The sequence below is a fragment of the Stigmatopora argus genome, chromosome 5, assembly GCF_051989625.1.
Source record: "Stigmatopora argus isolate UIUO_Sarg chromosome 5, RoL_Sarg_1.0, whole genome shotgun sequence".
Taxonomy (NCBI): domain Eukaryota; kingdom Metazoa; phylum Chordata; class Actinopteri; order Syngnathiformes; family Syngnathidae; genus Stigmatopora; species Stigmatopora argus.
Window position 1 is genome coordinate 18,702,995 of NC_135391.1, and position 121,896 is coordinate 18,824,890.

At 41.9% G+C, this 121,896-nt stretch overlaps 3 protein-coding genes and 1 long non-coding RNA gene across 7 annotated transcripts; 3 read left to right on the forward strand and 1 right to left on the reverse strand.

Moving 5' to 3' along the window:
• Window positions 1-5,145: 5,145 nt before the first annotated feature.
• LOC144074602 (uncharacterized) lies at window positions 5,146-8,507 on the forward strand. Its single transcript, XM_077601111.1, has 2 exons — window positions 5,146-5,247; window positions 5,567-8,507. Exon 2 carries the CDS (start codon window positions 6,467-6,469, stop codon window positions 7,700-7,702), a length of 1,236 nt encoding a protein of 411 aa, XP_077457237.1. The 5' UTR covers window positions 5,146-5,247; window positions 5,567-6,466; the 3' UTR covers window positions 7,703-8,507.
• A 51,573-nt stretch (window positions 8,508-60,080) lies between these two features.
• On the reverse strand, window positions 60,081-120,715 carry stpg2 (sperm-tail PG-rich repeat containing 2). Of its 4 annotated transcripts, none has more exons than XM_077600468.1 (14): window positions 119,229-120,715; window positions 119,064-119,167; window positions 118,837-118,974; window positions 115,177-115,350; window positions 108,378-108,487; window positions 106,274-106,382; window positions 97,011-97,109; window positions 92,315-92,474; window positions 89,495-89,658; window positions 86,020-86,112; window positions 72,912-73,074; window positions 70,055-70,170; window positions 64,435-64,594; window positions 60,081-60,179 (listed from the first exon to the last, which is right to left on the reverse strand). In XM_077600468.1, the coding sequence occupies exons 1-13, from the start codon at window positions 119,332-119,334 to the stop codon at window positions 64,484-64,486; spliced, it is 1,647 nt and encodes a 548-aa protein (XP_077456594.1). In that variant the 5' UTR covers window positions 119,335-120,715; the 3' UTR covers window positions 60,081-60,179; window positions 64,435-64,483. The 4 variants fall into 4 exon arrangements, with proteins under 4 accessions (XP_077456594.1, XP_077456596.1, XP_077456593.1 ...); XM_077600470.1 differs by lacking the exon at window positions 60,081-60,179 and adding an exon at window positions 62,931-63,941 and having other exon boundaries at window positions 119,064-119,133; XM_077600467.1 differs by lacking the exon at window positions 60,081-60,179 and adding an exon at window positions 62,931-63,941.
• On the forward strand, window positions 101,978-103,668 carry LOC144074206 (general transcription factor II-I repeat domain-containing protein 2). Its single transcript, XM_077600471.1, has 2 exons — window positions 101,978-103,243; window positions 103,424-103,668. Exon 1 carries the CDS (start codon window positions 102,115-102,117, stop codon window positions 103,228-103,230), a length of 1,116 nt encoding a protein of 371 aa, XP_077456597.1. The 5' UTR covers window positions 101,978-102,114; the 3' UTR covers window positions 103,231-103,243; window positions 103,424-103,668.
• On the forward strand, window positions 113,734-117,041 carry LOC144074209 (uncharacterized). The gene is made up of 3 exons (XR_013300258.1): window positions 113,734-113,839; window positions 116,472-116,606; window positions 116,713-117,041. It is a non-coding gene; the product is annotated as an uncharacterized LOC144074209 (long non-coding RNA).
• Window positions 120,716-121,896: the final 1,181 nt, after the last annotated feature.

Consider the following 121,896-nt stretch of genomic DNA (forward strand, 5'->3'; position numbering starts at 1 on the left):
TCCATGAATACTTATTAAATAATTCCAAATTGGCTGTCAGCTTCCTTTCATTGCTTTTCCCCTGGTTGCGCTGCTTCCAGATGTGTAATTTCATATTTAAGCATCTAACCAATCACATTTCAGCTATTATTTGTTGCCAGGGTCAGAAATCTGCCTTGGGGCCTTCACAATCAGTTCTGCAGGCTCTGCTGCATAAAACCACCGTCGATAAAACTGTTGCTTTAACCAACCAGATTTTGAGTTGGCGACACCAATGCCTTCTCATAGGCGTAGGGATACATCATCGCTTTCACCAACTATGATTGACTAGTGATAGAGTGGACTAGCCAGAGCTACCACACTGTATCTGGAGCGAGCTGCACAAGCAAATATATTGTTGTGTTGATTTAATAGCGGTTTTGTCAACCCGCAATGGCTGAAGGAGGAGAAGAAATTGATTTGTTTGCAGATTTACTGTCAAAGCCATTTTCAAGACGGACTTTTCTTGAAAAAGGTTGGACATCATTAAGAAAGGTCGGACATCTCCGAAGCAAGCAAGCCTGTCACAACCGGGAACAAACATTTTCAGCACTAAATCAAATAAAAACGTATGCCAGAAATACGACGGGACAGGCTCGACTTTCAGCATTAGCCTCGTTGGCGATAGAAAAGAAGGAGGAAAGAAAGGAGGATGGATATTCTTCCTGATGGTATTCACCCGAGGGTCCTCCAGGCACTCGCTCCGACCATAGCACTTCCCCTCGCTTATCTCTTTACACTGTCCTTGCAATCAGGTGACATCCCCGAAGACTGGAGACGGGCCGTCATCTGCCCTATCTACAAGAAAGGAGACCGGGAAGACCCGTTGAATTACCGACCGGTCTCCCTCACTTCAGTGATCTGCAAGATGTTCGAATCTATCATCAAAACGTCCATGATGGCCCATCTCCAGAACACAGCGGTGATAGTCAACATGGCTTCGTGTCCAAGAGATCCTGCTTCACCAACTTGCTGATGATGGAGGAATGGGTCACTCAATCAATGGACGATCGACAAATTACCGACCTGGTCTTCCTGGACTTCGCCAAGGCGTTTGATTCGGTCAACCATCGCTTGCTACTCCGCAAGTTGGAAGCATATGCGATTCACCCAGCGGTCGTGAGGTGGATTGATGCGTTTTTGGCTGGCCGCACCTTTCAAGTTCAAGTCAACGGCATACTCTCGGAGACTCACAACGCCCCCAGCGGTGTTCCCCAAGGCTCCGTTCTTGGACCACTGTTGTTTGTGGTGTTTGTCAACGACCTGCCAGAGCACATCTCCCAGCGGGTTCTCCTCTTTGCTGATGGTGTGAAGCTCGTTGCTCCCCGGAGTGACTTCGAGGACCTGCGTAGGTGCCTTCATCACGTGTGGAGATGGTCGAACCTGTGGGACTTGCAGCTCAACAGCACTAAATGCAGTCATTTGGCTATTGGGGTTCCTCCTGATGCACCTCTCGATTTTGAACCAGGACGCCTGGAACTGGAACGATCTCAACGGTGCAAAGATCTGGGCATCATTGTCGATGCCACTTTCAAACCAACGGCCCAATGCATCCAATCAGCCAACAAAGCTTGCGGAGTGCTGTTCCTGATGTTCCGGTCCTTTGCCATCATCACCACAGACATCTTCCTTCCGCTGTATGTTTCCCTGGTGAGGCCCATTCTCGAGTATGGGGTCCAAGCTGCATCACCGTACCTCGCCAGGGACATCCAGCATCTGGAGCGGGTCCAGAGGCTTGCAACGAGGATGGTTCGCGGCCTCAGCTCAATGTCCTACGAGGAAAGATGCCAGCGACTCAATCTTCCGACCCTTGAGGCTAGGCGTCTGCGAGGGGACCTGATACTGGCCTACAACATCCTCCACGGTATCTACAACATGGCCCGCGATCTCTTCTTCACGCCCGCACCTGATCGTGGTCTGAGGGGTCATCCGTGGAAGGTGTATCCTCGCAGGTTCCGGTTAAATCGGTGGAAGGCTGCTTTTTCGGTGCGCATCGCCGGTCCTTGGAACCGGCTTCCGCAGAGTGTGGTCGAGAAGCCGACGGTTGCTCAGTTCAAGAGGGCTCTGGATGACGTGTTGGCCGTGAACCAGTGACAACACCGCGTTTTTGTTTACACACTTCTTGTATCTTCGTTACATGGCCCTTAGCCTTGTGCTTTTCTTTCGCCAATAAAATTGAATTGAATTGAATTGAATTGATATTGTGTACAGTTAAAAAGGATTTTTGGTGAGTAAAATATGGCTATATTCCTAAATAATTGTTGGATTTATTATGGAATGTTTCTATATGTGTTGTAAGCATTTTTAATAAGTAATAAGGCTATAAATTAATTCATGGGACCACAGACACTTTTCCTCCCCATTGTCTCCTCAGGGCCCACAGCTCGAGGACACATTTTTTCCAGGGACGCTTTTCAGCAACAAACCCCGTGTTTCTGCTGATCGGCAAGAAACTCTTACCGTGTTTTGACGGGAATCCGGCAGGCAGATGGCGATAATCGCATTATTGTTTGAAAATACGGCTGCTTTGTTTACATAATAATACTGCTTTGTTTACCTTATAATGAAAATATTATGCCTTGTTCAACTTTTATGCTTACTTCTGCAATTCTTACACAGTTGTTTTTCTAACCATCTAGGGTGTTATTGTACTGTCTAAAGACAATTGTTGTGATTACATAACATGTTTTCGAATGTCGCGATTAAATACAATGATTCAGTTGCTGCAAGGCAGAATCCTCTTGCGAACGAAGAGGCGTTGGGAGTGATTTCCCTTGCAAGTGTAACCAGTTATGTTGAAAGATGTTTACCAATTTTTAATTAAATATTACTAATAATGATTTAAAAGGTTTTAATCATTATTCGAACAATAATATTTCAATTGTGGGCCAAGTTCTGGTATCTGAAAAGCTCCAGTGTTTGTATTTAAGCTCTAGTGTTTGTATTTAATCACTAAATGCTGCTAGGAAGTGGATTTTACCCCATTTTAGTGCAATTATTGCCATTTCGCCATTAACATCCATCGCTGTCTTTTCCCGCGGAAATCACCCCCCTGACCCGGTTGTAATGTCTGAAAAGCTCCAGTATTTGTATTTAATCAATAAATGCTGCTAGAAAGAAAGGAGGATGTATTTTGTGTACAGATAAAAAGGATTTTTGGTGAGTAAAATATGGCCATATTCCTAAATAATATTTCAATTGTATCAGGTTATTATTTATGTTTTTTATGTGTCGCAGGTGTAGCTGCAGTAAAGGTTTTATAGCCATAAAATAGTTTTTGAGGGTTGGATTGATTCAGACATAGCTGAAGGCGCTGGTATGAAATTCACAGCCCGCCACTGATATCACCTAGCTGGAAAATTTAAGTTAGACAAATTCATTATCAACCTGTCGCAAAATTCCATTTTTGACCTCTGACCTCATGAGTAGAACATTTAATGACTTCTTCCTTTTTTTAATAACAAAAGATCGAAGTGAACAAACAAACTGAATCATAACCTCCACCCTCACTTAACAGACATTCAACTTAATGACTGCCATTGAATGTCAATGGCGCTGAATCACTAGCAGCCCTCCCAAGTCAAACGTATAAAACGTTTCTAATCCAAGTGGCTCCATTGAGGACATGCTTGAGGGACTTTTTGATTGGATTTGTCTATCTTTAATCTTGAAATTGTCTTTCACTCTTTGCAAATTGCACAGACCAAGAACCAAAAAAGCAGAGCAATCCAAATGATTTTGACCTTTTAATGTCTAAGTTGGTGACGTTATCAAGAAAACGGCTCAATTTTACAGCTGAGAGATTTAATAACATAATCTCAAAAGGGGCTGGCAGTTTTTTCTTACTAATTGTTCTTCACAGGGCGATAATTCAGAGTTTTACTTCTTACTTTCATTTAATTTACCATTTCTTAACAAGTCAGATACTATGCACACATCTTCGATCATAAATAATGTAAAAAAAATTTGAAAAGGTCAGGCTCTGGGCCAGACAGGTGTGTGGTTGCTCCTGTCCCCCAATCACAGATCCAGCAGCTAATGGGTTAAGCAATGGCAGGTGCGGCTCATCAAACATCAAGGACTATTTAAGACAACCAGAGCTTGATCACGTCACTGTATCATCTTAATCAGTTCACTGTTAAGTACCTTCTCGTATTACCTCCTTGCTTCATCTTGCCAGATCTTTAACCTCTTGTTTTTGCCCTAGAACCAGGACCAGGACCAGGACCAGGACCAGGACCAGGACCAGAACCAGGACCAGAACCAGGACTAGAACCAGAACCAGAACCAGGACCAGGACCAGGACCACCACCACCACCACCACAACCACAGCCTCAGCCTCCAACATGCACTTTGTACCTTCGCTTTGGATCTCTCTACAGACCTCTCAGCTATCAACCTCCACGCTACGCAAGACAACTCCTCCAACTTCTCCTCTTGTACCTTCGCCTGGCCCTACACAATGGACACTCATAATAAATCGAAAGCTCCACGTCTGGATTGTGTGTGTTTTCTTTCTTCAGGGCACTCCGCCCACAGCCTTAAGAGAAAAAACCTCCTCAATCTATAGTAATATGGTATGAGAATGGATGGATTGAAAGTTTATCCCAGTCAATTCGATTAAGATTTCTATTAAGACATTCATTCATTTTCTAAACCACTTATCGTCACAAAGAGCGTGGGGTGTGCTGGAGATTATCGCAGTTTACTATGTGCACCAGGTGGGGGACACCCTGAATTGGTGGCCAGACAATCGCAGGGCACAAGGGTCTGGACAACCATTCACACTCATACATAGGGGCAACTTAGAGTTTTCAACCAGCCCACTCTGCATGTTTTTTGGGATGAGGGAGGAAACCGGAGTACCCGGAGAAAACCCATGCTGGCCCTGGGAGAACATGCAAACTCCACACAGTAAGGACCCACCTGGGGTTGAACACTCAAACCCAGAACTGTGAGGGCAATGTGCTAACCACTCGCCACGAGGCCGCATTTATTAGAATAATATTTTAAAAATACTGTCAAGTCAACTTTGGAGAAGATATGTCTGCCCCTCCTCCATGCCAACAGGGGGCAGAAAAGAAAACCCAAATCAAAGTCACCTCACCTCATTTCCTGCCTGAGATCATAAGGCATGAGCCAGGATATAAAAATTCAGAGTCCAGCCTTGAAACTAGACAGGCAAAAAAGGAGCAAGGAATAGCCTTCAGACCCGATCACACGCAACTGGTAGGATAAAATAAGTACCACCTAGATGCCAGCTGATTGATGCTTAATTTGCTCCTCACAACCTTAAGTTGCATTCTTTGTATTTTCCCTTAACTTGGATTACTCTTACGACCAATCTCTGTAAAGTGAATATTCGGGTTTGATCTACTCAATCAGTTAATGTACCCATTCACTTCCACTCTATAGTTTGAACACTCTCCTGCTTTTCTGTAGTAAATTCAAGATGTTATTAGTAAACTCAAGAGCAACACTTTGATCACCATAGTAACGTGAAACTTGAATGATGTCACATGCTTCCTTCTTTCCCCCTTTCTTTAAGGTTTTCAACCTAACCACTTCCTATCGCCATAAAATTCAATAAAATTGTAAACTGGAAGGATTTGAGTTGTTCTTGCGTTGATAAGATCGGGGCCCCTTTTCAAGTTTGGGGCAAAATTTGAAGAAAGAAGAGATCACTTGACAGTTGAAAACCAGCGTGGCATTAAAGACATAGGATTAAAGGCCTTGAGGCAAAGCCAACGCAGTCGTCGGAAAAGCCTCAAGCCATGGCGGAAGAAGCCACTGGGAAAACAATTGAGCTGCTGAGGTCCGAAAGGATCAGAGCAAAAATAGCCTTCATCAATCAATCCACTTACTTAGGAGAAGAGGCAAAACAGCTGGAAAAATCTGAGTTGCTGAAGGAATACAATATGCTCTGTGCACATGCACGAGAGGTGAATTGCACCAATAGCAATTACAAACTCGGCCTCCTAGCTGAACTGGGAGGTGATGAGGAAGATAGAGAAGAGGGATTGGAGGATATAAAGAAGACCAAAGAAGACTGTGAAACCAAGCTGAAAGAAGTAAGGAAAACAGTACAATCAAATCTCTGGGATAGATATGGTAGATTCGAGCTCTCGATCGGATTCGAGGAAGCAAAATTATCTAGTGAAAAGGCCCTTGAAACCCCAGTGTCTGGGGGATATAAGGGGGCCTATGAACACCTTGTAGGCTGTGCAAGAAAACGAATAAGTGACTTCATGGTAGCAGCCAGGGAATGGGGAAAATGGATCCCTGACGGAGGAGGCGCCACACAGAACAGGAGAATGGAAGACCTAAGGAAACAAAAGGCCCTCTTCGATGAAAGTCAGGCAGAATTCATAGTGGTACAAGAAGCTGAGGAGGAGGTGACAAGAGAAACCCTCCAAACAAAGCGGGCGGCAAAGCACCTGTTCTCAAAATGAAGGCCACCAGCCTACCCAAATTCTATGGCTCCAGAAGAGACTTCCACCCGTGGAAAAAGACCTGGGAAAGTCTTCAGAAACAAGGTGAGCCAACTGGCTCGACGGAAGCCAGAAGATTCCAGCTCCTTGAAAGTGTGGACGGGAGAATCTGCAGAGACCTAGGCCTGTCCACCTGTCAGACCGCAGAAGACATATTCAGGATGCTGGAAAACCGTTTTGGAAATAAAGCAACAATAGCCTTGGAGATCGTTGGAGACCTGGATAAAATCCCCGTCCTGACATCCGACCAACCCCGGAAAGTGATTGACATGATCCAAGCAATCGAAAAAGCCCTCAACGATCTCATAGAACTTGACTACACCGAAGCCATCAAAAATATGCTTGTAATCAGATCAATAGAGAGCAAGTTACCAGGGGCAATAATGAGAGACTGGTTAGTCTTCATGACCAACCCAGCTAATGGAGTCACCCCAGGCAACCACTTCGACAACCTCCTACGGTACCTGAAGGACCAGGAGGGGGTCTTGGAGAGGACTGAGCAGCTTACATGTCGGAAGCCCCCAAGATCAGTCGAACCCAGGCCATATGAATCCAGGAAGTACGCCTCAACCAAGTCCACGAGCAAAGGGGGATGTGTCGTCTGCAGGGAAGAGGGGCACGGAGAGAAGCTTTTCTTCTGCAAGGCGTTCAAAAACCTGAAACCAAAAGACAAGTTGAGTGCAGTTGAAAGGTTGGGAGCCTGCAAAAATTGCCTAGGGTGTCACAAGGATGAAAGCGAATGCAGGGACACTTACTTGTGCAGGAAACAGAGCTGCAAGAAAGACCATCACTTTTTCTTGTGTCAAAAAGGAGACGCGACACCAAGACCAAACGCGGGGAGGCACGAATTGACAGAACGACAACAGCGATTCATGTCTGGACTGTCCCCCGAAGCAGCAGAAGAATTCAAGAGAGCCTTCACCAATGTTTCGGCAAGGTCGCTCTGCACCGACAAGTCTGCAGCAATGGGGCATAGTGCAGGGGAGGAACTCCCAGTGATGCTCATGCTCCTCGAAGTAACAGCCAATGCAGGTCAGAAGATCGGAACACTGATTGACTTGGCGTCTGATACTAACTACATTACCCACAGTGCAGCCAAGAGACTCAACCTCAGAAGTGAGAAGGTCACTCTATTGGTCCACGGTGTTGGGAGGATGGTTCTGAAAGAAAGAACAAAAAAATATCTGCTCTGAGTGAGAATCAAGACACCCACGGGGACGCTAAGAGACCATGAACTCACCTGTTATGGTTTGAAAGAAATAGCAAAGATAGGTAGGACTATCAAACCCGAAGAACTGAAAGGGTTCTTCCCAGATGTCAGCTTAGAGGACCTAAACAGACCAGAGCAAGTCGAGCTGCTCATCGGTCACCGGGAAGGACGCCTCGCACCACAGAGGGTGAAAGTGATCGGCGACCTCGTCTTATGGGACGGACCATTGGGAAAGACCGTTGGCGGAACGCACCCAGGCCTCTTTGAGGAAGATAGTGTGGCTGCTCGCACATCCAGAACACACTTTGCACGGTCCATGAGGGCCACAGCTGTGAAATACCAAGAACTCAGAGCATCAGAGGAATTCAAAGCTGAAACTAGAAGCACTGTCACAGACAAAGAATTCCTCAACTGGTGGAAATGGGACAGTATTGGGGCAGCCTGCGAACCAAAGTGCGGAGGATGCAGATGTGGCAACTGCCAGCCAGGAGGCAAGGAGATGACACTGAGCGAGGAAAGAGAGCTGGAAATCATCAGAAAAGGCCTCACCTATGTCACCACCGATGATCACGTCAACCAACCTCACTGGGATACGAAATACCCCGAGAGGAAGGACGAGCAATGCACCATTTGCCGGGACAAGTAATCCGACCCATGCCACGAACGGGGGAGATTTAAGTATTTAAGATCAATGTTTTAGTTCATTCAGATCAGATGTGTGCTGCTGTGCACCTATTTAAGCTTTTACCCCACCTTGTGAGTAAGATTGTGTGTTTCACTAACTTGTGGTGTACCTTTGTATTTTTGGATCCCCTGCATTACTTTGTGCCATGCCTTTTTTTTTTGTGATTTTGATTAAATATTTGAAGTTACTACCACCTGTCTTGGAATCCTCTTTTTCTATGCATGAAAAAAAACATGAGAAGAAATGGTTGACTGTAGTAAGTATACAATAAGCTTAGACAAACAGTTGTTTCTAATGAAAGCCGTTGGCTTCAGCGCAGTCTAATGGAATTTGCTCTTCAAGACAGCCTCCTGTGCAACCATTGGCAAACTGCTTCTTTAATTGCCCATCTTCCCTCTAAATGTGTAAATGTGGGGCTTCTAACAATCCTTAACGACTGTCACTGCAGCACTGCAGCATTATAACTGCGGTTTCAATAGTGTACATTCACTCCCTACTACATAAGTTACCTGTAGTTCAAGTCACTATTGACACATATATATATATATATATATATATATATATATATATATATATATATATATATATATATATATATATATATATATATATATATATATATATATATATCAGTGGCAGGCCATCAGGGCCTTCAAGGCCTTCTCTTCTGGCCTAAGAAATATCTGAATCATATTATATTTTGTCCATCAATACTTATTATTCCAAAGGGTCTGTTAGCTTCCTTTCATTGCTTTTCCCCTGGTTGCACTGCTTCCAGATGTGTGTTTTCATATTGAAGCATTTAACCAATCACATTTCAGCCATTATTTGTTGCCAGATCAGATCTGCCTCAAAGCCTTCACAATCAGTTCTTGCGGGCTCTGCTGCATTAAACTAGACTGTTGCTTTTAACCAATCAGATTTCGAGTTGGCAACCCCACAATGATTTTTCATAGGCGTTAGCATTTTGCTGGCTGGGACATGTCATTGCTTTCACAAACTATGATTGGCTAGTAGGCGGGCCGAAGCAGCCAGAGATCGCAAACTCCACCTACATGGCTGACAGTGGCAAAAACAAATGAATTCTGTTGCAGATTTCTCTCACAAAGCTATTTTCCAAACGGACTTTTCCAGAAAAAAAATGGACATCATTAAGAAAGGGCGGTCAACTCCGAAGCTAGCAAGCCTGTTACAGCCGGGAAAATGGTGTGTGGGGCAATTTCAGCGCGCTAACTTAGCTCCACAAGCAAATAGTATATTGTTGTTTTGATTTAAAGCCATTTTCAAAACGGACTATGCCAGAAATATGACAGGACAGGCTCGACTTTCATCATTGGCTTCGATGGCGATAGGAAAGAAGGAAGAAAGAAAGGAGGATGGATATTGTGTAAAAAGGATTTTTGGTGAGTAAAATATGGCCATATTCCTAAATAATATTTCAATTGTGGGCCAAGTTGTGATATCTGAAAAACTCCAGTGTTTGTATTCAAGCTCCAGTGTTTGTATTTAATCACAAAATGCTGCTAGGAAGTGGATTTTACCCCAGTTTAATTTTTGGCGTTTCACCATTGACGTCCATCGCTGTCTTTTCCTGGGAAAAATCACACCCCTGGCCTGGTTGTAATGTCTCAAAAGCTCCAGTATTTGTATTCAATCAATAAATGATGCTAGGAAGTGGATTTTACCAAATTTTAGTATTTTAGTGCATTTTTTGTCATTTCACGTCTGGACGTGTCGACGTTCATCGCTGTCTTTTTACCGGGAAAATGATACTCCGGGCCCGGTTCTGATGTCTAAAAAGCTCCAGTATTTGTATTTAATCAATAAATGCTGTTTTCGGCTGGATTTTACCCCATTTTCGGGCAATGTTTGCCCGTACGCCATTGACGTTCATCGCTGTCTTTTCCCGGGAAAATCACACCCTGGCCTGGTTTTAATGTCTGAAAAGCTCCAGTATTTGTATTTAATCATGAAATGCTGCTAGGAAGTGGATTTTACCCCATTTTTGTGCAATAATTTATTGATTATTTTTTATGTGTTTCAGCTGTAGCTGCAGTAGAGGTTTTATAGCCATAAAATAGTTTTTGAGGGTTGGATTGATACGTTGAAGGCGCTACCAGAAAATGCACCACCCGCCACTGATATATATATATATATATATATATATATATATATATATATATATATATATATATATATATATATATATATATATATACATATTGTTAGGGTTATTAGTCTTACATTATTATATATTTGCTCGCAATGAAGAACGCTTTGCTTTACTTAGCTTATTTACATTAGAAAAGTCATTTTAGAACATCTGCTTGCAACCATGTAAATGCTGCTCCTTTGTTAGACCAAACAACAGGAAGGTCGAATCATTCATCTTAGACTGCTGGAATGCAGAGAAGAACCTTCGGCTCAACATGACCTTCATTTGTTTTGAGAGCTAAAACTTCTATTGACTTCTCACTCCAATTTTCTCACCCCTCCCTTGAGAGCTGAGATGTCCATTGTAACTAGGGTCCTTGAAGCTAATAAACAGGAAAAAGATGCGTGTAACGCCAGAATGAACCTGGAAAAAGATGGGTCGGTTCGATTCTCTCTTGCAAAAAAAACACAGATGAGTCTCCTGTCTCTTTTATTTGTGCGTGCATTTGGGAATGCCTATTGGTGAACCTAACATATATTTATACACACACACGAGAAATTTGAGATATGAGGAAAGCCAAATATTTGCCCTGAAATACAAGACAAATTTTACATACGAGCATACGATGCGGCCTCTAGGTAGTCCTTTTCAAGCTGCACAGGGATATTCATGATGAGAAGGAGGGGCTTTTTTTAATATGGATAAAGGAGAAACAGTTAGCGGTATCTGCGAGGATTTGAAAGTAAACCAAGCAGCTGAGAAAGGGGATACTTCGACACCAGCCGAAACCTTCAACACTAGTCGTGGCTGTTTCGATAAGTTAATTAAACAACCTGGGGATACACTCGTTTGTGAGGCACGGGGAAGCAGCTAGTTCCAACTCGAAAGGCACGGCGGAATACATTATAACACTCGGTTATAGCACATTAAGGTTACATTTTTAAGTGTGTATAGTAAGCAAAGTTCATTTATTTTGACATTTTTAAAGACTATGTTATGTTACATAGTCTCACAAAAGTCTAGCAAACCAAATGTGTCAGGTATCCTCCGCCACTAGCCACAACCATCTGTCTCAAAAGTAAGAACTCCGTACAATACTGTACACAATAATCTCACATTTTATTGCAGATAATAACCACTAGATAGTTTTTTGTTACTTTGTGAGCGTAGGTGGTAAATTAGGACAATTAAGTCCAAGGGTTGCGTACAAAACTTATCGCCAGAACCAGCAACAACCATTTTGAATCGAGCAAAGTAATTGACATCTTGGAAATATTTATTAATTCATCTTCCATACCGCGCATGCTGGAAAGGGTTATGGGAGTTGCTGAATCCTAACCCAGCAGACTTCACTCGAAAGGCAGACTACACCCTAGACTAGTCGACAGTCGGGGCGTTGGTCACACAGAGAGACAAACGACCCTCAGCACTCACAATCATGCCACCACCAGTGGGAATCGAGCCCGGACCTGTCCGCACTGAAGTCAAGCGAGTGAACCTCCACACAACGAGGCGGCTAGCCTGAAAATATTGCAGCTATAAATCATTTGTCAGCCTTTTGGAATTCACATAAAGTATGCACACTCACAGAGGCCGTCATATTGCAAGATGGACCAGTAATACAGAACCTACCATACTGACATTTTGTTTTCCATAAACAAAATGCATCCTTCTGACTTTTTTTTACCAGCTTTCCTGTCACACCTCAATGTCATGCCAAATCTGTCTTTTGGATTTTGCTTTACGCAAAACACTCTTGTCTATTTTGCAATATATCACAAACACATTTTGAGTTAAATCGGGAGGGAAAATGGATGGTGGACCTCCCGGATTCTTTCTTGTCCGGAGGGCACCGCCATCCATCACCCGGACCCACTGGTAAATGGCTTAGGTAATTCAGTTTCAGATGAATGCTGGCAGAAGGGAGTGTCAGCGCTAACATTATTGTGATGTATACAGTGGTAGCGGCAGATGCTGGCAGATGCCATGAAATTTGAATTCAAGGAGGTAACTTTTCTACAATCTCATGAATAGACAAGTCGGTCATAAATCAGTGGAAACTGTCAAAACATGAAAACAATGGAGATGCCATTGATGCAACAGGTGCTTAAGGAAAGAAATGAGAACTTCAAGGCTAGATATATGTTAAAATCCAGGGAATACATGGTGAAATGCATTGTATTGTGTAAAATAAATTCTTTATTTTGAAAGGCTTTTTACACAATAAATTTGAATCAGGCCTTTGTTTGAAAAAGGCTATTATGAATGCTTTTCTCAAATTTATTGCACTCATGAAGAAGTAAAAGCTTGTTAACCCTTTTTAAGACAAGTGACTAGGGGGCATCCCCTTTTGGGTCACTTAGGCAACCATCGAAACATGTTTGGTATACAACTGTGGCCTGCATGAACGGAAATGTCCTGTCCACATCACGTTTTTACACCTGTCAACCTCTGCCGATAACTGCCCTTATAAATGATTATGATTCCCCTTACAAACCCCCAAAAAACCTTACAAACACCGTACGACTCGTACGGTGTTTGTAAGGATTTTTGGGGGTTTGTAAGGGGAATCATAATCATTTATAAGGGCAGTTATCGGCAGAGGTTGACAGGTATGCTATTATTAGAAATGAAGTTTATCTCATCTCATCTCATTTTCTGAACCGCTTTATCCTCATTTGGGTCGCGGGGGGTTCTGGAGCCTATCCCAGCTGACTCCAGGCCATAGGCGGGGGGCACCCTGTATCGGTGGCCAGACGATTGCAGGGCACAAGGAGCCGAACAACCATGCACACTCACACCCATACCTAGGGGAATTTAGAGTGTCCAATCAGCCTACCATGCATGTTTTTGGAATGTGGGAGGAAACCGGAGTACCCGGAGGAAACCAACGCAGGCCCGGGGAGAACATGCAAACTCCACACAGGTGAACCGACCCGACGCGCTAACCACTCGTGCCACCGGGCCGCCATGAACTTTATTATAAATGAAATTTTACATTGCATATAATTAAATAATCCTCTAAATTACTAAAATGAAAGTGAAAACGGGAATAGACTGATTGTGCCAATAATTAAAGGTACTGTAAACTCAAAGTAAAACTGTTGGATTGGACAACAGTAAATACCACTGTTACCAACCCTAACAAATTTGAATGAGTAAAATAAATATATGAAATAATATTTGGCTTGTCAGGCATAGCCATGGAGAATGACCTCCGGAGAGATTCAAAGAAATTTTGTTCCATCTGTTATATCACAAGGGGAAAGTGATCCACCATCAACACCAGTGTATGGGGTATGGGGTGCCTCAACATGACAAACACACTGAAGCAAAGCTGCCAAATGCCAAAAATCATATTTCATGGTAGGTAAAGAGAATTATTTTGTGACTCTTCCTCGTGGAATTTACCAGGGCGCACAAAATTAAAGCTCAATACATACTATGATCTAATTTTCTAATGCTTTTCAAATAGTTTCATTTTTTTTCAATAGTTAATTTTTGCAAAGAAATAAAAAACACAAAAAATAAATCATCTATTACTCACATTTTTTGTTGATATAGCTAAGACATGTCTACACTGCTTTAAATAACTGATCAGAATGCACAGGTGTTGTTGAAAAGGAAGTGCCCGCGCTACTTAACAAAATAATTGAACACCCTGACAACGTGCAGAATACAAAGCTTATTTTGAACATGATGTTGGGTTTTGAAATTATATTTTTGGTAGCTTTGTTACGGGTGGCCCGGTGTCGCGAGTGGTTAGAGCGTCGGCCTCACAGCTCCTGGGTTCAAATCCAGGTTACGTCCACCTGTGTGGAGTTTGCATGTTCTCCCCGGGCCTGCGTGGGTTTCCTCCGGGTACTCCGGTTTCCTCCCACATTCCAAAAAACATGCATGGTTGGCTGATTGGACACTCTAAATTGCCCCTAGGTATAGGTGTGAGTATCCATGGTTGTCCGTCTCCTTGTGCCCTGCGATCGGCTGGCCACCAATTCAGGGTATCCCCCGCCTCTGGCCCGGAGACAGCTGGGATTGGCTCCAGGACCCCTGCAACCCTAATGAGGCTAAAGCAGTTCAGAAAATGAGATGAGATGAGTTTTGATACAAAATGTGTATTTAGTAGTTTGGTAAACATCTGGTGTAGTAAACTATGAAGGATTCACAGTATTTGGCAGATCAAATGGATGGATGGAGTTTCAAAATTTTATAAATAAATTTTGAGAAAATGTAAAGTTTGTTTTAAAAGTGGTGAGCATGTGAGCCTCAAAGTTCTGGGTTAGACGGTTCAATCCCCGGTGGGTTCTGTCCTTACTGTGTGGAGTTTGCATGCTTTCTTCTGACAGCATTTCGGAGGCTACATTTGAGATAAGGCGAGGCATTTACTGTATAGAACATGCTAACTTTTAAAGGCCAAAGGTTTGTTTGTGCCATAGGCTTGATCCCAGCTCCAATAGCCCGGTATCCAAGTGTCCTTGAGGAAGATGTGAACCTAAAATTTCTCTCAGTAAAGCGCTTTGGGCATTATAATAGTTGAGATCACAGGTGTCAAGCAGCCTGGGTAAGGATTACATTTTTTATGTTGCCTGTGAATTTAATCATGTGCATCAACTTTATGTGTCTTGCTAAAATCAAATAGGTCATAGAGAGCTGAAAAGGAATTTTGCAATGACTTGATAACAGATTAGCCTATTTAAAGGGGCAATATGTAAATTGGTGGCAAAGAATGGGATTGCAACCAAGATCAATTGAAGAGCACAACAATCCCTTTGCGGCCACCCGATTGTACAATGGTTCTTTTGCCTGACTTGGGTGCGGGATATGAGTTTGATTCCCAATTGGTGGCGGTGTCATTGTGAGCGGGAGTGGTTGTACATATCATTGTGCCCTGCGATTGACTGGCAACCAATTTGGGGTGCCCCCACCCCCACCTGGAGTACCATAGGTATGTGAACTAGTACTACAAGTTCACATGCTATTACTACAAGCAATTTTGCCCTACCATACCCCCACATGATATTAAAGGTGCTTTGAACAGGCAGGATGGTGGCCGTGGTGAGCACGTCCGCCTCAACCTTCTGAGATTCCCTGGTTGGTTCCGACCTTCTTGGGTGAACTTTGCATGTTCTCTCCTTGCCTGCGTGGGTTTTTTCTGGGATCTCCTGTTTCCTAGCAGTGGCAGGTGCACGAGCCCCAAAGAATGTGATCATACACCTCTATCTCACTGGGTCCTAGATAACTGGGGTTTGGGATTGGAAATTTGTTGAAAATCAAAGCGCTTCTAGGGTTAAACACCTAAATTTATGGTAGACAGCGGACTTCCCCCAAGTGTACAGTATTTGTCATAAATAAAAAATGATTATGGGATTGCGTACAAATATATAATAACAGGGGGGAATGTTAGGGTTATCGCTATTATAAATTTGCTTGCAATGAAGAACGAACGCTTTGCTTTATGTTAGAAATATAATCATTATATATGTGCTTACAAGTAAGCTTATTAACATTAAAAAGTCATTTTTAGTATATCTGCTTGCAACCGTGATAAACAATGGGAAGGTCACTCCCCTTGCACATGGACTTCTCAAAACTATTGTTCACCGAAACATCGAGTTCCCTTGGGATCCGTAGGACATTCAACAATTGTTTTGAGAAACATCAACCTCTCACACGGTCGCTCACACCAAAAGATCCGGAGGACTCTCAATTGTTTTGACTTCGACTTTGCACCAGGTGGTGATACCGCTTACTTAGATCCGACAGACCTACAATTGTTTTGAGAACTGAGATGCATGTTGTGAATATTATGAAATAAATTAGCAAACGAGACATCGATTTGACAGAATTGATTTGACCCATGGACGCGTGTGGATCCATTCTCTCTTGCAAGAACCCAGTTATGAGTCAGTTGTCTGTTTCTTTGGGGTGTGTATTTGGAAATACACATTGGTGAATCTATCAAAAACAAAGAGGATCATCTTGACAATGGCGCACAATGTGCTGACCAGTCATATTTTTTCAAAAATGTATGCTTAATGCTTAATAATGAAAGTAAATTCTAATTTGTCTTTGTTTCTCATCTACATTGGCCCTGCCCAATTAAAAAATTCCAAACAGAAAATGTGAGAACCCGAATGAAGTGCAATTTTTGAAGGTTTCAAGCATGAAATCCATAGGCTTTCAACTCTGTTGTTGCCATGTGACATTTCTGTCAGCTAGGCTTAATCATCGATTTTTGTTGTGATGTCACAACCAGATTTTTTGGCCATCCCACGCTGCATTCTTTTAGACGGAATAACTAGGAAATTGTATAAGAAATTAATATTTGAGTGCTAAATTCTCTTTCTACAGGTAAAATTACATTAGTGCAGTCAGTTAAATTTTTTGACATGATCACCATTTCATAGCCCCTTTAACACGGGTCTAGTGTGTTCTTCAGACCACCACGATAGATAACATACTGAACTGGCATATAAACAACAGGCAAGTGAAACAAACATGAAAGTGCATTTGTGTGCATGGATTAAAACTGACGGCTATTGAAGGACTGACGGACCTACTCCATCATAAATCTCATAAAGGATTAAAGGAAACAATGTTATATTTTCTTAGAAAGTAGATACAATTTTTTATTTTTGTTCTTTTCAGATCTTTTCATGAATTAAATGCAATAAAAGCACTGTAGAAAATTTAAATATTTTTGGCAGACATGGCTGACGATGACAATACAATTATGATGTCTGTCTCTCTGTGGACCCTGCGGCTGGCTGGCGACCAGTCTAAATTGTAATCTGCCTTTTGCCTGAACTCCAGCAACTCCCACAACGCCCTGCGAGGATATGCAGTGGAGAAAATGAATGAATGACTGAATGGCTGTCGATGACGATATAATTAATTCAATTTTTAAGATTAAATTAAAAATTTGGTTCTTGGGACTTTTTGATTTAAAAAAAATCAATTTTTGAGAATGATGACTCCACGAACTTTTGTCCACCAAAATCCCTCCTTTAAATTTTTTTTTTAAATGTTCAGTATGATCATTACTAAATATGGATCTTTACTGAAAATTGAGAGCGAGAGAGAGAGCGTGAGAAAGAGAAAGACAGAGAGAAAGACAAAGTGAGAGAGAGTGAAAGAGAGAGAGAGAGAGAGAGAGAGAGAGAGAGAGAGAGAGAGAGAGAGAGAGAGAGAGAGAGAGAGAGAGAGAGAGAGAGAGAAGGGGAGAGAGAGAGAGTTTGCAATTTGTATTAGGTTTAACCTTTGCAGTTTCACTAGCTGTTTTTAGAGAAAACTGTGTATGTACGCAACATTCCACATCATTTGTGACACTGCATCTGACCTCCCGCCTTTACCCGCACCGCACCAAGTGGCCGGTGTCCAAAATGATGAATTGAAAGTTGCCAAAACTATCTGGCGAATTCAGAATCCACGGAAGGGGAAAATTGGCAAAGATGTCCGAGGCCGCACATGTCACCGCCATTCATCATGTGGAGTTTGAGTTGACATTTGTCTTCTTGTTTTTGAAGCAAAGGTCCCAGTGGGAATCAGAAATAACATTTATGCTTTTTAATTAATAATGGTTTCAGTACATTTTAAGCTAATTTATGATATTGTGAAGTGAGATCAGGCACAAAGAAGAGGGAAGAGCACATAGTGAACCATAGCATATCATAATTGGAATGAGCCCATATTGTGTGAATCGCGTTCTATTTTATCTTCGTTTAGTGAAAGTGATCATTTTGAGCAATGTTCCTTCTAAGCTGCGCAACTGCGCAATTGCACACTAGTCCCACGCTCTCAGGGCACAAGAAAACCTATCCAGCTCAGTGAACCCACAAATTTTATATATATATATATATATATATATATATATATATATATATATATATATATATATATATATATATATATATATATATATATATATATATATAACTTATTGATTTTTTTATTTGTGCACTTCATTGTGAAGCTTTATATCTCATTGTACTTGTATAATGACAATTAAAAACATTCATTTCAATTCAATTCAATAATGGATGGAAGGATTGGACCTCATTTTTATTGTTAAGATTCATTAATTTAAAAAAAAATATTATTCTAATATACGCTGCTTGGTTGGGAGTGGTTAGTCCGTCGCTAGGGGTCCTGGGTTCAAATCAAGGACGGTCCACCTGTGTGCAGTTTGCCTGCGTGGGTTTTCTCCGGGTACTCCGTTTGTTCCCACATTCCAAAATCATATATGGTAGGCAGATTGGACACCCTAAAGTGCCCCTTGGTATGGGTGTGAGTGTGCATGGTTGCCCTCCACAACAGACTGAAGGAGAGGCACATGTCTGTTTTAAGATGGCCATTGATGAAGCACACCAGGAGAACTTGGACTATAAAAAGAGGTTCTACAGAATGAAAAAAGGAGGCTGAAATGACTTCCCTCCAGTTGCGAGATGTGGTGATGAAATGTACTTTCAATATAAAGTTAGCACCTTATTTTTGTAGTTTTAAGAAATGAATGCTTTAAAATGATAATCGTCAAATTCTTATTGCAACTTTTACAAAAAAAAGTCGTTCAGTTAAATTACATATAATACACGCCGTGGCACTACCTCTGCCGCAGGTTGAGCCAGGATTTGCCCAGTTTTCTAACAACCAAAAGTATGATGGTGCTTAAATGATGTGAATACTAGATTAGATCTGATCTTCTGACCAAACCAGATACTCCAGTGAGCCAGATGAGTGATGATCCTCTCGTACTTGTTGATAATTAGAGACTCTTGTATCGTATAATAATTGAATTCAATTCTTCAATACAGTTGATCATATTGAATTGTACTTAAGGTGAATTTTGACAGTTTTTGTCAGGCCCCAGACCAGATTGGTGGCTGGTTGTGCCAAGAAGACCATGACCACGCTGCTTGATCGTCTTAATCAGTTCACTGTTGAGTACCCTCTTGTATTGTTTCCTTGCCTGCCTCTTCTAATCTACGACCTCTTGTGTTTGCTCCCAGGATCCCGACCACACTTAGCCCCACGTCCACGGACCACGGACCACGTTTCAAAAGTTGGGGGAATTTTTAGTACTATTTTTAAGTCAAAGTTATATTTCTGTATTCGGTGTCATTTCTTATTCCTTCAAAACATAGTGACATTTACATTTCAACTAATGTAATTCAATTAATCACCTGATTTTTTCGAGGATCTAATTATCCCAACAAGTCATTTTCAATCAAATCCCTTGATGCCGCGCCCTTGACACGACATGGCACACACTTCCTTTCTGGTTATTCATTAGACTCTGAGAAGTAATTACGCCACGCTAACACTAACAGCCTTTTTATGTATAAACACGATGTGCGGCATAGCATTTTCACTTGTTTACAAGCACTGCTAATGATAATTAGCACCGCTGAAAGGGTCAAGCATGCAAGGATTGCAAGGGCACCAAACTGGTGACATTGAAGTAACACAGCAAAGACTCTTTAAATCATTTCTTTCCACTGACGGAACTGTATGTCCATATCATTTTGACCGAGAGGACCGCCCCTCCCAATAAAAAGTGATGGGATGTCAAATGCTATCATTGGCACTGTAAGATAAACATCCACAGCCAGTCCTCCCAGTTTTAACTAATTGGAGGGCTATCCTCATCAATGTAAGGTAATGAGAAAAATAATCTGATCTCATCTCATCTTATTTTATGAACGGCTTTATCCTCACTAGGGTGGCGGGGAGATAAATAATGTAAACCAGAAAAAGCAGGAAAAATCAATAGAAAGTATTACAGAGGCCCACAACCGGAGTGCACTTCGGTTTTTAATTCAGACGAAGAACCATTCATGCACTATACCTAAAGACAATTATAGCTATGTCCAATGAGCCTACGATGTACATTTTAGGGATATGTGAGAACAGGGTGAAAAAACAAATTCAATATTTCAATATTATATTATATATATATATATATATATATATATATATATATATATATATATATATATATATATATATATATATATATATCAGTGGTTCTTAACCTGGGTTCAATCGAACCCTAGGGGTTTGGTGAGTCGGTCTCAGGGATTCGGTGGAGCCTCAGCCGTGGAGGTCCAAACACATCGGGGAAAATGTGCAGGTCATTCTATCCATTCCTTCTTGACCCTCTTGACCATCACTGGCTGCAGATGATCACGTGACATTGCTTGGCCAATGAGTGCTGCGAGGAATTTATATACATTTAGAATTTCAAAAAAATCACATTTTATTTTACACTAAATCGACATACGAGCACTCCAGCGTTCCTGGACTGAGCTCGTATGTCCATTTGGTGTAAAATAAAGTGTGATTTTTTTGAAATTCTAAATGTATATAAATATATATATATATATATATATATATATATATATATATATATATATATATATATATATATATATATATATATATATATATATATATATATATATATATATATATATATATATATATATATATATATATATATATATATATATATATATATATATATATATAGTCATCTTTGGCAGTGACATACAAAGCTGCCCAAGGGTCGAGGCCTATCCCAGTTGATTTCGGGGACCAGGCGGGGGCACCCTTAATTGGTGGCCTGCCAATCGCAGGGATCAAAGAGATGGACAACCATTTAGGCTCAAATTCATATCTTGGGGCAATTTATAGTGTCCAACCAGCCTACCCAAGTTTTTGGGACGTGGGAGGAAACCGGAGCACCCAGAGAAAAGCTACACAATCTCTGGGAGAATATGCAAAGTCTACAAAGTGTGGACCAACCATTCAATTCAATCCAATTCAACCACTCGTCCTCGCGGGCTCCCATCTAAAATCAATGCCAGTGAACTATCATGTTGTTGAATCCATTTGAAGTAGGAATGATAAGTATTAATCAAGCAACTTTGGCCGATTGGACGTCCATCCTTTAAGTAATGTGTGAGTCCATATATTCAAATATTTCACTGTCAAAATAGGCTTGCACTTGGTTTCAGATGTATACAAAACAATATAAACCTGAGATAATACACACAATATCATGCTTTGCGTCTTTAGGGTGGCTTCTTATTTAGGAGTTTTAATTGGCATGTCCTCACCTTCAGAAAATGGTTGGGGATTTCCTGAGGGGTTTCTGTTTTTAAGTGTACTCAGCAAGTGATGAACCAGGCAGATGATAGAGGACAATGTGTTCATTTATTGGCCTATTTATTGGCACACATGCTGCATAGCCTCAGAAAATACTATGCCCAAATCCAGTGGCGGTCCATGCATTTCCTAGTGACGCCTTCAGCAAAAACTATTTTATGGCTATAAAACCTCTACTGCAGCTACAGCTGCGACGCATTAAAAATAATCAATAAATCAATGCACATAAATGGGGTAAAATCCACTTCCTAGCAGCATTTAATGATTAAATACAAATACAGTGGTACCTCGACATACGATCGTAATCCGTTCCGAGACTGAGATCGTATGTCGAGCTTTTCGTAACTCGAGCGAACATTTCCCATTGAAATGAACTGAAAACAAATTAATTCGTTCTAACCCTATGAAAAAACACCAAAAACAGGATATTGGACTGGAAAAAATGTTTTATTTCTTCTAATTCGCCATATATTGACAAAGTAATAAATAACGAGTTGTTTAATAGTAATAAAATGTGTTTAATAGAAGTAAAATTAGACGCATTTCGAGGGGGGAAGAGAGAGAGACGGACAGAGAGAGGGGGGCGTAATTTGTTCCAGCCCTCTGAAAAAACACCAAAAACAGGATATTGGATTGGAAAAAATGTTTTATTTCTTCTAATTCGCCATATATTGACAAAGTAATAAACGAATTAACGAATGCATCAAGAGTTGTTTGGAACTTGCCGCTTGCCCGTGTCTGATTACCGAGTGTATTCCAGATCTTTTTTTAAATTTTTCGAACCAGCCATGACTCGCTTTAAAGCAGGGGTCTCAAACTCAATTTACCTGGGGGCCGCAAGAGGCAGAGTCTGGGTGAGACTGGGCCGCATCAGGATTTCCACAAGAAATATCTTTATTTTTTAACAAAAAATAATGAAATAAACCTCAGTGAAGTAGAGCACATCCCCATATTCTGACTCCAATTCCTCTAAAAAAGCACGGAACCTTCTGTGCTTTAAGCCCTGGATCTGATTTGGTTGATGCATTTCACAACGACAGACATCACATTGTCAAACTTCAGGCATCTGCTGCAAAGGGCCTGCTGATGGATAATGTAGTGCAGACCTATGGCCTCCTCCACAACCTCCTCTTCCAGTTTTTTTTGAACAAGTTCTACCAGTCCATTCTTCCTCCCTGTCATTGATGGGGCTCCATCGGTTGTTATTTCAACATAGCTCTTCCATGGCAAACCGGCATTCTCAATGGCATCACACAGCTGGTGAAATATTTCCTTAGCGGTGGTCTGGCCATGCATTGGAATTACTGTGAGCAACTCCTCCATCACTTCAAAATTGCCATCAACACCACGGACATATATTGCGAGCTGGGCAGTGTCTGTGATGTCTGTGGTCTCATCAAGAGCCACTGAATATACACTGAAACATTGTGCTTTCTCACACAGTTGATCATAAATGTCACTTGACAGGTCAGAAATGCGCTCTGCCACGGTGTTGGCAGAAAGGCTGATGTGGTTGAATTGACTATTCTTTTCTGGACAGACAAAATGTGCAGCCTGTAATATGCACTTTTTGATAAATTCACCTTCTGTGAATGGCTTTCCTGCTTTAGCAATCAACTCACAAACGGCGTAGCTAGCTTCAACTGCTGCATTACTGTCTTTGGTAGCCTTCTTGAAGAAATCCTGTTGCCTCAGAAGACGTGTTTTAAGACTGGCAACCTGGTTGGCTCTCTCATCTCCCTGGTATTTTTCGTACTCCTCAGCATGTCTCGTAGCATAATGACGTTTCAAGTTGTATTCCTTGTGCACCGCAACTTTTTCAGTGCAAATGAGACACGTCGGGGTGCCCCTGTGCTCAACAAAGAAATATTGCACTCCCAACTTTTCTTGAAACTGTCTGTGCTCATCACCGACCTTTCTCTTCACGGCAGGCTTTGAAAGAGACATCTCTGGGGCTCTGTAATATGTGTTTCCACTTGGAATGAGTCTCGGGTTGACTTTCAGTCGCGCGGGTCTGTGGCGCATGTGCACTTTTGCTCTCCGATCGTATTGGATTACGACAGTTCTCTGAATTTCTCAAGTATCATGTTAACGCACTTACTGTTAAGTTTCAGTTTCACTCGCGGAAATGGCTACAGACACAGACACAGGCTGGATCACGGATCATAGCGCCTCATTCAGTTCTATGCTGAGAGCAGCGGAGGACTGTGCGCGCCGAGCGGAGTGATCGCCTTCACGGCTTCTCCTCCGCCCAGCTGAATGGAGGAATGAATGAGTGAGTGAGCGAGGCACTGGACAGCCCGGCCGATGTCCCGCCCTCCAGAGCCGTATACCTCACCGTGATTGGTTCATTCAGCTCCGAACACAACAAGTATCATTCATATCAATCTTGCGGGCCGCACGAACATTAATCTTTCATATTAAGACGGGGGCCGCAAATTATTGTCCCGGGGGCCGCAGTTGGCCCGCGGGCCGTGACTTTGAGACCCCTGCTTTAAAGGGTTCTGAAGGTGTTTAAGACTCTCCTTTCGTAGTTATCAAATCCATGTAAATTCCGCTGGCTTTTTCACATATGGTTCACTCGGTCACGCTATCTCCTGCTAACTGTTTTTCTTTTATCCACAATAAAAGAAGGCTCTCCATCTCGTCGTGAATGTCACTGCGCCGGTGGGAAATTATAGTTAGTCCTTTAGAAGGCCTCTTCTCCTTAATTGCGTCCTTCTGCTTAAGGATGGTGGATATGGTTGACATATTCCTCTCGTATTGCCGAGCAAGCTCGGTAACACGTACCCCACTCTCATATTTTTCAATTATTTGGCGCTTCATGTCGATTGTCAACAGTCGCCTTTTCTTTGCAAAACTCTGCCGATCCATTGTTGTTTACCTAGTATGTAAATGTAGACCAACATGGGGGAAAATTCGGGTGGGAGAAATGCAAAGTCTGCCCAGTGCTCGTAGATATATTTTTTACACAAAAGAGATGCAAAAAAGACAGTGCCATGGCCACCTGGCTTGGTCGCATCTCAAAATTTTGATCGTATCTTGGGCGAATTATTTGATCGAAATTTTCGTCGTACCACGGGCATGTCGTACCACGAGCATGTCGTACCACGAGCTGATCGTAGGTCGAGGTACCACTGTACTGGAGCTTTTCAGACATTACAACCGGGCCAGGGGGTTGATTTTCCCGGGAAAAGACAGCGATGAACGTCAATGGAGTACCGGCAAACATTGCCCGAAAGTGGGGTAAAATCCAGCCGAAAACAGCATTTATTGATTAAATACAAATACTGGAGCTTTTTAGACATCAGAACCGGGCCCGGAGTATCATTTTCTCGGGAAAAAGACAGCGATGAATGTTGAAACGTCCATACGAGAAACGGCAAAAATTGCACTAAAATGGGGTAAAATCCACTTCCTAGCAGCATTTATTGATTAAATACAAATACTGGAGCTTTTCAGACATTACAACCGGGCCAGGGGGTGATTTCCCCGGGAAAAGACAGCGATGGACGTCAATGGCGAAACGGCAAAAATTGCACTAAAATGGGGTAAAATCCACTTCCTGGCAGCATTTATTGATTAAATACAAACACAGGAGCTTTTCAGATATCAGAACTGGGCGCTGAGGACGACTTTTCCCGGGAATTTCATACAATTGAAATATTATTTAGGAATATAGCCATATTTTACTCACCAAAAATATTTTTTAACTGTACACAATATCCATCCTCCTTTCTTTCTTCCTTCCTTCTTTCTATCGCCATCGAAGCTAATGCTGAAAGTCGAGCCTGTCTTGTCGTATTTCTGGCTTGCTTTGTGTGTGTGTATATATATATATATACAGACGCTCCCCTACTTACGAACGAGTTAGGTTCTGAGCGATTGTTCATAAGTTGAATTTGTTTGTAAGTTGATTCAGTGCTATATTTTGTATTATAATTTATGTTTAAGGCCTATATAAGTATATTGAAGGTTGATATAAGTGCATGTGTATGTTTAAGGCTTGTATAAGTAACACGCATTGGTTTGTACTGAAAAAAACATTTAATAAAATGGAGAGAATATGTACAGTACTGTATAGAGAGATTTATGCATTAGAAACTGGCCGAAAGAAGCGATCTAACGACGATTGCACAGTTTTCTTCTTTTTTTCATCATAAATGATGCGGTAGCACTGTATGGCATCATTCAATTGATTTGCAAACTTTGTACAACGTTCAATATTTGGGTCCTGCTGCTCGATCTTTCTGTTTATAAATGGTACTGACCGTCGAACGATTCAAGTTGTACATATATGTGCAACGCTCACCACTCTCACGCGCATCAAGCTTCGTTATTATTGCCACTCGTTTCAAATGAAATGGCTTGCCTCTTCCTTGCAAATCCCTCAATAGAAGCCTTTAGCTTTTTACCAACCATATTCAATAATGGATGCATGAAATATTTAATGATACAAATGAAAAAGGTCCTTTGCACACTGGACATACATTCACGCACTTCCGCATTGCAACGAAGAAGAAGGTAGATGCTGGGTGAGCTGAGCTCTCACAGCGCCAGGCGTCGGTATTAGCGGCGGAAAGAAGTACTACTCTGAAAAAGGCGCGAAATACAAAATTGGACTTACAAACATTTTTCGACTTAAACGCAATTTGCAGACATGTTCGTATGTACCATTGTTCGTAAGTTGAATGTTCGTAAGTAGGGGAGCGTCTATATATATATATATATATATATATATATATATATATATATATATATATATATATATATATATATATACATATATATACATATATACATATATTTTTTTCTCCAAGATGGCGCCGTCACGCGGAAGCCAGTGGCAGTAGCTCTGTCCACTCTTATGTTTTTCGTGTTTTACAGCCCTTCTATCTTTTTTTAAATTACATTTTAATATTTGTTAATACATTCCTTTTTACTTTACTTTGTACTTTATACTCTTTACTTTAATGTTTTTACAACTTTCTTTGTTCTGTTAGCCTGGCTTCTTTCTGCTACTTCTTTTTTGGAACCATTCAGCCATGCCTACGCTGTCATACACATGGGACTAGCTGTTACAATACGCAGCAGAAGGAGCAACACCTCAATTACCGCTGGAAATTCGGAGCTGGACAAAAGTGCCGGGAGAAGAAGCAAAGCTTCTGACCAACCATTTCATCATGGGATAAGATGGAAGAGCTAACGGCGCTTACCAGGCCGGAAGCGGAGTTGAAGAGTTCTGCCCTGCTGCTGTTTTCTTCAGCTCCAGACTACTGAGGAACTGTGCGGATAAGCTTGGAAGAGTGACTCTGCATATTCTCTACCTCGGTCCCAGTCTGCAGAAGTTCCCCATCTTGTGGAAGAATTCCTGTGTGTGGTTCCAGTTTTTGTCCAACTTTACAACGTCTTTTTGAGTCTGTATCCGTTTTAGCTACCGCAACCAAGATGGCGCCGTTCAAGTGGCAGCCGGCGGCGGTAGCTCCATCCACTCTTGCTCGTTTTGTGTTTTTGCTGCTTTTCTGTCTTAATGATTTGATTTGGTGATTCTCAATGATCCCATTTACTTTGATTTGCTTTGTACTTTGTGCTTTTGCTTTGTTGTTCTGTCTAATCACCCTCTTGCTACTGCCACAATGAAATTTCCCGAATACGGGATGAATAAAGTTATCCAATCTAATCCAATATTTGCTTGTGCAGCTTGCTCCAGATACAGTTTGGTAGCTCTGGCTAGTCCACTCTATCACTAGCCAATCATAGTTGGTGAAAGCGATGACGTATCCCTATGCCTGCGAGAAGGCAATGACGTATCCCTACGCCTGCGAGAAGGCATTGTGGTGTTGCCAGCTCAAAATCTGATTGGTTAAAGCAACAGTCCTATTGACGCTTGTTTAATGCAGCAGAGCCTGCAGAACTGATTGTGAAGGCCTTGAGGCAGATTTCTGACCCTGGCAACAAATTTTGGCTCAAATGTGATTGGTTAAATGCTTTAATATGAAAACACACATCTGGGAGCAGTGCAACCAGGGGGAAAAGCAATGAAAGGAAGCTAACAGACAATTTGGATTTTTTTAATAAGTATTCATGGACAAAATATAATTCACATCAGTCTGTGATTCAGATATTTCTTAGGCCAGCAGAGAAGGCCTTGAAGGCCCTGACGGCACACCACTGCCCAAAACAATAATTAGGCTTCTACCTAAATGAGTGAAGTAAAACTTAAATATTTTGAATACATAAGCAGTTTTGCTAAACTTGCGCAGCAAGACAGAACTGCCTGATTCATCATCCAGTACCGTTCCAACCACCTATTGGCCTATCAGGTAAAGAGGTGAAAGCTGCAGACTTGACATCACCAGGAAGCAACTATGGCAGGAGTTGGGAACCTTTTTGATGGAGAGAGCCATAAACAATTCATATTATCAAATGTTATTCCTTGAGAGCGTTAATCGAAATTTGAAAGGAAAAACACACTGAACTGCTATTTGTAGTAATGTCACCACTTTTAAAGTACAAACGTTCTCTGAGATCTTTTGACAACATTGTTGCGCTGTTGCTAATCAATGATAATCAATGGGAGTATGCATGCAGAAGAATCTAATGGGGAAAAAATGTTTAAAGCCACATTAGAGGTGGTGTGATCACGTAGCGCTCCGATTGGTGCATTCAGGACTGAGCTCTCTCACCAGCGGTTCCCTTATTTTATCTCACAGATTAGCGAAGAGCCGTATGGACCTATCAAAAGAGCCACATATGGCTCCTGAGCCATTGGTCCCCTACCTCTGAACTATAGGCTTAGATAGATGCCACAATTGCATAAGAATAATGTTAATTTAAAAAATAACTTTAAAAAACAAGTCAGCACCACTAAAAATCTAATAAACAATAAAAAATAAAAAATCAACCAAATTGTAAAGTTTAAAAATGATTAACTACATACAAAAAAGTAGTTCTGAGAATTCAGTTCTATTTTGGTTGGCTCAAGCTTTGTGTCCTTTTGATTGCCTTTTAACCATCATGTTAGCCAAAGTTAATTCCCAACTTCTGCCCCTTTTTGGTGCCAAATATGCCTAACTGAACGGGAAGTGAACTAAAGAGTTAAAAATGTCATCTATCCTGCATCCCCCAATGTGGAGACTGCATTTAAATAGAGCAACTGCCCCTGCTGTTAGGAGAAAGGAAAGGTCAACGCTGATATTGGGGGGCTGTTAAACACAAGCCCTTCTATCATTGGATGACCTCCTTTCTCTGTGTTTTATGTTCTTGCCTTCAGCTTTTCTTTGTGTCCCGCCTGCTTCTCTTACTTTGTTGTATCGCCTTTTAGTTTGGCCTTTGAAAAAGTGCAGTGTGATAATAGGCTGGCTGTCTGGGCATGCAGCACTTTGCGCGAGACACACACATGCCATTTCCATCTTTCACTCTGACTGTGAAGGCGACCCACAGAGCAGGAAGTGAGGATAAGGCGCCACACCCCCCGCTGGCCAAAGAGAGAATGAGCAGGACAGATAATGCCTTCTTATCTGCCTGCCCTCAAAGGCCCCCCCTTTAGCACACTCTGCCCGTTTCTCTCCCCTCAAACTCTCTCCTTATACTGTTTGCACGTAAGATGCCAACACTGCAAATTTACACAAAGAGCCCATCTAGCTGACTGTGTACAGAAAATATTAAATGTTGCAGGAAAACTGACCCAAAAAACAGAGCAATTGACAATGATAGACGCCAGATCAAATGGCTAATAAAAGGACTCATTAAATGTGTTTATCACTAGTAGACGTGCACTTCATTTTACCTGGGAGGGATGGCAACGAATGAACGGATCCGAAACTTAATCCTTTGGGTATTGTGACCTAAAACACGCAATTGATTAATCCAAATCTCTGAAGTTATCATGCAACGCCATCTTGACAAGACTAATCATCCCAAATATTACACAACACCAATAATCTCTTCAAGACATCTCTACGAGGCGCCGGTGGGAATCTGTCTGTTCCTATCAGAGTCGATGTTATTGCTGTTAACGTTATTGTTTGGTAGCGAGCTTTAGAAAGTGATTTTTTTGTAGATCCCATTATCTCTGTCATTAAAGAAAAAATGACACTTACGCCGGCACTTTGGGCTACTGACAACTATCGTTTTATATGCGCACATCCCCCCGGCATGCCTAATTGGGGAGGGAGTAATTGTGATGTGGGTGATGGCACCAAAGTCCCTCAGCTATTGACACAATGTTAAAGGACCATTAACTCCACCAGTAGAAATTAGGGAGAGACTGAAAGAAACACCCACTACAGCAGACTACTGAACTATTTTGGTAATGTAATATATTGATACTAGAAATGTTAATTGCCTCAGGTTATACAAGTGTGTTTAACCACGCCACCTAGTGACCATTGTGTAATACAGCGTGACCCGGATGGAGTGGTGTTGTGTGTCCGTTCTGAGTGTTGCAATAAATAGCTACACATATGTGAACCCTGGCTCCGCCGTCTATTGCTGTTATGGTTATATTAACAGTTATATAAAGTGCAAAGTTATCACAGTGGCGACGAGGATGGGATCCCTTTCAAGACGGTAGGGATTAAAAGTTTCAGAACGAAGAAATTAAGGCATTACAAGGAGGTAATGTGACTTTGCAAACTAGCATTAGCAAGAGTTGCTAAACTAACGGCGGCACTGCATCATGGCCAGATTAATTGGAAATCTCGGCGAATACAAGGAAGTTCAAGAAGATTTTGAGTCTTACTTGGAAAGGTTTGAGCAATGGATGATCATAAACGAAGTGGAGGAAGGTAAAAAAAGCCAACGTGTTCCTGTCTATAATCGGTGCAGAACCTTACGGACTGTTAAAAAACCTCTGCTTACCAGATAAGCCAAGTAGCCTCTCGTATGATGTGCTAAGCGGAAGATTATCATCGCATTACAAACCGAAACCGCTGGTGATCGCGGAGCGATTCAAATTTCAAAAAAGGAATCAGAAAGAAAACGAGTCTGTGTCAGATTATATTGTGGGGTTAAAGCAGCTATCCAGCCACTGCGAATTTGGTCTCCATTTAGACGAAGCAATGAGAGACAGATTTGTTTGTGGATTGAGAGTGGAAGCTATTCAGAGAAGATTACTCACGGAGCAAGATCTAACATTTATAAAAACATGCGAACTGTCGTTATCCATGGAAATGGCATCAAAGAATACGTTGGAGTTCGCCAGCAAAATGAAAGAACCTGCCACAGTAAATAAGATTGACCAGAAGAAGACAAGCAAAAGTGCGTGGAAATACCAACCAGCCACCAGCGATTGGAAAAGTAAAACCACAAGTGGAAATTTCAGACCACAGAGAAGAGAAAATCATCAATCCTGTTACAGATGTGGACTTAGCAACCACGCCGCTCATGAATGCAGGTATAAAGTAGAGACATGTCACAAGTGTTCAAAAGTAGGACACATAGCAAGGATGTGTAAAACTAAAAATTGGCAAGGACACACAGTATGTAAAGGAAAATAAAAATGAGACAACAGGAAATGTTGATGATGAACTGTGTGAGTCATATCACTTGAATGCTGTGTATCCCACAAATGCTGTCCGAAATTGGAAGAAGGAAATGACAGTACAGGTCATATTAGAAGGAACTCCTCTAGAGATGCAACTCCACACAGGAGCTGCTGTAACACTTGTTTCTTAAATAGTGTATAAGAAGTATCTCTCTCAGCTGCCATTGAAAGTAAGTAAAGTGCAGCTGTCAACTTTTTCCGGAGAGAACATTCCTTTGATGGGGCAAGTGACGGCCAAGGTAAAATATGGAAACCAGAGTGGTGATCTACCACTAGTGATCGTAAAAGGTGACAGACCAGCCCTACTTGGCCGTAACTGGCTCAAAAACTTCAAACTGGACTGGGCAAGCATCTTCTCAGTTATACCAGCAAGGGTCTGTAACAACGCAGATGTGGATACAGTGTTGCAGAGACACAAAGCAGTGTTTGCTGAGGAGTTAGGCACTTCGGGATTTTAAGGCCAACATTACAGTAAAGCCAAATACCAAACCGATCTTCAGGAAGGCCAGACCAGTGCCGTGTGCATTAAAGAATGCAGTTGAGACTGAGTTAAATTGCCTAGAAAAAGCTGGCATTATCTCAAAGAAAGAACATAGTCAGTGGGCCGCACCCATAGTAGTGGTACCCAAAGCAGACAAGTCAATTCGTATCTGCGGAGACTATAAGGTCACAGTAAATCAAAGTGTGGAAGAGGAGACCTATCCACTACCAAACGTTGAAAACCTTTTTTCCACCCTAGCTGGAGGTACTCTTTTCAGCAAGTTAGACTTGTCACATGCTTACCAACAGCTGGAGTTGGAAAAAGACTCAGAAAAGTATTTGACAATAAATACTCACAAAGGACTATGTGTATCATAGACTTTCATACGGAGTGTCCAGTGCTCCTTCTATGTTTCAGAATGTGATGGACCAGATCCTCCAAGGCTTAGAGCACGTGACCTGTTTTTTAGACGACATTTTGGTCACAGGAAAAAAAGAGCTGAACACCTGAGGAATCTGGAGGAGATACTGAGCCGCCTGGAGAGCTACGGGGTAAGAGTGAAAAGAGCAAAATGTGACTTCATGCAGGAGAAAGTAGAATACCTGGGGCATCTGATAGATAAGGAGGGACTGCACCCCACTGAGACAAAAGTTGCAGCCATCGTTAATGCACCCCAGCCTACAAACGTCACAGAGCTACGGTCTTTTCTAGGACTATTAAACTATTATGGTCGGTTCATGAAAGACCTGTCGACGGTGCTGCAGCCGCTACATCAACTACTGAAGAAGGAAGTTGATTGGAAATGGACTACTAAATGTGCAGCAGCATTCAAAGATGCAAAAGAACAGTTAGTAAAAAACTCAGTAGTAGTGCACTATGACACCAAGAAACCCCTGAGATTAGCTTCAGATGCATCCCCTTAAAAATGGAGATGAGAAACTGATCGCATTTGCATCGTGTACATTGACAGAGGCAGAAAGCAAATACAGTCAGATAGATAAAGAGGCTTTGGCCATAATTTTTGGCGTGACCAAATTTCATAAATATTTATATGGCCGCAAGTTCAGTTTAATAACTGACCACAAGCCCCTTCTTGCTATTTTGGGACCCAAGTCTGAAATTCTCACTCTAGCTGCTCTGCGAATGCGCTGAGACTGATGGCTTATGACTACAGTATAGAGTACAGAACGTCAGCAGAAAATGCCAACGCAGATGCGTCATCTAGACTGCCGGGGAAGGAAAAGGATAACACAGCGGAGGAAAACAGCATCTTCTCTTTCTCAGTAGTGGATGAGTTTCCCGTGCAAGCTACAGAGATCGCACAGAGCACTCTCAAGGACCCAGTCCTATGCAATGTACTGGAGCTGACTCGGTCTGGATGGCCAAGTCAAAACAAGGACGAGAGACTGAAACCATACTTTTTCAGGAAAAATGAACTGTCTGTGGAACAAGGTTGCATATTGTGGGGAATTCGAGTTATCATTCCACCAGCACACAGAGCGACTACTATGATCTTCACCAAGGACACCCTGGAGGATGCAGGATGAAGGCCTTGGCCAGGAGCTACTTGTGGTGGCCGCAGTTGGACAGTGAAATAGAACATGAAGCCTGTCAGAGTGTGAGGAAACTACCTGCAGCCGCACCTCTACACTTCTGGAAATGGCCGACTAGAGTTTGGCAGCGAATACATATTGACTTTGCAGAGAAAGACCAACACCACTTTTTAGTACTAGTGGACAGTCATTCAAAATGGCTTGAGGTCATCGCCATGGCAACAACCACAGCAGCCAAAATGATTGAGGTGTTGCGGAACATTTTTTCTTCCTACGGGCTTCCTGAGGAGATTGTTTCTGACAACGGACCTCAATTCACTTCGCAGGAGTACAAGACATTCCTGCTGAGCAACGGAATAAAACAAACTTTGGTACCAGCTTACCATCCCGCTTCCAATGGAGCTGCAGAGCGAGCAGTTCAGACAGTGAAAGCATCACTGCTGAAACAAGTACTCGAGGAGAAGAAACAAAAGGTCACAATAACTATGCAGCACAGGCTAGCTAACTTCCTGATGGCATACAGGAGTACACAGCACACTGTTACGGGATGTACACCAGCTGAACTGTTTCTAAAACGTCAAATCAGGACCAGGTTCAGCTTACTGAAACCAGATCTCGCTCGAGTGGTGGAAGCAAAACAATGGAAGCAGAAACACTATCATGATAAAACCTCCTCCAAGCTGAGACATCTGTCTGAGGGTGACTCAGTCCTGATCCGGAATTTCCGTGGAGGAAAGGAGAGGTGGACAAAAGGAACAGTGGAAAAGAGACTTGGACCAGTCACCTACCTAGTGTGGAATGGTGTGAGCCGACGCTCAATCCACATTGATCATCTGCTGTACAACCAACCGTCCAGACCAGAAACATTGGAGTTCCCGGATGAGCAGCTGGACATCACAAACAACTACCCTGTGGTGGTTCACGCAGATGTGGGGCGAAAGGCACACCTGGAGCAGTAGGTGGTAGCCCGTACTCACCTGAAGAGACACATGTAACATCTTCACCAGGCTCAGTGGCCTGTGACAAGGCAGTTACACCTTAACCAAGCAGTCAGTTCCCCAGAGGTGTTTGGGCGCAGGTACCCAGTGAGAGATAGAGCACCTCCGAAGCGACTGAATTTGTGATCGGTCAGTTGTGAGGAACGCCGTTCCTGAAATAAAATAGTTCCTGTTCATACAAAAATGTGAAAAAGAGTTCCTGAGATTGGAATGTCAAAGACTGAAATATTGAGTCTAATGGTTGTGTTAGCAGTAATAATTTAGTTACAAATTGAGAAGTAAAGTTATAAAAAGTTAATGAGGCAAAGATAAATTTTGAAGTTGAGTGTTAAGTCTTAATAGGAACTTCATAGTTAAAGGGGGAGGAGTGTAATATATTGATACTAGAAATGTTAATTGCCTCAGGTTATACAAGTGTGTTTAACCACGCCACCTAGTGACCATTGTGTAATACAGCGTGACCCGGATGGAGTGGTGTTGTGTGTCCGTTCTGAGTGTTGCAATAAAGAGCTACACATGTGTGAACCCTGGCTCCGCCGTCTATTGCTGTTATGGTTATATTAACAGTTATATAAAGTGCAAAGTTATCACAGGTAACAAGCTAAAGACCAATTAATCCATTGGAACTGGGAAGGTTAGTGGTGAATTAAGTCAAAATAAAAATAAATCAATAAAATACTTGGTGGCCTGGTGCTGACTGGTTAGCGCGCCGGCCTCACAGTGGGAGACCTGTATTCAAATCCAGGTCGGTCCACCTGTGTGGAGTTTGCATCTTCTCCCCGGGCCTGCGTGGGTTTTCTCCGGGTACTCCGGTTTCCGCCCACATTCCAAAGACATGCATGGTAAGCTGATTGGACAGTCTAAATTGCCCCTAGGTATGACTGTGAGCGTGAATGGTTGTTTGTCTCCTTGTGCCCTGCGATTGGCTGGCCACCAATTCAGAGTGTCCCCCGCCTCTGGGCTGAAATCAGCTGGGATAGGCTCCAGCACCCCCCACGACCCTAGTGAGGATAAAGCAGTTCAGAAAATGAGACGAGAAGAGATAGAATACTTTTTTACAAAAATAAATAAAATTGATTTCATTTTTAAAGGTATCTTAAAGGTTGTTCAGCTACCACATGTCGCATTTGGAATGGATTGGACGTCTAGTGATAAACTGGAATATCAAGTGAAAGTTTCTAGCGTAAGAGTTTATTTATGCAGTTTGACTTACGCCGCCACTGACAGATCAAAAGAGACACATCTATCACTGTCATCATGGATTTTACTCTATGTATTTTTTGGTCACGTAGCTAAAATATGGTGATGGTTTGTATATGGCTGATTGCTCTTCTAGTGTTTCTGTTAAAAGAACACTGTTAGGTTGAGCACATACACTTGAACAGAATTGGAAAAGAATAGCAAAGATTCAGACCATCTTTAAAGATTTATTGAAAGACTAGCAATATGGAAATGACAAGTGGTGACTGATTCAAATTGGACAATTGACAAACCTTCAGCTACTTGTGTGTTGTTAACTTTCCAACTTAATGAAAGGGGGAAACTATATTTTCATAGCAGCAATTAACATCAATTCTCTCTTACAGCAGGATCCACAAACTGAAGCATTAGCTACTGAGTGGTGGTATGCAGCTTTGATGGCCGCTCAGACATTCCCGACAAACGGATAGATGTTAATGAAAGGAGACATCCTCCCCGAGGATGCCAATGGCTAATGTGTCCTCACGCTTTAAGACAGCATTTGTGTCGCTGGATGTGTCACGACAAAAGCCACACACGTTGGCAGCAGTTGTACTGTATAAGCAAGCCCCTCGAGATGTGGTCTGTCGCAAAATAAAAAATAAAAAATAAAATAGACTAGTAGTTGCCTTTGTCACAGTCTTCAACCTTCAAACTCTCTTCCATACACATGTCAAAAGTGTGTCAACATCTCCACAGTCACAGCTTGGGATAATTCCTGTATTTTCCCCCGAGCACTAAGATAAAACTGCATTTAACGCAGTATAGTTGTGGTAGTTGGTAAAAGACTAAGAATAATCCATTTTGACTGGGAAGTGCAAAATTAACGCTCAAACGTTCCTCCCAGTCCAAAGAGAGTCGACTTTTAATCCTGTCAGTGGTAGTCAATTAGTGGAAACACTTTGCTTCCAGGTCTTTTAATTGAAGTAATTAAGTGCTTTAAGTTATAATGTTTGGGGGAAAATAAAAACCCTTTTTTTTAAATACTGATATTTTATATGACTGGCAGAGAGTGACTTCGGACAGCTGTGATCAGTAAAACAAAATCATGAAGCAGTGCTGGGAGAGTGACTTTATGCAGAATTGCCCCCCCCCCCAAAAGAAAATTACGCTCTCATGTTAACGATATAATCATGCACTGTTTTCCTCCTGGACATCGAATGTTTACATTCAGATTCCTCCAAAATGATATTGTTGTATATGCTGATGTGTATATTCCCCAAAATCCCAAAACTTAACCCAAATACAACCTCAAGTATATTGAGACAAGATGTTCTTTTACTTTTTGCAGCTTCGCTAATGGTGCGGCCCGGCGGATGAGTGGTTAGCACGTCAGGCTCACAGTTCTGGGGACCTGGGTTCCAATCCCTGTCGGTCCTCTTTGCATGATCTCCCCAAGCCTGCGTAGGCTCTCCAGTTACTCCTGTTTCCTCCCACATTCCAAATACATGTACGGTTGCCCCTAGGTACGAGTGTGAGTGTGAATGGTTGTCTGTCTATTTGTTCTTGGGTGTCCCCTGCCTGGTACCCAAAGTCAGCTGGGATAGGCTCCATTTGTCCACAAATTCAGGGGCTGTCATTGAAGATGCAAGACATCCAAACCATTTGGAATAGAAAAGGCTGAAATTGCCGGCAATGGCACTCATTCAGTTAAGTCACCACTGAAGTCCTAAGTACCAAAGTAATGTCTCTCGACTGGTAAATGGCTTCAAGGAAGTGTTGTGTTGCTTTAAATGAACACTGTTAAATGGAGCCACTTGGACAGGCGATAGTGTGCTGGGCGAGAGGAAAGAGGTGAAAGAGCCTGCGGGCTGTCTGATTCCATTCTGTCACAGATGATTCTTTCTATGCGTCCTTTTGATATGCCGTCCTCTATTCCTACAACACCCCCCTCTTCACCCTCCGGGGACCAGTTGGCACATTTGCGTCCATCATGGTGCCGCGTTTCCAGATTCCATCACTTCGAAACGCCACGCGTTAGCCTGTGACAGCTCAGGGCAAGGACACTGTGTAAAGGTTAAATAAGTGTCACTATGGAACGCACGCGTGGTAGGCAGATGGTTTTGGCCATCTGAACAGTCTTTTACGAGGAGTTGCCTGGAATCCACGAACTCGTAAAAGATTATTGGGCCCTTTAAACGCTTCATAACGCCGACAACATGTTTGTCCTCCATGCTGCAAAGTGAAGCGAGGGCAAGCTATTGGCACACTTCATTGAGCAAACATGGCTTCCTTCTTTTTTTTAAGGTGGCCAAATTCCCTATTTGGTTACTGTTGGAGTAATCATTATTATAAATGTGTTTGCAATGAATATAAAGCCTTATAATATACATGCTTACTATATTAATCAATATATTTGCTTATTAGGAATAGTAATGCTCATCCTAAATGTGTAACTATATTAAACAATATATATATATGTGTTGATCGCTTTCAACGAAGACAAACGCTTACGCCAAGGTCGCTCTCCAGGACAGCTGGGTCCAGCGAGAGATACGAGTTCGCAAAGACATAAAACAATACACTGAGTCCTTGCTCCGAGGACTGATTACTGGAAGATACGCCTCAACCCTTTCCCCAGATGCAAGTTCGCAATGAAGATCTGTGAAGGACGCTTAAATTGTTGTTGGGTCAGCGGATGGCTATCAAGCATATTGTTTTAATTTGTGACGCTAGTTTGACGCTAGGTTTGCTTGATTATAGAATTGTTTTGTTTCTTGCTTACGCAATTGGATCGAGTCGATAACCTTGTAATTGTTTTGATTTGAGGCCTTAAATGGGCAGGACATAATGCCACTCGTTAGAATAATCTTGGTCGGCCGAGCGGTCCGGATGTATTCTCTTCTTGCAAGAATTATCTGGTAATTGTGACTACAGATGCCTTTTTTATTGAAAGCTCAATTGGAAAAACCTAAGGATAAACGTACAATTGGATGAACCTAACAGTTACATTAACATGGTGACGAGTCTGCAAAAAAATTAAAAAGATATGATAGGGAATTAAAAGAAAAGAAAACCTTGGCCCAAAAAAATGGTGTTACGTATGGGGATGGAGGACCCCAAAGCAGGCGAGGGTGCGAGTCTGATTCTTTCAAATCTTTATTTCGATCGTCCGCGAGGCGGGCGAGCACAAGAGGGGACGGCGGAGGCGGGTCGTTAGCCGTAGCGGGAAGGTCGGTTGCCCTGGAGTCCGTGTGGAGGGTACAGGGTCGAAGGCGAAGTCCTTGTCCGTGGTCCGTGATCCTTGGCCGTTGTCCGTGGTCCCTGATCCGTGGGTCGTGGGGGCAGAGCGTGGTCGGAGTCCTGGGAGCAAACAAGAGGTCGAATATCAATAAGGCAGGCAAGGAAAAATGCAAGAGGGTACCTAACAGTAAACTGTTTAGACGATCCAGCAGCATGGTCATGTTCCTAGTGGCTTTAAATACTCCTTGTAGGCTAATGACTCACACCAGGCAGCACTCGAGTCATTAGGGGCTGGACCTGTGATAGGGTGACAGGCGCAACCAGCCACCAGTCTAGTCTGGGGCCTGACAAATGGTTATGTTGTAAGGTTTGTATATATGCTTTGATTTGATATATGAACGCGATATAGGGAAATCATTTAGGTTATTTATTGCCTAACCGACGGCACTTAGATGTCCAATCCATCCATCTCTGCATCAATGGCTGTGTTCACACCCTTTGAATTGGACATTTGTTGTTAATAAAGACAAAATGTGTGATAGGGGCGTAACCAGGCTGTATTTTTGGTTTTATTCATTTTAGAGTTAGCAGTTTATTAATTTTGTTTTCATTAATATTTTATTATATGATTCATTCATGAAAATATAAACTTTTATGCCTCATTTTCTATTAATCTTGAGGATTTTTTGGGTCAGTTGGGTCACAATTCTGGGTCACTACTTTATGAGGGCCACATCCTGTACATTTTGGCTCATCTCATCTTACCTCATTTTCTGAACCGCTTTATCTCATTAGGGTCGCGGAGGGTGCTGGAGCCAATCCCAGCTGTCTCCAGGCCAGAGGTGAATTGTGGCCAGCCGATCGCAGGGCACAAGCAGATGGACAAGCATGCACACTCACACCTATACCTTGGGGCAATAGAGTGTCCAATCAGCCTACCATACACGATTTTAGAATGTGGGAGGAAACCCACGCAGGCCTACACAGGTGGACCAACCTGGACTTGAACCCAGGACCCCAGAGCTGTGAGACAGACACGGTAACCACTCGCACAACTGTACATTTTGGGACATTTCATAAATATTTTGAGACGATCCCGAGTCAACTCATCTCAATTCTGGGCACTTTATGTGGAATATGGGTCACATCTATGTTCATTTCGCTTTATTTTCATGTCCCTTTCTGTTGATATTGGATCATTTACTCCACATTTTGGGTCAGATCCTGTATAGTTAGAGTAACTTCCTGTTTATTCTGGACATTTTCTGAAGATATGGTTGCAGATATGGTTTACTTCATCAACATCTTGGCTAACACTGTTAATTTTGAGGTTATTGATTTTTTTTGTAATTTATTTATGTATTTATTTTTTGTCAAAGCATTAGATTAAGGGACTTGACGGAAATAGCCGTCAATTCCATTTGCGGTGGGAGATGTGCAGCTTATTTGATCATTTGTTGCCACCCTTACATTTTGAATACAGCAAACATCTACTACTGATGAAGTCATTGAAATTCAAAAAATCAAAACAGCCACTAAGTAAATGTTATGAGTGTCACATCAAAGAATTGTTTGCTTTGCATTGTGCCTTTTTCTGAGATCACTCGCAGACAATCCTAATGTTGGTGTTTCCTCTCATCTACTTAAAAATACAATAGGGATGAAGGCGTCACCTATGATTGTGTTTTTGCAGTAATTCGGTGGAGAAGGGGAGTTTCTCCCAAGATTTGATCAAAGAAAATAACTTTTTCAGCAGGCTAATGGTGTTCTCCCGCAGGCTGGACACACACAAACGACAGACTTGTGGCCACTGAAACTTTAATGCACGCGAGCACACCCACATTCTGACCAGAACAGCTTGTCTTCAGCACCAAGACAGCAGTATTCACGGAACATTAGCTGGCTCTAATTAAAACATGAAGCAATATGTTGTTTTGCAGGCGTTATTGTTTTTTTTTTCCTTTCCATCCTCCTTGGCGGAGCCATGGGGAGCACGCCTTGAGTCGATTTCCCTGCCTCATCCCTGTAGACATTGTGGGGATATGATACACCGATAAAATAAGTTATTTTCCCTGCCCTGATTTTCAACAACTCACACGTTTAGACTGATTCACAGCTTTGAAATGTTCTACAAGTCGACATAGCACAGACTCTATTTCGACTTCACTCCTAATGTTCATGGTTGCACCAAAAATACAAAGTCCCATTCATTTTCAATAAACAAAACAGTTTTCAAAATGGCACCTCTCTTAACTATTTTTTTTCTGATTCACATAATTCACACATCACAAAATCAAGACACACAAAAATTATCAAGCAGATTTTGACAAAAACGTAATGATTTATAAAAGCTTGATAATACAATGCAGCACAAAACACGGCCCATTTTTATACCAAAAAAACACATGAAATTCAAAATTTCAAGAGGAAGTGACCCAAAATCAACAAAGGGTGACCTGGGTATGCCCCAAAATGAATAGAAAATCAGTGGAAAATATACAGGAAATGACCCCAAAATGAACAATAAGTCATTCCAAAGGAAATGAGACCAAAATCAACAGAAAGTGACAATAAAATCAATAGTAAGTCATTAGGAAGTCATCCATAAATGCCCCAAAAATAAACAAAAATTGCCCCAAAATCAATAGAAAGTGTCCTGGAAAGGCCTCAAAATTCACAAGAAGTGACCCAAAAACAAATCACGCAACAGAAAGTACCTGTAAATGACTCAGACTCAACATAAATTGACCCATAAAAGCTTAGGGACCACAAAAAAATTCATTTTTTTTAGTTCTCATAGGCTTGTGTTGTGTTGTAGTGGTCCCCTTCTCCTCTTATGTGACTTAACATAGTAATAGAATTGGAGCAAACACTGCACTACTTTCATAAGAAAGTAGTTTATTTAGGTATTTCCAAGTTATATTCAAACCCAATGGAAATCTTGAATTTCTTGTTTATATTATGGCTTCACATATGGGCGCATTGAATTAGGCAAATCACTTCTATAAATGGATGCCGTAATGACGTTCATGTGGCAAAACAATCTCCTTACATTTCAATATGTTCAAAAGTGTCAACTGATTCCCTTCCATTGGCCACAACACACAGCCCCAATTAATTACACTGGTTTCCACTGGCTGTGGATGGCCAATTTTCATTTGTTTTTAAAAATATGCATTTCATAAGGAGGCCCAGAAGCTGCACGGTCAGTGTGTCGGCCTCAGAGTTCTGGAGTCAAGTCCAGGTTGGTCCAGACTGTTTTACTAAAAACGTACAAAAAAAAAATAAAAATAAAAAAAAAATAATTATATATATATATATATATATATATATATATATATATATATATATATATATATATATATATATATATATGAATAAAGAGAGAGAGAGAGAGAGAGAGAGAGAGAGCACTCACTTATAAAAACATTTTTCACCAAATTAAAACTGCAAAATGACATAAAGCTGGTATTAAAATAAAATTGCTGTCAGCTGTGATTTAACTCACCTTTTACTCAGTATCCTAACGCCATTGGATTTTTTACTTTCATGAAAGTCAACGGAATGCTAAAGCATTCATTCATCTTCCATACCATGCATCCTCGAATGGGTTGCAGGGGTTGCTAGAGCCTAAGATTGCTGACTTCGGGCGAAAGGCAGACTACACCCTAGACCAGGGGTGGGCAAACCGGTCCTCGAGGGCCGCTGTGGGTGCAGGTTTTTGTTCCAACCGATCAGGAACAGACACATTGACCAATGAGATTTCTGTAGAAAACAAGAAGCACCTGACTGCAATCCACTGATTGCAGCAGATTGGTGAAAAGGTGTCTTCTTTATGGGATGGAATGAAAACTCACACCCACTGCGGCCCTTTGTGGAATAGTTTGCCCACCCCTGCCCTAGACTGGTCGCCAGACAGCCATAGGGCCCATAGAGAGACCAACAACCATACGGCCTCACAACCATATAGCCGCACAGCGGGAATCGAGCCCACGCCTGCCCGCACCAAAGTCAGGCGAGTAAACCTCTACATCACAAGGTCGCTTATGTTACAGCACATTGTGTTTATTTTGAGAATTACCCTAATAGACATACAGCATGTGGTCAAGAAGTAAATGGGTGGCTTCCACTGGTTAGGTCATTAGATTTGACATGTTTGCATGTTCTCCCCGGGCTGCGTGGGTTTGCTCCGGGTACTCTGGTTTCCTCCCACATTCAAAAACATGCATGGTAGGCTGATTGGACACTCTAAATTGCCCCTAGGTATGGGTGTGAGTATGCAAGGTTGTCCGTCTCCTTGTGCCCTGCGATTGGCTGGCCACCGATTCAGGAGTCAGCTGGGATAGACTCCAGCAACCCCCGTGACCCTAATGAGGATAAAGCGGTTCAGAAAAGTTGAAATATTTCCTTTTTTTGCAATGAAACACTTGAGAAACCCTGACAGTGATCAGCGTGGGGGGAGTGGAACCTCATGATAAAGATGAAAATGTGGGTAGGAAGTGAAAGAGAGAGACATCAATCTTCCCTCCGTCCCTCAATTGACTGTGCTCAGGCGTACCTGTCCTGTCGCTGACATCGACAATACTCAGCCTTCTGGCTAGTCATCAATCAGTCACAGTCTTGACAAGCCGGTGGAATTGAATGCGCCGTCTGTGTGTGGGTGGTATTGTATCGCGGTGAATGGGTGCAGTGTGCGATCAGGGTGGAGAGGGCACAATAGGCAGGTGAAAAGATGAGTGCCAGATCTGTATGGCAGCTAAACCATGGGAAAAGCACAAAAAGGACATTCATGAATCAATTGTTTGGATTATTCTGTCAGTGACTATGACAGATGTCCAATTTATTTGAACTGGGAAGTCCAAGTCTAAATGGATTCAACATGTTAAAATGTCAATGGCAGTTAATGAGTACTTTTTAATTTCATGAAGTCAAAAAATTATTCTTTTATTAGAAATTATTCAAGACTAAATAGGTATGTATATACATCTCATCTCATTTTCTTCTGCTTTATCCAATGTCAGGTCGCGGGGGCAGCAGCTTTAGAAGGGAAGCCCAGACTTCCCTCTCCCCAGCCACTTCATCCAGCTCTTCCGGCGGTATCCCAAGGTGTTCCCGGGCCAGCCTGGAGACACAGTTTCCCCAGCGTGTCCGAGGTCGGGCCCGTGGCCTCCTCCCGGTGAGATGTGCCCAGAACAACTCCCGGGGGAGGCGTCCAGGGGGAATCCTGATCAGATGCCTGAGCCGAAGGGATTGTGTGTCGTGCTAATGCAAATTCAGAGCCCTGATGGCTCTGGGGAAAAAACTGTCCCTAAGTCTATTTGTCTGTGTTTTGTGAGACCTGTAGCATCTGCCTTAGGGCAGCAGCTGGAACAGGTTGTGACTAGGGTGGTAAGGGTCCCTAACAATGTTGAAGTAGCAAGGGCTGGCAATGTCATCCAGTGGGGGCAGAGAGCAGCCGATGATCTTCTGGGCGGTGTTGATCACTCTCTGCACGGCTTTTCTGTCTGCTGACGTGCTTCCAGCGTACCACACTGTAATGCAGTATGCCAGGATGCTCTCCACAATGGATCTATAGAAGGTCCTCCTCAGTACTCTCAGGAAATGGAGTCGCTTCTGGGCCTTCTTCACCACTGCCATGGTGTTGGTAGAGAGGAGAGCTTGTTGGCGACGTGGACCCCCAGGAATTTGAAGGACTGGATCCTGTCTACGCATACTCCATTTGTGTGGAGTGGGGCCAGATCTGTGCTGCGTTTGCGAAAGTCCAGGATTATTTCTTTAGTTTTTGTGGTGTTTAGTGTGATATTGTTCACCGAACACCACGAAGACAGTTTGTTGACCTCATCTCTGTAGGCAGACTCATCCCACCTGAGATGAGTCCGACCACAGTGGTGTTATCGACAAATTTGGATTGGATTGGATAACTTTATTCATCCCGTATTCGGGAAATTTCACTGAGACAGTAGTAAGAAAAGGCATAGTTATAAGTTAGACAGTACAGTCGCAAAGGCCGCAGAAAAACAAAGCAAAAGCACAAAGTACAAAGCAAATCAAAGTAAATGGGATCATTAGGAATCACCAAACCAAATCATTAAGACAGAAAAGCAGCAAAAGCACAAAACGAGCAAGAGTGGGCGGAGCTACCGCCACCGGCTGCCCCTTGAACGGCGCCATTTTGGTTGCGGTGGCAAAAACGGATACAGACTCAAAAGACGTAAAGTTGGACAAAAACTGGAACACAGGAAGTCTTCCACAAGATGGGGAACTTCTGCAGACTGTGACCAAGGTAGAGAATATGCAGAGTCACTCTTCCAAGCTTATCCGCACAGTTCCTCAGTAGTCTGGAGCTGAAAACAACAGTAGCAGAGTAGAGCCCCTCAACTCTGTTGTTGGTAAGCGCCGACAGCTCTTCCATCTTATCCCATGATGGAATGGTTGGTCAGAAGCGTTGCCTCTTTTCCCGGCACTTTTGTCCACCTCCGAATCTCCGGCGGCACCGAGGTGTTGCTCCTTCTGCTGCGTATTGTAACAGCTAGTCCCATGTGTGTGACAGCGTAGGCATGGCTGAGTGGTTCCAAAAAAGAAGTAGCCGAAAGAAGCCAGGCTAACAGAACAAGGAAAGTTGTAAAAACATTAACGTTAAAACTATAAAGTACAAAGTAAAGTAAAAAGGAATTTATTAAGAAATATTAAAATGTAATTAAAAAAAGATAGAAGGGCTGTAAAACACGAAAAACATAAGTGTATAGAGCTACTGCCACTGGCTTCCGCGTGAACGGCGCCATCTTAGAAAAAAAATGGATGATGGAGTTAGATTGGTGGGTCGGTGTACAGTCGTATGTGTACAGGGAGTATAGAAGAGGACTCAGCACACAACCTTGAGGGGAGCCGGTGCTCGGTGTAATGGAAGAAGAGAGGTGGGGACCAAGACTAACAGTTTGTGGATGGTTGGTTAAGAAGTTCTTAATCCAGCAGCAGATGGAAGAGGATAGTCCAAGGTGGGAGAGTTTGTCAGCCAGAATGTCCGGTATTATAGTGTTGAAGGCTGAGCTATAGTAAATGAAAAGCATCCTCACATAGTTCCCCTGGTGCTCCAGGTGGCTCAGTGCTGTGTGTGGAGCTACGGCAATGCTGTCCTCAGTGAACCTGTTTGCTCTATAAGCAAACTGTGAGGGCCAACTGAGGGAGGGATTGTGTCCCAACTATTCAAAGCACTTCATGATCATAGCCGTTAGTGCAACAGGCCTGTAATCATTCAGACTGTCAATGGTTGGCTTTTTGGGGACAGGAATAATGGTGGCAGATTTCAGCCAGGAGGGAATGATGGATTGTTGCAGGGAACAATTGAAAATCTTTGTGAAAAGTCAGCTGGTCAGCACAGGCTTTGAGCACCTTCCCAGGTTCTCTGTCAGGGCCAGCAGCCTTCCTGGTGTTCACAGTCTGCAGTTCCTGTCTCACTTGATGTCCCTGAAGCTTCAGTGTACTGCTGCAAGGTGGTGGATGTGTTGAGACTGAATCTGATTTGTCAGTCTCAAAGCAGGCAAACAAACGGTTCAGTTCCTCTGCTAGTAAGGCATCTATGTTAACAGTCACCTTATTATTAACATTATAATTGGTAATGTATCATATTCCCTACCACATCTTCTTTGGGTTATTTTCTGTAAAGCGCTCCTCAATTTTCCTTGTATATGCTGCCTTGGCCTTTTTAATGCCTCTCTTCAGGTCTGCTCTGGCAGCGCTGTATTCTAACTTGTCCCCTGACCTGAAGGCGGTGTTACGGCGTTTAATGAGTGCCTGTGTCTCACTGGTCATCCAGGGTTTTTGGTTAGGAAAAACAGAGATACGTTTACTAACAGTGACAGTGTCCAAACTGTTTTTGATATAGGAAAGTACAGTGTCCATGTAGTCCTGGAGGTTGTGGTGTTCAAAAAGTTCCCAAATGGTGCGGGAGAAACAGTCCTGCAGCTGAGAAAGGGCATCCTCAGGCCAAGTTTTTATTCTCTTTGTTTGTGGCCTTGTTAGCCTCCGGAGTGAGGTGTATGAGGCGGTGCTTTTTAACGAAGCTTTTTAACCACCTTGGTGACTTCAACCCCAGAGATAAGAGAGTCCACCCCAGAGTCCCCCGGCTCTGCTTCCTCATGGGAAGGCATGTTGGTGGAATTGAGGGGGTCTTCAATGTATTCGAACCACCGATTCACAACATCCCGAGTCGAGGTCAGCAGCACCCCATCCCCACTATACACTGTTGATGGTGCACTGCTTCCCTCTTCTGAGACATTGGATGGCTGACCAAAATTTCCTTGAAGCCACCCAGAAGTCAGGTTCTGGGGTTGCCATCACAATAGGGACCGACCACCTTGTGGCCGCAATAGAAGCGCGGAACATGGTCCACTCTGTCGGAGGTGGGAATTGAAACTCCTTCTGAAAGGGAGACTCCGCCAGGCGTTCCCAGCAGACCCTCATGAAACGTTTGGGTCTCCCGGGCCGCACTGGCATCTGCCCCCACCATCGAAGCCAACTTAACCACCAGGTGATTTCTCAACCTCACACACTAGCTCAGGCTCTTTTCCAACCAGAGAGGTGACATTCCACGTCCCAAGAGCAAGTTTCTGCAGCCGGGGATCGGACCGCCCAGGATCCCTCCTTTGGCTGCCGCCCAACTGTCGGCGCACCGTCCGGGCGAGGGAAGGCGTCGTCCAATCATGTTTTTCATCATAAGATGTCTTCTGAGTCATGCTTTGTTTATGAGATAAAGAGGCATATATTTGTATATAAAAACAGTAATTCATTCATACATTTCCTGAACTGCTTATCCTCACAAGGGGGGCAATATATATATATATATATATATATATATATATATATATATATATATATATATATATATATAATAAGAAGATGCAAACTCCACACAGTTAGGACCGACCTGGATCGAACCCTCAACCCCAAAACTGTGAGGCCGAGACGCTAACCACTCGTTCACCGGGCCCCCGGGCCCCCCCTCCCTACATTATATCTGGCAAATTCCATTCCGATCCTTTAACAAATAACGGAAACGTAGCCATTTTAATTTGTGCTTTTCCTACAAAAAAACAAGGGAAAACCTGATACCTCCCTTAAAACTTTGTTTTGCTGTGACATTACTCGGACAAAAACAAGTTTTTGATTCTTTGAACTGCACAGCCTTCACTGTCATTCAAAGACATCCACTCGGAAGTCACATCGCCAGTGTGTTATCGTCCATTTATTAATCAGACCATGCCCGCAATAAAACCCCCTCGTAAATCACCCGGGGTATCTATTAAGTTAGCGTTGCGGATAGATCAAATCAGACATAATTGGTTAAATGCATTATGCTGATGAATCGCCTGGTCGAGTTGTAATAAACTAAAAGGCAGGATGAGCTATCTACTGAGATATTAACTGTTTGTCCGGGAGAAATCTTCGTTTCCGCCAATCACTCAAGTCTCACTTTGTGCAAACATCCTTCGTCTCAGGCACATGTTTTTAAAAATGAAAAGTAGCTTTGAGCCATCCATTCCAATCAACAAAACGTCATTCTTTGCCTGTATATGCTGCCAGGATTACTGTAAAATGTTTCTGAGTGAGAGCATCATTACAGAGCACTTTAGAGAAAGAAACAACTAAAGGACAAGTAGTTATTTTGGGATATTTATTTATTTTGGCCCTCATTCATTGTGATCACTAGGCAACATGCTGTCCGAACAAAATAAAGCGTTTTAAAACTTCATGACTGAGGTAACGTTCTGAATTTTGGGACCTTGCCCCTTGCTTATGTACAATTGATGTCTCTTGCAAAATGTTCATTACTTTCTGTTAGCGGAGAAAAGTTTGCCATATTGTTTACAACTTGTAGAAAACATGATTACCACTTGGCTCTGTTATTTGCCATTCCCATAGTCAGGCGCGTGAACCTCTACACCATGAGGCGGCTCTCACTATATTTACATACAGACGCTCCCCTACTTACGAACGAGTAAGGTTCCGAGCGATTGTTCATAAGGTGAATTTGTTCGTAAGTTGCTCAGTGCCATATTTTGTATTATAATTTATGTTTAAGGCCTATATAAGTATATTGAAGGTTTATATAAGTGCATTTGTATGTTTAAGGCTTGTATAAGTAACACGCATTGGTTTGTACTGAAAAAAACATTTAATAAAATGGAGAGAATACATACAGTACTGTATACATACATGAGAGAGAGTGAGAGAGAGAGAGAGAGTGAGAGAGAGAGAGAGAGTGAGAGAGAGTGAGAGAGAGAGAGAGAGAGAGATTTACTAGAAACTGGCCGAAAGAAGCTATCTAATGACGATTGCAGTTTTCTTTTTTTTTTCATCATAAATGATGCGGCAGCACTGTATGGCATCATTCAATTGATTTGCAACCTTTGTGCAACGTTCAATATTTGTGTCCTGATGCTCGATCTTTCTGTTTATAAATGGTACCGACGATTCAAGTTGTATGTCCGTGACGCTCACCATTTTCTCACCCGCATCAAGCTTCTTTATTATTGCCACTATCGTTTCAAATGAAATGGCCAGCCTCTTCCATGCACCTCCCTCACTAGAAGCCTTTCGCTTTTCACCAACCATATTGAATAATGGAGCTGATCTACTGTTCCACGTCCAGGAAGAAAACCACACTCCTGAATCCGAAATTTGACCTCCCGGCGAAGTAGGATCACCCATATTGATACACACTACTCCACTTCTCACTGTCATTGCCCACGTGAGCATTGAAGTCTCCCAGCAGAACGAGGGAGTCCCCAGAAGGACCACTGTCCACCCCTTCCAAGGACTCCAAAAAGGGTGGGTACTCTGAATTGCCGTTTGGTGCATACGCACGCAAGCAACAGTCAGGTCCCGTCCCCTCACTCGAAGGCAGAGGGATGCTGTCCTCTCGTCTACCGGAGTGAACCCCAACATACAGACACCGAGCCGGGGAGCAATAAGTATGCCCAAACCTGCTCGGCGACTCCAGAGTGTCCAATCCCCCTCGAGAGGTGTGGTACCAGAACCCAAGCTATGCGTAGAGGTGAGCCCGACTACATCGAGACGGAATTTCTCAACCTCATGCACTAGCTCAGGCTCTTTCCCAACCAGAGAGGTGACATTCCATGTCCCAAGAGCCAGTTTTCTGCACCCAGGGATTGGACTGCCAAAGACTATCTCATCTCCCTGGATGGTTTTCAACTGGTGAGGACAGAGAGAAAAGCTGAGGACAGCCGTAGGATGAAAGGTGGAGGACTAGCTGGTTTTATTAATACAAATGGTGAACTGCACATTACGGTGAAAGAGCAACTTTGTATTCGAGATATCGAGCTTGTAGCTGTTAGCATCAGGCCGTTTTACATCCCGTGGGAGTTCTCGCACGTTATCGTGATAACTGCACATATTCCAACCTTCTGCCGATGTGTCAGCTGCTTGCGACCTTTTTCACGCTACTGTGTCACGGCTCCAGACATCACACCCCTAGTCTCTCCTTATCGCCGGTAATTTTAAACATGCTTCCTTGGCTTCAACTCTCCCCACCTTCACTCAGTATGTGAAATGCCACAGCAGCGAACACAAAGCCCTGGGCATGCTGTATGCAAACACAGAGGAGGCATACAGATCGGACCCTTTCGCCCCACTGGGTCGCTCAGACCACAACTTGGTCCATCTGATCCCCACAAAACATCCCTGAGGTTTGCAAACAACCACAACCACAAAGAATCATAAAACGATCAACTGAGGAGACCAGTATTGTACTCGGGGACTGTATTGAGACCACTGACTAGGAGATGATGTGTAATTCACACGGGGAGGACATTGACAGCTTGACCCACTGCATAACAGATTATAAAAACTTCTGTGTTGAGCGCACTGTACCCTCCAAGAAGAAGGTACAGTAGACTGCTCCACCCTCATTGCAAAAGGGAGCACTTCTGTAGATCCTTCCTCCCATCAGCTGTCAGGCTCTTCAACAAAAAAATGTTATAAATGTTAACACCGCACTTTGTCCATTTTGACCTCTGTCCTTATGCACTGCAATGTTCATTATATATATATATATATATATATATATATATATATATATATATATATATATATATATATATATATATATATATACGTATATATGTGTGTATATATGTATATATATATATATATATATATATATATATATATATATATATACACGTATATATGTGTGTATATATGTATATATATATATATATATATATATATATATATATATATATATATATATTAAAATGTGCACTACACCTTTTGTACTCCACCTCCTTCATTTGTATTAACGCCTCCCATTTTTATGACTTGTCTTATCTCTATTAAAAACACCGGTGAAGCAGCTTTTCGGCGGGAAATAGCTTGGAGGAGCCTGGAGAGTGGTCACATTCTCCGGCATCTGAATTGTTGCTTGACCCCCGCCTCTGCAGACGCTATATATATATATATATATATATATATATATATATATATATATGTATATATATATATATATATATATATATATATATATATATATATAAATAGCTCTCGTAGACAAAGCCACGGTAGCGTGTGGATTCATACATATGCCTTAACAGTTTAAATCCTGACAGCTTTTCTGTTCAAAGAAAAATAATCTGCCACGGATCACTTTGCTTGTAAAATAACGAAATATGCTTGACCTTCAGCAAATAGCCTCAGAGGTGTTCCACCATGTCTGACCATCAATCTCGCACGTGCGACAAAGAAATGGAGTAACTTCACATTCTTTTTCCAGCACTTTGTTCCTCCAGGGGCAGGAAATTATCGCGGTGTCGGTGGGGGAAAGTGACAGTGATGCCGAGAATACGTCGAACCAATGGAAGCTAATTGCATATTTTGATTCATGGTGGCATTCTGGAAAGATTCCGAGGGTTCTGGTGTTTACCAAGTTTTCAAGGGTATGGTTTTTCTTCCATCACTTGGTTTAATTTGATGTTTATGCTAACCGGTACTCGGCCGTTTGGTCGCCGGACTTTTGGTTGCCGGACTTTTGGTCGCCCGGAAGGTTATTGATAATTACCATTTAAAATTGTTGCTCAAATTCCCTAAATACAAACTGCGAATTATTATTTAGTCATACTTAATGCCCTATTAATTATTAGGCTAAAGAAAAGCTCCAAATTTCCCGTACTTTTATTGTGTTTTGTTGGAGAACTTGTTAAGACCCTGACTGACGTCCCTTCCTAAGGGGACAACTCATGTACATACAAACTCTTATACACTCACACGACCGCTCAGTGAAACTGCTCAGGGCCATTGTTGGCTTTTATTGATGCGTAGACCATGTTGTTATACCTTGTTTTGTCGCCGGACTTTTGGTCGCCGGACTTTTGGTCGCCGGACGTTTGGTCGCCGGTTGTTTGGGTCCGGGTGACCAAACGTCTGCGACCAAACGTCCGTGACCAAACGTCCGCGACCAAACATCCGCGACCAAACGTCCGCGACCAAACGTCCGCGACCAAACGTCCGCGACCAAACGTCCGCGACCAAACGTCCGGCGACCAAACGTCCGCGACTAAACGTCCGGCGACCAAACGTCCGGTCCCGATGCTAACCAGGAGTCAGCAATAAATAATTGGTAGAAAAATATTGCAGTATATTGCCATGAATATATTTTCAATTGGGCTTTCACGGTGTAAATATATTTGTTTATGCCAAAAAAATATCAATTATTGGTCGCCAAACCAAAATGATTTCTATTAATTTTCTTTTTCAGTAAACCCTATGCAGAAGTAAATGACTTATTTTATTGCGTGAATTTACGTTGTTAAACTTTTGCTCTGTGTAGACACCCCGCGAATTCGCGGGAATTGGTCCGGAGTCAACCGCGAATACGAGAAAGTGCATTAAAAGACATAAAAGATTAATTTTATACCCGCTAACATTTTACAATAATAATCGAAAGTGTTTTTTTTCCATTAATATAATTTTAACAGGTGCTCTCTAAAGTGAAATCATTGATGTCGTGCCTCAAATACTAATAACTCGCCGGGATGCTGTTGAAACCGTACCCGGACATTTCGTCGACGGAAACTTCGTCGCCGGACGCTTCATCCCCGGACAGTTTGTCGAACGGATGCTTCGTCTCCGGACAGTTTGTCGACCGGACACTTCGTCGACGGACAATTCGTCGCCGGACACTTCGTCGCCAGACAGTTTGCCTAACCTTAACCACTAACCTTAAACACTATTAAAGAAGACAAAGGAAAGCAAGTTTTTGCTGTTTTATTTTCTTTAATAAAGAAATGTCCGGCAACAAAATGTCTGTTCGACGAACTGTCCGGCGGCGAAGCGTCCGTTCGACGAACCGTCCGGGGACGAACCGTCCGGGGATGAACCATCCGGGGACGAACCGTCCAGGGACGAAGCGTCCAGCGACGATGTGACCGTCGACGAAATGTCCGGTCACGGTTGAAACGCACGCCTCTCACACCGGTGACCAAAAACGAAACTAGATGGTCCAGCATGGCTCAGATGGTCCACCGCTTTTTCCAACTACAACCGTTTATTTCCCAATCTGAATTCATGACCCACCCTCAACTCGTTGACTTCTTCCTTTCCCCGCGAGAAGTCAAGAGACTTTCACAATGGCGGAGTCTGGGTTCATTTTCGACCCTGCTGTCGAGTCCCATCCAACCATGGCCATTTACCTCAGTCGGGAGGCTGAAACCATCTAAGCTCCTCTGTTTGAGAAGGCTGGGTGAAAATCCAAGACTTCAAAATTGACGAGCTAACACCACAGGAAGAGGCAAGTACAAATTTCATTTGTACTTGAAATTGATTGGACATCTAGCACCATCAATGGCAGCCTATAGGTTCACAAGGAAGTCAGTCAAGAGTGCCCCAAAATGAGTAATGAAAACATTTTACAGGAAGTGACCCATGGGAGAGCTAAGCACATTTACTAAATCTCAAAGTACCTATTTTGTCTTTTTAAGTCCCTAAATCTTGAGCATAAGTACATCAGCAAAGTACGGTCATAATCAAGACAACAGCTTCTCCAATATAATGAGTTTTCCTGACTCCCAGCCGAGTTTTCAACATCAATCACCGGGGTATATTGTACGTCTTCTTTTAAATCCCAACATACCCTCCCCAAACCTCAGTGTCGAGGATTCACTACTTTGCATGATTCGCCCCAATACAAGGATGTTTTCCACAATGAACCTTGGTAATAAAGCCGAGAAAAACATGATAATGAAATCAGACACCCATTCTTTGGTTTTTGAATAACGCTGGAGTATGAGAAGACAGAAGTAAATCCGATTGAAAATGACCCATAGGAGCCGCTAGCTTTGTTTGGCTGGAAAAGAAATAAATCATGAGAATGAAGAAGAAATGATATGCTGTGGGGAGGGATGGGAAATAGATGGAGAGAGTGGGAGTGAGGCCGCCATTGGTGGTGATGATGGCAATGGGGGCTCCGAGGAGAAAATCAGCTGCTTTCTAATGGATGCTGATTACATCTCCTCCTAAATGTCAAGTATATTTCCATTTAAAGTGGCTCAGCACACTTAAAAGTCCACACAAGGAGGCACATGCATGCACACACCGCACCAAGGGATTGGCTGTATTCAGAAACAATATTCCTCAACTGAAATAATTAGCTCCGCCAGTAGGTGTATCCACTCACATCTGTTTGTATGTTTGTATTCAAGAAAACAGTTTACAAAGGGATTAATAATAAAATGATAAATGTTTCTGATATTAAATAGAAGAGGTGATTACATGTTAAGCTAAAGAGGTCAAAGGACAAACAGATCAGAAAAGTAATTTTGCAATACCAAGAACGAATAAAGGGATTATTATCACACTTGCCAGATATAAAACCCACGCAAGCCCGGGGAGAATATGTAAACTCCACACAGTGAGGATCGACCTGCGATCGAACCCTCGACCACAGAACTCTGAGGCCAAAGAGCGATAAGTTAAAAATCATCAAACTTGTAGTATATGAAATGGAAGACATGATTACATTTTTGTATAATAACATCAAAGGTAACAGAGGTCAGAAAAGTAATATTGTGATATCTTGTTTCATGCAACGACAGCTATTCTCGTCACACTCATCTCCAAGCAATCCATATCACCTGTATGATGTACTTAATTTGTGTCAGTATTCTGTTGAGTTGAACTTCCTTATGAAAGTAAGCGTAACTGAGCATATGCATGACTAACATGCCCCTCTCCTTGCCAAATGTTATCAGGAGGGATTTCAGTTTTATAATTCGAGGTTAGGCGGCCCGCTGGGCAATTGGTTAGTGTGTCATTCTCACAGTTCTGTGGTCGCGGGTTCAATCTTAGGTGGGTGCTCACTGGGTGGAGTTTGTATGTTTTCTTCGGGCATGTGTGGGTTTTCGCTGGGTACTCTGTTTTCCTCCCACATCTAAATAGCATGCAGGGTAGGCTGGTTGAACACTCTAAATTGCCTCTAAGAATAAGTGTGAGCATGAATTGGCTGGCCACCGATTCAGTGTGTCCCCTGCCCGGTGCCATAGATAGCTGGGATAGGCTCCAGCACCCCTCGCAACGGTTGTGAGGATAAGCAGTTCCGAAAATGAATGAATGGATTTATTGTTATGTCTGTTTTGAAAGTGTGGAATTGTTCAAACAAAGAAATTTCACTCAGATGTCGTTGCTGCGAGTGAGTTTAGCACTAACCAAAGCAAGTGATTGCATAGGCTTGAAAACATTGAAATATAATATTAATTATAGTATTGTGAGATAATGGATGCGATCAAGATATTCTGTTAGCAACTGGAGCATACTTCGATGAGGTTGCCAAACTCTTTAGGACATCGTGAGAAGATTCATTTATGATGCCTTAGATGACGCAGGACGCTTGGAGCCATTTTAAATGGCGATTCAAAATACAAACAATCCTGGAATAGGCTCAGCGTAGTCTTTCTGTAGGTGATGCGAAATGTAATCCGAAGAAAATGAAAGAAAAGGCGAGACGACGTCCTTCTTGGGTGTTTGTATTATTCGGCGCGACATTCTTCTACGCTTGCGAGTTTCAGCTAGAATTTTTACATTTTTATCAACAGTTTTTTATACTCAATATAAAAAAATATGCAATGTACTGAAGCCACGAAGTGGTGAAGGATCACAGTATGCTGCTTCATGGTTTTGGGGTTCACTCGCCTTACTTCGCTGCTCCCACTGGTGCCAGTATGATTTTGAGTGCGAATGGTTGTCTGTCTTTCTGTGTGCCCATTGGCGACCAATCTAAGGTGTAGTCTGCCTTTCGCCCGAAGTCAGCTGGGATAGGGTCCAGCAACACCTGCAACCCTTACAAGGATGCGCAGTACGGATGAATTAATGAAAACATAAATATAGATAATTCCTCAAAAGTTGTTTTTAAAGGATTTTTGTACCCATAGTCGCCCAGGTTCGTGGTGGTCACACTGCACTGTAAATAGAACATATTAGTTACTGTGCTTGTATAAATACAACTTATAACTAAACTATAGCTGTGTTATATTATGCCTGAGTAGATTCTCATTTATCCAGATCATGGTAATCCCAAAAGGTTCCATCGTGACACCTGGACTTTTGTTTGTTGAGTTTTATGTGGGTTTTATTTTTCTTACCTTCTAAAAATGTTGAAATATGACTCTGGCAATTACACACACAATTACAGGCTTACGTTATACTCCATCCACAATCGGAGGGGCTCAGATTCAAGTATATCCTGATCAAAGCCCAAAATGCCACTGTGATGACTTCACCCCATCAATAAAACCCTACACGTTCCTTATCTGGACCCGCACGTAAATGCTGCAAACCCATGAAGCGTGAGCTCCCTCCAGGTTGAGGAGGGATCTGTATAATGACTGGCTCAAGGTAGTAGTGCTGCCCCAAAGCAAAGTGTGATAGGATGGATGGATGAGTGGCCCCAGGCAGCACCTGAATGGATTCAATATGTCGGTGTATACAAAGCAGGTGGGGAAATCCCATGCTTGCATCCTTCTGTGTGCGTTTAACCCTTTATAGGTCACTGATGACCGTAAATGATGGCGCTAGGTGTCCAATCTTTTTTTTTTTACCAAGGTGTGCAAAGAAACATTGTTGTATTTCTGGTTTTAGTCATTTCAATTTAGTTTTCACTTTACATATCATAATTATATTTATAAAAAATGTATTTTTATTATAAACAAATGTATTTTTATTCATTCATTCATTTTATAAACCACTTTATCCTCATTCGGGTCACGGGGGGCACTGGAGCTTATCCCAGCTGACTCCGGGCCAGAGGCGGGGGACACCCTGAATCGGTGGCCAGCCAATCGCAGGGCACAAGGAGACGACAACCATGCACACTCACACCCATACCTAGGGGCAATTTAGAGTGTCCAATCACCCTACCATGCATGTTTTTGGAATGTTGGAGAAAAACAGAGTAACAGGAGGAAGCCCACGCAGGCCCAGGGAGAACATGCAAACTCCATACAGGTGGACTGTTCTGGATTTGAACCCAGGACCCCAGAGCTGTGAGGCCGATGGGCGAGCCACTCAGCCACCGGTCCGCCTTGTATTTTTAAACGTGTAATAATAATTGATATTGCACACATTTTTTGTGACAATCAAAAATAACCACTTCTTCCTATTCACGTTGTATAAATATGCTCATCCATCTACCTTTTTGATTGGTTAAAGAAAGTGATCGATTGACGGGAAACGTTTTTTCTTTATTGGGCCAGGAGGTCTCAGGCTGATTGCTATTTACTATTAACTGCTGAATTAAAACTGTTACTCCATCGCTCTTTGTGGACGGATCATAATGAAATGTAAGTTTTAAGTCATTTTCTCATTCAACTGAATGGTGAAGCATTTGACAAGGGTTTATATAATACATCAATCTGCAGAACCCTGTTTTTTTTTGTTTTTTTTTTGTTTTGTCTCAAGGCTGATCAGTTAGATTAATTGGCTGGGATAGGCTTCGACATCCCCATGACGCTCATGAGGATAAGTGGCAGAGAAGATAAATTAATGAATAATAGTGGACTCATTGTTGCTTGAAAGTTTTGAGTTACCCAGTAGAGTGAGCCGGTCAATCGTAGTTCATTTTGACTTATTCGGGAGAGTGATTATATCAGAACTCCGAAAACAAAAATTTAATAAAATACCATCACCTGTCTTGTTTACTTCTCTTTGGAGCTCAATTATTTTTTTGACTACTACTTCAACTCCCACTACTAGAAACATATTTTAGTCAGCAGTGGTTGGCTAAAAATTAATTTGACATCCGTCTGGCTATTGTGTTCTCTTCTGGCCTGCCCTTGTCAGCAGTTGTTAACCGCCGTGTGGACTCTTTTCCCTGCCATGCTGTACTGTATGCTCTCCTTTAATTAAAGATGCCAGCTAATCTCACTTCCCTCCGTGGCTCTGCCTCATACCTGTCACCTTCAGATGATGGGCAGCTAAACATAGAGCTTTTATTTGCATATATCGACACTACGCGTTATAAGGTCAGCAGGGGGATTGATTTAAAAGCACTTTGAGCTCTGATGACTTTCAGTTTTTGACAGAGAAATTCTCATGTGGGCAAGGACTGAGTGCCAGGCGGCTATGCTTGTTACATATGCGGTGTGTGGACAGCAAATATAGGTAGGCAGACAGAAATGGGGAGTGAAGGCGTATTAACAAAAACTTTAATAATGAGGTTCTCAAAAATAACAAGTAGTTAACAAGCAAAGAACAAAACCTAACCTGATGGGGAAGACATGGGGAAACGAGGAGGACTGGACATGGGGAGAGCACATGTGAAAACAAGACGATCTGACATGGACTGGCAAATACACCAGATTTAAATAGACAGACATGAGTTGCCGAGCCAATCAGAAACACCTGGGTCACATGAGAGGTAGCAAGCAGGAGATACATTAGGGGCGGGGAAACAAAAGGTGAACTTAATGGGCAATCACAAGGACAGGACCCAACAAAACCTGACCAAACCAATACGTAACAATACCTAGAATATCGGCGTCAGGCTTTCACTCTACAGGTAAGAAACAACATCGTTATGTGAGAGGAAGCATATTGTCTATATTTGATATGAACTCTTTTAAACTGGGATGAATGGTTATTAATCCTAAACTAAGCATGTGGCTGCCCTATACTAGCAAATTCCTGTACTAGGTAACTCCTAACTACAAGTCAAATAATTAAATAGCTATGATACAAAAAAAATAAAACATTTTAATTGGTTCCAAGGCTCGATAGATATTGTCCCATGCTACATAGCTATGAAGTTTCATGACAATTATTCCAGAAATGATGGAGGAATAGGACTTCCAAGTTAGTGTCCACAACAGCATGAAGAATTACTTGAGTGGCCCCTGAGTCTGTTGATTGCAAGATGGGCACGTGCTTGGAAATCAGAGGATCACTAGTAATGGTCGCTGGCACCTGGTTTATAGCTCACTCGATTTGTAATCCTAACCAACCCTCCCCCTGTTTCCCCTGGCATATGGTCCAGAGCTATCAAATTCATAAACCTAAGCTAGTTGCCCAATGATATTTAAGCACAATAACTTTGAGGAAATTGGCAAAGTACAAATCTGGGAGATGTTTAGGGATACATGTATGCAACAAGCTATGTGTGTTGGCAATTGTGACGCCTAGGTGCTTCGTCAGAGCTTTGTTGTTACATATGACCAGATGCCCCCATTTCCAGATACACCTCAGTCTTACAAGATGCAGGCATATTTTCGGAAAGCTAATAAAAACAAGGGTGGGTAAGTGGTTAACGTGTTGGCCTCACAGTTCTGAGATTGAGGGTTTGATGCCAGGTCCAGACCATTCTGTGTGGAGTTTGCATGTTCTCCCTGAGGTTGTGTGGGTTATCTCAGGATACTCCAGTTTCCTCCCACATCCCCAATAATTGGATGGTAGGCTTGTTGATCACTCTAAATTTCCCCTAGGTGTGAGTCTGAACACAAATGGTTATCTGTTTCCTTAGACCCTCGAACTGGCTGGCCACCAATTCAGGGTGTCCCCTGCCTGGTGCCTGTAGTTAGCTGGAATATGCTCCAGTACCCCCGTGACCCTTGTGAGGATAAGAGGTGTGGAAAATGAATGAATGTATGTATATATACCTCTTTATTCTACTGCTGCAACCCCGTGCGCGAAAAAGTATTTGTTTCTTCTATTTACAATTGAATTGAATAGAATGATTTTATTGTCATTATACAAGTATTATGAGATTTAAAGCTTTCACACTTGTAGTGCACAAATAACAACAAAAAGACAAATAAATAATAAATAAATAAGAAATGAATAAATAAGTAGTCCAGTTGAGGTCAGCAGAGCGGAGCGGGCTTGTTCGGTCTGAAGTCCAGGATGGGTTCCGTGGTTTTGGAGACGTTCAACGCCAAGTCGCACCACTCGCTGAGTCTATGGACGCAACAACAAACAACCAAAAACATAGAAAATCAATATATAGTAATGATAAATATATAATCAGTAAATAGTAATAGATAAATAAGTGGTCAACATAATAAATAAGTCGTGATAAGTCTTGATTAGATCCCAAGTCCAGAACTCGAGTTCACTATGGTGACAGCTCTTGGGAAGAAACTGCCAATGAGTCTGTTTGTCTTGGCTGTTACAGCTCTGTAACGCCTTCCAGAGGGCAACAGTTTGAAGTGGTGGAAGCCGGGATGCGTAATGTCTTTTATAATGGCCACAAGGTGCTGGAAAATCACAATTAACAAAGATGTTCACCAAACATTCATTCATTTTCTTATCCTCACACTCCTAGCACCTAATCGTAAGGTACACTGAGACGAACCATTCACGCTCACGATTTAGAATGTTCAACCAGCCTACCATGCATCTTTTGGGATGTTGGAGGAAACCGGAGTACTCGGAGAAAACCCACGAAGGCAGGGAGAGAAAATGCAAACCCCAGACAAGAATGTCAGAACCCACTAGAAATTAAACCTTTCATCTCAGAACTGTGAGGCGGACGTGCTAACCACTCTTTCATTCTTTCATGAGGTTGCTCCTTAACAAACAGCAAACATAAAAGTTATCCTATTATACCGGCTATATATCGGCCATTCGCTGATTCCACTGATCTTGAAAATAGATACTATGTCAGTCGACCTTTACACAAAACATTGCATGGGCCGTTAAGATAAAAAGTGCATTAATATCTTTGCTGTCACAGGAAAATTTGTCAGATTTTCATTTTCTTTAACTTTTTTTTTCTTTAGGGAATTGTTATTCGGAGAGTGAAATAAAGTTAATTCTATTGTCTAAAGTCAAGAATATTTGCATACATAATCATCTATCCTAAGTGGCTACTTCAGCAGCTGTCTGGCATTTGTTAACCAATATACATATATACAAAAAAAGATTAACCTCTGTTTAAAAGGTATCAGGAGCTCTATTGTGGGGAGGCCCTGCAGCTAATTAGATTAAACAATGCCCTCGCCTCGGTGAGAAAGGCCTTTAGCAAACGAAGCCGTAAAACCATGCGCGTGGCGACGACGCGCCTTACGTCTTTGAGTCCACACGAGACGTCGCTTAGTGGCCCACTGACGTGGATGAGTGCCCGTTTCAGCATCTATCACTTTTTTTACGGGCCCCGCAGCCTGCGTCTATCTGATTTATTTCATATAATTAGATCACTGTTGTAAAACAGCTTGGAGGGATGCAGGGAAAAAGGTAAAGATGAGCATTGAGGGAGGTGCATATTCTAGAATTATGATCAACTCTTCTCTGGTTGCACATAAGCTTGTATTTTTTTATATGTGGAGCCACCAAAATTTCAAAATGGAGGAATTTAACCCCTGTATGGGGCCTTCACTGAAATTATTGGCTGCCTGTCATTTGTTCATTACCTTGATCCTTGAAAGGATTGTGGGGGTTGCTGGAGCCTAATCCAGCTGTCTTCGGGTGAAAGGCAAACTACACCCTAGACTGGTCACCAGTCTGTTGTAGGGCACACAGAGAGACAAACGACCATCCGCAAGGCCAATCATACCGCCACAAGCGGGAATTGAGCCCACACCTGCCCGCACCAAAGTCAGGCAAGTGAACCTCTACACCACCTGGCGGCCGGGAATTTATTAGTCCTTTCCTATACATTTTGGAACATTGCAGGATCACTCCCTGTAGGATGGTAATCATTTCTTGATGGTTTTAGGGCATTTCCTGGTCACATCCTGTTCATGGAACAACTCTTGTTGATCTTGTCTCACTTCTGGTTCACTTCTTGACAATTATGCTGATAATTTAAGAGGTTTTTTGTCATAAAAAAGTATCACCATGGTGGTGTTCAGGTTCAACTTGAAAATCAATAAAAGTGAATGGACAGATTGGCAAAGTTGTTATAAACCTTTTACCCCCAGTCAAAAATCAAAATGGATTGGACGTCTAGCCCTAAAAGGTAGCCAATGAGTTTAGGAACTCGGAATGTCCTTTTTCTATTTTTTTCAGATAATTCATTTAAGTAAAAATCTGAACGCCTTAAGGTGGCTCTCTAACTTATTGCCTTAATAGGCTTGTAGTAGATCAGATCATGTTTTATTTAAAGACAAGCAGCTCTGGAGACAATTCCAGGTTGAACAAGAAAAGCCATTAGAGCACCTAAAGATCCAAAGCCATATCTGCTGACTGCGCATAATTCACAGGGTCATTCATTATGTAGATTTGTGCTGACCAAACTTGCATATAGACAACTCATAACTCATAGGGTTCACCAACGCGGTCTGGCTCACTGATGTAATTAACCTTTTATTAAGAATTTTATTGAGCCCACTGTTGTATATTTTTTTTCAAACTAGCACAATCTGAACACCCACAAAAAGTTCTCTCCACTCCTATCAAGACTAATGAAGATTCACAAAAAACAAAATCTCCACTTTCATTAATTTTCCCTCTTCCAATCAAAATGGATATGACCTCTAGCGCCATCAATACCAGCAAAGGATGAGCATTCACAACCAGGCTTACCTTCATGAAATCATAACATTGCAATCATGCTTATTTATTTCATGTGTATTTCATTCATTCACTTTCTGTACCACATATTTCCACAAGGGTCACGGGCGGCGCTGGAGCCTATCCCAGCTGACTTGGGCCACCAGGCGGGGGGCACCCTGAATTGGAATAGTATTGTTCATATTTTTTAAGAAATTGACAATCCTAAATTAAAAAAGAATTTTGATAGTTAGGAACTGAGGTCAGTTTGTAGATTTTAGACCTAACCTAACAAAGATTGTCTACAAAAGTTTAATCGTAAAAAGGATTTATCTCACATTGGATTGAAAAGATTATTAATTTATTTATTTCACATTATTATTTTTTTAATTGCATGCACAGTCACCCTGCGCCACTTCACTGCTCAAATGTCACGGCTTCAGTGCGTTGCAGTATTTTCCATAGTATCCAAAATGTGAAAAAAATGTTCATAATAAATTTCAAATTTCGCACTGAAACTCATAAGCTGAGGGCAGGGCCTGCCCGCGTAACTCAAAGATGAGGAAGTAGATGGCATTCCGAAGAAGACAACGAGCTCATTGTAGCTTAGGTTGGATTAATAACAACATGATCAGAGCCATCAAATTTGGCAATGACGATGTCATGTCCTTGTGGTAAAACATACTTGTACAAAAAAAGAAACAGTAGTTACAACTCCCCATCACAAGGTTCCTTGTGCGCCAAAAATCTCCCGCAGAAACTCAACCTGGTGCCACCAAGATGTCTCCTGAAGACTCAATCTATGATCCAATGTGTCTTGAATCTGACGAAAAGGCGTTATCTGACTTGGAATAAATCTTCATTTTCATCTTCTTCATTTCACCTTCATTGTACTGCACAGGCCTCTCTCATTTTGGCAGGGGGTTAGCGTCTCGGCCTCACAGCTCTGAGGTCCTGGGTTCAAATCCAGGTCGGTCTACCTGTGTGGAGTTTGCATGTTCTCCCCAGGCTTGTGTGGGATTCCTCCAGGTACTCCGGTTTCCTCCCACATTCCAAAAAACATGCATGGCAGGCTGATTGGACACTCTAAATTCCCCTAGGTATGGGTGTGAGTGTGCAAGGTTGTTCGGCTCCTTGTGCCCTGCAATCAGCTGGCCACCGATACAGGGTGTCCCCCGCCTCTGGCCTGGAGTCACCTGGGATATGCTCCAGCACCCCGCCGCGAACCTAGTGAGGATAAAGTTGTTCAGAACACATGGGCAGCTAGCCAGAACGGGAACACATGGCCAACTAGCTGGAAAGGGGCACTGCAACGGGACACATGGGCAAACACATGAGCTTTAAATAGACATACATGGGTTGATCACAAAGTTACGAGAGGAAGGGAAGCCTGGAGAGGCACAAGAGGCGAAAAGCACACAGACAGGACTCACAGGGAAAAAGGTCATAACAAAACCAACCAACACCCAAACTAACCCTAACATATATACTTCTTGACATTGAATAGACGCGAAAACATGTAGTACGGTAGATATAAAGGGGTGATCCTACTTTGTGGTTTTTCAATTATCACGGCCATGTCTAGTCTACATTATCCGTGAAATTCGAGGGAACTGTACCACGAAATTCGAAGGAAGACTACCACACGTTTTTAGCTGATGAACTTTAATTAATTACATTATTACTTTTGTCAGTCCTATGGATAAGGTGTGTACCCTACCTTGTGTAAGGTAGACTGGTCCTGGAACAGCGTGAACCGTGTAAATGGCTTATTGTTCTGGTACATTTCGTGGAGCCAGTTGAGCGTGATGGGTCGGCGGATTGTTGAGAATGGCGTTGAAGGTTCCCTTCAGTAATGTGTTTATTGGGCCTGGACTCAACTGCATACAATGACAACCAGGTTAGACCCCAGTGGTTACCTTTTCAATTACACATGACAAATATTACTAATTACAAATGCTTCTACATACTAAATATTCAGGTCACAAAAATCCTCAATAGGGAAACCTTTTATTCTAAATGATGAAACCTCAAATGAAATCAAACATCCCCCCCAAAAATAAAGACACTTCTTGTATCAGTTTTGTTATTTTAATTTCGTGGCGGTTGCTTTCCCATTTTCCATTGCGCTCCCAACACTTCGCTGTCTTCCCATTCGCTAAAGGGTAGCTGCGTCTCCATGACGCCGGAACTGAGGTTAGCACACTGTAGGCGGATGCCATGCCCCGTGTGTGGTTAGCGGCCACCGGGTCTGTCAGGGGGAAATGGCAACAGTCCAACCAAAACACAGCGCTCCCGGTGGACACCCGGACCAGCTCAAAATAGGGTAGCAGACATTGAGCGCAACCATCCGACCAAAAGCCAACTCTCTTTTTCCAGAACCAAAATGACCAGCGGTAAGTTCCTTATTTATGTGTCATTTGATCCTTGTTCATCACGGTGTTGTTTCGTGAGTCTTTAAGTTGTTGAGTTTTGTGTTTACAGGCATGTGTACTTATGGTTACACAGCTGCCTCTAGATTCCACACCTTTGAAAAGAAAAATATTATAATGAAGGCCATATGTTGTTCAAACAAAACAAAAACATGTTTACTTTAATCCTGGAAAAAAATTCAGAAACATTCATTCATTTTCTGTACCGCTTATCCCAGGGTTAGGCAAACTTTTCGGCCCGGGGGCCACATTGACTTTAAAAATTTGACAGGCGGGCCGGGTCAGCACAAGATACGATACATATAAAAAACTGCATCCGTTAACAGTACATATGAAACATAAACAGAAAAAAAGGACTAAAGTATGATACTCGTCACTCATGCGGGATTTATGGGGTGCTTTCTTGGTTTTCATCAGACTAAAGGTCTGTTCACACACATATGTAGAGCCAAATAACACCAGAATCCTCTGTGCCATCTTCTGGATGTTTGGAAATTTGGCTGCACTTAATGAAGCCTAAAACTCAGAGACTTTCAGGGAGTTGAACTTTTCACATTGGAGATCAATCAGTTCCAACTGCAACTCCTGTGAAACCGTTTCCGGGTCTTGTGAGAAAGGACATGACACCAGCTGTCAATTTTTCCAAAATCACAAAACCGACGGCAGAATTGCTCATGCAGGTCATCCAATGATTTCCTGTCTTTTGACCGCATTAAAAAAAAAAAAAAAACTTTTTTTAACAAAATTATAAGAATTTGGACAACGTCGGCGGGCCGGATTAAAAGGTCTAACGGGCCGTATATGGCCCGCGGGCCGTAGTTTGCCCATAACTGGCTTATCCTCACAAGGGCCGCAGGGGTGCTGGAACCTGTGCCAGCTAACTATAGGAACCAGGCGGGGGATACCCTGTATACACCCCTAATAGTTCACACTGAAAAAGTATCAATATGGAGGAAAATATCAGCTATTATGCCCTGCAGACCATTAATAGGGACTATATGTTTTGCTGGCCTGTTCTACTGCTAACAGGCTCCAATAAGTGAAAATCACTCAACTATAAATTACAAAGTAATGTTGACAATCGTTCAAAATATGAATAACGAGGCAAGGGCCTCGAAACACCTGGGTGAAAAGTATTTGCCGTACTCATTTGTTGGCAGCCTCCCACTTCAAAATGATTAGACGTCTACTAGTGATACACTAATTGAATTTCACAGGAAAACGAATGATAAGACGCCACACAACTGGACATCATCCATCATTGGTAAAGGCAAAAAGTCCTTCTTATGTAAACCGTGGGAGTCATACACAGTACACATTCCACAGCATCGGGACGTTATTTCTTAGTAATTTCCAATGACATAATTTTCGTGGTGCAATACTAGAACAATCTGTAATCTATAAAATACCGCTATAATTTAAACAAACAAAATGCCTATTGTATGGAAACTTTGAATGTAATATAGAATTTGTTAGAAAGCAAATTATTCAAGATAAAATGGGTGGTCATATTTGCCAGTGTTATCTATACAGTCTCTCATCTCATCTCATTTTGTGAACCGCTTTATCCCAGCTGACTCCGGGCCAGAGGCTACCCTGAATCGGTGGTCAGCCATTTGCAGGGCACAAGGAGACGGACAACCATGCACACTCGGACCCATACCCAAGGGCAATTTAGAGTGTCCAATCAGCCTAACTACATGTTTTTGGAATGTGGGAGGAAACCGAAGTACCCAGAGGAAACCCACGCAGGCCCGGGGAGAACATGCAAACTCCACATAGGTGGACGTGACCTGGATTTGAACCCAGGACCCCAGAGCTGTGAGGCCGACGCCAATAACCACTCGCTTCACTGGACCGCCCCTATCTATACAGTAATACCTTCATATACGAGCTTAATACGTTCCGGGACAGAGCTCGTATGTCGATTTACTCGTATCTCATATCGTTTATTCCCATATAAAATAACTAAATACAGTAATACCTTGACATACCAGTGTCCCAACATACCCACTTCCTTGGTTGCGACAACAATTAGAAATCTCCAAATCACCGGTGACCCCCGATGATGACATGCATCATCAGTATGCTAGAAACGCTGGTACTAGGATTTCAGTGTTATAGTAACAAAACCGGTAATTGTCGCAGACAAACCACTGGGAAATTCCAAATCTCCCACTCGCCTCCGTCCCCGTGACCCCCGATGATACCTTGCATCATCAGTATGCTAGAAACGTTTTTACTAGGATTTAGGCACGAGAGGCTGCAGTTCTCAGATCTCCATCTTTATCCTGATGGGAAAAGGGTTGTGGGTTCAACTCCAGGTCACCCTTGGAAGGGGAATGCCGTAGGTGGATGCTTAAGAAGCCCTTTGGAAGTGACGGCTCCATCAGCATGGCAATGATGAGAAAGCTTATGGGATGTTTGGCTAGGTCAGGGAATGGTGTTAGTGGGTCGGAACACAGACATAGATGGGAGTGTTTCCCATAACACACACACGTGCGGAAAAGTATGTGGACTTTCTATGCCGACTACTTTCAAATATTGACATTATACAACATTAGAAATAACCGATTTTGTTTTAAGCTTGCATGTTGGACTCTAGTGAATCAAGCTGTCTGCAATAAAATGAGTGGATTACAGCAGGTGTTCAACCGGGATCCGGCTGTTAAAATTGCTTTACGCAAGAGCTTTTCTGGCTATACTTTCTAAACACAGGAGATCACAGGAGTATGTCTCAGGAAAGGCAACTCTTACAGGTTAAAACATTTAAAATAATATGCCCATGTGTATGTATGTATATGTGTACGTATATCTATCTATATATATAATATATTATATATATATTATATATTATATATATATATATATATATATATATATATATATGTATATATATATATATATATATATATATATATATATATATATATATATATATATATGTATATATATATATATATTATATATATATTATATATATACATATATTTCATATCCCAGCTGACGTTGGGCCAGAGGCGGGGGACACCCTGAATTGGTGGCCAGCCAATTGCAAGGCACAAGGAGACAAACAACCATTCATGCTCACACTCATACCTAGGGGCAATTTAGAGTTTCCAATCAGCCACCCTAAATAAACAAATAAATAAAAATTATATATATATATACATACATATATACATATATACACATATACACATACACATATACACATGTATATATGTATATACAGACACTCCCCTACTTACGAACGAGTTAGGTTCCGAGCGATTGTTCATAAGTTGAATTTTTTTGTAAGTTGCTCAGTGTTATATTTTGTATTATAATTTATATTTAAGGCCTATATAAGTATATTGAAGGTTTATATAAGTGCATTTGTATGTTTAAGGCTTGTATAAGTAACACGCATTGGTTTGTACTGAAAAAACAAATATTTAATAAAATGGAGAGAATACATACAGTACTGTATACATACATTAGAGAGAGATTTACTAGAAACTGGCCGAAAGAAGCTATCTAATGACGATTGCAGTTTTCTTTTTTTCATCATAAATGATGCGGTAGCACTGTATGGCATCATTCAATTGATTTGCAAACTTTGTGCAACGTTCAATATTTGGGTCCTGCTGCTCGATCTTTATGTTTATAAATGGTACTGACGGTCGAACGATTCAAGTTGTATTCCCATGCAACGCGCATCAAGCTTCGTTATTATTGCCACTCATTTCAAATGAAATGGCTTGCCTCTTCCTTTCACCTCCCTTAATAGAAGCCTTTCGCTTTTCACCAACCATATTGAATAATGGATGCACGAGATATTTAATGATAAAAATGAAAAAGGTTCTTTGCGCACTGGAGATACGTTCACGCACTTCCGCATTGCAACGAAGTGGGCAGAAGAAGGTAGATGCTGGGTGAGCTGAGCTCTCACAGCGCCAGGCGTCGGTATTAGCGGCGGAAAGAAGTACTACTCGGAAAAAGGCGCACTATACAAAATCGAACTTACGAACATTTTTCCACATAAACGCAATTTGCAGACATGTTCGTATGTACCGTTGTTCGTAACTCGAATGTTCGTAAGTAGGGGAGCGTCTGTATGTGTATATGTTTATATGTGTATATGTATATATGTGTATGTGTGTATATATATATTTATATAATCAATTTTTAGTACATTTTAGACTTTTACGTGTGTATTTTACATTGAATTAGCATAATTCATTCCACAATCTTTAATATTACCCCCTAAACCATTTAAAAATGATAAAAGTCTACACTTTTTGTATGAAACATGTATGCAAATGTACGTAGGTGTGCAAAAAAGGGAAAAAATAGAAAATGATTTAATAATGCATTAAAATTAATGAGAAATGCAAAGACAGTGGGGTGGAATTGTGAGTGGCAACTGCACATAAACACACAACTTAAAATTATGTTTCTCACACTCATAAGCTTAACAAGAAATCACAAAAGATGAAAAATGTGCATATAAAGGGACCTTTTAGTTGGGGGGTCATGTTCATACTCCGCCAATTGCGGCTAACCTGACCGGGACAGCGCTGGGTTCCACTTGGAGCGTGTCGTTTTCGGGTTGGCCTGGCGCCATGCTCCCCTGTTGCCCGCCACTCTGCATGAATTTGCTCTTATCCACCTACTGCACACTACCATTGCTTCGTGGAGACGCAGCTTTTTTCTAGCCAAAGGGGGTCCGGTGGAGTGTTAGGAAATGCAACTCTATCACAACAATTTCAAAAGAAAATAACGGAATAGAAGTTCATTTATGTCTCTGGGTTGTTTGATTTCATAAGTTGGATTGTTCTTTCTTATCTTGGAACAAAAGGATTCCCATCAAAGTTTTTCGTAAACTGAATATTTTGTAGGTAGAATCATGTGTATGAAGTGTACCTGGTATGCAGCAGGTCCCGGATTTGTGTTGGGGGTCTCGCTGAAGTGCTTATCTCTGAAGGCCATCAAAGACATTGGAGGGGAGAATGTCAGACTTGGATTGTAGTCACCTGGACCTAGTCAATCAAACAATAGCAGTTTTTTAATAGTAACATCCTATATTATTAGCCGTAAAATATAAATCTGACATGGAATCTGAATATAAAAGGTAAAGACCACCTGAAAAACAACACATCCATGAGAATGCAGTATATTAATTCCACCAACATCTCGTATCCCGCAAGAAAATAATGTTCCCTAATGGTGCGTACACTGTGGACCTATTCATGAATGCAAATTCAGTAATGGGGAAAATGATTTTACATGTGTGCGCGGCTGAGCGCATTTCAAAGCTGGAGTGTAAGAAACAGCGCAGCAAACAGCGCAAATCTATTTATATGCAAATTGGAATTTGGTTAAACGGTCGGGGGTGCCTCATGGGTTGAGTCTCGTGGTGAAACAGGCGAAGTCATAAATTATCCAACTAATTTAGGAATCTTTTCATTTTGAAACAACATTTTCTTCATTGAGACTGTAATTGAAGTCAATATTAGCTCGGAGGCCAGCAGAGATGGACGACTAATTGGAGGGCTAGGGCTACTATACTCCCGTTTTTGCTACGAGATCATAAGAGTTTCAACGGGCGATCTGTAACTCACTAGGCACGAGGAATTCTACTTTTAAAATTTAAAAAAGATCTGCCTGTGAAGAAATAAAAGTACAAATCCCAAGGAATCTTGCCACCGTAGGCAGGATTCAAAACAGCAAAATATATTGATTTTTTTCTGCTTGCCTTCATCGGCGGCGGAGGCTTTTGCAGATGCTCCCTGTTCTGGACGTGGATTGAGAAGCCTTGTAGGAGAGGCCAGAAAAGGCCCCGGATACGGTACATCACGGGACGAGAATGAAGCGCGTATCTTTTGACTCGGCGAAATCTCCCAGGAGTGAATGACCCAGCCCACCCTTGAATGCCTCTGTGATCCATCACCTCACTCCCCACCACCAGCGCAAGGAGGTATGTGTGTGTCGCGCACCATGTTACTCCGACTGCCTTAATTCCTTGGGACGGATCCCCTCATCCAACCCAGTCCATACCTTATATGGTGTCAGCGTCCCTACTTAAGCGGTCGAGTGTACTGATTTTGATTTTGAGTTTTATTTATTTTATAAGGGACAGCACATTTTAATGAACATATTTATATCAATGTTAATGACATATATGTAAATATTTAAGATTGTAGCCGAGGGCTAATTCCCATCTTTAGTCCCTTGTGTAGGTTGAGGACAAACGATGACACATACTAGACACACATACACACACGTAGCACAGTTTTAGACAGCGTTGTGGTCGCAATTTTATTCGTCTAACAACCAGCCCAAGATGATTGGCGAAGAGATTCCGAGACAGAGGTCACGTATGTTAATTGGTATTGAGTTCCAGGTATGTGCGCCACAGACAGAGAAGGTGCTTTGACTGAAAGAAAGCACTCTTTTTGAAGGGAACTACAGTTGCCTGTAGAGCCTGCCCTTGTTGATGTTTTGGAATTTTATTTTTCAAAATGTTGCAGTGGGAGGAGGAGCTTTGTGTTGGAAGGTTGTGTAAACTAAGGTGGCATCTCCACATTTAACAGCATTGTTCCAGTTCAAGTGTTTGTGTTTTTTGTCTTTCTGTCCAATACTTCCCGACCTTGCTTAGAAATGGTTTAAATTGGTTGTAGTGTTGTTTTGCAAGCCGATGACCAACTTGTTAGGCAGTAAGTCATGTGTGATATGATATTTTTTTTCAAAATATAGTTTTGCTGAATCAGGGGGTAAGATTGTTTCTTATCTGTCGTTTAAAGACAAGTTGAGAGTCAAGAGTAATTCGTAGGTATTTCTGTCATTCCTCTTACTTCAAAAGGGAGTGAAAGGCCAAGTTTTTTTTCACCTTTCCCAACCCACTGTTGCACTTTCAATAGCGAATCTGCATGCAGCCTAGCTATATTGTAATGTATGTCAGAATAATTTAAAATTAAAATAAAATAGAGAACAACAGGCTGAATAAGTGTACGGTATACTAACATTACCTGAGTGACATGGCTGGTAATGTCAGTAACGACATAACATATTAAGAGTTATTCAGATAACTCTAGCACAAAGAACATGCTAACAAGTTTACAAATCACTAAATCCAATGAAATCTTCATCCTCGGTCTCACTTTTAAACAACTCCCCCAACTCGGGAGGTAGAGGCGATTAGCTTTTTTTTTTCTTCATTTAACCTCCGCTTTTCGCCAGTCCCTTACAAGTTTCTCGCTAACTCCAAACTTTCTTTCTGCTGCTCGATTAACGTTTTGGCTGCATATTTCACTATTTGAAAATAGCGTGAACTGATGTAATAATGTGTTAATAATTTCACACATAAGTCGCACCCCCGGCCAAACTATGAAAAAAAACTACGACTTATAATCCAAAATATACGGTCTATGTATGTATGTACAATGACAATAAAGCTTTCAATTAAAAAAACGTACAGCCTACAACTGACAATGCTAGGACACCCAGTCCATTTAGAATGGGAGGGAGAAAATGAACAAGGACTGTTGGGAAGTTCTCAAGCAGAGCAGTAAGGTTGCTTGCGATTAAAATCAGTTGGGATGAATGGAAATGTTGATGTCCACTCGAAAAATTAACTAAAATATGAGGAACAGAAAGCTTATGTGTGGACAGATTGTTTTATGTGTAGGTAGAAATTGTTATACAGATGATGGACAGATAATACATAAACATAAGTGATGGGTGGGTAATGGATGTTAAATAAAATGATGATGTCTAATACCTGGTCCAGTCTTCACACAACCTAGAAATTCATCCGAATTTCGGGGACTAGCTGACAGGAAGCTGCACTGTCGTCGACTGGCTTCTTTATTATGAGCAATGCAGTGTTTACTGGTACCCTCTGGTGGCCCAGTTATGTTGTAGGCATTGGGTGGTGGGGAATCCTGTGGAGGGAAAAAATGTCTTACTGACATAAATTGACCATGAACCGCGCTAAAAAATAGCTGCAATAGATGCTCAATCATTTTGAACAAGGATGGTGCTAGCAGGGAATAATAAGGTTTCAGTGGCATTGACAGTAGCCATCCTATTTAAGTCATTGCAGCCGCTTGTCACCGATAAAAGTTTGTTTGTTCGGGCACGACCCACAGGTCGTTATCATAGGTGAGAGTAGGAACGAAAATCAAATGGTCTGTCCGCTGGGCTGTACCTGGAATGCATCTTGTTGTACAAAGTACAATATACAATGTATGTATGTACAATGACAATAAAGCTTTCACTTCAATTCAAATTGAGAGCATCGCCTTTCGGCTCATCAGCACCATCTTCACCATGATGGATCAATGCGTAGTCCACATCACTGTAGAGTGTAGACTCTCCCTTACATTTGAACAAGACCCAAGATACTTAAACTCCTTCATTTGGCAGTAGAAAGAATGCCACTTTTCCAACTGACGGTGATGGTCTCGGTTCTGGAGGTGCTAATTCTCATCACGAATGATTCACCCTTGGTTGCGAACAACTCCAGTGAGAGTTGAATATCACGGCCTGATGAAGCCAACAGAACTACATTATATGCAAAAAGGAGAGATGCAATAGTGAGGAGACCGAACCAGACCTGCAATTCCTGCAATTTCAGAGGCACTGTCCTTGATTGTAGATGTGTGCCAACATAGACAATCCTAAAAAGTCCAGAGCCTTGAGAAACCCTGGATGGATCTCATCCACCCCCAGGTCTCTGCCATCGAGGAGCTGTATTAATTTATCATAAGTTATTTTGGTGGAGCACTGCTTTTCGCTCTGAGACAGCGGATGGTGTACCAAAATTTCTGTGAAGCCACCTGGAGGTTGTTTTGTTGAGGTTTTTCGAGGAGGTGTGTGTGTCTGTGTTTTCCTTGTGTATGCTGTCTGGGTGATTGTTGTGTGTGTTTCGCCTCTTGTGCCCCTACGGGCTTCCCTTTCCTCTTGTAACCAGCTGCACGTATTTAGTAATCAGCCCCTGTCTGTGTATTTAAACGCAAGTGTTTTGTGGTAGGTGATGTATATATTCAAAATATACATTCCCGTTTGTGATATATAGTTGTCCAGGGGGCGTGGTATCATAAAACTATTCTTCCCCAAGCCAGATTGGATTGGATAACTTTTATTCATCCTGTATTCGGGAAATTTCATTGGCGCAGTAGCAAGAGGGTAAGAATGCAGATACAGGAAAGGAATTTTAGACATAAATTGATAGGTAATAAGTAAGTTAACAAATAAATAAATAAGCATGTTGCTGAAATATATATATATATTTCAGCAACATGCTTATTTATTTATTAACTTACTTATTACCTATCAATTTATGTTTAAAATTCCTTTCCTGTATATATATGTGTGTGTATATACATATATATATATATGTATATATATATTTATATATATATATATATATATATATATATATATATATATATATAAATATATATATTTATATATATATATATATATATATATATATATTTCAGCAACATGCTTATTTATTTATTAACTTACTTATTACCTATCAATTTATGTCTAAAATTTCTTTCCTGTATGTGTATGTATGTACACATACGTCCATACGTCCATACGTCCATACGTCCATACGTCCATACGTCCATACGTCCATACGTCCATACGTACGTACGTACATGTACATATACATATATATCAGTGGCGGGCGGTGCATTTTCTGGTAGCGCCTTCAACGTATCAATCCAACCCTCCAAAACTATTTTATGGTTATAAAACCTCTACTGCAGCTACAGCTGCGACACATAAAAAAATAATCAATAAATTAATGCACAAAAATGGGGTAAAATTCACTTCCTAGCAGCATTTCATGATTAAATACAAATACTGGAGCTTTTCAGACATTAAAACCAGGCCAGGAGGTGATTTTCCCGGGAAAAGACAGCGATGAACGTCAATGGCGTACGGGCAAACATTGCCCGAAAATGGGGTAAAATCCAGCCGAAAACAGCATTTATTGATTAAATACAAATACTGGAGCATTTTAGACATCAGAACCGGGCCCGGAGTATCATTTCCCCGGTAAAAAGACAGCGATGAACGTCGATACGTCCATACGTGAAATGACAAAAAATGCACTAAAATACTAAAATTAGGTCAAATCCACTTCCTAGCATCATTTATTGATTGAATACAAATACTGGAGCTTTTGAGACATTACAACCAGGCCAGGGGGTGATTTTTCCCGGGAAAAGACAGCGATGGACGTCAATGGTGAAACGCCAAAAATCCACTTCCTAGCAGCTTTTTGTGATTAAATACAAACACTGGAGATTAAATACAAATACTGGAGCTTTTCAGATATCAGAACTTGGCCCACAATTGAAATATTATTTAGGAATATTGCCATATTTGTAATTTTACTCACCAAAAATCATTTTTACACAATATCCATCCTCCTTTCTTTCTTCCTTCTTTCCTATCGCCATCGAAGCCAATGATGAAAGTCGAGCCTGTCCTGTCATATTTCTGGCATAGTCCGTTTTGAAAATAGCATTAAATAAACACAACAATATACTATTTGCTTGTGGAGCTAAGTTAGCGCGCTGAAAGTGCCCCACACACCATTTTCCCGGCTGTAACAGGCTTGCTAGCTTCGGAGTTGACCGCCCTTTCTTAATTATGTCCATTTTTTTCTGGAAAAGTCCGTCTGGAAAATAGCTTTGTGAGCAAACAGAATCAATTTGTTTTTGCTTCTGGTTCTGTCGGCCATAGTGGGTGGAGTTTGCGATCTCGGCTGCCTAGGGTACTGCTTTGGCCCGCCTACTAGCCAATCATAGTTTGTGAAAGCAATGACAGTTCCCAGCCAGCAAAATGCTAATGCCTATGAAAAATCATTGTGGGGTTGCCAACTCGAAATCTGATTGGTTAAAAGCAACAGTCTAGTTTAATGCAGCAGAGCCCGCAAGAACTGATTGTGAAGGCTTTGAGGCAGATCTGATTGGCAACAAATAATGGCTGAAATGTTATTGGTTAAATGCTTCAATATGAAAACACACATCTGGAAGCAGTACAACCAGGGGGAAAAGCAATGAAAGGAATCTAACAGACCATTTGGAATAATAAGTATTGATGGACAAAATATAATATGATTCAGATATTTCTTAGGCCAGCAGAGAAGGCCTTGAAGGCCCTGATGGCCCACCACTGATATATATATATATATATTTATTTCAGCAACATGCTTATTTATTTATTAACTTACTTATTACCTATCAATTTATGTCTAAAATTCCTTTCCTGTATCTGCATTCTCACCCTCTTGCTATTGCGACAATGAAATTTCCCGACAAAGCAAAAGCACAAAGTACAAAGCAAAGTAAATGGGATCATTAAGAATCACCAAATCAAATCATTAAGACAGAAAAGCAGCAAAAACACAAAACGAGCAAGAGTGGACCAAGCTACCACCACCGGCTGCCACTTGATCAGCGCCGTCTTGGTTGCAGTAGCAAAAACGGATACACACTCAAGAAAAAGACGTTGTAAAGATAATGTTTTATGTGTTGCAGCTGTAGCTGCAGTAAAGGTTTTATAGCCATAAAATAGTTTTTGAGGGTTGGATTGATTCCGACAGTTGAAGGCGTCACTAGGAAATTCATGGACCGCCACTGGCGGAATCACAGTCCTGCTTGCAGTTGATTAAAAATGGACGATTAGCGAGGAAGAAGTGCTAAATGACAGCTTTGGTATGTTCAATCTGAATAGATGGCAATGCTTTGTTCATCTCTCGCTATCAATTATTTACGTGACAAGACAGATTCTTCTTTGCTTGAAACGAGAGCAGGTTTCTTATCTGTGACACCCTTTCACATGTCATAGCTTTTTTTGGTCATTTCAAAATAATTCAAAACACTGCCGAGAGTGAGAGACTGACTGTGAAAATCACCAGCGGTATATTTAGAAAATCTGGTGCTCGTTCCTCAGTGGAGAGAAAGTGTGAAGTTCACAAATAATTGTTTGTCTCCACAAGCAAGCAGTGACTCGCTGTGATGTTGGCTAAGAGTCCAAAAACTCTGGTTTTGTCCTCTGATAAACAGATGGCCTGAAACAGAGGGGGGGAAATAACACAAACATTTATTTTCACTTTCTGCTATTTTTGTGATCCTATTTCATCACCTGCAATTTCAAATAGTTTTCCTTTATGTCATTTATTTTTAACTTGCTCAAAACACCTACACATCTACCTACTTAACTACCGACCTACCTTCTACTTACTTACTTACAATGTATTTATTTAATTATATGTTTGTTGGTACACCACTAATTACACGAACGAGCTATCACTTCAGCCATTAAAATTAAAAGGCAGTTTCTTTCCCCCATATCACCATTATCGGTGTGTGCTTGTGTGTACTGGCTTATATTAGGACGAAAAATAAAGCTGCCTGCCAACGTGCTGCACAAGCACAACCGGTGCATCATCATGAAGCTGACAAACATCTGCCAAATAATGACTTTTAGTAACTGTGATATGCTGAGTGTCATTAAACCTTAACAATGATGGGCGTCCAATCTTGTGGCTTGCTGAGGTTAGGGCGGGGGCATGACTAACAAAAGCATGGTGGAAGTGGGGTAACAGATTCATTTAGCCATAGATCAGGGGTCAAGAACCTTTTGGACCGGGAGAGCCATAAACAATTCATATTTATAAATGTAATTCTTTCAAAGCCCCACTCAGGATTTTAAAGTTAAAATACAAGGCTCACAATGTGTTATTTTTTTGGTAATTTCAAGACAATAAGTCTCTGCATTCCTTTATTAACAATGGTACACTTTTTCTAACCAATGATTAACAATGAGAGTATGCATTCTCAAAGGGTACTCGGATGATTCGCCTAAGACGTTTCGCCGACGGACGTTTGACAGACGGACAGGTCGCCGAATGAACGTTCCGCCGAACGGAGGTTTCGCCGAAACGGGATTCGCGCGCTCGCCCCGCCCCCGGATCGTGTGTGTACAAGTTTTTCAACCTCGGCCCGCGGGCCATATACGGCCCGTTAGGATTTTTAATCCGGCCCGCCGCCGGCGTTGTCCAAATTATAGTAAAAATCAATGATTCATTTCCCTTTGCCGCTCATCACTCTCAATTTATTAGTCTACCGTCAATGGCAGCCCGGGAATAAGCACTCTTGGGCGGGCATGTCAGCCCGGGATCAGGCACTCTTGGGTGGGCAGATGTAGCAGAACCCGAGAGAGCCGTGAAATGACAGCAATTAGGTCAAATCCATCCTAAAACGGCATTTAATGATTAAATACAAATACTGGAGCTCTTTGGACATTAGAACCGAGCCCAGGGAAGTAAATTCCTCGGTAAAATGTCGCGATGATGTCACGATAAGGCAAAAAAACGTCTATATACCACCATTCGCCAAACGGCTCAGGGAAATGAATAATTGATTTTTACTATAATTTGGACAACGCCGGCGGCGGGCCGGATTAAAAATCCTAACGGGCCGTGTATGGCCCGCGGGCCGAGGTTGAAAAACTTGTACACACACGATCCGGGGGCGGGGCGAGCGCGCAAATCCCGTTTCGGCTAAACCTCCGTTTGGCCGAATGAACGTTCGGCGGAACATCCATTCGGCGACCTGTTCGTCTGTCAAACGTCCGTCGGCGAAACGTCTTTAGGCGAATCATCCGGTCACGTTCCCAAAGGAGTATAACCAAAATATATATATGATTATAGCAAAACTAGAGGTAGTGTCGGGACCACAGTGGTGTGGCAACGCAATGCTTCCATTGTTGTGTTCAACGGCGCAGACGTCGTGTTGGAGCCACAGTGGTGTGCCAACGCAACGCTCCCATTGGTGGGTGTAGTGGCGCAGAGGTAGTGTTGGGGCCTCAGCGGTGTTCCAACATGACACTCCCATTGGTAGGTATAGTGGCACTAGAGGTAGTGTCGCCGCCACACTGGTGTGCCAATGCGACACTCCCATTGGTGGAGCGCTAGAGGTAGTGTTGGTGCCACAGTGGTATGGCAACGCAACACTCCTATTGCTATGTTTGGGACTCAGCTCTTTGATAAACAGGTTCCGCATTTTAGAATAAATGTCAGCGGCGAGCCATATGCTCAATCAAAAGAGATGTATAAAGCTTGCGAGCCATAGGTTCCCGTGACCCCTGCCAACATGCCACACACCCTTATAAGTTACTCTCATGCATCTAACGCGTGCATGGGCGTGCAGGCTACATAAATGCCCTTCTCAAAATACCCACTCCCTGGTTTATCATGTTGATATCATCACATTTTATATGTTTATATGAGTTACATCACGACAAGAGTGGCCCCGGATAATTCCTCTAAGATTATTAACTCATTCCAAGACAACGCTTGAGAAAAAAAGCAATTTCTCATTAAATGGCTTCTTTGTTTCACAAAAGTTCTTTATATCCATTTTTTTCATTTCATTTTCTGAACATCTTAACCTCATTAGGGTCGTGGGGGGTGCTGGAGCCTATCCCAGCTGACTTCGGGCCATAGGCGGGGGACACCCTGAACCGGTGGCTAGCCGATCGCAGGGCACAAGGAGACTGACAACACTGCACACTCACAGTTTAGAGCAACCATGGACAAACTACGGCCTGCGGGCCATATACGGCCCGTTAGGCCTTTTAATCCGGCCCGCCGACGTTGTCCAAATTATTATATATATATATTTTTTTTTATTATTTTTTTTTTTCAATGCGGTCAAAATACAGGAAATCATTGGATGACCTGCATGAGCAATTCTGCTGTCGGTTTTGTGATTTTGGAAAAATTGACAGCTGGTGTCATGTCCTTTCTCACAAGACCCAGAAACGGTTCCACAGGAGTTGCAGTTTAAACTGATTGATCTCCAATGTGACAAGTTCAACTCCATGAAAGTCTCTGAGTTTTAGGCTTCATTAAGTGCAGCCAAATTTACAAACATCCAGAAGATGCCACAGAGGATTCTGGTGTTATTTGGCTCTACATGTGTGAACAGACCTTTAGTCTGATGAAAAGCAAGAACGAGATGAGTGATGAGTATGTTCATACTTTAGTCCTTTTTTCTGTTTATGTTTCATATGTACTGTTAACGGATGTAGTTTTTATATGTATCGTATCTTGTGCTGACCCGGCCTGCCTGTCAAATTTTTAAAGTCAATGTGGCCCCCGGGCCGAAAAGTTTGCCCAACCCTGGTTTAGAGTGTCCAATCAGGCTACCGTGCTTGTCTTTGGAATGTGTAAGGAAACCCACGCAGGCTCATTTTCTAAATGAATACATTACAACCATACAAAATATGCCAGAGATAATGATGTTCATGACCCTGTCAAGTTTCTTCAAGAAAGAAGTACGTTTTGTTGGTGCACAGATGGCCAAGTTGCCTATTGTGCACTTTGAGGTTTTATGATGTGTGGACTATCATCTAAGTGAGAAAATCTCTTCTCGCTGAGAAGTACTGCTCTTTGTTAGTTTCCTGTTGGCTCCCTGATAAAAACAAGCCCTGTGGCGAAACCAAAATAGAAGATGCCACGTGAGTGGCGATTGGCCGTCGTGGTCGTCATTAGTGGCCGCAATTACGCACCTATTGTGCGCTAAACTAAATGAAGCCTCTGTGGTGAATCTTAATGGCCGGCAATTTGCTGGTTGTCATGGCAATGCTGATTCCTTCGTATTCCGTGCCCAATGTGCTACAGTAATTACTGTGCCTGTCTTAACAAGAAGGGCTGATGTTTCAACTTTGAGAGTCTCTAATTTAATATTACAGTAAAGTTCAACTAATTGTCTTCCATTGACTGCAATTTACGTCTAATCCATTTGGACTGGAAGGACAGGCAGCAATCAAAGAATATTTACAGTATACATACATATCCATACATACTTTATATATTTACACTACTTCAGCAAACTTTGCAAAATGAAGAGGAAATATGCAGTGACAGAAGTAATAAAAAAAATAAAATCACAACAAAAACTGCTCATCTCATCACATTAATTTATTTTTTTGTACTCTAAGTGTATGCATGCCAGACAAAGTACAGAAATTGAATTCAACATTTCACATCTTGACCTCTGAGTTACTGTAAAGGCATCGCTTAAGTGATTCTAGCTCCATCTAGTGTTGAAGCTGAGGAGTGAGACAGAGAGAATGCAAGATAAACTCAAGCTTCTTGCCCAGGCCATATATCACATGTGCATACCTGTCAACCTCGGCCAATTGCTCTCCTTATTAATGATTGGAATTCCCCGGATTAGATTAGATTCGATGAGATTAGATAACTTTATTCATCCCGTATTCGGGAAATTTCACTGTATAAATAGGTAATAAATAAGTGAATAAATAAATAAGCGTGTTGCATGTATGTATATATATATATATATATATATATATACATATATATATATATATATATATATATATATATATATATATATATATATATACATATATATACATGTATGCATACACTTATAGACATACATATGTATACATACAGTTGGTCTTAACATTCAGACATTTCTTTTGTTAAAGAGCCTGACAGCCAATGGGAGGAAGGATCTGCGGAAGCACTCCTTGGAGAGACTCCACAAACTCATGCAGAGGCTGGGAGGTGCTGTCTATGATGGACATCATCCCGGCCAGCATCCTCCTCTTTCCCACTTCTTCCACAGAGTTCAGAGGACAGTCCAGAACAGATCTGGCCCTCCTGACCATCTTATTCAGCCTAAACCTTTTCCTGGCCGTGCTCCCGCATCCCCAACAGACTACTGCATAAAACACTGTAGATGCCAACACAGTGTCGTAAAAGGTCCTCAGCAGTGTCCTGCACACTCCAAAGGACCGTAGTCTCCTCAGTAGGTCGACTCTGGCTGGCCCCTCTTGTAGAGGGCATCTATGTTTGTGGACCAGTCCAGTTTGTTGTTGAGGTGAACACCCAGGTATTTAAAATTCTCCCCGATTTCAATGTCTGTACCCTGGATGTTCACCTGAGTGGTCTGTTGGGGCTTCCTCCGAAAATGGATCACCATTTCCTTTGTCTTACTGGTGTTGATGTAGAGGTGGTTTCGCCTACGCCAGTCAGCAAAGGCTGTGATGACTCCCTTGATCATTCTTAAAGCATAACATTATTAGGAATCAACAATGCTGGTCTCCTCTGTTACCAGTGACTGAGACGATCTGGATTAGAGCTGAAATGGGTAACTTCCAACCAAAGAAGAGGATACCCATTCACCAATCAGAACTTGTTAGGGCTATTAGATGCCTATTGGTGTACCCATCAGAACTCCTGCAACTGTAATCAGTTGATTGTAGTCAGGTGCCGCTCGTTTCAGCAGAAAATTCATAGGTTAAACCAGTGGTGAGCAAAATATTCCACAAACTGTTCCAACCTCTAAAGAGAAAACCTTTCCACAAATCAAGTATCTTAGAAGTGCAATCAGTGGATTGCAGTCAGGTGCTTCTTGTTTCAGCAGAAATCCCATTGGTTAAACTGTCTGTGCTGGATCGGTTGGAAAAAAAACCTGCACCCACAGCGGCCCTTGAGGACCGGTTTGCCCACCCCTGAACTGTCTGCACTGTCTTGCTTGTAATGAAAATCAGGACCCTCTTGGCCCTTTGTGGAATTATTTTGACATCCCTGAGTTATATGATCATATTTTTTCCATTTGGTACAGGCCAATACTGCCCGTGGCTCCTAGTTTAGTCAACTAATACAAATACGTAGTACCATATTTTCTCGCGTACAAGCCGCCCCCGCGTATAAGCCGCAGCCTTAAAAACGTTGAACTTTACAATTTCTCGCGTTTAAGACGAGCCCTGATTCTCAATTTACACCTCCATATTAATGGTTTTAATTGGGAGTACAAATGTGTTACTTTAAAGGGAAAATCTTAAGAAAAATCGCATGTGGTATTTCTGAGATACTGTATGAATCAAAAGGATATTATTAGGGTCAATAACGTAAGCAAATTAGTCATTCATCCAGTAATGGTTGTTTTCTTACTGCAAAACAGAAAATAAGCAACAAATAGTAAATGTTAATTTGCCGACATCTACTGGTGAAAAAGATGATAGGAATGCTGTATAAAGTCTTGTGCGCATATAAACCGTAATCTTTAATCTAATTTCTTTTAGTCACAAATGCGGCTTTATGCGAGAAAATTCGGTATACTTCCCATGTGTATAAATTGTTCTGTATTCCGCTAGCTTTCTCTCATGTGCTCAGGGTTGCATCCAGACCAGACCTGTCCTTTCCAGACCAGTCTACCATCTGTGTCAGACAGATGTTAGAGTTGTAGTGTGTTTAGATGCCAGCAGCCAGCCATCAACGCAGGTGTGCTCAATTTGTCGCAGCAGCTGCATGTTTGGATACAGACAGATGTTGAGCCATAGCAGGTTGATAATTTTGGGAGCTAAGCAGCGTCAATAGGGAGAGCCCCGATTAATAAAGATGTCAAATGAAAAAGTCGAGCTGCTGTTTTCCTCAAGTAGGCCCGGTGGACTTGGAAAGGAGGCTGAGAAAGAGAACTTCCAGGTGTGCACTCGTCAGTATTTGTACAGCACGCACTAGATGCCAAAGCTTGCTGACAGCTTACTTCATTAGAGCCCAAATTAATCACCAGGAGACTTGTTCTTGAATGCCTTCCAAATGCCTTCCTTGGAGCTGGATTAGTTTTTACAGTAACGCAGGCACTTGATTTGGTACTCCAGAGTGTAATGAAAGAGACTTTGGGTGTGCTCTCTGCTTGTATTTGTGTGCTATTGTACTGCATCATTCTGAAGGATGATCCTTAAAATATTATTATAATACCTTTTGTTTCTTAATAATCATTTTGTATTTTTATATATTAATCATTGGAAAAACATTTATAAATGAATGTAAATTGCATTGTCATAGTGCGCCGAAATGAAGCCTAGATGCGGCAAGTCCCTTTAGTCCAGGGATAGGGAACTTATGGCTCGGGAGCCACATATGGCTCTTTTGATGGGTGCATATGTCTCTCCACTAACCTGTGAGGTAAATTATGGAAACTGCTGGTGAGAAAGCGCAGGAATAGGAGCGTTATGTTGGTATTATGGCATTGACACTACCCCAGCGGCTTATAATCATTTTTTTCATTACACTCTTTTGCATGGATTTCTCATTGATACTCATTGATTAGCAACAACGTAACAATGTTATCAAAATAATTCAGATACTTTTTGTACTTTAAAAGTGGTGGAATGACTAAAAGAAAGCACACATTTTCATGTATGTTGACTTTTAAATTCGGAGCATGGCTCTCAAGGATTAACATTTAAAAAATATGAATTGATTATGGCTCTTTCCATCAAAAAGGTTCCCGACCCCTGCTTTAGTCTCTACATCAAAAGAACGACTCTTAACAAGCAGCTATGAGTGGTCGTTTATGTGTCGGGACCACACTTCAGATACATGATTTTTCAGTTTTGATACCTGTGTAAAATATCGCGATCCACTGCAGCCGATTTCAAACCACGAAATGTGCTTTTGTACAAGGAGCACGGTCAAGACGAGGGCCAAATTCAAGGGCTTTGTCCATGTAGTCATAAATCTCCTGGACCCTTTGTTGCAAACTGAGTGCGATATCAAAGATCTCCTGCAGATCTCTCACATTCATTTATACTGTAACTGCATGCTACATGGGTATACTTATTTCACACCTTCAGCATATCTAGCAACTTCATTTTTTCGGTCATTGTTGTCATATTAAGTTTATTCTCATTGGTTGCCTTAGTTCAGTGGTCCCCATCCTTTTTCTCACCACGGACCGGTAAGACAAAAATGTGTGGCGGTGAGGTCGTTGCACAAACGATGTCTACAACGGCAAAACACAAAAAGAACAAGTCCCAAGGATAATAGCATTTATATATTATTCTCATCTAATCTCATTTATCCTCATTAGAGTCACGGGGGGTGCTGGAGTCAATCCCAGCTGTCGCCGGGCTAGAGGCGGGGGACACCCTGAATCGGTGGCTAGCCAATCGCAGGGCACAAGGAGACGGACAATCAAGCACACTCACAATATTTTTGGAATATTACATCACTCACACCAATACCTAGGGGCACTTTAGACTGTCCAATCAGCCTACCATGCATGTTTTTGGAATGTGGGAGGAAATCGGAGTACCTGGAGGAAACACGCAGGAGAACATGCACACTTCACACAGGTGGACGTGACCTGGATTTGAACCCAGGACCCCAGAGCTGTGAGGCCGACGCGCCAACCACTCGTTCCACCAAGCCTCCCTTATTTATTATTATTATTAGTATTATGTTTTTGTGAATACTGACTCCTTCGTTCCTTAGTTGTTGTGGATCCATATTTAATCGGCTTGCATAACAACCATTAAATTCACTGAAATTTCCACTCAGAAATTTGATTGACCCCATTATTGGGTGTCTGTCATCGGCAATAGTACTGAAAGAGTCAAATAACATAATCACATGCTCTGATTGCATTTAATTAGATAGGCATAATAGGAGAAAATGAGAAAATACTAAATATGTAGATGGGTGGCATGCATTATCATCCACAAACTTTTTAAACAGTTTTAAAAGTCATTGTAAAAATATGTGGATCAAAGCATCAACTTTAGAACAAAGGCAGACTTTTCTTGGAAGGAGACTAATAAGACTGTGGGAAGAGTAGCAAAATAACTAATTAAGTAGAAGTCAGGACGCAGTCAAAGACAATAAAAGTTGTGGGAAAACATGATTTTTGGCATGCTTTTCTTGTGGGTCAGAACCTGTTGCTGAAATGTCCCACTTATTTAGCTCCTCTTTTTGGAAAGACTTTTTGTTAAGCATTGAGCTTAAACTTTTGAATGACAAATGCATAGGGACTTACTTTGGCCACAATTGAGGATGCCAGGCGCTGTGTGGCTGATCTAAATGCGGCTGTGTTCTGCTTTTTGTAAAGCTCCTCTGAACAATTTTCCACCTGACACAATACAAACGTTGTTTAGTACAAACCAAATTTAGGTCATTCGGCAAAATAAATGAAAACTGAAGTTAAAAAAATATTCCCGTACACTGAAATAAACAAAAATTAAACTTAACTATCATGTATTCGAAATTAATGAGGTTGTTTGTCTCGTTGTGCTAATGGCTGGCAACCATTTCAGGGTGTCACCCACCAACTGCCCAAAATTGGCTGAGATAGGCTTCCGCACCCCCACAAAATTTGTAAGGATGAGCTGAATGGAAAAAAAATGAATTTTCAGATGACTGTAGACACTTATTTGTTTTCTTTTTTGAAATTTTATTTACACAAGCTTCCCCAATGACTCAACACCTTATCATGGTGGTGGTGGGTGGGAGAGGGTTAGGGTTAGGTTAGAGCACCCAGACTTTTTGGAATTCTTGGAGTGGGCCCTGGAGAATTCACCTTCTGGAAACTCCCTTGTTGCGCTGGGGGACTTCAATGCCCACATGGGCAATGACACTGAGCCCTAGAGGGGCATAATTGTAAAGATAGGCACCACTGATCAGAACCTGAGTGTTGTTCTTTTGTTAGACTTCTGCACTTGTCGTGGATTCTCAATAAAATTAATCAATAATATTCAGGCATGATGGTGCCCATATGTGCACTTGGCACAAAGACACCTTTGGCTCTTCCTATTTTCTCGTGGTCCGAGGAGTAAGGGATGGGGGTGTGCACAATGGCACTTAACATGCCAACAAAAGAAAGTCCCATGGGCAACTGCATTTATTTTTCATTGTTGCACCAGAAATATGCGACTATTGTCATTGCAAGTAGAAGGGCGAGATTGAAACGACTGTACTAGTTTCAGAGTGTTGCAAGTGTGAAAGTCACTTTTCAAGCATTCCAAAGCTCTGGAAACAAGACAATTCATATGTATTTCATGGCCCGACCAACGGACACATTGATTGGGTTTCTGTTTTACAAGCTGCACTTTAGCATAGACCCTGTCTCATGTGCAAGATGTTTATAATGTTTTAAAATGTAAACATGTTAATATTTTTTTCTTTTGGGGCAGCAGAGCATCACTGGGCATATTAAGGATGGGGCGCTGCTGACTTCGACTAGGGATGTTCTGAGTTGGTGGTCAAAATCCTCAACATCCTCAACTGCAGAGGCACGCCTTCCCCTGAGGAAGCAGAGCCTAGGGCCTCTGAGGTACATTTTCTTATTTTCGAGGTTAAAGTCACTGAAGTAATTAAAAACCTGCTCAGTGAGAAAGCCACAGGGGTGGATGAAATCCGCCTAGAGTTTAAAGGGTCTAAATATTGTGCCTGAGTCTGGTGGGGTATGCTCTGCAAATATGAGCTAACAAAACCCCTGATACTGGGGGTCCAGTTCCTGTGTGACAGGTGTTACCAAGTAGCCGGCACAAATTCAGATCCGTTTCCAGTGAAGGTTAGACTTGCATCCTTGCATCCATCATTTTGCAGATGATGTTCTGTTGCCTTAATCAGGCCGTGATCTTCAACTCTCACGGGTGCGGTTCACAAACGAGTGTGAAGCAGTTGGCAGGAGAATCAGCACCTCCAAATCTGAGACCATGGTCATCAGTCGGAAAAAGGTAATATGCCATCTTGGCGTCAGTTATGAGATCCTTCCCCAAGTTAAAGAATGTGAGTATCTCGAGGAAAGAATGGAACAGGAGATGGTGCAGCATCTGCAACATTTGGTCATGGTGAAGAAGGACCGGGTCTACGGGTCAATATATGTTCCTATCCTCACCTACTGAAAGAACAATATCCCAGATAAAAATGGCCGAAATGAGTTTCCTCCACAGGGTATCCAGGCTCTCCTTTAGAGGGAGTGAGAAGCTCGGTCATCTGGGAGAGGACACGTTATCGTGAAATTCCTTTTCTGACCTATCCCGCTGCTGACCTTATTACCTTAAAATTTAATCAGTTCTACCATCTCATTTTACAATATTTGCTGCAAATTTGATCAAATCATTTTATTCATTCTTGAGTTAATACAAAACGCTTATGCTCTCTGTGAACTCTGTGAACTGGAATTTCTCTACCCTAAAATCTGAATTATTTTAGTGACCTCTGTAACCTGTGACCCCCTACCAGATCCTATGAAATTTAATTAAAACTAATTGAATTATAGAAAAACATCAAACAAAAATGAAACATCTCATTTTCTGAACCGCTTCCTCCTCATTAGGGTTGCGGGGGGTGCTGGAGCCTATCCCAGCTGACTCCGGGCCAGAGGCGGGGGACACCCTGAATCAGTGGCTAGCCAATCGCAGGGCACAAGGAGACGGACAATCAAGCACACTCACAATATTTTTGGAATGTGGGAGGAAACCGGAGTACCTGGAGGAAACCCACGCAGGCCGGGGGAGAACATGCAAACTCCACACAGGTGGACTTGATTTGAATTTGAACCCAGGACCAATGTTCCCTCTAATTTTTCGTATGTCTGAGCAGAAAGTCAACCTCCCTGAGCGCACTGAGTACCAGTGTGAGCGACATCATCGGTACTCGGATGATTCGCCAAAAGACGTTTCGCCGACGGACGTTTGACAGACGGGCAGGTCGCCGAATGAATGTTCGGCGGAACGTCCATTCGGCGACCTGTCCGTCTGTCAAACGTCCGTCGGCGAAACGTCATAAGGCGAATCATCCGGTCACGACATCATCATTGCTCGCTATGGGCACACCAGTATCACACCTGCCACAAGCAGGTGCATGTCAATGCTCCCTCTAATTTTTCATGATAGAACATGCTGTAAAACACGAAAAACATAAGTGGACAGAGCTACTGCCACTGGCTGCCGCTTAAACGGCGCCATCATGGGGAAAGGGTAAAAATAAAAAAAATAAAAATAAATTAAAAAAAAAAAAAAAAAAATCCGTTTTTTTTTTTTTACTGCGCGCCATATGATTGCTGCTGCGCAGAGAAGACGAGAGTAGTGCGCAATTGCGCACGCGCGCAGCTTAGAGGGAACACTGCCCAGGACCCCAGAGCTGTGAGGTCGACGCACTAACCACTCGCACCACCGGCCCGCCCAAATTAAACATACAAAACTATTATAATCTTGCTTCTGCTTGTGGAAATGTCAGGATGATTTTACTACGTATAGGCAAAATGAGAAACGTAACCTTAAAGTCAAGGCATTAAAAAATTTAATCATGTATCACAGTTACTGAACTTAATCAACCCATTGGCTTCTATTATGGCAATAGACATCCAATCCACGTCAAATGGGAGGCTCTGCAACGAGTGAATAAAGGCTCATGCAATGAACAAAATCATTTCCAATTTTTTTTCTTCCCAATTTCCCCAAATTGTCAACATCACTGAGTTAAATTTGTAAATCAATGTACTTTCCTACCTTGTACTCTGCTGGACTGGGTCCTTGTATAAACTCTTTATTGAGGAAGATGCTGCTGCGTTTAGCTATGGAGCCAAAGCCTCCCTTCCTGGTTCTATCCACAAACGCCCTTCTCAAACTTTCCTGTGCCATACCCATGTCCACAATATTGTATGATCCAGGACCTGGACATAGTATTTAGACATTAAAAAAACATTAACACAATGATCATTTTAAAGTACTTTATCTTTTAACGAGAAAGACTGACATCAGCAGTCTGTACATAATGCATGTTCAAGGAGCCTGAGTTACAAAGAAGTTCCGTTCCTACATCGGCGAGGTAACCTAAATTTCTGTGCATGTCAGATTTCACTGATAAAATCAAACTTTACGTCAAAATACTCTAAAAGGAAATCAAGAAAGAAAGCCTCAATATTAGTTACAACACAACAAACTTGGCACTCGATGGTTGATCTAACTTGTGGGGGTCTGGTACAACGAACAGAACTGTGAGTGTTGTTAAGTTTCTTGTCTATGAAGCAATGTGGTGGCATTTTTTTAATATGACCTCCACTGGAGTATAATAAGTAACTTTAGTCTCCTGGTCTTTATTTTGTTTTTAAATCGATTTACCTTCATGGTTATATGTATGGCAGCATAATCTGTGAAACGGAAATTGTGCAAACTATGACAAAGATTTTGCGTTGCTTGTAACGCAAAATGCTATTAAGTGCATTTTCCTTTCTGGAATTAATGAAAGTTAACGCAGAGGTGGACTGACAATGGGGTGTACCGTTCAATGCCTGGTGGGCTGGCACATATTTTCTTGTCCGTGGCCCACGATGGTATTAGAGACACTTGGTTTCGTAAGGCTAATGAAATATCTCAGTGCTCAGCTCACCTCGCCTCTCAAGACAAATAATATTAGAATGACCGATCTACAGCACACACAAAAATATAATGAACGGAAAAGCATGTAAAACAAAGGAAATTGCGGATAAGTTGTGTATTAAACACCTGAAAATCCTGCAGGTTGATGCGGCAAAATGTGGCAGAACTGACATGTTTAACACAAACTTCTATCGTCTCAGCAAGAATAGGTACTTCAACAAGTACTATCACCAAAGTTGGACCGTGTTTTGTCAATTCAGAGGGCGAGGAGGAGTTTAAAAAGAAAAGAGCGAGAAAGGTGGCAATCACGAATCTGGAGATGTGATTGACCAGAGACACCGTGATGAAGTTCAAATTATGTCCAAGAAGTAGCTGAAACATTAGGCTAATATTTTAGCAGTCTACGTGCATGAAAAAAACAGTTACCGTATTTTCACGCCTATAAGGCGCGCATAAAAGTCAAAAAATTTCTCCAAAATAGACATGCCGCCTTATAATGCAGAGCGCCCTTTGTGAGCGCCGAGCGCCGCCAAGCGGCGCCGAGCGGGAGCGGCGCCGGGCGGCTGGCGATAGCGCTGGCTACCGGAAGCAGCTTATTTCCGGGTTCCGGTGCGCAGTGACTGCTGGGAAATATAGTTCTTCCTCGCTACACCCACACGCTAAAAACATGTTTTAAAAAGGCAACGGAAGCAAAACTGAGTTCGGTTGTACTTTATTTAGATATTTTACAATTTACTCAAGTCATCACCTTCAAATCCCTCAAACTCCTCATCTTCTGTGTCAGAATTAAACAATTACCCAAACGAGCCTTCCAAATAGCCGCCCCCCCCCCTCTTCGTTCTCAGAGTCACCGTCATTTCCATGTGGCTCCTTAGAAATTATGCCGGCTTTGGCAAAAGCTCGAACAACCGTGCAAGCAGACACGTTCGCCCAGGCGGCAACGATCCATTGACAAATCGTAGCGTAAGAAGCCCGGCGCTGCCTACCACTTTTCGTGAAGCTGTGTTCGCCAGCGATCATCCACTGCTCCCACGCCGCTCGTAACTTTGATTTGAAAGCCCGGTTGATGCCGATGTCCAGCGGCTGTAATTCTTTGGTCAAGCCTCCGGGAATGACGGCAAGCTCTGAGTTCATTTTCATGATCTGGTTTTTAATCGTTGCTGTGAGATGAGCACGCATGGAGTCGCAAATCAAAACAGACGGCGAGCCGTGAAAAAATCCATCTGGTCGCTTGACATATACGTCACGTCGGCGGCGCTCGTGACGTATATGTCAAGCGACCAGATGGATTTTTTCACGGCTCGCCGTCTGTTTTGTACTTGTCACGTCCTGTTAGGGTTTTGGGTGGAGGTGTGTGTGCTTTTCGGCTCGTGTCCCTCTGGGCTTCCCTTTCCTCTTCCGTTTCTAAGTCGTTTGTCCCAGTTTTTGTACCGACCATTTTGCATTAAAATTCTGAGTTGTGCACCATCACCTACCTTGCCTTTTCCTGCTTCTCGCATCCTGAGTTCTACTTTCGCTGGGCACCCGAGGCAGTCATGACATTATGAGGAACATAAACATAAAAAATACACAGGACGGAACTGCTGATGCTGGTCTGTCAGGATTTTGGACGTGACTAGGTACTGTTGAAATATGTGGAGCTGACATTTTCGATATACATATTTTTGACTACAATACCACCAGGAATGCCAGGGCCAATTTTGGTTCCATGCAGAATCCCCCCAGCCCCTCTAACTCCCCACACACCCGCTGCATAACTTCCATTAATTCTGGCTTCCTAGCCAACGGTGAAATGGGATTAAATCAGTGTTTTAAAGTTTTTTTGTTTTTTTTTAAAGAAAGGGATTACAGGTTATGACTCAGTCCAATCTATCGATGTCAGTAAAGTACGCCATGAAGTGATAATAATGGGACTGTAAATAAAACACACTCCTTTAGTTGTGTACTGACCTGGTACGGATCCTCCATTTCGGTGCACCTGAAAGCGTTGTGCTGTGACGCCAAATGGGCTTTTATGCACCCCTGTTGCACTGTGAACTGCTCTGAAGGGGCAGCGTGGGTCATTATAGGTCCCGACAGGAGGCGACTCTTGCTTGGCAGCTTTGAATCTCTAATGGGAAAGGCAGTTTGACGTCAGTTAAAAAAAAACAGTACAAGGAGACCCATTTTAACGCTTAATCACGCTAGATTTGACACAATGACTCTTTGCTACCTGAGATGCTAATGCCTATTATTCACAGGTCCACACTTTGGCAATCAGTGAAAGATGCATTACTCACTGCTTATACTCCACCAGGTCCAAAAATAACCACAGTTCTGGTGCCAGAGGAGTTTCAAGCAAAAGCTATTTTAACAGCTCTCAAGTTGTGCTTGTCAAAGTGGGATGGATAGACCTTTCATCAGTGTTTCTCCGTGTCAGCCGTAGCGACTCTAAGTCAGCCTCGGCAGCACTTACAGCGCACACAAACTACAAAGTTCAGAGGAAGCTATGGAATAATGCAGATGGATTGGACATGATTCATTTTCATGGATGGCAATCCCTCTTCCATTTAATACAGAAACACAACTTTGTTATGTCTTGTATACAAATAGTTGGGCTGCATACACAACAATCAAGTGTGAAATCTGTGACATTTTATACGGTAAGTTTTAGTGCCACTGACAACGATAGATGTCCAATCCATTCGAGCTTCGGGAGGCACTTCCTGTTGTTGGGTTCAATTCCAGGTTCTTATTGATTATGGGTAATGTCAATTCAACCTAAATCGCTTATGGCTATTGTTACATTGAGTTCGGCGTCGAGCGTGGAAAGCAATGCAGCAGTGCTTACAAAATACACACACCTGATTACACGTGGGAAGGGGGACCATGAGGGACACAACAAAACAACAGTTGAAACACACAATAATCGCACGGACAGCACACACAAAGGGAAAGCACACACATCCTTCCCAAAACCCCAACTACACAACAACATTCATACCTGTCAACCTCTGCCGAGAACTGCCCTTATAAATGATTATGATTCCCCTTACAAACCCCCCAAAAACCTTACAAACACCGTACAAGTCGTACGGTGTTTGTAAGGTTTTTGGGGGGTTTGTAAGGGGAATCATAATCATTTATAAGGGCAGTTATCGGCAGAGGTTGACAGGTATGGACATTACACCCCCCCACCCTTAAGGGGAAAAAAGAAAGAAATAAATCTATTTTCATGTCTTTATTTAGAAGAGGATTTGATGTGGAGTGCTGCCAAGGTTCAGTCAATCTCAGTGTGCCTCGTGCATTCATATTTACAGATAAAGTACATGACTGGGAGACTTCACGTGGAACCTTTAGTGAGTAGGCTAGGTGTTGTCCTGCATCTCACTCATTTTGGCTGTGTCCTTTCATGTTCATGCTCTATGTGCGCCTATTGCCAACTCTGCTAATTGTTCCTCACCATCTTCTTCGTCTACTGAACGTTGTCTGGAACTAGTGTTCACTTCGCCTCAGCACCCCCGTTCTTTGTGCTGTGAATTTTATAGAAAGTTTTTATTATTATTGTTGAAAATCATTTGACAATAATTATTTCTATCGTTTTATCATCCAGGTCTAGCACTGAGTATATGCCATCATTTGTAGTTGTATGGTTTTCATTAAGTTTTTAGTCCTTTCAACAGCTGGCACAAAAAAAAGGCACATAGTGGCAGGATTTCGACCTAATTTTTCTGACCGCATGCTGTGCGTGAGTGTATGTGTGGCTGAGATGTTAGAACCCGGGGCGACAGTTTTCTTAGATGTTCATCTCGGTGTGACGCTGCGTGTTCTTCTGTGGAGGGATGGAGAGGAAATGAAATAAGGAAGCACAAAGGGAGGGAAGGCGGATAAGAGAAACAGTGGGAACCTGGCCATTTTTCCCCCTCCTCTCAGCTAATCACGATCTTCCAGCAATACAATTTTTGACAATGACCACTTGTGGAACTATTTTCAAATGTGTTTAGTTGCAACATAACAGAACACAAAAGAATTCTGAATTCCTCATTAAAATATTCATAAAGCTCAGTTCGGAGTTGTTTTGTTGTTGACAGATGGGCTTCCTTTATTTTCTGACATAGAGTGTGGTAGTACATAACTAAACAATTATTTATACAAAAAAAACATCTTATTTTATTGAGTGAATAGAGAAGGGGTCACCAACAACAATCCTTGAGGGCCTATACACTCTGTTTTCCATCTTTCCCTCCTCAAACTCACCTGAATCAAATGATCAACTACTCAGCAATCTCTCCATAAGCCTGATAACGATGCTGGTTATTTTATTCAGGTGCGTTGGAGAAGGGAGATATGGAAAACAGACTGGATAGGTGCCCTCGAGTACTGGAGTTGGTGACCCCTGGATTGAATGTCTAGAAATGACAATGCGTTTTTCTTTACAAGTTTGGCATACGGTGGGAATGCAATGCAGTGTAATGCATATATATATATATATATATATATATATATATATATATATATCAGTGGTGTGCCGTCAGGGCCTTCAAGGCCATCTCTGCTGGCCTAACAAATATCTGAATCACAGACTGATGTTAATTATATTTTGTCCATGAATACTTATTAAATAATTCCAAATTCCAGACGGAATTTTCCAGAAAAGAATGGACATCATTAAGAACGGGTGGTCAACTCCAAAGCTAGCAAGCCTGTTACAACTGGGAAAAGCGTTTGTCCGCCACTTTCATTTCGCTAACTACGAGCGCTACAACCTGGTTCACGGGCTCCGCGGAACACTGCAAATTGTATTGCTGGGAGTGCTTGTTATTTGCCACCAATCGACATGGTGTTTGGAGCAACACTGGATTTGCAAATTTGACTTGTTTAACTAAAGCAGCGACGAGACACCAAAGCACTGCCAGACACTTACAAAGCAACGGTGCTCTCCAAAACTTTTGGGGAAACCCGAGTGGAGTTACAGACACATCAAAAGTTGTAATGGAATGGCTAAATCAGGCTAGAATTAAGGTTTTCAAATGGCCTTCCCAAAGTCCTGACTTAAACCCCATTGAGAACTTGTGGACAATGCTGAAGAAACAAGTGGATGTCAGAAAGCCATCAAATTTAATTGAACTGCACCAATTCTGTCAAGAGGAGTGGTCAAAGATTCAACCAGAAGTTTGCCAGAAGCTTGTGGATGGCTACTAAAAGCGCCTAATTGAAGTGAAAATGGCCAAGGCACATGTCACCAAATATTAGCGCTGCTGTATGTATAATTTGGACCCAGCAGATTTGATCACTTTTTTCTGTTCACCCATAATCAAGTCATAAAAGAACCAAACTTCATGAATGTTTTGTGACAAAGAAGTATCTGTTCCAATCACTCTATCAGAGAAAAATCAGAGTTGTAGAAATAACAGGAAACTCAAGAGAGCCATGGCATTATGTTCTTCACAAGTGTATGTAAACTTTTGACCACATGTATATATATATATATATATGATTCAAAATCCAAACAATAATGGAATAGGCTCGGCGTAGTTTTTGTGTGTGCAATGCGAAAGAGGAAAAGGAAACATCCTTCTGGGCTGTCTGGATAATTTGGCGCGTCATTCTTTTACGGTGACATTTCGATTCTTCTTCTGTGCTAAGTGCCACCCATTTCAACGCCGAAGAAGAAGCGGTGCGCTGCGCTCCGCCAATTTTCATCTCCTGTCTTCCACTTGCAAGTTTCTGCATGAATTGTGACATTTTTATGAACTTTTTTTATAAGCTTAATATAATAAACCGCAATGGACCGACGCTGCGAATGTTGAAGCCGCAAAGTGGTAAACAATAATTGACAGATGTTTTAAAGGAAAGACAGTAAATTATTTATATATTTATTTACATTATAAACAATATTCTCCATCCATCTTCCGTACCGCGCGTCCTCGTAAGGGGTGCAGAGTTTGCTGGAGCCTATTCCAACTGACTTAGAGCGAAAGGCAGACAGGTCGCCAGTCAGCCGCAGGGCGGAGAGAGAGACAAACGACCATCCGCACTCACACTCATACTGCCACCAGCAGGAATCGACCCCGCACCTGCCCGCACTGAAGTCAGGCGAGTGAACCTCATAACCATAAAGTGGCTTATTACAAAAAAGATAGAAAACAGGAAATATTCTGTTTTGTTCATTTAAAACAGGAATCACTGAAAATATTAGATTTTTTCAATTGAAAAATGTTTATTATATATATATATATATATATATATATATATATATATATATATATATATATATATATATATATATATATATATATATATAAATATATATATAAATATATATATATATATATATATATATATATATATATATATATATATGTATATATATATCTTTGATGGGGTGGGCCTCCAGGCCGTTATGTTGACCATTGTCGTCTAGCATCACCATTTAAAAAGAAAATGAGGAAACAAATAACAGACTTAAATAATCCTCCGTATTTACTCAAAGATTATTATTTTTTAATATATTTAAAATGTATATGTATGGGTATAAAACGCGAACACACACACAAAAACACAAAATTAATAGAAAGTCTATTCCCCACATTGACAGTGAAATATTCACGACTAAATCAGTTAAAAGAGATTAGAGAATTTAAAATTTGTAGACTGTGTGTTGTACCTCAGTCTGAGAGAGAAAGGAGGAGGTGGCCCGCTGCTTCTGATCATGGGGCCTCTCAAACTGTCCTCTGATGTCATAATGATCAGGACCAGGTACACCCTGTGCAAAGACAAGTGGAATTGAGGCCACTGGCACTTCTATTCCTCAAAGGAAATTCCCAGTTGCTTGTACTGTATCCAATTAAACATTGTATTTTCTCATAAAAACACACAGTTGCAAAGCATGAAATAAAATTGAATAAAGAATAAGTGAGTTTCCGCACAAAATCTTTAGACCGATTAATTTTTGAGGTTATACTTTGCAAAGCAAAGCAAAGCTCCCCAAGGATAGTACAGCCATCCCGCGAATATTGCGGATATTTTAGACCAGACATGGCCATGAGAATCAAAAAACTGCAAAGTAGGAAGACCCCTATTATTACTACCATATTACATGTTTTTGTGCCTATAAAGAAATACAAGTACAAAAATACAATTATCAAGAAGTGTATTTATTAAATGTTACAGCTATAAGCATATGAAAAGACTGTAATGTATTAATATCTAAATGTAATATATATATTTTAAAAATTGTAAAAACTTTAAATACTGTATTCATAATGATAATGGTTCTTTCCGCTTGACATAAATCCAAAAAATCTGGTAAATGGAGTTTGAGTCCAAGTCCTTGAAGGGGATCCCCCCTTTCAGCGAGGTACCACTTCACGTTAGGATTGAAACAGATTATCAAGACTTTCGTGATCCAGGCTTTCCGGTTACTCATCCAGTATACAGGCAGCAAGGATTTGTTCTTAATTCTATTAAGTTCATTTTGTCTTCTTGTGGGCATGTCTGGTCTACATTATCCGCGATATTCGGGGGATAACTGTACTCGTCTGACTAAGTGTGGGATCGAAACATGTCGGGTCACAAAACTACCTAAAAAAGACCATTGTCTCTGATAAAGGAATCAGTCAAAACAGGCTTTGTTCTTGTTTTTTAAAGTACGAGGACAATCGAGCTTGTTGATTAAGGCTGGCTTTACCATGAAACTAGCCAGCAGTATCCCCACAGATGCGATCCTCATGAACCCTGGCTCTATCAGTTCATTTTGGAATAAGAATGTCCAGTAAGTTATCCTCTCCAAAAAACGGTACCCAGACATTTCGTCGACGGACACTTCGTCCCGGGACGTTTTGTCGAACGGACGCTTCGTGCCGGACAGTTGGTCGAACAGACATTTCGTCGCCGGACATGTCGGCGACGGACAATTTGTCGCCGGATTCGTCAACGGACAATTCGTCGCCGGATTCATCGCCGGACATATTGTCGACGGACAATTCGTCGCCGGATTCGTTCGCTCTCAAAATTATAATCATGAAGAGGGGGAGAGTGATTTTACTGTTGAAAGCGATCAACAAGGTAATATCTCGCTCTAAAAATTATAATCATGAGAGAAAGAGAGAGTTTGTCATTGCATTGACAATGTCAGAGCATTAATATCTAAATATCTAATACCAAAATTATCAATAAGTTGCGTATTATTGGCGTGTGTACATGTTTTTCAATTTATGTGTTCCTGGGTGACAAAACGAAATGTCCTGTTCTTGTGTTGTATAGACAAACTTGCCTCACCCGTGCCGATCCTACATTTTATACTGTTATTGTCATGTCCCAACACCTCTGTTAAAGTGGTTAGATCAGAACTTCCACGTAAGCCTCTGATACACTGAATTATATTATTTTTAACCCTTATAGAGCACTCATTTAACCCTTCGGCTGCCATTGACGGCGGTAGACGTCCGATTCATGTTGACTGTGAGGTGCAGATGAACCTTCATTCTCTCAATCCTGAAATTCCCAGTTTGAATTGGGGGTCTATCACTGTCATGACATGCATGAGATAATTGGTATGAAAAAGAATCAACCCTCGAGTGTTTTTATTCATTTTAATTGTATACAATATAAATTGAAAAACATGTACACACACGCCAATAATTGGATTGGATTGGATAACTTTATTCATCCCATATTCTGGAAATTTCATTGTGACAGTAGCAAGAACGCAACTTATTGATAATTTTTATACTAGATATTTAGATATTAATGCTCTGACATTGTCAATGCAATGACAAACTCTCTCTCTCTCTCTCTCTCTCATGATTATAATTTTGAGAGCGAGAGATTACCTGGTTGATCGCTTTCAACAGTAAAATCTCTCTCTCTCATGCTTATAATTTTGAGAGCGTGCGACGAATCCGGCGACGAATTCTCCGTCGACGAAATGTCCGGCGACGAATCCGGCGACGAATTGTCCGTCGACGAAATGTCAGGCGACGAATTGTCCCTCGACGAAATGTCCGGCGACAAAATGTCTGTTCGACGAACTGTCCGGCGACGAATTGTCCGTCGACGAAATGTCCGGCGACGAAACGTCCGGTCACGCAAAAAACCTATCGCTGCCTGTTCCGGTCGGGGCCTGCAGGGCAGACCTCACTTGCCGCTGGCATGGGCCGCCGATCGCCGGCCAAGGCCGCCGGCATTCGCCGCCGGATCACCGGCTGGGAAGTTAAACTTTCAATTCACTCCTCCGCGCCGTCCAACTGTAAATTAGCCGTCCAGGGAGCTCTATTTTCAGATAAGTGCAACGACGTCAGCCCACTGCCCAGACTTAAAAGAATCTAAACTTCCACGTTGCTCCGCCGCAGTATCCCGCCATCCTCGCTGGCCAACGTCGCCCGAAGCCTGCACTTGCAAACATATCTGGGATATTCCACCGTCAGTTCCACTACCACTAGACTCCCGGAATCCGCTGAGCGATCTCTATTTTTGGTTTAGGAACACGGCGTCTGCGGTAACGTCATCAGGGGCTCACATTTGTGAAAAAAATCCCCCTTCACCGGTGCTCTCTGCCGTCCAATTCGTCGAGTTCTATTTTCAAATAAGCACTATGGCGTAAGGTCGCACAGAGCTCACATTTCTGATAGAAATCCACCCTCACAGGGGCTCTATTTTCAGATGAAAATGACGACCACCGCCCACCATTTTTTTTCCTCGGTGCTAAGTTGAGTTACAGTGCTCTGTCTTCTGCCATTTTCTCAGTGGCAAGCGGAAGCCACTTCCCTAGGTTCCGTGTGGATTTTAACATTTTTATGAACATCCGCGATGTAGTGAAGCCGTGAAGTGAAGATGGATCACAGTATTCATATTTTTGGCACTTTTTTCACTTTTTGGATGTACCGCTCTGCCCACATACTTGGAGCAATTCACATTGTTCCAACTTTTGATTTCACTCCTTATCATTCACGGTTGCGACACAAACAACTTTTTGCCGAAATTGGTCTTATTCATTCAATATGGTAAACACAATTTTAAATGTTCAAAATGCTACTTTTCTGATTCACTTAAACAACGCATTGAAGAAATTCACAAAATCAAGGCGCACAAGTAATCATCCAGTCGAAGCAAAAACTTTTGATGATGCCAAAATATGTACTACAAATTTCCAATGACACATGACCTACAACCTCATTATTTTTTACAAAAAATCTCTGTACTCCCCCAAAATCAAATCATCAGGAAGTGATCCATAATCAATAGGAAGTGATCCAGGAATACCTCAAAATTAAACAAAAGTAACCCAGGAATGTCTCAAAATCAACAGGAAGAACTAGGAAATACTCCAAAAGGGAAGAAGCCCAAAGTAGAGAAAATTAATTCTAAAATAGCCCAAAATCAAAAGGAAGTGATCTGCTGGAGTTAACTTCATTGGAGCAAAGTATCTCCACGCAATTCTCCAGAAATTGTATTTCTAATTTATTCTTTTTGCTGTCAGCGTGTGACAGCAGGAAGTGATCTGCCAGGGTTAAAACCATTAGATCAAAGTATCCCCACACAATTCTCCAGAAATTGCATTTCTAATTATTCTTTACAGCAGGGGTCACCAAACTACGGCCCGCGGGCCGGATACGGCCCGCCGGCACATTTGGACCGGCCCTCTGAACAATACCAGAGACGCTATGTTTTTTTTTTTTTTTTTTTTTTTTTTTTTTTTTTTTTAATTTTTTTTTTTTTGGGATGCAGCCCGCCGGCACATTTGGACCGGCCCTCTGAACAATACCAGAGACGCTATCGGATTTATTTTCCTATTTGGCCTTGAAGACTGGGACGTTTTAATCTTGTGTTTGGTTCATTGCACCCCTGCTGAGCCCACAAATCTTCCCAGTGAATCGGGCCTTCGCATTGCTCCTTTGGTGACACGCGCGGGGAGAGTGTTTGCCTTTGATGCATGCGGGCATTCCACCGTTGCATGTGTGAGCAGAGTGTTAGCGAGACATCGGGACGATCGCAGGTGAGGGCGGAGCCCTGGTACCATGGCTATTGCGATGCTATTCAAGCATATAAAAACTGTGCAACCTGAACCTGTTTGAGAACGGAATAATGGCGAAAAGGTTAGTTAAGAGAAAAATTGATTCAGAATGCAGGGTATTTAACCTGCAGTGGACAAACGATTATTTTTTTGTTCAATGCAAAGAAAAGGCTGTTTGTCTCATCTGTCAAGAGACGGTCGCAGTATTCAAAGAATACAATCTTCGCCGGCACTACGAATCCCGTCACAAGGACAAGTACGATAGCGTGCAAGGCCAAATACGAGGAGACAAACTCTCAAAGCTAAAAGTTGGACTATTATCTCAGCAGACTACATTTCTACGCCAAGCTCAGCTGAACCAGGCATCCGTTCGGGCCAGCTTTCGGGTTGCTAAACTGATAGCAAGCAACGGTAAGCCTTTCACTGACGGAGAGTTTTTTAAGAAATGTATGGATGTTGTCGTGGAGGAAGTGTGTCCCGAGAAGAAAGATGCATTTAATGCCGTAAGTCTGTCGGCGAGTACAATCACCAGACGCGTTGAAGAAATCGGGAATAATGTCTATGCCCAGCTGCAGCAGAAGACGAAAGAATTTGACTTTTTTTCAGTGAAGGCACGGACGTGCAAGACACAGCGCAACTGCTCATTTTTATTCGTGGAGTTAGCGCAAACTTTGAGATATGCGAGGATCTGGCAGCCCTCCAAAGTCTCAAAGGGACCACAACGGGAGAGGATATTTTTGACAAAGTGTGCCAAACCATGGAGAAGTTGGAGCTGGACTGGTCAAAGCTGGCTAGCATCACGACTGACGGGGCTCCTAGCATGGTGGGCGAAACTCGCGGTTTAATAGGATGCATGAACCGTGAGTTGGAAAAAAGGGGTCTCACCGCCCCGCTACGAGTCCACTGCCTAATTCACCAGCAAGCACTGTGCTGCAAAGTGTTGACGTGGGATTCTGTAATGAAGGTCGTGGTGTCGTGCATAAACTTCATCAGGGCAAAGGGACTTAAACACAGGCAGTTCCAAGAATTCCTGTCTGAACTGGAGTCTACGCACGGAGATGTGCTGTACTACACAGAGGTCCGATGGCTGAGCCGGGGCAGAGTTTTGAGGCGTTTTTACGAGCTTCCACCCGAAATTAACGCGTTTCTTCATTTAAAAGACAAAACGGTCCCAGAGCTGATCAACCCAGAATGGAAATGGCACCTCGCATTTTTAACAGACGTGACAGAAATACTTACCCACCTTAACTTGCAGCTACAAGGCGAAGGGAAACTCATTTGCGACATGTATTCACACATAAAAGCATTTGAGGTGAAATTAGCGCTGCTTTTGGAACAAGTGAAAAAGCGCAACTTTGTCCATCTTCCTGCTACCCAAAACCTGTCGACAGAGAACCCAGCGGTCCCGTTCCCAGCTGAAAAGTGCGTGGAAGCACTGGAAATGCTGAAGGCGGAGTTCGGTGTGCGATTCACTGAACTACATGTTCATGCAAAAGAAATCCGTCTTTTTCAGAACCCCTTTGTTGCCGACATTGATGAAGCCCAGCCTTCATATCAGTTTGAGTTGGCTGAGTTACAGAACTGTGATGTTCTGAAAGACGCATTCAAGCTCAACAGTCTCATTGACTTCTATGCCTCCCTCCCAAACGACACATATCCAAACATCAAAAAACATGCAATGAAAATGTCCTCAGTTTTTGGCAGCACGTATATCTGCGAGAAAACCTTTTCTCGCATGAAACTGCTGAAAACTCCGATGAGATCAAGATTGACAGATGAACATTTGCATCAGTGCTTGAGACTGGCTGTAACTAGAATGGAACCTGATATTCAACTTCTCACCAGCCAGATGCAGGCCCACAGTTCACACTGATGAACAGACATAGGTAAGCTCACTTTTCTGATTTGAATGAGTCATTCTGAGCATAAACAAATATAATCATAATAAAATCTACTGGGATAAAATCCACCTTTACAACCATACTGGTAGTGAAATGTATTGTGCTGTGTAGGTGCGGTTTCACTTAGTTCAGTTTCTCAACCTGCTTCCTTTGTGGTTTTCACAGGGAAGTTGATGAGAGAGCTGCAAACAGCGGTGTCTACAAGCCTATTGGAACAAAATGATTATAAGGAAGAAACACAAGAACTTTAGGAGACTGCTCATATGTGTCAGAGAGATTCTGCTCTGACAACTGAGCTGAACTTTTATCTGTTAAGATTGTGCATGGCACAACAGAAAGTTAATGTTCCATGGCTTTTTTTCTATGAAGAACCCAGAGAGAGTTATTTAGTTCTTATTTATTTCATAAATAGTGTTATTTATTTCCAGTTTTTTATGTGAAGAACTCAGAGGGGGTTATTTAGTTATTATTTATTTCATTAATAGTGTTATTATTTGTTTTCTGACTTTTTTCTGTAAAGAACCTGGAAAGGGTTATTTGGTTATGTGTGGCTTTCTGGAAAACAATAAAAAAAAATTAAGCTCCCCTACGATCGTCACACTTTTTCTGTTACAAACTGACACCGGCCCCCCATCAGAGAAGGGAAAAGTTATGTGGCCCTCACAGGAAAAAGTTTGGGGACCCCTGCTTTACAGTGTCGGCGTGCGTACCATGAACAAGTTTGGTATTGTCTGAATACAATATATTGCAGGTACATAAAAAAAATCCTTGTCGTCGGACACTCAAACAGAGCAGGGGCACTTGTTTTGATTTAATTTTGTGTGACACCCTTTGTTCAGTCGCATGCACTTTCACAATTCAAATCCAGTGGCTGAAAATGTTATTAAGGGAAGTGTGAAAAACCAAGGCTGTGTAGGGTTGAAAAAAAATTGATGTATTACACTATATATTTCAGGAAAATATATAGCCCCCAACACATTGATTATGAACATTATAAAATGCAAGACATGAAGCCTGTTGATGCATTTAAATCATTGGTCCCGATGACAACATACGTTTAATTCATTTAAACTAGGAGAAATGACTGTGATTGGTTATCTTTTAACACCATCATCCCACATGGTGTCTCCTCAATAAGAGTAGCGCGCAACCCTCTTTGTATAGGTAGCATAAATATTTACCGATGTTTCTTGTCTCACAATTCATTCTTTTCTTTTGTCTGTTCTTCATCTCTCTGGAAAAAAAGACCTAACACAGCTAACTCAAAAAGATTTGGGTTCTCTAATGCTATCTATCCCAGGGTTGCAATCATGTCATCAGTGTTGATGATGGTGATGAGGATGATAATTAGGATGATGGTAATTATGGAGAGTGATACTTGATGATGAAGTTCAGGATGAGCAGATGGTTTGTGTTCAATTTAAAACATAGATCAGATAAGAGGAGATGTGGCCGATCTAAAAGTGCTGCATGTCCAAAATATGATTTAATGAGCTTCTGCGGGACGGCTCTGGTAAGGAGGTGTTCTGTCCCCACAGTGACTAATGACCCATCTGCTTTATGTGCACGTACGTTACAAAGTTGATCGCGGTGAGCTACTAATGATGACGGATGGAAGCACGGGGACAAATACGACATGGACGTGTGGAGGGCAAAGCCTGAAAGTCACAGGATACTCCACTATTACATATACTAATAATAAAACCTGGTTTTGATGCATTTTTCTTCTGGAATGTGTCGGGAGAGAGAGAGAAAGTGAGAGGAGTTTGACAGATGGAAGATGTTTTACTTCCCTGTACAAAGGCGTCAAGTCAAAAGTTGATTTCTCTCTATTTTGAAAGAGGAGAGGCAACGGTACGTTGTGGTTCACGCACTATGTAAGAATGTGTGGAGAGTGGAGAATACTGAAAGATAGCACTTCACTGCCACCTAAAGGTACCAAAGTGCAGCATAGGAACTCTGGTCTACATTAGTTCTGTGGAGTCCCACGACAAATATCTCTTTGGTATTTTAACTCTCAGTCAGGATTTTATTTCATATTATTATACATTTGCTTGTAATGAAGAATAAGCTTTGCTTTACTATTAAATTATTGCTTTGCTCATCATTATTAGTATCATCATTGCTTAAGGAGAAGGCAAAAGGCCTTAGACTTCTGGAGCAGACAAAACAATGAGGATCCAGAATGCCTTGCAGTGCTGGAAATCTTATCTGGGAATTGCACCTGCGTCCTCCACAGGAATTCCAGACCTTCATCTGTTTTTAACTTTTAACTATTGACGTCTCACTTGTACTTTCACCCGTCTCCTTAGTGTTGAGACGTACATTGTAATCAGGGTCCTCGAATGCAATAAAACAACAGAAAATATGTGTAAGGTCAGAACAGAGTTGGGAAGCTGTACCAACGGTTGTAATCCTTGCAAGTGAACATTCCAGAAGATCGTCTTTTCCTCTTACTTGGGCGTGCATTTGGGAATGTCTTTTGGTTAACATGACATTCTCTTACTGGCTTTGACGGGGATAGACGCACAATCTATTTGGACCAGGAGGGGCCCTTGGGATAAAGACAGCCATCCTAGTTCAAATCGATTTGAACATCTATCGCCATCAATAAATGCCAATGCCCCAAAATCAACAGGAAGTGAAAAAAAACAAAGTCACTCAGAGATGACCTCAAATCAATAGGTTACAAAAAAGAAGTGGAAGTTTTCCAAAATTGACCAAAAATCAACAGGAAGTAATCTGGAAATTCTCCATATTCAAGAGGAAATGGCGTAGACGTCTAACAAGTTATGCATGATTTGGTGTTGGGGGGGGTTGGGGCTGACTTAACTGAAACGTATAAAAACAGTGGGAAAAGTAACATTTGAAATAATGTTTTTTACGTTTCAAAATTGAAACATGTGAATCAGTGTGTGGTTTGTACCGCATGCCGAAAAAGTGGACAGATGAATGCGTGTAATCAATTTATGTTAGTACAACAACAAAGTAGAAGTCATCAAAAGATGCACTTGCTTTTTTGAGCTCCAGCTGGGACAGCAGTTGGTGATATCGAGGAATAACCAGCTCCGCCTTGACCTTCTCTTTTCTCAGGTTGACATTTTCATAGTGTGTTTCAGGGATGCTGGCGTTTATTTTGGAGAGAAGGCACAAATAACATCACGGTAAGTAAGACAACCTATTAAAAATTACTATTTAAGTGTGAAAACAAGACTGTTCTTTTTTTTCCTATTATGTTATGCTTTCTACTAGACTCCCTTTATATGACAATAAATAAAAGCAGTATACATTTAAAATTATTGACTACTGTTGTCGAGATTTAAAAAAATATATATAATATCGATATTAAAAACAACTTGGTAAAATTTTTGATACTTTTGATGTAAAAAACAACTATTTAATATTTTTTATTAACATGAAAAATGGAAAATATCCTGTATTATTGCTGTTAACTCTCAGCCAAACTCCTAAATTTAAAAAAGAGAAAATAAATAAAAGGAAATAGAATATAGGAAATTAATCAAAAATAAAATATGTAACGTAAAAAAGAATTAAAATAAGATTGTAAAGTAACTATAGAGAAAGAAAATTAGGGCATGGAAAAAAAATAATAATTTTTGTGCCAAAAATTAATTTGTCTCGCCAAGGAAATCAATTTAAATTTTGGCCGCAAAAATTAATTAATTTACATTTTAGCAGTAAAATTGAAATCTAATGCAATATATTTTAACTCCTGCTATTAAATATTTTGCACAATTACCAAAGAAAATCGGTGTTTAACTCACTAAGTTTAAAAAAAAGTGTTCTTTTTGTGATAACCCGCATTGCCTCGTTTAAAATCTGTAAAAAAACATTCTAAAAAATCGACGTCAAAATCTGAGAGCCACAGTGATCCCATTAACCATTAATTCCCATACCGTGTCAAAGTTGTCAGGGTTGTAGTCCCAAAGTTCCCATCACAAATCAGGACGAAAATTGCGTTTTTTGGATTTGCGATCGTGGATTTACAAGATAAAATAAATTCGCTCGTAATAGAAAAAAACTATAGGGACCTTCCAAGGGAGCATTTGTTGTGCTAAGTGCTAAAGCAAGTTAATTAACAGACTAGCAAGCCATAGAAAAATCCTTAAATGAAAATTCCTTTGTAACTGAAGCACATCCACTAATATTCAAATTAACGACCACTTTGGCCAGCTGGAAAAAAAAGTTTAAAAACGGGAGTCAGATTATCAGAGGTTGTCCTTTCTCTTGCAAACAAACTATTGTTTTGAGCTCTGACCTGAAACTTCAATGTTTTTCCTGTCTGTATTTGTCTATAATTTCAAAAAAATCCTTCAGAACAATATTAAGAACATTATTGCAATAATTTTCTTCCAATTATTTATTGCCGACCCCTGAGAAAATCCTGAAAACTATTTATTTATCTTAATAAAAGCAACATTTTAGGGGAAAAACAAATCATAAAAAAGGAGAGGAATTTATTTATGAAATCCTCCTTTTTATTTATTCATTCAATTTTTGTACCGCTTATCCTGAAGGGTTGTGGGGGTGCTGGGGCCAACCCCAGGCACTGAAGCTAGCCAAACACACAGGTTTTAGGGATGTGGGAGGAAACCGGTGTACCACGAGATTGAACCCTTGATCTCACAACTGTGAGGCCGATGCGCCTCCTTATTAATTATTAATTAGAATGAATGTATCTTTTTTTAAAATTAAGATTCTATATTTGATTTTTTTTAATTTCAGGGTGTTTTAACTTCTATTTATGGTTTTCAATGCCGTTTTCTATATTTAATGTATATTTTATAAATACATTTTTGTTCATGTGGTTATTGGATGTTTACTCGAGATAAACTATTTTAAATTCACAGCATAAATATGAAGTCAAGCAGCATGGTTGAACACCTCCCACCGTCAATTCAATATCAATGTATCAATACTTTTGACAGCCCCTAATATATTCTCACTATGAAATATTACAGAAACAGATGTGAGAGTGACATTGCGAGTAGTAAAGCTGTGAAGGAAAAAAAGTGCTACCAAAAAAAAATGCAATTTTGGAAACAGTGGGTCAATTTTAATCTGACGGTTTGCATGTAAAGTGACATGTGGGGCTCACATTTCAGGGTAGTAGTGACCTGGCCCAGGACCCTCGTCTTTGCTCACTTGGCTTTTTCTGGCACTCATATTGCCAAAATGTACGCCCTGGTACTTTGATGTCTTCTCACCCTGAAGAAAAATGTGAATGATGGAATGATGAATTAAATTTAAATACTCTCATGTTTAACTACATTACCATGTGAAGCTGAAGGTGAAGTGAAGTTGAGAAAAGTGTCACACTTGATGTTAGCATTTTTACTCTTAAATGATGTTCAGTCACACATCTCAACTTTTGACAAAAATGTCATTACTGACAAAAAGAAGAGGTACATTACCTCAAATATTAGCCTCTACCTCAGGGGTCGGGAACCTTTTTGACTAAGAGAGCCATAAACAATTCATATTTTCAAACATTATTCCTTGAGAGCCATACTCAGAATTTAAAAGTAAAAATACATGAAAATGTATGCATTTATTAATCATTTCACCACTTTGAAAGTAAAAAAAAACATCTCTGAATTCTTTTGAGAATATTTTTCACTGTTGCTAATCAATGAGTATCAATGAGAGTATGCATGCAGAAGTGTCTAATAAAGAAAAAATATTATTAAAAAGGCACTAGAGATAGTGCCACAGTGTCGGCGTGACGCTTCCATTGGTGCATGAGGGACTTCGGTCTCTCACCAGCGGTTCCTATATATGTGCCAATAATGACAATCTGAGTTCAATGATTCCCCCATAAAGAGTTGATTCTAGAAGTGGGGGCACTGAATTAAGGGAGCCCTCCATGACCTATGTACAGTCATTTCAAAGTACTATAGATACTTGGTGAGCATCAAATTGCATAAACAGACACCCCCACATATTAATGAGGGTACTGGGATAAAACTCAAGTTGACTTCCTCAATAATTCATCTGTGTTTGCATCAACTCATGTTCCTAATTGTAATGTAAACAGTCCAGTACAGTCTAAAAAGTAAAAAATGAGAAATACGTGAATTAAAAATGCAAATCAAAGTGCCTCAACTTGACCGCCTCTTCTGGTAACTTTTCTTTGACCTGTTCGCTTTCACACATCCTGAGACGAGTAGGGAGAAGACATTCGAAGTCTTGCTCAAAAGAAAAAACTCCTCGGGGCGCCAGTCTTCTGCTCTTTATCTCGATATCTATCGCGAGGTGCGATCGCAGGTTCAATCCCCTTGCCGTCATAGCGGGGAAACAAAATATACTGTACTGCGGTTGCACTTGGAAACAAAAAGGGTTTGTGTGCTAGTGACTGACAGGCAGGAATTGCATTTTTATGTCTTGCAGGTCTTTTAAAAGTGCAACAACAAACAGCTTGTGGCAATAGACTTTATATTATTGAAGAGAATGTCCACCACGTATGATATAAATTTGTTTTTCCCCTCTCCCTTCTTGTGATGCACATAAAAAAACAGATCATAGCTTCATTTCTGTTAACCGTGATAGCCGTCCAATCCATTCAAATTGATTTAAGGCTGGCATGCCGCCAGGTTTCTCTTGCCCTTCCCGGCCAGACAAACACTGCTATAACATAAAGTATCCCAAGTACAGTGGTACCTCGAGATACGAGCTTAATGCGTTCCGGCACTGAGCTCGTATGTCGATATTCTCGTAACTCAAACGAACGTTTCCCATAGAAATGAACTAAAAACAAATTAATTTGTTCCAACCCTCTGAAAAAACACCCAAAACAGGATATAGGATTGGAAAAACTTTTTTATTTGTTCTAATTCGCCATCTATTAACAAAGTAACAAATAACTAGTGGTTTAATATTACTAAAATATGTTTATTAGTACATACAAAAATTATACGGATTTCGCAGGGGGGAGAGAGAGAGACGGACGGGGGAGGACTTTTTTCACGGCAACGCGCTCGTAACATAACATAAACAAATTTAAATGAACTTGGATTACGATGCAGACACTCAAAAATAAATTTAATCTAACCTTACACTAAACTTAATTCTAATTTTGTTTTAAATTTTGATACCTTTCTTCTCCCGGCCGGGTTGTCTCTATTTGCCTCACCTCCATCCTGACTTTCACATGCAACTAAAAGGAACCTATCGAGCGTTGTTTGTTTTTGTATTCCCTTCAAAATATTCCCAAAATGATGCACACAAATGTCCTCACAATAGGATAACACACGACCACTTGCCAAGGAGAAGTAGTATATACGCCATTCGCACTGACTAACGGGGGAAAAAAACACTGAAAAAATGCAACGCTCCGCCCAGTGCTCGCAGACATTACACAGAGAGTTGCTACCACAGAGACATTACACGAGGGAGTTGCGGGGATAGAGACAGTGCACATGATGTTCTTATGAGCAGCCTCTCGCGTCCGCTGTCTGATCGAATATCAAAATTTGTCTCATATCTCAAGATAAATATTTGCTCAAAATTTTACTCGTATCTCAAATTGCTCGTATTCGCATTCGTATGTCGAGGTACCACTGTATACCTATTTCAACACCATTTAACCTCACCTAGTGATATGGTTGATAGCGCAATGGTAACATTCATACACTTAACACAGTCCATGGGGCGTCCGTGCCGGCACTTGACGAGGCGGGGAAGTGAACGGTCCGTCGGGAATCCGCGCCGGCCTGAGACGAGGCGTGGGAGTGGCCGGACCGGCGGGCGTCCGCGACGAGACGTAGGAATGGCCAGTCCGGCGGGCGTCCGCGCCGGCCCGAGACGGGGCGTGGGAGTGGCCGGTCCGGCGGGCATCCGCGCCGGCCTGAGACGAGGCGTGGGAGTGGCCGGACCGGCGGGCGTCCGCGCCGGCGAGGAGGCGTGGGAGTGGCCGGTCCGGCGGGCGTCCGCACCGGCCGGTGACGAGGCGTGGGAGTGGCCGGTCCGGTGGGCGTCCGCGCCGGCATTTGGAGAGGAGACCAACCAGCAGCTGGAGGCAGCACTTCGCTGCACCACCCACGCCCAACCTTCCACCAGGAGCGACCAGCTGCCTTGGGTTGAGTACGCTCACAACTCACACCCAATGTTCCCTCTAATTTTTCGTTGGTCTGAGCAGAAAGTCAACCTCCCTGAGCGCACTGAGTACCAGTGTGAGCGACATCATCGGTACTCGGATGATTCGCCTAAAGACGTTTCGCCGACGGACGTTTGACAGACGGGCAGGTCGCCGAATGAACGTCCGGCGGAACGTCCATTCGGCGACCTGTCCATTTTTCATGTAAAACATGCTGTAAAACACGAAAAACATAAGTGGACAGAGCTACTGCCACTTGCTGCCGCTTAAACGGCGCCATCATGGGGAAAAGGGTAAAAAAAAAAAAAAAAAAAAAAAAAAAAAATTTTTTTTTTTTTTTTTTTTTTTTACTGCGCGCCATATGATTGCTGCTGCGCAGCGAGGACGAGAGTAGTGCGCAATTGCGCACGCGCGCAGCTTAGAGGGAACACTGCTCACACCATAATTCCTCTTTCAACCTGTCAGGGCCAGACAAGTAGGCGGTTGCGCCAGTCATCCAATTACAGGTCCAGCACCTAATGGGCTAAGCAGCAGCAGGGGGAGACAACAGTTGGAACCTTCACGAGGTGTCTCCCGAGAGGCCGCCCGTCGCGGCCTGCGAATCCAACAAAACCACCCAGAGCTGCCACCCAGGAACGTGGCGCCCTACGTTTTTCATCCAGCCGGAGATATTCGCACTGCCCCACACCTCCGGCTACCCCCTGGATGAACTAATCCGCGTTCCAGTGACAGCTCTAGCACTGCTGAGGGTAATCCTCAGGCGCCTGAGGTGACCTAACAACAACAACAACAACAGCAGCAGCAGGTGCGGCTCATCACAGCCACAGAGCTATTTAAACCACCCAGAGCTGAACCACGGTGCTTGATCGTCTTTATCAGTTCACTGACCACGAGTACGATCCCGACCACAATTACGACCACCATCACGTTTCTCACATCACGGATCCCATACCTTTGCCTTGGACTTTTCCCACGGACGTCACGGCTCTCGACCCTTGCATCAAAATTCAGAAGATTGTCTTTTCTCTTTATTTGTGCATGCATTTGGGAATGCCTATTGGTGAACCTATCACCTGGCTTGCCTACACTAGATTAGATTAGATTGTAACTTTATTTCATCCCGTATTCGGGAAATTTCCTTGGTTGCAGTGGCAAGACACACAAGACATTGTAGACCTAGGTAAAAAAAACTGGAGCCACACACAGGAAGTCCACAGGGTGGGGACCTTCTGCAGACTGAGACTGAGGTTACCGCACAGTCCCCCAGTAGTCTGGAGGTTTTAAAGATCATCTTCCTTGCCTAGATCCTCCTAAACTGTCCTATCACCTAATCAGCAGCAGCGGAGAGGCCGGTGGGGGGCTTCAAAGCACACAAGCAGCCCAGCAAGCACCGGCAGCTCCTCCATCTGACCGGGGAGAGATCTCACGCTCCCATAACAATGATGGAATGCTCAGTCTGGAGTGTTGCCTCTTCTCCCGGCACTATCGTCCACTGCTCACAGCTGATCCCGCGTGCATGACAGTGGAGGCACAGCTCAATGGCTCCAAAGACATCTAGGACTAGCACAAAAAAACCAAGCCACGCGACGGGTTGGGTCGAGTCGCAAAGCTCGCAGAACAACAGAGCAAAAATCACACAGTACAAAGCAAAGTGTATGGGAAAGCATTAAGAAATATTAAAATGTAATTTAAAAAGATAGAAAAGCAGCAAAAACACAAAACGAGAAAGAGCGGATGGAGCTACGGCTCCCGGCTGCCACTTGAGTGGCGCCATCTTGGTTGCAGTAGCAAGAACGGATACAGACAAGAAAAAGACGTTGTAGAGTTGGATAAAACTGGAACCACACACAGGAAGTCTTCCACAAGATGGGGAACTTCTGCAGACAGTGACCGGGGTTGAAAATATGCAGAGTCACTCTTCCAAGCTTATCCACACAGTCCCTCAGTAGTCTGAAGCTGAAGAATCAACTGTAACAGAATACAACCCCTCAACTCCATTTCCGGCCTGGTAAGCGCCGGCAGCTCTTCCATCTTTTCGGGGAGCAATCTCACTTTCCCCATAATAATAGATGGAATGATTGGTCTGAAACGTCGCTTCTTCTCCTGGCACTTTTGTCCAGCTCCAGATTTCCTGCGGTATCGAGGTGTTGCTCCTTGTGCTGCATATTGTTCACAGCTTATCCCATGTGTATGACAGGGTAGGCATAGCTGAATGCTTCCAAAAAAGAAGTAGCAGAAAGAAGCCAGGCTAACAGAACTGTCAAGTCAACTAAGCGGAAGATACGTCTGCCCCCCTCCAGACCAACAGGGGGCAGAAAAAAACCCAATCAGACCAAACTCTCCTCGCTTCCTGCCTGAGGCCATAGCCAGTATACAAGCTCAGTAGTCCTGCACAAAAAAGTACAAGACAATACAGGCAACCAAGGAACCAAAGACACCCTTCAGTTCCCGATCATACGCAACTGGTAGGATCAAATTTGAGTACTACTTGGATTCCACCTGATTGATGCTCAGTTTGTTTCTCACAACCATAAATTGTATATGTTGCATTCTTTGTGTTTTCCTTTAACTTGGAACACTCTTACTATCAATCTGTGTAAAGTGAATATTCGTGTTTGATTTACTCAATCAGTTAATGTACCCATTCACTTCCACTTTATCATTTGAACACTTCTGCATTTCTGTAGTAAATTCAAGATGTGTCTAGTAATCTCAAGAGCAACACTTTGATCAACATAGTAACTTGAAACTTGAATGATGTCACATGCTTCCTTCTTTCCCCCTTCTTTAAGGTTTTCAACCTAATCACCATAAACCTCAATAAAATTGTAAAAATTGAGGAAGAATTTGAGTTGTTCATGCGTTTAGAAGATCAGGGCCTTTTTCAAGTTGGGGCAAAAACTGAGGGAGTTACACAACAACTTGACAAGAACAAAGAAAGTTGTAAAAACATTAAAGTATAAAGTATAAAGTAAAGTAAAAAGGAATGTATTAGGAAATATTAAAATGCAATTAAAAGGAAAAGATAGAATGGCTGTAAACCACAAAAAAACAAATAAGAGTGGACAGAGCCACTGCCACCGGCTGCCGCCTGACGGCGCCATCTCGAAAAAAATAAATAAAACTCCCTCGTGCCTTTGCTCTGTCAGAGCTAATTGTAATAAAAAGACATCATCACCAATAAAGCTGTCTTTATGCATGCTTCGGGGCACTTCACCTAAAACCCTTAACACTCTCTCTCTCTGTCCCTCTCCCTCTCCCCTCCGCGAAATCCGTCTAATTTTAGTACTATTAAACATCATAATCACTAGTTATTTGTTAGTGTTAATAGATGGCGAATTAGAACAAATAAAAAAAAATCTGTTCCAATATCCTGTTTTTTTGTGTTTTTTCAGAGTGTTGGAACGAATTAATTTGTATTTAGTTAATTTCTATGGGAAATGTTGATTTGAGATACGAGTAAATCGACATACGAGCTCAGTCCCGGAACGCATTAAGCTCTCATCTCAAGGTACCACTGTATTGTAATTTGACTGCAGGAATATTTACAAAAGGCTTCACTACTTTGTTGTAAAATGGATGACTGTTGAGGAACAGCTTGCAAAGTGTAGCCACATTCATTGGGCATGGAAATGGATTTTTGAGATTAGATTAATATAATCTGAAAGATGGTGCATGCATTTTAGGATATATATAAAGGTATTGGGTGGATACCATAGGGTTCTATTTTTGCAGCGTCACGGGACTTTGGTGTCAGCGCAAAGCTCAATGCAAGTGTTTGTGAATGTTACTGAGGAATTACATTTGACAGGGTATAGTAGGCTGGTCCCAGGGTGGTGTCTCTGTGCGGGGGCTCCTGCTTGCAGAGAATACCCATGGCGTCCTCCTCGTACCCATAGGCCTGACCCGGGGAAGGAATGGACGGCACATCGGAATGGTTGGCAACCATTTCCAATATACTTTTAGCTGGATGCGTCTACAAAAAAGACACACATTAAGCCTAGGATTTAACCCGTGATCTAAGAACAATGAGGCTGGCATGTTAATCACTCACTATTTAATAAAAATGTCAATAAGAGTGTAAATTTACAAACAATAAAAAATACATAACAGAATAATAAGAAATAACTTTATTAAATTACTTTTCTATAATCATTATAAAGCGTGATTTATGGGTGTGTGAGTGTGTATATGTTAAGATTCTCTCGCTACATTTGTCCAAACCGTGCAACGTAGAGAGTTGAAATTTTTTATCGGTGGCCAACAACGACTGTCGGATCCTAATAAACGAGTGATTGAATTTCTTCACCTTTTTTAAGTGTGTAAACAACAGCTGAAAGCAGAGTTGATGTATGAATTGTTGTTTTTACATGATAAACCCACCGCTTGGCTGATTGGTCCGCCAGCGAGTTTCTAGGTGCTCCACGGAACACTTTTTTTTCTGTCGTGACGGGAGTTATAAAACATCCACCCATCCATAAATTATGCTTTATCTATTCTCTAATCCTTATAAAGCATGATGTACGGATGGAGGTGTGTGTGTGCGTGCATGCAGGCGTGTGCACCTGGAAACTCGCTGGTGGAAAATCTCCCAAAATGACATTCGTAAATGACGTGGAAAGGTGTCTTGGTTCAGCGTGTCCAGCACCATCGTGTCTCGCCGAATCTTTCCGTCAAGAAAGGGGGAAAGAAGTGTTTCGGGGAGCAGGAATCGATAAAGCGTGACTTATGGATGGGTGGATGTTTTATGTTAACATTCTCACGCTACTTTTGTCCAAACCCTGCATCGTAGAGAGTTGACATTATGGTTGCCTGAAACGGCTGTCGGATCCAAACCATGAGTCGTACAGAGTTGACATTTTTATGGTGGCCAGAAACGGCTGTCGAATCCTAATAGATGAGTGATTAAATTTCTTTACCTTCTCTAAGTGTGCGAAGCCGGGGCCCCCTGCTTGTTTATATTTTTTTTAAATGAAGGCATTTTTAAGGAAAGATAATAGTTGCAGAGAATTTTATTTAAATAGAATACATTTAAAAAGGAATAGTTCTAGTTTTGTCTTTTCCCCCTCATTTTCTGAACCACTTTTTCCTCACTAGGGTTGCGGAGGGTGCTGCTGCCAATCCCAGCTGTCTCTGGGCCAGAGGCGGGGAACACCCTGAATCGGTAGCCAGCCGATCGCAGGATGGACGCAGAGGGACATGAACTGGATTTGAACACAGGACCCCAGAGCTGTGAGGCCGATGTGCTAACCACTCGCACCACCGGACCACCCCAGTTTTGCTTTTATCTGTTTTTTTTCATTTAATCTAATTTTTTGAACCGCTTTATTCTCCCTAGGGTCGCGAGAGCTGCTGGAGCCTATTTGAGCTGACTTCGGGCCAGAGGCAGGGGACACCCTGAATTGGTGCCCAGCCAATCGCAGGGCACAAGGATACACACAATTAATCTAAACTGCAAGAATGTTTGAATTCTCACATTTCAGTGTAATTGACGACCAATGGTAGCCAATGATTTAAATGAATGCCCTACAAATGGATAAAGATTTCGTTTTTTATTTAATGTAACTGGACTTGATTCAGGAGAACTGTGTTAGTTTTCTTTTTTGAATTATTATAATGAATTTCATCCGTTTTATAACTAAGCTGTAACAAAACTACATGCGAGAAGCAAAATTATGTGTTGTTGTTTGTTTTTCTTTAATTAAATCAGCCATTTTATGCGCTAAAAGTCCTCAGGTACTTATGTGCACTCACAATTATTACTGTATAGCCACCAGGTGAAGAGGGGGAAAAATAATATCAGAAAATGTGTGGAAGGTTCAACAGAAAAATGTGATTGCTTTGGGTGGCAAATAGTATAATATCTTGAACTTTTAATGACATTGGGGATGGTAAATTAGCGGCCAAAATCAAAGTTAAATGACTAAAACTAAGTCATTTTTCTTAGATGATTTGACAACAAGCCATTAATTAACAGCCCGATGCGTTTGAACCAAGGGTGGGCAAGGTGTGGGTGCAGGTTTTTGTTCCAACCGATCCAGCACAGACACTCAATAATATATCTGCAGAAAACAAGAAGCACCTGACTGCAATCCACTGATTGCACTTGTAGGCAGTGGCGGGCCGTCAGGGCCTTCAAGGCCTTCTCTGCTGGCCTAAGAAATATCTGAATCATATTATATTTTGTCCATCAATACTTATTATTCCAAATGGTCTGTTAGCTTTCTTTCATTGCTTTCCCCCCTGGTTGCACTGCTTCGAGATGTGTGTTTTCATATTGAAGCATTTAACCAATCACATTTCAGCCATTATTTGTTGCCAGATCAGATCTGCCTCAAAGCCTTCACAATCAGTTCTGCGGGCTCTCCTGCATTAAACTAGACTGTTGCTTTTAACCAATCAGATTTCGAGTTGGCAGCCCCACAATGCTTTTTCATACGCTTTCGCATTTTGCTGGCTGGGATACATCATTGCTTTCACCAACTATGATTGGCTAGTAGGCGGGCCAAAGCCATAGTGAGGCAGCCAGAGATCGCAAACTCCACCCACAATGCCGGAAATATGACAGGACAGGCTCGACTTTTATCATTAGCTTCGATGGCGATAGAAAAGAAGGAATAAAGAAAGGAGGATGGATATTGTGTACAGTTAAAAAGAATTTTTGGTGAGTATAATATGGCTATATTCCTAAATAATATTTCAATTGTGGGCCCGGTTCTGATATCTGAAAAGCTCCAGTGTTTGTATTTAATCACTAAATGCTGCTAGGATGTGGATTTTACCCCAGTTTAATTTTTGCCGTTTCGCCATTGACGTCCATCGCTGTATTTTCCCGAGGAAATCACCCCCCTGGCCTGGTTGTAATGTCTAAAAAGCTCCTGTATTTGTATTTAATCAATAAATGCTGTTTTCGGCTGGATTTTACCCCATTTTCGGGCAATGTTTGCCCGTACGTCATTGACGTTCATCGCTGTCTTTTCCCGGGAAAATCGCCCCCCTGGCCTGGTTTTAATGTGTGAAAAGCTCCAGTATTTGTATTTAATCGTGAAATGCTGCTAGGAAGTGGATTTTACACATTTTTGTGCATTGATTTATTGATTATTTTTTATGTGTCGCAGCTCTAGCTGCAGTAGAGGTTTTATAGCCATACAATAGTTTTTGAGGGTTGGATTGATACGTTGAAGGCGCTACGAGAAAATGCACCGACCGCCACTGCTTGTAGGACACCAGATTGGTGAAAAGGTCTGCTCTTTATGGGTTTGAATGAAAACCCGCACCCACTGTGGCCCTTTGTGGAATAGTTGGCCCACCCCTGGTCTAAACCACTTGAACTGGAATTGGACGTCTAGTATGAAAAAAAAACTAATTTCAATGATGTCAGTTCAGGTGTATTTCATGTTTATTGCCATCAAGTGGAGCTAACGCATTAAGGTATAAGGTCACATTTCCGCGTTGTACTTACCGTTCTACTCCTAGGTTTGTCATCAACGCAGGTTAACAAAGTGGGAACATAATAGGCAGCAGGGCCGGGCCCCTCAAATATTGGACTCTTGAAGCGCTCGGAAAGGTTCCGAAGACTGCAGCAACCATGGATATTTAGCTGAAAAGGTAATGCATGTTAGGAAGCCACTTGAGAATGTCGAAATATTAGAAATAGTGGATTTGTGAGCGAAAATTAAAGCAACGTACCTTAATAGGTGAAGTGTCATAGTAACCAGGCCCTGGGTTTGTTCCCTCTGATTCTCCGACCGGAGGTAGTCTGCTAGCCAGAGACAAAAACGGAGCATAGCCATCTGCAATGGAGGAAATGGTTTCATGAGGGTATTACGGGAACTTGGACATTTAAAATCCTACCCGACACTGTGGAATTTCTTGACATGATGTCGTATGATCCAGGCCCCACTGTTGGACCAGTCTCACTATTTGGCGCGAAGGTGATTCTTGATCCATGCCCAAACATAACTTGGAAAATGTGCCTATACTCACTATTACAGGAATAATCAATCAACGTTGGGTGAAACTTTTCCTGCTTCCTGTCAACATAGTCTCTAGGAAACCAAGCTCCACCTGGTCTATTCTAACCTTAGTTGCTAGGATACCTGCTATGAGAATTCACGGTCTGACGCTGTTGAAATTTCATGCACATAAAGTACAACTCTTTTTACAATGCTAGCATCTAGTGAAGTATCAAATGGCACACAATGCAGAGGTTGTAGTGAAGCGGCGCAAACGAGATAAAACAAAAACAGAATCAAATACATTAATTCATTTTTGGTTCCGTTTATCCCCACAGGGGTCGCGAGGGTGCTGGAATTTCTCAGAAAAACATTTGGGCAGTGGGCGGGGGACACCCCGAATCGGTTGCCTGCCAATCGCAGGGCACTATGAGACAAACAGCCATTCACGCTCACGCCTGCCTGGGTTCGATTCCAGGTCGGTCCTCCGGTGAGGAGTTTGCATGTTCTCCAGAGGGTTGAAGGATTTTTCTCCGGTTACTCCGGTTTTCTCCCACATTCCAAAAACATGCATGTTAAGCTGATTTTGCATGTTCCCTCTGTGCCTGTATTGGTTTTCTCTGGTAGTCCCCCGCCTGGTGCCCGAAGTCAGCTGGGATAAGTTCCAGTAGCCCCCACGATCCTTGTGAGGATAAGCAGTTCAAACAATGAATTAATGAATGTTCATACATCTGAAACGAAGAGATCTCAAATGTATTTACAAATCCCGAAATGTGTGTGTGTCATGTCAGATCTATGTGCCATACAATCTTTACAGTAGTATTTTCTAACATCTATAAATTTATTTTCTCCAGAAAGATACACCTTGGCTATTTGAAACATAATTGTACAGGTGATTTTCACCTTCTTCCACAAAATGTCATTAATGGTCTGGGTCAAAGTGCCTGGTTTTAAAATACAGTTTTAAAATACAGTCGAGTAGTCTATACATTATTTCCTGACTCAGGGGCAGCCCGGCGGATGAGTGGTTAGCGCATCGGCCTCTCAGTAGGGGACCTGGGTTCAAATCCAGGTCGGTCCACCTGTGTGGAGTTTGCATGTTCTACCCGGGCCTGCGTGGGCTTTCTCCGGGTACTCCGGTTTCCTCCCACATTCCAAAGACAAGCTTGGTAGGCTGATTGGATATTCTAAATTGCCCCTAAGTATGAGTGTGAGCGTTGGTAGGCTGATTGGACATTCTAAATTGCCCCTAGGTATGAGTGTGAGCGTGAATGGTTGTTTGTCTCCATGTGCCCTGCGATTGGCTGACCACCAATTCTGGGTGTCCCCGCCTCTGGCCTGAAGTCAGCTAGGCTCCAGCACCCCCTGCAACCCTTGTGAGGATAAAGCGGTTCAGAAAATGAGATGAGATATTTCCTAACTCTGTAGTTAACTTGCTGAGGCTTGCGATTGGCTGACCACCAATTCTGGGTGTCCCCGCCTCTGGCCTGAAGTCAGCTAGGCTCCAGCACCCCCCCCCCCCCCCCCCGACCCCCGCAACCCTTGTGGGGATAAAGCGGTATGAGATAAGATGAGATATTTCCTAACTCTGTAGTTAACTTGCTGAGGCATAAAATCAGCCCGTTTTTCAAATGATGAGATATTTAAAAAGTCTCGGAATCTGGTAATAGACTGTCATTGTCGTTGCTGGGTTGTTGAGTTGAATCTTTATCAGTGTCTCTGTATTCTGAGTGGTTGATGATACTTAGACCTAAACATCCCAGATATTGTGCCTGTTTAATTTAAATAAAACAGGTAGAGGGCCTTTTGCAGAGATTCTGTTGTCCAACTGATTACTTAGATTGACCCATATTTGTTCTGATAAATTTTGAATTTTCTTATTTATTACAATTGCTCCTTAAGATCCTGAAAGAGATGCAAGGATAGTGTTGCAGTCCACTACAGACTTTTTAGCCATCTAGATAAATGAAAAATGTATATATATATTTTTAAATTATTTAATACATACATACATGCATACATACAGAGGGATAGAGAGAAAGAGAGACAGAGAGTGCACCCCTAATATTAGTACTAATATGCAGTGGTGGTCCGTGAATTTCCTAGTGACGCCTTCAGCAAAAACTAATTTATGGCTATAAAACCTCTACTGCAGCTACAGCTGCAACACATAAAAAATTATCAATCAATCAATGCACAAAAATGGGGTAAAATCCACTTCCTAGCAGCATTTAATGATTAAATACAAATACTGGAGCTTTTCAGACATTACAACCGGGCCAGGGGGTGATTTTCCCGGGAAAAGACAGCGATGAACGTCAATGGCGTACCGGCAAACATTGCCCAAAAATGGGGTAAAATCCAGCCGAAAACAGCATTTATTGATTAAATACAAATACTGGAGCTTTTTAGACATCAGAACCGGGCCCGGAGTATCATTTCCCCGGGAAAAAGACAGCGATGAACGTCGATACGTCCATATATAATTTCATACAATTGAAATATTATTTAGGAATATAGCCATATTTTACTCACCAAAAATCCTTTTTAACTGTACACAATATCCA

Coding starts and splice junctions, on each gene's coding strand:
- LOC144074602 (XM_077601111.1), top strand. CDS start 6,467: ATGAAGGCCACCAGCCTACCCAAATTCTATGGCTCCAGAAGAGACTTC.
- LOC144074206 (XM_077600471.1), top strand. CDS start 102,115: ATGGAGAAGTTGGAGCTGGACTGGTCAAAGCTGGCTAGCATCACGACT.
- stpg2 (XM_077600468.1), bottom strand. CDS start 119,334: ATGTTTGGGCATGGATCAAGAATCACCTTCGCGCCAAATAGTGAGACT. Junction 70,171..72,911: donor TTGTGTGAAGACTGGACCAG/GTATTAGACATC, acceptor TTGATTGACTAG/GTCCAGGTGACTACAATCCA. Junction 64,595..70,054: donor CGGGACCTGCTGCATACCAG/GTACACTTCATA, acceptor CATTGTATGCAG/TTGAGTCCAGGCCCAATAAA.